The sequence below is a fragment of the Homarus americanus genome, unplaced genomic scaffold (genome assembly GCF_018991925.1).
Source record: "Homarus americanus isolate GMGI-L3 unplaced genomic scaffold, GMGI_Hamer_2.0 scaffold4896, whole genome shotgun sequence".
NCBI classification, from domain to species: Eukaryota; Metazoa; Arthropoda; class Malacostraca; order Decapoda; family Nephropidae; genus Homarus; species Homarus americanus.
Genome location: NW_024749657.1, coordinates 220524 through 333776, shown reverse-complemented (window position 1 = coordinate 333776; position 113253 = coordinate 220524). Strand labels below are relative to the sequence as shown.

Below are 113253 nucleotides of genomic sequence, written 5' to 3'. Positions count from 1 at the left end.
AGGTGAGATGTTCCAACAATATTCCGCCAGGAAGGAAAGAGTGACGCTGCTGGTGGTGTTGTCTCAGGGTGACGCTGCTGGTGGGTGTTGTCTCCAGGGTGACGCTGCTGGTGGTGTTGTCTCAGGGTGACGCTGCTGGTGGTGTTGTCTCAGGGTGACGCTGCTGGTGGTGTTGTCTCAGGGTGACGCTGCTGGTGGTGTTGTCTCAGGGTGACGCTGCTGGTGGTGTGTCTCTGGGTGACGCTGCTGGTGGTGTTGTCTCAGGTGACGCTGCTGGTGGTGTTGTCTCAGGGTGACGCTGCTGGTGGTGTTGTCTCAGGGGACGCTGCTGGTGGTGTTGTCTCAGGTGACGCTGCTGGTGGTGTTGTCTCAGGGTGACGCTGCTGGTGGTGTTGTCTCAGGGTGACGCTGCTGGTGGTGTTGTCTCAGTACCACCCAAAACATTGTCCTTGGCTTCTGTTCTCACCTCTAACTTGCCGCTGCCATAGTACACACAGCCTCCCTCCCTCCCAAACCCATGTGTGAAAATACATTTATAGTTACATAGATAAACTCTGACTACATACACACACGGCAGAGGATGGCAGGCAGCGACACACACACGGCAGGTCATGGCAGGCAACGACACACACACAGGCAGGTCAGGAGCAACGACACACACACGGCAGAGGATGGCAGGCAGCGACACACACACGGCAGGTCATGGCGGGCAGCGACACACACACGGCAGAGGATGGCAGGCAGCGACACACACACGGCAGAGGATGGCGAGGCAGCGACCACACACCACGGCAGAGGATGGCAGGCAGCGACACACACGGCAAGGATGGCAGGCAGCGACCACACACGGCAGGTCATGGCAGGCATGACACACACACACGGCAGGTCATGGCAGGCAGCGACACACACACGGCAGAGGATGGCAGGGCGACACGGCAGAGGATGGCAGGCAGCGACACACACGGCAGGTCATGGCGAGGCAGCGACACACACACACGGCAGAGGATGGCAGGCAGCGACACACACACGGCAGGTCATGGCAGGCAGCGACACACACACGGCAGAGGATGGCAGGCAGCGACACACACACACGGCAGAGGATGGCAGGCAGCGACACACACACGGCAGGTCATGGCAGGCAGCAACACACGGCAGAGGATGGCGAGGCAGCGACACACACACGGCAGGATGGCAGGCAGCGACACACACGGCAGAGGATGGCAGGCAGCGACACACACGGCGGTCGCAGCGGGCAGCGACACACACGGCAGGTCATGGCGGGCAACGACACACGGCAGGTCATGGCAAGCAGCGACACACACACGGCAGAGGATGGCAGGCAGCGACACACACACGGCAGAGGATGGCAGGCAGCGACACACGGCAGAGGATGGCAGGCAGCGACACACACACGGCAGAGGATGGCAGGCAGCGACACGGCAGGTCGCAGGGCAGCGACACACACGGCAGGTCATGGCGGGCAGCGACACACACGGCAGAGGATGGCAGGCAGCGACACCACACGGCGGGATGGCGGGCAGCGACACACACACGGCAGGTCATGGCGGGCGACACACACACGGCAGGTCATGGCGGGCAGCGACCACGCCCAGAGGATGGCAGGCAGCGACACACACACGGCAGGATGGCAGGCAGCGACACACACACACACAACGGCAGGTCATGGCGGGCAGCGACACACACGGCAGAGGATGGCAGGCAGCGACACACACACGGCGAGAGGATGGCAGGCAGCGACACACGGCAGGTCATGGCGGGCAACGGCACACACGGCAGAGGATGGAGGCAGCGGCACACGGCAGGTCATGGCGGGCAGCGACACACGCACACGGCAGAGGATGGCAGGCAGCGACACACACACGGCAGAGGATGGCAGGCAGCGACACACGGCAGAGGATGGCGAGCAGCGACACACACGGTAGGTCATGGCGGGCAGCGACACACACACGGCAGAGGATGGCAGGCAGCGACACACACACGGCAGAGGGATGGCAGGCAGCGACACACGGCAGAGGGATGGCAGGCGGCGACACACACACGGCAGGTCATGGCGGCAGCGACACACGGCAGGTCATGGCAGGCAGCGACACACGACAGAGGATGGCGGGCGGCGACACACACGGCAGAGGATGGCGGGCAGCGACACACACGGCAGAGGATGGCAGGCAGCGACACACACACGGCAGAGGATGGCGGCAGCGACACACACACGGCAGGTCATGGCAGGCAGCGACACACACACGGCAGGGATGGCAGGCAGCGACACACACGGCAGAGGATGGCAGGCAGCGACACACACACGGCAGAGGATGGGAGCAGCGACACACACCCAGAGGATGGCAGGCAGCGACACACACACGGCAGGTCATGGCAGGCGGCGACACACACGGCAGGTCATGGCAGGCAGCGACACACACACGGCAGGTCATGGCGAGCAGGCGACACACACACGGCAGGTCATGGCAGGCAGCGGCACTCACACGGCAGGTCATGGCAGGCAGCGACACACACGACGGAGATGGCGGGCAGCGACACACACAGCAGAGGATGGCGAGGCAGCGACACACACACGGCGGGTCATGGCGAGCCAGCGACCGCGGCAGATGATGGCGAGGCAGCGACACACACACGGCAGGTCATGGCGGCAGCGACACACACGGCAGGGGTCATGGCGAGCGGCGACGACACACACACGGCAGATCGCGGGCAGCGACACACGGCAGGTCATGGCAGGCAGCGACACACACACGGCAGGTCGAGCGGGCAGCGACACACACGGCAGAGGTCATGGCGGGCAGCGGCACACAGCGGATGGCGGCGACACACACACGGCAGAGGATGGCGAGCGAGCACACACGGCAGGATGGCAGCAGCGACACACGGCAGGTCATGGCGGGCAGCGACACACACACGGCGGGGATGGCGAGCAGCGACACACACGGCAGAGGATGGCGGGCAGCGGCACACGGCAGGATGGCGGGCAGCGACACACACGGCAGAGGATGGCAGGCAGCGACACACACACACGGCAGAGGATGGCGACACACACACGGCAGAGGATGGCAGGCAGCGACACACACGGCAGAGGATGGCGGCGACACACACGGCAGGTCGGGGCAGCGACACACACACGGCAGGTCATGGCAGGCAGCGACACACACACAGCAGAGGATGGCAGGCAGCGACACACACACACGGCAGAGGATGGCAGGCAGCGACACACCACGGCAGGTCATGGCGGCAGCGACACACGGCAGGTCATGGCAGGCAGCGCACACACACGGCAGGTCATGGCGAGGCAGCGACACACACACGGGCAGGTCATGGCGGGCAGCGACACACCACGGCAGGTCTGGCGGCAGCGACACACACACGGCGAGAGGATGGCAGGCAGCGACACACACACGGCAGAGGATGGCAGGCAGCGACACACACACGAGGCAGGCATGGCGAGCGGCGACACACACGGCAGAGGGATGGCAGGCAGCGACACACACGGCAGAGGGATGGCGGGCAGCGACACACACACGGCAGGCGAGCGGCGACACACGGCAGGTCATGGCAGGCAGCGACACACACGGCAGGGTGGCGGGCAGCGACACACACACGGCAGGTCATGGCGGGCGACACGGCAGAGGATGGCAGGCAGCGACACACACGGCAGGTCATGGCAGGCAGCGACACACACACGGCAGAGGATGGCAGGCAGCGGCGCACACGGCAGAGGATGGCGAACGACACACACGGCAGAGGATGGCAGGCAGCGACACACACGGGGGATGGCGGGCAGCGACGCAGGTACACCGGTGCACGCCACACACACGGCAGAGGATGGCGGGCAGCGACACACGGCAGAGGATGGCAGGCAGCGACACACACACGGCAGGTCATGGCAGGCAGCGACACACACACGGCAGAGGATGGCGGGCAGCGACACACGGCAGAGGATGGCGGGCAGCGACCGCAGGTCATGGCGGGCGGCACACCAGGCAGAGGATGGCAGCGAGCGACACACGGCAGGTCATGGCAGGCAGCGACACACGGCAGAGGATGGCAGCAGCGACACACACACGGCAGAGGATGGCGGGCAGCAGGGCAGAGCGGCAACACGGCAGAGGATGGCAGGCAGCGACACACCCGGCAGGTCATGGCGGGCGGCACGCGGGTATGGCGCAGCGACACACACGGCAGGATGGCGGGCAGCGGCCACACACACGGCAGGTCAGCAGGCGACACACACACACGGCAGGGGATGGCAGGCAGCGACACACGGCAGAGGATGGGAGCAGCGACACACGAGCAGGATGGCAGGCAGCGACACACACACGGCAGGGATGGCAGGCAGCGACACACACGGCAGGTCATGGCAGGCAGCGACACACACGGCAGAGGATGGCGGGCAGCGACACACACACGGCAGAGGATGGCAGGCAGCGACACACACGGCAGGGATGGCAGACAGCGACACACGGCAGAGGATGGCAGGCAGCGACACACACACGGCAGAGGATGGCAGGCAGCGACACACACACGGCATGGCAGGCAGCGACACACACACGGCAGAGGATGGCAGGCAGCGACACACACACACGGCAGAGAGGATGGCAGGCAGCGACACACACACGGCAGAGGATGGCAGGACAAACACAGGCAGAGGATGGCAGGCAGCGACACACACGGCAGAGGATGGCAGGCAGCGACACACACACGGCAGAGGATGGCAGGCACACACGGCGGTCAGTGCGGCAGGCAGCGACACACACACGGCAGGTCATGGCAGGCAACGACACACACACGGGCAGAGGATGGCAGGCAGCGACACACACACACGGCAGGTCGGCAGGCAGCGACACACACACGGCAGGCAGGTCGCGGCAGGCAGCACACACACACGGCAGAGGATGGCAGGCAGCGACACACACACGGCAGGTCAGCGGCAGGCAGCGACACACACACGGCAGGTCGTGGCAGGCAGCGACACACAACAATAGCGGTGATACACGTCATTATCCTGCCGTAATAACGTCGCATTACACATTTAATTATTAACGTTATTCATCCTTATCACTATTATCCCTCTTCTTAATGTCTGGTGTGAGATCCTGCCAAGCTCTCTACTTACTCTTGTGTGTGTGTGAAAGATGGTACAAGTGTTGAGTAAAGGTTATGTCCGGTGGATGTTTACGTCACTACCCTCAGCACGTATCACTTCATTAACTCACTCGTGGACGATAAGAGGGGCAGCGTCCCCCTCCCTCAATGGCGGTAACCTGCAGGTAAACTGTTCTGTCCATTACGCCTCGCTTAGGGACCCCTTGCCAACCTCACCTTAACAAAACGCTAAAGAAAAAAGGTAATAGTTTAACGTGTGTAGCAAAGAGGTAACGGTTGGATGACCGTAGATTACTTTTCACTTTAAAGATCTTTCACAGTTTCCATGCTGACTGCGTATTTTATTTGATAGAATGTTTTCAAAATCAAGTCAATTATAATCAGAATGACCACCATTGTAGAATGATTTACGGTATTTTAACTTAGACTCTAGGTTAGTCCGTTCAGGTTTAGGATATGAGAAAGTTGTCCTTTTAAACCAACGGGGAAAAAAAAAGAGAATGACTTCACCCACACAAGCTTCCGTGACGCCTGCTGGACCACGACCCCCTGACGATGATCCTCCCCATACTGGCCAGATATTTTGTAAATAACATTGATTATGTGTTAAAGGAATATCCTTCCTTCCTAGGGCTTTAGTAAGCCCCTTTATAATATTTATACTGTATAACTTGTCACACTTGCCAGATGCTTCTGGTGTCATTGTACAGGGGTACCTAGTGACAGCACTAGGATCCCGCTTCCTCTATCAAGGAATAAACAATTGAAATTGAAATTGAATTGAATGACTTCACAGGTAAAAATTGTATTTGCAATATTAAACTATAATTATACGATATTTATACAACATGGTATTTAAATCCATTGTGCTTGTATTAGGGAATAAACACTGTAAGGTTGGGTAACTCAACACCCAAGTTTCAACACGTAGCTTCTGGAGGTGAGAGTACAACACAACACAACACAACCCTTGAAAACAAAGTGGATTCGCAGGTGTCGGAAACCCCAGCCTGACGTTATCTAAATTAAACTGGGAGTTATTTTTCTCTTTTCCTAAAGCGATAACGTGTTGTGAATATCAGGTCGACATCTGGCTTGGAGAAATACAGACACAGAGGCATACATACACACACACGGGGGGCACACACACACACACACACACACACACACACACACACACACACGGGCACACAGTAGTAGTAGTAGTTTATTGACAAAAGTATAAATACATAAAATATATACAAAGAATTCAAAATACATTTGTCCAACAAAATATTTTAAATCAAAACATAACATGTAAGGTACTATTTCAAACTTAACTATAGATTCCTAGTACCTCGTGTACATAATTACTTAATTCAGGCACATACATTTTCATTGAAGAGTTCACTGATACTGGAGAAAGTCACCATATGATACCTTTCACGACAATGTGTAAAGAGTGACAATCGATCATATGTCGTACACCTTGTACAGTACACGACTTTGTCATCGCATTGACATAATCTCAACTCTTCCGGTGTGAGGCTCCATTGCCTCTCTCTACTTGTTGTGTGACATTAGTCTCAGCTAGGGTAACGATTCGCGCTGAGAATCCGGGATAAATTTCTTACTTAAGTAAACCTCATGCACTATCATAAAAGGGTTGAAATCGGATACACACACACACACACACACACACACACACACACACACCCACCTTCTGGTCCGATTTGTATAACTGGAGGTAATTGTTAGGGTGCGTGGTACGGTAAGGTCAATCTGTAGACGACGGGAGCAACGATTAATGTGATGCCTTCTAGGTGTTGTCTGGCTCAGCTGTGAGGGACGAGGAGTGATGAGTCTCTCTCTCTCTCTCTCTCTCTCTCTCTCTCTCTCTCTCCAGGAACACAACTGAGAAAAGCGAAATTTGCTTTTTTGTGTGTCTGTGTCTGTCTGTCTGTGGGCCAAAAAATAAGTGCGGTGCCAACTAAACTCATGTACTGAAATAACTGGTAGGGAACACACAACACCCTACCTACCTGTCTCAGCCACTACTATGAGCCAAATAAAATAATCTTATGCTATGGTTGGACTCATATTTTTCAGGTATTATACACAAGGCAAGATTCCAGAGATTCTCAAAGGAGGTTAGGCTAGGCTAGGCTAGGTTGGGTTAGCATTAGGGTGGTTAATCTTATTCTTTGTGGTGGAATAATTTGGGATGGTGATTCTTCAGCGTGATTGAGTATCTATTGTAATGATGTTAGATAAATCCAAACGTTCTTAAACTCACTTTAGATCAGCCAAGAGTAGAAATTACCTAAACTGAGGGTGAGTTGGTTGGTTCCGCACTGTGAATTGGCCTCCCGGGCGCGTTTAAACCCATACAAGGGATCCAGACTGAATAAAGGTAAGGTTTTGTTTATATCTCGTTCGCCTTTTGGGATCGTAGGTCTGGCGATAATCACAGGGCAGGTCCATAGTATGGAGTTCTGAGTCGGGTTTATAGAGCAGTATATCACTGCACAGACCAGGGCCAAGTTATACTGTTACTGCTACTACTACACACAGTCTCTCTCTCTTCACTACAATGACTTAACCCCTTCCTGTACCTATTATTGTAATGGTAAATATAATGGATGTCTAGGTGGTCTAATAACGTGGCATCTTCCTCTTTCTTTTTTCTCCCTTCTCTTCCTCTTCTCCTTCCTCTTCTATATCCTCTTCTTCTCCCAACGCTAATATCACCGCCATTCTTCCACCATTTCCACTCAGATCTCTAAATCACGTTTTGTAACTAATAATGACCCGTTAAAACCACTGGTTCTCCTCCTCCTTCTTCCTCCTCCTAGCCTAACCCAATCCCTCGATGACTCGTATGCCCAGCCGTGTTTAAGTAATCAATAAACTCGAGTGTGTCTAATGGGAACATCGAAACCTACAGATGAAGAGATGGGTTGGATAATGAATTCCTTTGGAGTAGGACCTTATACTGCACCCTCCAAGTGATAGAGTGAGGGAGGGTTTATTTTGAAGGTCATTTGTAGGAGTTTGCTCTGTCTCTCTTGATCGTAATGTAATACTCGCGACAATAAATCCATCTCCTACGCTAGTTGAGACGCAGGACGCTAGAGGGAGCTAGTAAACGATTATTGATGGTCGATGTATCACACACTCTCTCTCGTCTGATTAACATGGGTTTGAAGGAAGTTGAAAGAGAGGGAGATAGTGAGAGAAATAAAGTGAGAGTAAGAGTGAAATAGAGAGAATGGGCTTTAGAGAAAAGGTGTAAACATGAGAGAAAGACAAAGACCTAAAACAAGAGACAAGTAATCACAGATTTTCGGACACCAATTCCTTGTCAACTGTCACCAAGGTTATTAAGCACCGTTCATTAAGTCTTAGTTTTAGGTCCTTCAACTAACTGGATTATACATCCCTCATTAAGTATTAGCCCTCCAAAAGAAAACAGTTGAAAATTTATTGCGATTATTTATATAAAAACCACAATATTTGTAAACGCAGAGAAAGGCTCACGACGTCATTACGCTGTTAATTAAACGCCCAAGACACATATAACACCCACTTACAAGTTCCCAGACAAATTAAATAAAGTTTAAAAGACAGGAATGAAAAACAAAAGTGGCGATACATTGAAATCGATTAGTTTACGCTCAGCAAGGCGTGATAATTCCATCAAACGGGTCACCCCATGGCTGACGCACGCGAGAACGCACCCAATGTAAACAAACACGTTGGAACGCACCCAATGTAAACAAACACGTTGGAACGCACCAATGTAAACAAACACGCTAGAACGCACCCAATGTAAACAAACACGTTGGGACGCACCCAATGTAAACAAACACGTTGGAACGCACCCAATGTAAACAAACACGCTAGAACGCACCCAATGTAAACAAACACGTTGGAACGCACCCAATGTAAACAAACACGTTGGAACGCACCCAATGTAAACAAAACACTAGAACGCACCCAATGTAAACAAACACGTTGGAACGCACCCAATGTAAACAAACACGTTGGAACGCACCCAATGTAAACAAACGCTAGAACGCACCCAATGTAAACAAACACGTTGGAACGCACCCAATGTAAACAAACACGTTGGAACTCACCGAAATTCTGCTGGACAAATCTAACAAAACAAACTCGGGCTTGATTATATTCCGAGGTGACAAAATCGCAACTATACTGTAACCCACTGGACGAATTTCCTCTATTTCAATTATATGAACTCAGAAAATTATTTGGTAGATGCAATAAATGGAATTTACGATCTCTCTTTCTGTATTTTGCTATGTTGGAGCACTTCCCTCACGTTTTCCGAGACTGAATGTGATGAGATGAACCTTTTTCCTTGGATCAGGAAGCCTAAAAGTAATATAGCAATACACCCGAGCTATATTATATAACTTTATCTCGGAGTTTCTGATCGAAGAATTCAATTTGGACCTAAACCTTCCTACCTCCTTCCCTCCTTCACCTTTCTCCACTCTCAACCCTCCGCATTCTTCCCTCCCACCACCCTCCATCTTCCTGTCTCCCTCCACCTACCTCAGCTTATTAAAAAAAATTGATAATTTGTTTTGGAAAAAGTGGAATTGTATATTATCTTACAAAGGTCTCTCTCTCTAGGCTAGGATAACCAATCTCCAAGTAGACGCTGTACCCATACCGGAAGACTAGCATAAACTTTGGGATAAACCTTTAAAGCATACACTTGAACACTATATTATTGAATGTGACACTGTCAAAGACTTCAGGCCACCTGGCTTATTGTATCATGAACTTTGTAATTATTACATTTAATCAGGGTTGCTTGAGGATATTCTTGCTGTTTATCCTAAATTTGCTAGCCCACACTAATTAGTCTTTAATTAGAATATGACGTCCAATGTATATGAACCACTGTCGTGCGTGGCAGTGAACAGTGAAATCACCCACACGACTCTCACCTATATATACTGTTAATGAATAAGATCTACTACTTTGTGTATGAACTTCTGTTCTGCGTGGCAGTGAGAAGTGATACCACCCTCAGTGTCAAGACCTGGCTGAATTACTCAGGATAGGCAAACTGTACTCCAAGCTTTGTCTCTCTCTCTCTCTCTCTCTCTCTCTCTCTCTCTCTCTCTCTCTTGATATTGATACGGTTTATTTAGCCAAAAGAACGCTGTCAGATAGTCGATAATAATCATAATATTAACAGGGCTGAGCCAGTTGAGAGCCTGAACTCTCTCTCTCTCTCGTCAGTGGGTAGCCAATACTTAACCTTATTTTGATTAAATATTAGTCATAGTAAACATGACGTGGGTGTGTATGTGTGTCTCTGTGCCTTTTCTGTCTGTCTGTCTGTGACGATTTATGTCTGTCTGTCCGCACTGGAGCAGGTTCAGATACATTCAGGGGCCAGTGCATGCCCAGTACTTGCCAACAGTGTGTAACAGAGACGTGACCGATCGCCCGGGCGGCTAACGAGCCGATCAGTGGTGAAGAGGATAAAAGTAAAAAGTAAAAAGTCTGTCTGTCTAAGCACACACATCATGGTCCCCAGCTGAGAGCCGGGGGAGAGGCGCTACTATAACTTCCTCCTACAATGTGCCCATCCTTACATAGCTTCCCTCCTCCACCAACCCTTTTCTCCCTTTTCCTCCACCCCCTCCTCCCTCCTCCCTCTCTACCCCTTTCTCCTCCCTTCTCCTTCACCCTCTCCTCCCTCTGTTGTTAATAAAGCCTGTATATAAACAATACAAGTATATAGTATTATCTCCTAAGTCTTAGGTAAACATTGCACTTAATAAACAGGAATATTGTATGTACTTATTAATGTGTGTTTTTGTTATGATTTACACTGTTATTGCCTTCGGGATTTATAGCACCCAGTAATCCGGATTCCTTGTTGTTTATCTTACAGGAGGAGAGACACCTGCGGCAATACACTCAGGGGCCACCAGGCTCAGGTCCACCTCCTATTACCCTCTACCACTCCTATTGTCTCTTCTCCTCCTGGCCTCCACTTACCTCATCAGGCCCTCCAACGCCACGGTAAGCCTCCTAGAGCCTCTAGTACTGTAGAGAGTAAATGTGAGAAGACTCTTTTTCTCTCTCTCGACAAATACAGTAAGATCACGATACAGTAGTTTGTATTGTGTGTGTGATAACCAGTGTTGCCTGTCTGCAATAGTAAGTTCCGTGTGTGTAATTAAATGTTATCTCTTCAATTAAAAGTTGTTTGTTTGTAATTATAAGATGGTTGTAATTATAAGTTTGTCAGGTTAACTCACTGCAGATATTCCTACGACTTGGTACAAAATGTTGTATAGGAATGTGTGTGTGGGGGGGGGGCAGATCCTTCTACGGTGATGTAGAGTGTGTGGTGGGGGGAGGGGCATAGTGTCTCTTGTTCCACTTTACATATTTCCCTCCCTTCCTACCATCTTTCCATCCCTTCCTACCATCTTTCTCTCCCTCCTTCCCTCCCTTCGACAGTGGGATAGTGATTTAGGTTAACAAAACATTTAAGCAAAACCATAAATGTTTATATTGTAATGATGGGTTAGGGTAGTTTGGGTGAGGTTAGGTTAGGTTAGATTATTTTAGGTTGGTGTTGGATTAGGTTAGGTCAGTTGTGAGTGACAGAGTAGATTAGGTAAGGTTAGTTTGACTGAGGTTGGGTTAGATTATGTTAGGTTGGTGTTGGATTAGGTTATGTTAAGTTAGTTTGAGTGAGGTTAGGTTAGATTATGTTAGGTTCGGTGTAACTTAACGAGGGAAATGTGTTTTAGACAGACATAGTTTAAAGAAATACTTAAGTGAAGCAAGAAATAATTTCGGGAGGCAAATAATGGTTTAGTGAAGCAAGAAATAGTTTAGCAGAGATAGACCAGAGACAGAGAGATGTCATCTCTGCACAGCTTGTGGGTCCTCTTACAGACGTCTGGACAGGACGACTCACAACCAGCTAGAGGCTCTGATCAACCCCAACCCTCCATGGCTGCCCTTACGAGGTGTGATGGAGTGGGTTTTCCTCTCTATATGTATGTGGCTCACCAAACCCATTTTCCACGCCCACGGACATCTGAGTCAAGCCCACAGCGGAAGATGGGCGGCTATCTCCCTCATCACCATGGTTAGTGTGTATGTGGGTACTAATATAATTGTATGTACGTGTGTTGGTCAATAACTTGAGCTTACATTCTTCAAAGTTAACACATCTCTGTTCCACAAGTCCTGGAAACATTATAATTGAGTAGTAGTAATGATATTGATAATAATAATGATATAGTATAATAAGAATGATTAATAATAATATTATTATTAATCATAGCAGTACCACACACACACACCTCTACACAAGAGAAGAGGCCAGATATAACTCACCTTTGGTCCTGTCAGTGATGCTAACAGAAGCAAGATCAGCAGATAAATCCTCAAGTTTCCTTTCAAGTACACAAGATTTTGACAAATTTGCTCCTTTTTTGTTTGTCAGTTGTGGTGAAGTTATTAGTGTCAGTGTAGTGTTATGAGTCCCTGATGCCTCCTGAAGATATATTAAGTAGTTCTAGGTTTATCCATATAACTTACTGATGCAGCTTATGTGTACAGCTGACTTATCTAACTTATTTATGTACCTTATTTATGCAACTTATGTTTATAAGTTATTTAAACAGCTTAGTTATACAACTTATTTATTCAACTTGTTTTTACAGCTTATTTACACAACTTATCCTTAAAACTTACCTCTCCTTACTAGCCACTTGAGCCTGGTAACTTTGTGATGCATTTCAGAGAGGATGTTGAGGGTGGAGGAGAATTGTGTGGTGGAGTCAGCTTGGAGGAGGCACAATAACGACACCAGCTCTCGGGTGTGTTCGGGCGCCAGGGAGAGCTGAGTGGGTTATGCTCTGTGATGGCCGGCTTCCAGGTAAATCAGTCTACAGATATATTTATTTTTTTAATCAACTGTATAATAATTTACTTTAATGATGGGTTTAAGATGGTTATTTACTAATGTCTTTTAGTTAAATGCAACTTTTATTATGTTGTACCTCCCTCCCTTCCTTAACTTGGTGTCACCTGCTGAATATGTTCTGGGGATGTGCAGTTCAACCAAAACCTAAACTAATATAAACTGACCTACTCTTTTATTCCGAGAGGTAACCTCAGCACCCCTTAAGCTTTCAATGATGTTTAGATCAAACTGCCCATAACCGGAAATTTTTCAGTTCACTACAAACTCAGACGCTACACCTGAAATTATGTGACTCGCGGATTTCAAGTCTATCTCACGGTCTCCCGGATAAACCCAAAAATCTCTCGGATTTCTACACCTGCCGCTCGCTAGCATTGTGAACAGGGCACATAACCAGCATTTTTAATCAAAATTGTTTTTAGAAATTAAATCGAAGCCATATTCCTTAACAGTTGATGGATCAAACGACAACGAAGTAGGACTGCTGAAAATTATCCCACTAACGGTACACATTTTCACTCATGATGGAGTCTGTACTCTGCTGCTTGACATGTGCATGACCAAAGGATCTACAGCTGAAGACATTTTTAAGAAAATGGATAAAACCTTAATGCAGCATAAAATTTGTTTGGGTAACTGTGTCGGCGTTGGTGTGGATATTACTTCTGTGAACCTAGGAAAGAAAAACTCAATCATGACTAGGGTAACCACGAAAAACCCAGCTGTTTTCTTCAATGGCTGCTCTTGCCACATTCTTCACCACACTGCTTATATACAGTACAAGGCTGCTGAGAGGATTACACAAAAACAACAGGCATTGATGTTGAAGATTTCTGTGTAGACATTTACTACTTGTTTGACAAATCAACATACCAGGTAAAGGAAGCTGTCTCCAAGAATTTTGCATGTTTTGTGATACAGTATATGCGCTATGCAGGCATGGCCAAACATGTCTCTACCTGCTGGTTGAGCCTGGAAAACACCTCAAAGGCTATTTCCTGGACAGTGATGACAGCCAGGCAAGATTTAAACATCTGCAGCAACAATTTAAGAATCCCATGACACAAGTTCATCACTTTTTCTATCAGTCGGTAGTACAACTATTTATTCATGTGAATAAGTTCAACCCAGTCATATAAGTTTTGCATGCTGTATTGTATGATTTACTTTAAAAAACTTTCCTGCCAATTTCTACATGTCAAGATGATGAGAGACATTGGAGCAGAGACGATAAACTTTGGTGATGGCTCGGCCATGAAGACTCATGAGCAGCTGGACATAGGAATCTCAACAAAAAGTACACTCCAGAAAATGTTCACAGATGGATATGATACAAACATGTTAAAATAGTTCTGCCATGGCATCAGATCTTTTTATGTACAAGCATTTAACTATGCTGGAAGCCATTTGCCTCTAGATGACCCTGTGCTCAAGAAGGCCAGGTTTCTCGACTTTACGAAGAGAGAATCAGCCGAAGTGTCTCAACTTGAATACTTTATCGACCGGTATTCATCTCTCCTTCCATTTAACAGTGTTATGGTAAAAATGGAATTATTAAAGAATGAGTTCATTTCCTATCAGTTGCTAAAAGTAAGGTCCATTGCTTAGGTTGGGGTTCATATCAATAATAACAAATCAACAAAAATAAACGTGGACATTCATAGTAAAGTTCAGATGGGAACATCGAAAGCCATGAAGGTAAGGTAGAGGACTGCCTAGAATATTAAGGAAAGTTCTGCATCTACCCGGTAGACGTCAGGTGTGTGGGTACAAACTATCATCTTAAAGAGAGGCAGAGACTAATGGTGCCACAGTACTTCGTTTTAGTGTATGATATTTTTATTTGTTGAGTCGTCTCTTGAAGGTCTCCACGTGAACCTAAATATTTGTTATACGGCAGGGCACATGATGGACGTGGAAGACAAAGTAAACATTTATGGATGTTCGAGCTTAATTACTTTTATTCCCGTACACTCTTAAATACTGTCGGTCGCGGGCTACTTGTTAACTTTGCACTACACTATGATAGTGTAAACATTACGACTACCGCTCTTCTCACTAAATTCACAGCACATTGCCAGAATCTATAAAATGTATGAACAATATATGGAATTATATCCACATTACTTATATACAGTATTTATAAACTTTTTCAATCACCAAAAATAACATTTAATTTGGAAATAACATTTATTTTTGTGAAGAGAAACTACACTGGACAGATACAGGTTGTACCTCTCTAGTCCGGCAACCTCGGGACCTGACCGGTGCCGGACCATGGAAATTCACCCTTTTCCTGGATAGCTAGTGACTTGTGCTTATGCTTGAAAGCACTAGCACCACTTTCTCTGCATCATGGTCTCTTTGAAGACATATTGAAGGGTTAAATGTTGTATAGTAGCTTCTCAAATTTCGCGAGTTTTTAATTCAACGTATTTTATTGGAACACACACACAAAAAAATAAAATAAAAAATTTGACGGCGAAAACTTGAATTTCGACGGGTTTGAGCGGCCCGCCAACGTGCAGACGACGTGCATAATCGTGTAAGCAGCGTCATTTCTCTTATGTACAAAAGATTCATTATTGTTTATTACTGAATGTCTTTTTTATTGAATTAATGTTTGTGTGCAAAATGAGCAATACAATTCATTAATAATATAGAATATTAAAACACACGAGGAAATGACACAGCATTGCTTTCGTTGATTACAAAACCAGTGACTGGCTGGTTCTACATATAAAACTGAAGAAAATAAGACCTTGGTTATAGCTGTAGTAAAATTAATATGGTTGTTTTAAGTAATGTTATTTAATGTTAATAAATGGAACAATAGAAGTAGCTACGATAATGGTAAAGAAAAAAGAGAGATCGCGTATGTAAGTGCGCACACGTGAAAACATATCGTCATTACTTTTCATAAGAATATGAAAGCAACACTTATTTACTGTTCATATATATTTTAATTAATGTTTCTGAATTTGTTTTTATTGAATTAATGTTTGTGTGTGCAAAGTTAACAATACAATCAATTAATAATACAGTACATGGAATATGAAAACACACGATGAGACGAGACGGCTGCCGGCATTGTTTATGTTAAAGCTTACGAAACCAGTGACTGATTGGATCTACATATAAAACTGAAGAAAATAAGACCCTGATTGTAGCTGTAGTAAAATTAATGTAAAAAAATTAATATAGTTGTTTGAAGTACCTGTAATGTTATTTAATGTTACTAAATGGAACAATATAAGTAGCTAACCATTAATGGTAAAAAAAAGTGAGACTGCGCGTATGTAAGTGTGCACATGTGAAAACATATCATCATTACTCTACATAAGAATATGAAAGCAACACTTATTTACTGCTCATATATATTGAAGGGTTAAATGTTGTACTCTGTATAGACAAGCAGAGGGAGAGAGAGAGAGAGCGAGCAGCCGAACTGCCGGATGTAAACAGACCTTAATTTCCCGCGGCTTTGTTGTTTGTTTTTTTATGGGGATTAGCCCACCCGGGCATAGGTCACTGACCCACATTGGGGTCTGAGGGGCAAAAATTTAACACTCCTGTAGTAATAATAATAATAATAATTCAGTTAAGTAAAAAAAAAAAAAAAACCTGCCTATCTACCTATTGGACAAACTAAAATCGTTCCGGACCATAGAATGCCGGACTAGAGAGGTACAACCTGTAGCTGGTGTCTGTACAACACTTTATATTTATTTCCTTGTCGGAGAACTACAAAAGGAGCGAGTGTTACACCGTGGCCATGTTTAATCTCTGACCTTCAACACACTCAGACAAGCAGACAGAGGGAAGTCATGCATCACAACTCTTCACTTTTCGTCAAACTTGCTGAATAAATAAGTTGTCTAATTCATAGTTCAAGTTTACACAATTTACTAACTGTTGTATTTATTAAATAGGGTATTTTTTCACATATACCACAGTATTATATATATACCAAAAGTTTATTTTTTTTAATAGATGGCAGACAATGGATGTTAAAATGTAGAAGAATATTGTAAGTCGCTGTTCGTATGACAAAGATGAATGAGTGTTGTTGGTGTTGCAGGTGACCGCAGGCAGTAGGGGCTCTGGCGGCGTCCTGCTGGGTCCAGACTAGTCGTGTTGAGTCCTCCAACACAACAACCGTACGCTACCTTGCTAGCAACACCGTCAAGCCTGCGGTACTGGAGGTAAGGCTAGCATAGTTGTTGGTAATCATTGCGTACCTTTATTTAGTAGTATCATCACTGGCACCGGGATTCACGTAATATCTTATTTGTAAAATGCACCAAGATGCGAGTAGTTGATGTTCCGATGTTTTCAGCAGAGGCAAGGAAAACGCGAATATGATACAGAACAGTGCAGGAGATGACATTGAAAACGAGGAAGGAGCACATTTGATCACATAATTTTTAAGTTAGAAAGGAATATAGTACATGAAGATAAGGCACCCCAGTTTATTTTTCTTAATGATTAAATACCCAAACTCTTCCATAACCCCCAGGTAGCATCCTTCAGGTGTGTACGGTAGGTTGGAGTGTCTAGTCTTCATTTATATGTTGTACTGTACATTGGTGAGAGTAATACTTTTTTTTTCAGAATTGATTACTAAACTATCCTGTGTTAGTTTAAGGAACAGATTCTGATACTGTATTTTTGTGTGATTTACGACAGCTAATAACATAGTTTTAATAAGTAACTTCATAACTTTGTTCTACTTCCCCTCAGGTGTCAACAACCTGCACCATCACGTAAACAGGGCAGCACTTGTCTTCCTCAGTTACGTCGTGCTCGTCCCAGCAGTCGCGCCGCCGTTGGCTCGCTTTCCTTTGTTCTACCCTCTACAGTTACACATTCTACAAGGCATTAACTACACTCTGGGATCATTAATACAGAAATTATGCAGTACTTAATGACATTTACTTGGCTAAGCTACTTGACTTACGGTTTGTTATACAATAAAAGTTGCTGATTTTTCTTGAGATAATTACTGGCGTCGAGTCCATAGTTGTTGAAGTATAATAATACATTATAACATGAACAAGACCTTAGCTGTTGAAGTGTAGTAATTCATTATAACGTCAACAAGACCTTAGGTGTTGAAGTGTAGTACTGTACTGTAATTCATTATAGCATCAACAAGTAGATTGTCGCCTTCATCCCACTACACCAGCGGATACCTAACTAACTATCTCTTGGTATTAAACAACTGTTATTGTCTAACAAAAAACAATAATGTAAGCAGTTGTTACCATATTACTTCGACACTTGGTAGTACAGTGCCTGTAGTTCATAAATGAGATATACTTGTAGTTGATGGACGCGGGTCACATCTTATTATAACATGAAAAAACACTCTACAATGAAAAAAGCCCTTAGTAAATAGATGTTAAAATTATTTTTCCTTACATGACCTTCAGATAGATGCCAGGTGTTGTCAAAAGTATCCAGGTACTTTTGTGTGCCACAGTACATGCAAACAGTGTCAGGAAGACGCTTGTGTTGACTGTTGGAAGCGAGTCGCTGCTGAACACTCATGGGTCATTACATATACAACAACAAACCCAGCTTGGCCTGACATAAACAGATAAGAGCAATAAGAATATATACACTAGTTCCCAGACTTTGTTACACTGTAGTAGGGTACAGTGATCCCCCAGTTAACGAGCACAATCCGTTCCAGCAGGTTGCTCGTTAACCGAAGAACTCGTTAACCGAAACCATTGTCTCAATGGGTTTTTGGGTAATTGGTTCCAGCTCACCGAAAATTGCCTAAATTCAACAAAAAAGGTAGAAAAGTACACTTACTTTGAGGTGTGTATGTAGAAGGCTCCTGGATGATGATGATGGGAATTAGAATGGGGGTGGAGGAGAAGGGAGAAGAGAAGGCATTGGGGTGGAAGAGAAGTCACCCCATGGAGCCATTTCACCCATAAAATTTTAGTTCTCTTGGTGTAATTCAAGATTATTTTCTTTAAATCAACACTGCACTGCATTATATATTGTCAATATGTAAAATAAATTTCAAAATGACCAATAATTTGCTTGGAAACCGAAAAAAAAGCATTTAGTTGAAGAGAGTCTCAAGCAAGATGTTACCTCCACTGAAAAGACAGAGACTGGCGCCTGTTTGGTGTGTTGACAGGCTAGATGGCGCGCATAAAACTAATTTCCTTACCTTCAATTATGTTTAGTAATTGTTAAAATTACTAAAAAATTTAATATTAAACTTTTAAAATTATTGAATAGTATAAACTTCTTGATATTTACTAAAATAGTAAGGAATTTCAGCCCTAAAACTGATTACTGTATTGGCGGACTAATACTACAGCTGGTGGACCGCCAAATGCAAGCGAAAACATGTTGAGGTCGGCTCGTAAAAAACTCGTTAACCGAAGTTAAGAATCTTATGGAAGGTAATTCGTTAACCGAGGCGCTCGTTAACCGAGGGATCACTGTACAGCAATATGGTCGATGTACAGTACAGTACACATCGCCGACACAAATGCAAAGTAATTGATTTTTATCTCCAATATCAGAGAAACTGTATCTAATCTATACTAATCCAACAAGCTTAGAGTAATTCTGGTCAAATTAGCCTTGTTGGGATAAGTTCGCTCCTTTCGTATCGCCTAAAACTATGTCTTTTCGGTCCTGTTTGTGGTGTACTGTACTGTAACTTTTAACAGAGGTCATATTGCCATTATATAATAATTATGTTCTTGTGTGACGAAGATAATGGAAGCTGTATACAGATGTACATTTTTTGTAACATTTACAGATTAAAAAAATAAACAAATAAGTATTTTGTAATAGCGGCTGACGAGGACATGTAAATACTGGTAATTAATATTATATAAGTAATGTTTACACTCAATTACTTGCCTTGTTGTGCACGGTAATGTTTTATTGTACCAGCTGTGACGTCCAGACCCAACCTAACCTATTCTAACCCAACCGAACTTTTCCTCACCCAATATCCTATCCTCTCCTAGTCCAACTTAATCCATTCTAATCCAACCCAACTAACTTATCCTAACCTAACTCATTCTACCCTATCCTCTCCTCATCCAACTTAATCCATTCTAATCCAACCTAACCCAACCCAACCCAAGTCACCTAAGTTCAATCCAACCCAACCCAACGTATCCTAACCCATCCCAACTTATCCTATCCCAATCCAACCTAACCCAACCCAATCTAACATCCTAACCCAACCCATCCCAACCCAACCCAACCCAACCCAACCCAACCCATTAATTCTAACCCAGCTCAGTTCCACCCATCCTGACCCAATTCAACAAAATTTAACCCAACCCATCCTAACCTAGCCCAACCCTACCCAACTTGACTAGAAATAAATGTTGGTCACTGCCTTTGCCCTTTATTACCACTACAAACTTATGGATCATTATTATTATTATTATTATTATTATTATTATTATTATTATCAACTCTCAAGTGTCCCATTTAATATCCACGGTAGCGCAGCCTAAAAGTAGTTTGTGTTAGTTAGGGGTTTGTGGAAGTATCTTTCCACCAATCACAGGCTGTGCCCCCCGTTACCTTCCAACTTCACCAAGCATATACTGTACGTTCATATAAGCGGTGACGCGACCACCACTGTTACAAAGAGGTGCCGGTTCATACATTATTCGATTGCTACGCAGACTAATTTGTCGCAAAAAAAAAAGTGGGGAGCTTTCAGTCCGAAGAGCTGTATGCGGAGTAGATACTCTGCATGTTTTGAAATAATAATATTGGGCTTGTATTACAGTATTTGCCATTATTTTATTATGAAATTATACATAATATTGACTGACATCAAAATGAAGGCATATTTATATTTTAACAAAATTACTTCAATTGCGTTACAGTATTTGAATGAAACGCTTCATTAAAATAGCCTAATACAATTTGAGTCGAACTATTTCTCGTTAAATAGCTAATTATTATTATTTTTTTTTGTTAAAGACAAACAAAAGCATACTACTGAATGTATTATATGCAATTACAAAATAAATGGGCTATTTTTCCATTACTTTTAGTAAGATATATACAAAGGATCACTATCCCACCAAGCGGCTAACGAGCAGATCAGTGGTGAAGAGGATAAAACAAAACAAAAAACAAAACCGGCAGGATGATCGAGATGCAGCAACACTGGCAGGGTGTGGGCCCAGTACAGAAAGTTGTCAGAAGTGTGGATTATGGTTTAAAGGTCGTACTATTTACGTCTGTGAACGTGTAGCGAACATAACTTCCACAGATATCATATGAAAATGCATGAGAACAATGATCTGGAAAAAGGATAAATGTATCAGAACTATATGAGGTGTTGGGAGTGACCCAAAAACTATACTTGAAAGGAAATATCTTGTATGCATCGGTGTGAACTTAATACACCTCGTATCCTCGCGTGACTTATACCCACGACATGTACAGTGATCAGAGAATCTTATGTCTGTGTTCAAATAGTGCAATGTGTGAGAGGAGGATCCCTAATTACAGTTTTAAGTGAAGTGTATATACCCTCGCCATGAACATTCGGCTTTTGTTTTAAGGGAGCGTCCTTTGTACCTACCTCGAGGGTTCCGCGTTGATATTATAACCCAATGAATTAACCCACGAACTAGCAAACCAGAACCTTACCTTAGTGTGTAATTTAGGATTAAAATATGTGTTTATAAGGCATGAGGTTACAATATACAGGAAAGTGTTCATGTGAGAACCGTAAGAAATAAAAGTAAAAATTAAAGATTGGAAACTGTAGGCCTACATGGTGATGAGCGGCGGGGCACTGCCCTCAGTGTCCTCCATTCTACCATCACCTCAGGTCAGTGTCCTCCATCGGCCTACATCCCGCCCTGAAAAAAAAGCTTATACAGCAGTTATTACAGTTTAAAGCTTTGCCTGATGTATAAGTGAAATAGTAATGTGTTATGGGGTGTGATAACCACCCATCAGGCATTATCCCTCAGTGTCCTCCGTTCTACCATCACCTCAGGTCACACGCGGTCCGAGCACCTTGCTGGGCGGCGGCCATTCTCCCTGTGAGTGTCCCACCATGTGAGGTGACTACCAGCTATACTATTCCATTGTGAACCTGTGGATTCCCAGCAGACCACCCCAAATGAGTAGGAATAAATAAGGAAATGCTTGAGAAACTCCGCGGTCGTCACTTGGAGCGACCTATAATACCAGGCGCAGAAACAGTACTGGTATATCTCTGGGTGTAGCCCTCGTCTCTATCCACCGAGGACGGTGTGCGAACGAGGTGCCTGATATGTGTACCTAGAAATTACAAGGAGTCCCATGCTTGCAGGTGTGGTGAGCTGGTGCTACAGGGAGGTGAGATGGTGTTACTATGTATGATGACCTAAGGTGCTATATTCCATACAGGTGGAGCAGTCCGACGTGTTGAGTGACATTATAAGAAGGATAACCAAAATCATCGTTGTTCTTCTGAGGAAGGTCAGCTCACTTGTATTTTTTGTTACAGTATTTTTTCTAAGGAATAAATTAAGACATGTAATGGTTTCACCTTTCTTTCCCCTTACCGATCTGGTCAATGAAAAACCTAACCCAATGCCTAGTCCACTCTGCACGCTATCTAACGAGCTACATACTGTCCAGAGGGGGTCTGGTGGCAGCAACCTTTAAAATTAAGATTATAGTTAAGTTATCCCCTTAGGCTTAGTGACCCCAGATCTGGCAGTATACTCCTCCTCCATCAACACCACCACCTCCTCCTCCATCAACACCACCACCTCCTCCTCCATCAATATCACCACCTCCTCCTCCACCAACAACAACACCACCACCACCACCTCCTCCACCAACACCACCACCTCCTCCACCACCACTACCACCACCTCCTCTACCAACAGCACCACCACCACAACCTCCTCCACTACCACCACCTCCTCTACCAACAGCACCACCACCACAACCTCCTCCACTACCACCACCACTTTCTCCTCCACCAATGCCGTCACCTCCTTCTCCTCCTCCACCACCACCTCCTCCTCCTCCACCACCACCTCCTCCTCCACCACCACCACCTCCTCCTCCCACCACCACCTCCTCCTCCACCACCACCACCTCCTCCTCCCCCACCACCACCTCCTCCTCCACCTCCTCCTCCCTCCTCCTCCTCCCTCCTCCTCCTCCTCCTCCTCCTCCCACCACCTCCTCCTCCTCCCACCACCACCTCCTCCTCCTCCTCCTCCTCCTCCCTCCTCCCTCCCCACCACCTCCTCCACCAACACCACCTCCCTCCCACCAACACCACCTCCTCCTCCACCACCACCTCCTCCACTACCACTACCACCACCACCACCACCTCCTCCACTACCACTACCACCACCACCACCACCTCCTCCTTCACCACCACCTCCTCCTTCACCAACACTACCTCCTCCACCACCACCATCTCCTCCACCAACGCCACCTTTGTACTTTTATAAACAATGTTCCAAATTAAAATTTATAGTTGCCTCGGACTATTATTTTCTAAGACAAAATAGCCATTTTTGGAGATTTTTCCTGATTTTTGAGGTGTAATCTCTGGAGATAGGCTCCAGCCTACCTGGTAGGTTTTGACCAGAAAGATGGCAGCAACAGTACTAAACAGCAAAATCAACTACCAAGAATGTCTTAGCAAACCGATTTCACATGTCTTCAAAACCATCATTATCTTAGATTTTTCAGACAGACATTCAAAAAGCAATTCACTTACAAGGAGAAATGAGCAACATTCGGTGTGTAACAAAACCTAACCATATTCAGTACTGAAGTAATATCTCCGTTAGCCGGAATCCCTCAAACCCAGAACTCTTCAATAGCCTTTATTTAAATTTTCTCGAAAAATTGTTCCCAAAGCCAGAATTTTCCAGAAAATTCCGGCTTTCGGAACGATTTTTCGAGGGGCACATTTTCTGGAAAATTCCGGGGATGGAATTTTTTCCAGGTTTGAGATGAAAATCAGGCGCATTTTCCTGAAATTCCGAGAATAATTTTCTTGGTACCCGAAAAATTCCGGGGATGGGGGTTATTTTTCCAAGCTCGAGAGACGATGTATGAAATGGCCAATTTTTGGAAGTTCCTAGAACATTTTTCCGTTCCGGGGATGTCGGATTTTTTTCAGGTTTTGAGATGGTCATCTTGTCACCCGGAAATCTCTCATTCCAGGAAATGCTGTGCACCAATTGTTCCGGCTAATGGCGATATCACTGTATAATATTAGTTAGGCTGGGTTAGTTTAGTTTTGGTTAAGATAGATGTAGTTGGTTTGTTCCTGCTGTCATGAATAATTACTTTATACACAGACTGTGATAAACTCAGTTCTATATCAGCAAAACAAATGAGAGCTTGATCCAACCCATTAGCAACAAATGTAGGATGTTTGGGCCAAGGTGGTTAGGACCTAACCTAACCCTGGCTCAAACATCCGTTCACTGTAACAACTGCCTCTAATTCCCTCACCAAATTTGAGGAGAAAAAACATGTGCATCATTATCACTATTATTTTATTTATTCACATCTTTTATACAATAATTGGAGAGTTACCTGTGTGTGAGGCTGTTGATGTACACAGTACACTCTCTGTACACTAAAGTTCCTGTACATTCACACTGACCTTCATGCTAGCAGGTATCAATATGTAATGTCTTAACGAATGTTGGACATTTAGGCCAGGGTAGGTAGGATATAATCTAACTTAACGTCTACTCACCACTGTAACTGGGTCAAAATTATCCTTGCACTAGAAGCCAGACCCAAATTTTCATGCTGAATTTCTCGTCAGGTTACTTAAAGAAAAGTTAGGTTATTTTTTGTCACAGTAAGTTAGGTTAGCTTATACAGTATTTAGCTAGGAGTAAGTTAAATTACAAGTATTTGGGTCACAAGATTGAAAGATTAGGTTATGATTTGATTAAGTTAGGTTAAGGTTGATTAGATTGAATTAGATTTTGTTTGGGGCAAGTTGTGAGCAGGTTAGATTAGGTAAAGTCAGATTATGTTAGGGTAGGTAAAGTTTTATTTAGGATAGTTCAAGATTGGTTAAAGTTGGTTAGGTTAAGGTTTTGTACCCAGTGATCAGGAAGTCTCGTCTTTGCCTACATAATAGCGAAATGCATGATACATCAACATACCAAACAATCAATTAGTATATTCAATCAAAATTTTTTTTTCAATTTACAAAAATATAATTACACTTCTTTTTCAATGTTACTAAAATTGAAAGTCGGCTTCAATACACAACACATATATTGTGACTGATCAAATTAGGGTACTGCTCAGAGTGCTGGCTGACTGATGGGTAAACATATGCTGTTAGGTCAACCTCTCAATCAGGCAATGCCAGCGCTACATAAAAAAATAATGTTTTGAGATATATTTACAGGACACGTCGTACGGCATATATCCATTCGATGGTTATTTTATATAGAGACCTGTACATCCACTTCTGGAGACTTAAATCAGTTAAAAAAACTACATCCTTGTCATGTATTCAGATTAATTAGTCACCTATCATGGTTACATATTTTGGTACATAACAGATGGATGCCATTGGAAATGTTAGGTGTTCAGTTCCACTATAATGATTGGTACATTGTAACATACTGTATATTATCATCACACGTAATTACCAACAATGTTTATACACTCCAGCATATTACACACTGTTTGTACTGAAGTGTAAAGTGTTCATTTCTTTCTTAAAAACTTAATACCTCCTTACCCATTTTAATTACCTGTAATGTTGACTGACCCCAGTACATAACAGGTAGATTCTACAGTAATGGTATTTCTAAACCTTAGACTGGCACAATGTACACAAAGTATTGATTTATGCCCACTTTGTCTACTCTGAAAATGTCACATATTCCCAGACTGTCTACTATCAGTTAATGATGACCTAACCTAATGGGAGTAGACGGACTGGGATGTTACAGAAGTATCATCTCTTACAAGTGCAATAAACAACATTTAACAAAAATATTATTTTCTTGAGCTTGAATAAATTATCAGCTAAAATGGAAGCAGTAAACTGGAATACTGCAGAACATTTCCCCCACTGATTAATACAGTACTGTATTGAGAATACTGAACCCCAAAATTTCACTTGATGAGCTACAATAATTGGAGTACAGTATTTAATTTTACCAACTGATTAATGTTTCTTATATATATATATATATATATATATATATATATATATATATATATATATATATATATATATATATATATATATATATATATATATATATATATATATATATATATATATATATATATATATATATATATATATATATATATATATATATATATATATATATATATATATATATATATATATATATATATTCCAATAACAAGCGGTTCAATTTACAATATTTCAGTTAACGAGTTACCTCCAGTAAGTACTTTCAGTTCTATTAACAAGTACAAATTCTATTAACGACAGCCTTACGAGAAACACATTTTGGTGCACACATCAGTTGATCGACTCATCCGCCAATAATCGGTTCTCTGTTTAGCTTTGTTTCCAGTGGAGTAAACATCAAGAAAGTTGTGCTCTTGAATATTTTTTGCATTTTTAAATTAAAATTATTGGTCATTCTGAAATTTAGTTTATTGATAATATACAGTGCAGTGTTGGTTTAAATAAAAAAAATTGAAATTAGTTAAGTAATTGTTGTGAACTTAAAATTTTATTGGTGAAATTATCAAGCATGGGTCCGAAGAAATCTCAGAAGGTGATTTAAATTCAAGTGAAACAAGAAATCATTAAGAATCTATCACTCCAGAGGTTTCTGACATCATTAAGAAGGTGATTCACCTTCCAAGAAGCATTAAAATGCTTCTCTTCTCCCTTCTCCTCCTCCTCCACCCCCACTTCCCTTCATCTTCCTCCACCTTTCAACTCAACCAGCAACATTTTACATACACACCTCAAAGTGTTAAAATATTTTATTGTTTTTTATTTATTATTGTAGAGTATACTGTACAGTACAGTACTGTATTTTGTTTATATTTAAAGTTTTGTTAATTTTATTACTGGTACAGTACAGGTATACAGTACTTTGTATGTACTTTTTAATTAATTTAAGGGGAATTCTGTGAGTTAGAGCCAATTACCCAATATCCCATTGAAATAATAGATTCAGTTAACGAGATTTTCAGTTAACAAGTGACTCTGTGGAACCAATTGTGCTTGTTAATGGAGGGGCCACTGTATATATATATTCAACAAAACCAGAACAAATGACCATTGCTGTGTGCATTCATCAAGGAGTTGCACGATTCTGTTTTAGCCGGGGGTGATGTGAGTACAGAATAGGAGACATTGATACTGTAGCGTGTGTCTATGAGAACAAATATAAATATTAATATCAGGTCACCTTGGAGGTTCTCAATTAGCATGACATTATGTACTTCACCCGTAAAAGTCCTGTTGCCTCTCCTGAACCACAAACCCCCAAGATTGACTCGTGAATCCGAATAATACATCAATGTTTACTGCCTTGGAATCATGAGTCTGAATCTCAAGGTTTGTGGCTCAGCAGGAGAGGCAACACAGACACACTATGAATGGCTCCTACAGTATGCACACATCATTACTCAAGCAGTATTGTTTCTAGTACTTTGAAAACCAGACACAAACCATGAAGGTGGAACAAATTGGGTTTTGATTGTGTAGTACAGTACTGTACAGTGATCCCTCAGTTAACGAATTACCTTCCATAAGAATCATCAATTCGGTTAACGAAAAAAATTTGGTTAACAAAATTTTTACGAAATCGTGTTAACACGTTTTCGCTTGCTCACCAGCTGGAATATTAGTCCGCCAATACAGTAATCGGTTCTAGGGCTTAAATTCGTTCCCGTTGGAGTAAATATCAAGAAGGTTGTACTATTCAATAATTTTCCAAGTTTTATATTAAATTTTTTAGTAATTTTAACACCTATTTAACATAATTGCAGTACAGGAAACTAGTTTTTGGTGCGCCAATCAGCCACTTGACTCACCCAGCAAGGCGTCAGTTTGTATCTCTGGTCAGTGGAAGTAACATCTTGCCTGTGGCTCTCTTGAACATAAACTATTTTTAAGTTTTTACAGTACAATTATTGGTCATTCTGAAATTTATTTTCCATATTGACAATATATAGTGCAGTGGAGTGTTGATTTAAAGAAAATAATCTTGAATTACACCAAGTGAACTTAAAATTTTATGGGTGAAATGACAGCATGAAGCATGGGGTGATTTCTCTTCCACCCCAACTTCCTTCCCTTCTCCCTTTTCCTCCACCCCCACTTCTAATTCCCATCATCATCATCAACCAGGAGCCTTCTACATACACACCTCAAAGGAAGTGTACTTTACTGCATTTATTTTTACTTTGTATGTAATTTTCGGTGAGCTGGAACCAATTACCCAAAATCCCGTTGAAACAATGGTTTCGGTTTACGAAATTTTCGGTTAACGAACGACCTTCTGGAACGAATTGTGTTCGTTAACCGAGGGACCACTGTATATACTTTTTATAAATATCTGGACCTCTTTATATCACATATATCAATAAAATTTTAAATCTTTATTTAAAAAAAAAATATATATATATATATATACAGTATATATATATATATATATATATATATATATATATATATATATATATATATATATATATATATATATATATATATATATATATATATATATATATATATATATATATATATATATATATATATATATATATATATATATATATATATATATATATATAGTGAATAAACTTCTCAATTTTTTTAAAATACTGTGGTCACCAAAAATAACAGTACATACCGGGTATGGGGTTTATGTAGGAAAGACTGACTTCTCTAATGACTAACAATTCGTCAACATACCTTGTGTGAGTAATCAAGACAGTACTCTACTATTTATAAGTGATATACTGTACATTGGCATTAATCTAATCACCCTCTAAAACTAACAACATAACAATCACAGTTCTAAATTTGTGCATACTGGGCAGCCTAGTAAATTATAACGCTGCATATTACCATTACAATAGGTAGGAGTTAGTACGTGAGCAAAAACTTTCCTGCATTCTAGATGCACGCCTATAAATGATTTATTTTTATCACATTTTTTTCCATTATTGTTCTTTGTATTTTTCTACATTATAAACAAAACTACTTTGTGTTACCTTACAGAGAACCAAAGTATTAATTTATGTTGTTTTAATGATAGGAAGTACTATTTATATAACACAGTATAGACTAAAGGCTATTTCACATTATCACAAGTGGACTCTAGCTGTACAAAAGCTAGTGATATTGACAGTGAAGGACATTAAATTACTGTAAGAGGGGTTCTGGAAATTATTCAACTGTAGTCATTTTTGGGGGGACACAACTTGAGCAGAAGTTGACCATAACACTGGACCACACAACAGCTGAGCAAAGACTGGGAACCCCAGAGGTGGACAGAATTACCAAAGGTTACAAACCCCAGAGATGGCCATGACTATCGAAGGTTACAATCCCAGAGATGGCCAGGACCTTCAAATGTGACAAACCCCAGAGGTGGCCAGGACTATCAAAGGTGAGAAACCCCAGAGATGTCCAGAACTATCAAGTGGTTGGACACCCCAGGAGATACCAAGACACCAATTAAGGTCTGGTGGCAACAGACGTGCCAGAGTTATTACTATGTACCATCATAAACTATAACAGATTGAGTACAATTCTGGCAACTCCAAACCAGATACTGTAGACAAGTTGAGTAAATTTATGGTCCTACACTACTGAGGACTAGTCCTCAGTAAGTGCTCAGCAAACATAATTACCGTACCCTTTTAGCTTTCTAGGAAAGGAGATACAAGAATTGAAAATGCTTATCAATATCAATAGGGATTTTGATCAGTAGACAAGAATGGGCATGGCTTAGGAATTTGAGAGAAAATTATTATAATTTATAGGGAGAACAAAGATTGTTGTCAGGTATCATCATTACAGTACATGTAATGTATAATCTTTTAGCATTCCCAAGAAGCAGATACAAAAATAGAAAATTTTATACAAGCATCTTTAAACTTGAAATTAATCATTGGAGTAAAAAACCAAGATTGGCAGGTTTTGGGTAATACACATTACTTAGAGTCGACAAAATTATGGTACAGTATTAACATATGTTATTACTTATCAAGTCTTTATATTTATCTTTGAACTCAATTTTTCTGTTGGGCAAGTGAAGATTGAATTTCCAACCAAGGATACTCAAACATGTACAGTAGGCTCTACAAGCACACCTATGTTGCCTGACAAAGTTGTATGAACTAGATTTTCATTTCTTTCTGAGCAATCAGAAAAATGTATGTCTAGCCTAACTAAGATATTTTATAAAAATTTTCTTAGGATGAAACTTACTATTAAGTGTTAATGAAAATTTCAAAGCACTGAACTTTAACATATTTATGCTCAACTTATAGTTAAAGTCAGTGACTGAAGGGCTGACAAAAATTATTTGTGCGATGATCGTAAAGATATTGAAGTAGTATACCTGTAGGGAGGTAAGAGGAGTTGCCACAGACCAGAGTACAGTTGACCCTCCATTAACGACCGGTTCAATTTACGATATTTCAGTTAACGAGTTACCTCCCATAAGGACTTTCAGTTCTATTAACAAGTACAAATTCTATTAACGACAGCCTTACGAGAAACACATTTTGGTGCACACATCAGTTGATCGACTCATCCGCCAATAATCGGTTCTCTGTTTAGCTTTGTTTCCAGTGGAGTAAACATCAAGAAAGTTGTACTCTTGAATATTTTTTGCATTTTTTAAATTAAAATTATTGGTCATTCTGAAATTAGTTAACATATTGATAATATACAGTGAAGTGTTGGTTTAAATAAAAAATCTGGAATTAGTTAAGTAAATTGTTGTGAACTTCAAATTTTATTGGTGAAATTATCAAGCATGGGTCCGAAGAAATCTCAGAAGGCGATTTAAATTCAAGTGAAACTAGAAATTATTAAGAAATACGAAGAAGGCATTAGAACCAATGCACTCTGTAAAGAATATAACATATCATTGACTGTGTCTACAATCGGCTGTTTGCGCCGCCGGAAATTCGTCATACACACCTCATATTCTATTGTTTTTTATTTATTATTGTACAGTATACTGTACAGTACAGTACTGTATTTTGTTTATATTTAAAGTTTTGTTAATTCTATTACTGGTATACAGTATTTTGTATGTACTTTTTAATTCATTTTAAGGGAATTCTGTGAGTTGGAACCAATTGCCTAATATATCCCATTGAAATAATAGATTCAGTTAATAAGATTTTCAGTTAACGAGTGACTCTGTGGAGCCAATTGTGCTCATTAATGGAGGGGCCACTGTATTGTACAGTACAGTAGAGGCTACGTGAGGAACACCACCAGTATGCCCATGACGGTACTGAGAAAGAACACCAGCACGACGGAGGTCACGATCCAACACAGACAACGCCGCCGCTGCACTGTGTTGATGCTCTCTTCCCCCTGCAACAGCGCCAAGGATTAGTTTATAATTTAGTTAGCACCAAAAGTCACTGTAAATTCTCTGACTGTAACTAAACAATAATGTACAGTCACTCAAAAAATTTTCTTTACAAAAATTATGTTTGACAATATGACACAACGGACAAAGGATTTTGACAACCTTACCAAGACAACAGGAGTCGCAGTGTTCATTCTGAAATTCATCGACTGCCCCCCCCCTCCCCCTTCCCACCCACTCAGCAGACAACATGACCACACACCACCCACTCAGCAGACTCAGTAAACAACAGAACTCACCACAGATTCAGCTTCAGAACAGACAGACTCGGTATTCTCTTGGCAGGAGTTGGAGTCTTCGTTGATGGCAGCAAGTAACTGTTTCTCGGTCAGCTCGTCCAAGATCCACGTCTTCATATCCAAACTGCTTTCCATCACGTTGATTAGATTCCTCAGGTCTATTAGTTCTCTGTCAATTTATGAACGACTGTTAAAACAGTGAGTGGACATTTGGGCCACTGTTAAAACTCCATCTCATGTTTATCTATTACAAGCATCTTCATCTCCAATCCAAGGGACACAATTTTAACCTCATGAGGGCGGGGATCTCTCTGTGCTCAATAAAATCGTCTGGTGTTAGCCAAATAAAATAATAAAAGTAGCATCCTTGTATTGAAGAGGTCACAAGGGATGTGTTTGCGGTACAGTAGTAAAAATTAAAGAGAGTGCTTTTGTGAAAATTCCAAGATATAACAAAATGTTAGATCTTGGAATAATTGTTTTCTTAAAACTGATTGACTTACTTGTTAAGATAAAGTCAGACACTGAACTAGGTTTCCTTATATCATTTAACTGACTTACTTATGGAGTTGATTGACCTCTGCCCTCTCTAGTGCCAGTCTGTCAGTGAGGGAGAGGTCGAGGCAGTCACCGGGTGGCCCTGACCGGTGACTGCTGCCATACTCGTGGACGCCTGTGTTGATGAGGCCAATGGGTCCCAGGTGTAAGCCGAAGGTGTGCTGCAGGGTCAGTGTGCGCAACATCTCCTGCTCTGAAGTGTGGTGTCTTAGTTGCTGATATAGTCATAGTGATCAAGTAGTTACAATAGCTAAAGTAAGGTACAGTTAAAATTAGTAAATGCAGAAGAGTAGTTACAATCAAAAACTGTAGTTATAACCAGTAAATTCAGTAGCTTTAATTACTGTATTATTAAACAGTATGAGTATAAGCAAAACACATATAGTTGATGCAAGTAAGTCCCTCATTTATAATACTGTAACCATTTCCACACACACACACACACACAGTGACCACCACAACAACTCACCTAGTACCCGTATGCAACAGAAGAGTATACGCCATAGTCTGGCTACCTCTGGCCGCACTGTATCTGCTCTGGAGAAAAAAAGAATCAAATATTGCTAGTTAATAATTAATTCAGATTACAGCAACAAAATTACTTAATAATTGATAATGAATTTGAAACATCTTTTTGTCTGGTTGTGTCTAACAAATTGTGTAGACATCTGGACTTTGATTGTTGAGTGAGAGAAGCTGGTTAGTTATTAAGGTCATTCTGGTAAAGTGAAGTTGTCTCAGTGTAGCACTTACTACTAAATAATAAATTCGGGATACTATGATAAGTTCAATAAAAAAATCAGTTATGTCATTTTGCAGCAATTAAATGGATGCTGAGAGATGGGATGTGAAGTGATGAGTTGTCAGGGTGAAGGTTTTATTGTGCAGGAGGTTTAAAATAAGGTTATGATATGTGTAAAGACTGTAACACGAGAACTAACTCTAGGAGGTGTGGGCTCAGTTTATTTTTGGCCTCCCTGGCGAGGTCCTGAGCCCGGCGCCTGGACCTCTTGAGTTCCTCCCGCAGCTGGTCACAGTCACCACTGCCTCCAAGACCCACGGCCAGGTGACGGTAGCTCGATGTCTCACGATTCAATTCCCGGATGAACTATGGGGGAGATATTATTGACTACAGGGAGTCTGTACAGAATGAAAAAAAATGTGTATATTGTATGTATATAAATGTAGCAGCTTTATAATAATGGGCTTCAGTTGTCTGGTGCATACAGCTGTAGCATGTTTATCTCTTACTACTGCCTCATGTCCTGGGTGCGATATGGGTGTTAACCAGTGTGACACTACATAACAAAACAAGTTTTCTCCAGGCACTACGGTTTCCTCCAGTACAAACATTAGACAATAAAGGTCATAACAAAATCACAAAGAACATGACCAACTGCGCAAACAGCTAGTAAGCTGATACATGGTGAAATGATAAACAAAGATGGGAAGGATGACTTGAAGATTAACTACCTCCAGCTTATTTCATCTTCAGATGGAAACCACCCAACCTAACCTAACCTAACCCAACCACCCTCAGGTAACATTAGGGTATTAAATCGCCTTTTGTCTTAGGGTGAGAAACACTCACACTCCTGCAAGCCCCACTAGAGGGCACCCATCAGTGAGCTCTGTCAACAATCTCTTTCTTTCTCTGGGCTTGTACACTGCTTAGCATTTAGTGACTGTGTGAACATCATGAAATAAACTATTAGCCCACAAAAGAACAGTCATCTGATTTACTCGCTCTCTCTCTCTCTCTCTCTTTCTATTACTACTAATATTAATAATAATAAAATAATTAAAAAACTTAATTAATTAATGTTTAACAGTTGCTGTATAGCATAAGGACCTATACTTAGAATAAGTGTTTATCAAGACCAGAGTTACTGAAGGACAAACATACACATAAAACAAGTACTGTACAAGGAAACAAATAAGAGACTTTCTCGGAAGCAGCCAAGGCAGGCTAGATTATAAACAGTTCACAAGTAAACACCAAGGAACTGGGTCAAGTATAGATTCCTGAAGGTGCATAGGGTGAGTATTCCTTGAGGGTGACTATGTATAAATGTGCCTTAAGAGTGGTTGACGTAAAGTGGCGAGTGTGAGGGCGGGTGGTGAGTGTAAGGGTGGGTGGAGATGGGTGTGAGGGTGAGTGGTGAGTGTGTGGGTGGGTGGTGAGTGTAAGGATGGGTGGTGAGTGTAAGGGTGGGTGGTGATGGGTGTGAGGGCGGGTGGTGATGGGTGTGTCGGTGGGTGGTGAGTGTAAGGGTGGGTGGGAGATGGTGGTGAGTGTGGGGTGGGTGGAGATGGTGGTGAGTGTGGGGTGGGTGGAGATGGGTGTGGGGTGGGTGGTGATGGGTGGTGGTGAGTGTGAGGGCGGGTGGTGATGGGTGTGGGTGTGGGTGGTGAGGTGGGGGTGGATGGAGATGGGTGTGTAAGGGTGGGTGGTGAGTGTGGGGTGGGTGGCAGGTGTGTGGGGTGTGTGGTGTGGTGGGCAGGTGGTGATGGGTGTGGGTGGGTGGTGTATGGGTGGGTGGATGGTGAGTGTAAGGGGTGGTAAGTGGTTATGAGGGTGATTGGTGGTGGTTGTGAGAGTCGGTGGTAATGGGTGTGAGGGCAGGTGGGTGGTGATGGATGTGGTGGGTGGGAGGTGATGGATGTGAGGGGTGGGTGGGTGATGATGGTGTGAGAGTGGGTGGGTGTGAGGGCAGGTGGGTGATGGATGTGGGCAGGTGGGTGGTGATGGGTGTGAGGGTGGGTGGTGGTGGGTGTGAGGGCAGGTGGGTGGTGGAGAGTCAGGTTCGCTGTCTTGGGTCCTTGGCACCCCGATGTATACAAAGTGTTGGCTTGCTCCTCCTACACCACACATTCACTAAACACCCACCTGGCCCTCACACACTCACCCCAACACCTACATGCTCCTTACACTCACCCAACACCCACATGCTCCTCACATACTCACCCAACACCTACATGCTCCTGCACACTCCCCAACACCCACATGCTCCTCACACACACTCCTTGCCCACATGCCTCACACACTCACCCATACCCAGCACACACTCACCCCACCCCACATGCTCCTCACACACTCACCCAACACCCACACACACTCACCCACCTACATGCTCATACACACTCACCCATGCTCCTCACACACTCTGCAACACCTACATGCTCCTCACACACTCACCCAACACCTACCTGCTCCTTACACACTCACCTTGCCACATGCTCCTCACACACTCACCCAACACCTACATGCTCCCACACACCACCCACATGCTCACCTCACCAACACCTACATGCTCATAACACTACCCATGCTCCCTCACACACTCACCCCAACACCTACCTGCTCCTCACAACTACCTACATGCTCCTTGCCTCACCCAACACCACATGCTCACTCACACCTACACACACACATACACCTACATGCTCCTCACACACTCACCCCACATACCTACATGCTCATGCCCTTACACACTCACCCAACACCCACATGCTCCTCACACACTCACCCAACACCCACATGCTCCTCACACACTCACCCAACACCTACATGCTCCTCACACACTCACCCAACACCCACATGCTCCTCACACACTCACCCAACACCTACATGCTCCTCACACACTCACCCAACACCTACATGCTCCTCACACACTCACCCAACACCTACATGCTCCTCACACACTCACCCAACACCTACCTGCTCCTTACACACTCACCCAACACTCACATGCTCCTCACACAATCACCCAAATATATCCATACATATCGTTTAATAATATATACAGTAGTTTAGACAAGTGTTAGGTTAGATTACTGTGAGATTAGGTTATGATAGTGTTAGGTTAGGTTAGGTTAGAGGGATTAAGTTGCATTACGTTAGGTTAAGCCAGGAATGGACAACATTTTTAGGGTGTTTAATGATCAGGTGAAATAAGTTGGAGTGCTTATTCTTCAGGTGAGCTGGTTGGTGTCACCTTAAGACAGTCAGCCTTGCCAGCAAACTCGAGGGCGGCCGCTGCGTTGCGTTGGTCGGTGTTAGTGCAGTAAGGGATCCACAAAGGCCGCCCACCGCCACTCACACCACCGCCGCCCAGCACTGCCGTCCCCCCAGACACACCTCCCCCCAGGCTGCCCCCACGCACCCACATCACACACAACCTGCAACACAACAACATAATTTATAACTTTGAAGACAATTGTTAAGAATCACTGTGCTTGACCAGAAAGATAACACAGTACTAGGCATTTCTTGTTCTACGTTAGCAAACTATCTCCACGAATTATATTTTCGACAAACATTACATACCATAACCTAATCTAAATGTAGTGTAACCTAACCTAACCTAGCCCAAACTCAACCTAATCTAGATGTAACGTAACATAACCCAAACCTAATCTAACTTAACTTAATCTAAACATAAAATAACGTACCCTAACCTAAGAATCATACTCAAGGGGTTGTCATAGTCAAAGGGTAAAGTCAATGTGCCCAAGGGGTTAAGTCATCATACTCAAAGGGTTAACTCATCATATTCAAGGGGTTAAGTCATTGTGACCAAGGGGTTGTCATCATACTCAAAGGGTTAAGTCATCATATTCAAGGGGTTAAGTCATTGTGACCAAGGGGTTAAGGCATCATACTCAAAGGGTTAAGTCATCATACTCAAGGAGTTAAACATTGTGCCCAAGGGGTTAAGTCATCATACTCAAAGGGTTAAGTCGTCATACTCAAAGGGTTAAGTCATCATACTCAAAAGGTTAAGTCGTCATACTCAAGGGGCTAATTCATTGTATCCAAACGGTTAAATCATTGTACTCAAAGGGCTGTCATTGTATTCGAGGGTTAAATCATCATGCTCAAGGGGTAAAGTCATCGTACTCAAAGAATTAAGTCATCGTACTCAAGTGGTTAAGAGTAATTAACAAAAATAATTAATAATCGACCCAAGTAAATATTGAAAATGAACCAAAATATTACCATACGTTTCCGTCACTAGGGCAAGGTCATATAAGGTCACACGGGGTCATAAAAACTCACTGAAATTAATTAACAAAGTGTAAATGTGTGCGGAGTATATTTCTCAACCTTCCCATTTCCCTGTGTCTTTCCACAATTGTTTTTCATTCTTATTTCCTCCTTTCCTTTGAGGGTCCTTAAGTTCTTATCCCATTCACACACAAGTTAGATAGATAATAATAATAATACTGAACACTGTTACTTCAAATCGTCTCCAACTCTAAGGTAATGACGCACCGTATTTCTGTGTGAGGAACAGTCTGGTGTTTACAAAGTTCCGTGATGTATTGTTTACAAAATTCCCAGGGAAAATGGATCAACCGAAGATCAACACCCAAAGCTAAACATAATATAACCTAACCTACGCTAGACATACAGTAATCTAATCTAACATAACCTAATCTAACCACGTAATTTAACCTTTTTTTTTACTTCTATCCTCTTCGCTACTGATCGGCTCGTTAGCCGCTTGGGCGGTTGATCACGTCTCACGCACTGTTGGCAAGTACTAGGCATGCACTAGCGTCTGAATGTATCTGAACCTGTTCCAGTGCTTGTCAAGTCTGGTCTTGAAAGAGCTCACACTCGGTGCCGCCACAACACTCTCGGGCAAGTTTTTCCAAGAGTTCACAATTCTCACTCCGAAAAAGTTTGCCCTCACAGTTTTCTGGACTTGAGGCCTCTTCAACCTTGAGCTGTGTCCCCTTGTGGGGCGGGAGTCCGCCAGCTCCAGGTATGGACACTCGACTGAGTAGTGCCCTTTGAGATGTTTATACACCTCAAGTAGGTTCCCCCTTGCCCGTCTGTAGTATAAGCTAGGTAGTGCAAGAGCTCTAAATCCTCTGGGTAGCCGAGATGCCGGCACCAGTCTGGTGACCCGCCTTTGGACATTTTTAATCAACGACGTGATAATATTTTCCTATTATATGGAGTAAGTTATGGTAATTTTGTGCATCATAGCCATTTTTTTTTATAACCTGGCATTGGTACAGATTATCAAAATGCATTGTGTACTGGTTCTACCAAATGTATCAAACTAAAACACGAGAAAAGATTGGACCAATACAGACAGATACCGGCGAGCTAACTGATAACGACGGAAAAATGAGCAATGATCTGAACAAATATTTTTCAACAGTTTTCACCACAGAAAATTTAAACATGATACCCGAGGCACCGACTCTATTCAGAGATAGTGAAGAAAACAAATTAAGCGAGATAGTAGTGACTAGTAACGATGTTAGTAAGCAAATAGACGAACTAAAGCCTAATAAGTCACCTGGTCGCGATGAGATATTTGCCAGAGTATTAAAGGAATGTAAGGAAGAGCTTAGTATGCCCTTAGCAAAGTTGTTTAACATGTCCTTAAAACAGGTGTAGCACCAGAATCCTGGAGGATAGCGAATGTAATACAGATTTTCAAGAAGGGGGATAGATCACTATCCTCTAACTACCGCCCAATCAGTCTAACATCAATAGTAGGCAAATTACTGGAGGCAATCATTTCAAACTCTATTCGAAATCACCTGGAGAAGCACCGATTGATCAATGATTCCCAGCATGGCTTCACAAGCGGGCGTTCTTGTCTAACTAATATATATATATGTATGTATGTTTATATGCTGCCTTTATTGAATATATATATTATATATTATGTTACTTCTTACCAAAGTCAGAAAGTGTTTAGGCTTGTGTAAACACGAAATGTGTTAGGCACGTTGTAACCAAGAACAGAGAATAAACGACCAGCCAGACAGACCATGTGACTCGTCATTCTCCCATTAAATAACGCAAGATACTACAACATTCTTTTTATCAGTTTTCGAATCGGTGGACGAGGGGCACAATTATGATGTAGTATATCTCGACTTTAGCAAAGCCTTCGACAGAGTCCCCCACGAAAGACTAATTAGAAAAGTAGAATCCCATGGATTAGGGCGTGGTTACAGGACAGGAAACAGCGAGTGAGCAATAACATTAACGGCACTAAATCCCATTGGAGCAACGTCTCTAGTGGAGTTCCCCAAGGCTCGGTACTTAGACCATTATTATTTATTATATACATAAACGACATAGACAGCAACATAAGTAAATTTGCTGATGACACTAAAATAGGACGTGTTATTAAATCTGACGAGGACTCCGCAAAACTACAGGAAGATCTAAACAAATTTTTCGAATGGTCTGAAAAATGGCAGATGAAATTCAACGTGGACAAATGTAAAGTACTCAGTATAGAAGATGTAAACAGGGAAACCAGTTACCAGATGAACAACGATGCCATTGAGAAATTTGACTGCGAGAGAGATTTTGGAGTAATGATAAGTAGAAACCTTAAGCCAAGTAAACAATGTGTTTTTGCTTGTAACAAGGCTAATAAAGTACTTGGGCTCATACAAAGGAGTGTTAGTTACAAGACTAGCAAGGTCATCTTGCGATTATATCTTGCGCTTGTGAGACCTCACCTGGATTACGCAGTTCAGTTCTGGTCACCGTATTACAGAATGGATATAGAATCCTTGGAAAGAATTCAGAGGAGAATGACAAGACTAATCCCGGCCATTAGGAACCTTGAGTACAGTGACAGGTTAAAGCATCTTAATCTGCACTCCCTCGAGAGACGTAGAGTGAGGGGCGACCTGATAGAGGTGTATAAGTGGAAGGCAGGGCTAAACAAAGGGGACATTACAAAGGTACTCAAACTATCCAACCAGGAGCGAACTCGTAACAATGGTTTTAAATTAGACAAATTTAGATTTAGGCGCGAAATAGGTAAACACTGGTTTGGAAACAGAGTAGCGGATGAATGGAACAAGTTACCAAATATCATCATTAACTCAAATACGCTGGATAGCTTCAAACATAGGTTGGATGCTTATATGAGCAATAGGGGTTGGGTGTGAACGGGACTGCCCACTTATGGGCCAATAGGCCTGCTGCAGTTTCCTCCATTCTTATGTTCTTATATTCCCATCTACAAGAATCATTGACAGGGAAGGTGAGTGAGAGCACTGTTAGTGAGAGGACAGACGTGCTAGGTAATACTTGGACAGTCTACATCATAAACACTTGAAGACAACCTACAGCACTAACACTTGAAGACAGACTACAGAACTAACACTTGAAGACAGCCTACAGCACTAACACTTGAAGACAGCCTACAGAACTAACACTTGAAGACAGCCTACAGAACTAACACTTGAAGACAGCCTACAGAACTAACACTTGAAGACAACCTACGGCACTAACACTTGAAGACAGCCTACAGAACTAACACTTGAAGACAGCCTACAGAACTAACACTTATCTTCACAGGTAGAGTTAACGTAGAACCAAGTTGACAGGTGAAGGGGGGAGGGGGGGGGATCTGTCAGTCCTGTGGAAAGTTATGAGAAGATGAAGATGCGAGTGTTGTTGTAGGGTGAGGGAGAAAGGCGAGGGAAGACATACATAGACATAGCCACAGCGCTGCCAAATCAAACAAAGGTTACCTTGAGGAGGAAACATGGAGGCCACTACCCAACACGCTCTCTTCTACTAATTTTCCAGAACTAATAACACTATGGGTTGGGGTTCACTTGGGTCTAGAAGGCGGGAGTCACACTACCAAGTTAAGGGTCTTGGAGGGCTAGTAAAGAAATGCACAGGCCAGAAATTGCCTACGGTGTGGAGGACGCCGCCGCATGCAGAGATGTTGTCCTCCATCACCATCACAACCACAACCTCAAGCTCAACAAGTGCGTGTCTCCGCCTCTCTGCCGGACGTAAGATAAAACTTCATTCATGTTACTCACTGCCTTTTCTCCCTCTCACTGCTAATATTTACTATCACAATGTGCAGATTATTACATTATCTTGTTAACACGTGACCTACATAATGAGATAGATGTTCCTGAGATGAGGACAGTGAAACTAGATATATCTAAGATAATACCATGACGACACCGCTCGTGTCCTCACATTGGTATCACGGTAACAAATTTTGGTTTTCTCTCAATCCTGTGTTCTTGTACTGGGGAATCACTCTCACACCGAGTTATTTCTGAAAATCTTCAACTATTTCTTGATTATTGATATTTCAAGTGACAAAAATAAACACTGCATAATGATATGAAACGAATACTATGCAGAATCTTTGAGACCCTGGCAACACTGCTGTTGTCTGATCAATAACAATCAGGGGTTCTGGTGGCGTGTTTTCTCATTGGTCCGTTTATGCCATGTTCGTCGGGGGTATTGGTTAACATAGTGTCTCGGGGAGGTGAATGGATCAATATGTGCCGCTGGGAATGCAGTTATCAGACTGGAAACTTATCTCTTATTGACAAAAGATGAAAATAAGTCTTTTCTTACTTCCCGAGCACATGATACTGGGACCCAATACAGTACAGTGTTTGTGTGTTGATGTTATGATTTGTTACAACGCTTCAGCAACTCGGGTCATTAAGTTCGCCCCTACCCGAAGGACTGTCTCTAATCCCTGCCCTACCCTTTCGCCCTCTACCAAGTGTTAATTGATTTTTCACAGCTTTACCTCACCTAACGCTGCCATGTACTACATTAAATAAATGCAAAATATATCACAAGACGCGGTTGCCTAATAAAATAATTCAATACCAACTTTGTCTTACTTTTGTATTGTAATTAAACATGGTAAGATGGGTTGGTGGCTCCCCTTTGGTAGCTTTCAATCAGCTGGCAGTCGATGAGAGTATTTTGAAGACGAAACAGAATTACAATAATTCAAGTGAGGAAGAACTACACCTTTGAGAAGCCTTATGGGAGATGGACCATATAAGATTAAACTCTCCGAATAAGATCCACAAGTTTATTAACAAGATTTAATTTCTTCTCACAACGATCCGAGAATTTTACTTCGTTGTCATCAGAAACACCAATATTTTTCTCAATTAGCTTTAGCTAATGAAGTATTTATTGCGATGTATGATACATTTCCTTACTCTTGCGTTTTACAAGGTATTATATAATTATATCCAACTTTTAGACAGGTAATTACCCCTTCATCGTTGAAGGTAAAATAGATACGTTCTTCAGTAAGGAAAATATAGCAGTCACAGTGACAATTTAATGTTATCTATAAATCAGTGAATATGAATAAATAATGAGAAAAATTAATGATTACATTTTGAATAACCCGCTTCTTAATGTTTAATCTTAAAAACTATTATCATTCTTTAAAAATGTATTGTAATGAGAAAATTAATCATTAAGAAGACTTGATACAAGTATTTAATCTTCCCATAAACCAAAAATATCTAAATTTTAGATTATGAAACATTTATTTTAATTATTTAAGTGATATCTAAGAACTGGAAGAAGATAAACATTACAAGTTAAGTAAATTATTGGAACGCCATATTGACTGTCTGGGGAGGGACGGAGGGTCGATGAGTCATCGTATCGCCCAGCACAAGTATTTGACCGATATTCTGACTACTAAGACATTAACTTGAGTTGTTGTTGAGGATTGTGGTGTATGAGAAGTCATCATGGCGGACAGGAAAGCTGAGTTAGAGAGGAAGAAAGCCAAGTTAATGGCCTTAAGGGAGGAGAAAGAAAGGAGAAAACGAGAGAAAGAGCAAAAAGACGTAAGTAGAGGCACTTTTCTATGACTTACACTTGTGTTATAGATGTCAAAATAACCATGACAGGTGTGTAACTATTAGCTAACTCATACATTAATAAAATCACGAAAATGGCGAATAATTTTATAATCTTTTGGTTGAATTAAAATATAGAGTTGCCGGTGTGAGGAAACTTAGTGAGGTAGTGAGAGAGAGAATGAGAGAACCTGTAATTTGTTCCTCTATCCTGGTAACAAAAGCAAGATATTAACCATTAACTAACGTAGTGGTGATGCTGATACGTCATGAGGTTAGTGTCATAAATCACCATTTAGTTTAGTAAAAGAGATTTATCGAAATTTTGTGATTTGTTATTTTTTTCAACTGACTGACAGGAGGAAGTGGGTGTGACTACCATTTTGCTCATAACTTGTGTATATTTTTCTGGTTCTTTAGAATATTTTAAGAACTGTGAGTCAGTCTAATGGTTAATACTGTACTGGTGTGGCTGTTACCTGAAGAATTTTTAGTAACAGAGAACAGTAATGTACGTTTAAATGATCTTTAATTAATCCTTAAATGTGAAAATGAAATAAGCCAATGGAAGAAGATTCTATTAAATTCAATAGTCATCATTTAAGGAAACATTTTAGTTGAGGTTTATATAGTGTTCTGGTATTTACTTTATCTATATGTGTTTTCTTCAGTATTTTCTTTAGAAAATTGAATTTTTTGACTTATGGAATACAAGTCCAGTGACCGAACAGAAGTAATTTTGAGTTAACTTGTGGGTATTATTGCATTTTCGCACACAACATTCATACCCCTAATCTATTATCATATTCGAATAAGAAGTCTAATTATAAGATAATTTGCCGTCGCAAATGTATAATAACGGAGATAGCGTATCCAAAATTTTCTCTATTTTCTTCCATTAATCTTCCGCCATTATCGTCTGCCTCACCTCCCACACTGCGTGTCTCCTCCTAGTCCGAGAATTGCTGTTCGACACCACAACCGCATCCAGCCCATACGTGCACGAACTGATCGCTATAAGAACAGCCCAGTCCCAACCATTGTAAAAATTATCAATAACTTGTAATAAATCAGTGTACACACTCCCAGTAAACAGTACTCCTTGCACTGTCACTATGTTGAAATGAACTGTAGTTTGAGCTTTTCCCCATCTAGTTATTATATGTCTTATTTGTGTCACTTATGTTACTTGTATATTATTTGTAATTCGTAACCCATTCCCCAAATATGTAACTGTATATTTTCAGCCTTCTGGCTGCCCAGCTCTTTCAATAAACCGTTAATTATTATTATTATTATTATTATAAATCATCACGCCCATGCGTTCCCGTACAAGTCACGCGGCCAATCAAAAGCATTTTTTGGGGGGCAACCAATTAAAATGATTTGTGGTTTAATTCGAGGTATTTTTGGCCCAATCAAATTCGATTTTTATTTTGGGTCTCATATCTCGATATTCAAATTCATTTCCAACCTTGGAAGTCTGCGATGGGTGTCACTTCAATTATATGGAGTTGATTGTGAGTTTTGGGGGAAAAAATGAAGAAACTATTGCATTTTTTCGATCTCATGGTTTTCACCCGACTTCAGTAGTGTCCTAAGTGCAAGAACGAATGTAAATATCGTCAAGACCAACATATGTGGCATTGTGGTAACTCCAACAACGAACGAGAACCAGGCCAATAAGGTAAGACACAAGTGATTCCATCATATGGTGAGAGTCAGTTAGGTTAGGTCAGGTCTATGGTTTTCTAGTTTTTTTGTTGTGTATTTTGTATTCACCTAGCCATAATTTTTGTCAGAAAACGCCCCACCAAAAAACCCCCCAGCTAATTCCCGACGGAAATGAAGGTCATAACCGATCTAAACACACATAAATACAGTATAGTCTACATTTACGCGGTCAATTGTACCCGTGGAGGTCCGCGTAAAACGAGAAACGCTTAAACGAAATAACAGAACATATGGGATTAATTGAAATAGAGACTGGGCCGACCCCCAAACTCCACTTTTTCCGACACAATACATACGTTGTAGTAAAAATCGTATCTTAATTTGATGATGGTATGCACACTAGGGGGCAGGGATAAAACACTTTTATTTGAGTTGCAGGCTGCACTTTTCAGGCATCGTTTGTATGGCTGTAACAAACACCTGTGCAAAATTTCATGCCATTTCATGCATACTTACCCTGCCGCATCGCGAACGACTTTTTGTCAACTTCTAGTGTATACCAAAAATTAGGTGTCATTTAATGTTTTCCAGGATAATGATAAATTTTACATGGGTGACATCGATTTAATTCACATGTTATTTTACAGGTACACCGTATAGAAAATCATTACAAGTTCATATTGAAATTCTTTTTTGTGCGGAACCTTGGCATCATTTTCCTAGACAATAATCTTTGCCTAATATATCCATCTCTCGATTCGTATCCCGTCACTTCAGTGCAAGCTTCAGTCATCACTTTTATGCCTCTCTCGACCGCCTGAGTGCTGTTTGGCCACTTGGGCACCACTAATGGTGTCTCAAGAATGTCATTAACCTGTAGATTTGACAGAGAAGCAATGTAAGGAGGCTCAGTCTTGAGTTCATTCCTCCAGTTAATCATGGAATGATAGTTTTTTGCTTGCCACTTTAGTTTCGGAGTCACCACCTTTCTCATGTTGACTACAGGAGGCACATCCTCATTCCCATCTCCATCTTTACCCTCCTCATCAGTATAGTTTAACAAATTCTCGTCAACAGCAGCATCAGAATCTTCCTCCTCCTCTTCAGATCTGCCAGTGCATTCTTCCTTTTGCTGATTCTCTTCTCTAATTTTTCTTATCATTGAGACAGCCTTTTCTCTAACAGTCATGTCCTCATCTGCACACATACCAAGAAGAAGTTGATCTGTGTGGGCGAAGTATGCATTTCTCTGGACAGCCTTCTTCACTATCGTCTCCTCCTCACTATTCAGGTGTTTCATATATAGCAGGGACTGGAATACGTTCCTTGAGCCGTGTGTTACGTAAGGGTGTATCTTGATGTAAAACCACATTGGAGCACTGAACTTTATTATTGTAGTGACAATTCTTTTCAACTCATGGCTGGGTCTTGATGTTGCTACATACAGCCTGAGGATTCTACTCCATAAGGTGTTCCACCTTGACACACAGGGAGGACCTGGCTCAATAGCAGCCAAGTCATCTTCAACAACACCTGTGATAACTCCTTTACAAATCCTATACAGGTATTTCTGATCCCAGGACAGCTCTTTCTCCACTTCATCATTAAACACAGGGAAATCAGGGAAACTGACTGGCTGGAAGGCGACAACTGGAAGCTCAGACAAAGACTCCTTGATCTGCTTTCCAATGGGACCACGCCAATGCTCAGGACCACTTGGTTTACCATCATAGTGATAAAAAACTGCGCGGAAAGGCAGCTCATTTCCGTGAAGCTGACATATGAAATAATGGAGCGGGTGACCAAGTAACATTTCAAGATGATGAATGACTCCATTTTCTGATCCTACATTTACATTGGTTCCATCACAACCAACACACACAATGGGCTGCTGGGTTAGATTTTTCTCCACCAGAAACTCGTGAATAGTTTTGGCAATCTGCTTTCCGTGTCCAGTCTTGGGAGTCACATGTGTGAGATATTCATTGCCAGGCTCAACCATGATGACATAATGATCTTTCACCATCATCCTCGAACTCCATTTCTCGGTCTTCTCATTCTTTATCATCACACGAGTGGCGGTCTTCTTACCATCAAAATAGAGTGACGTCAAATTATCTAAACTAGCCATCTCAATTTCTTGCCTCTTAAATCGGTATTTTTGTCTCGCATCCCGCAGCTTATGTGGTCCAATAACCTGACTCTTGTCATCCTTTGTGATAATGCCATAGTCAGTTAAGGTGGCAGTAGCAATGGCAGCTCCAGCATAATCACTAATCAAGTATCGGTCACAAGCGGCAGCCAGTGTAGGGAGTCTTGTCCGGTAACACAACATTGAGAAATGAAATGAGAAAAGGCTGATAATCAATATAGACATAGCACCATACTCATCTGCAACAAGACAACTTAAATGAAATAAGAGATATGAAAAAAAAGTTGATAAACACTGAACAGAACATTGCACCGCCACAGCGGCTGTTTGGCTAGTACTGTAGGTAAATTTAAAAATTTCAGTAGAAAATGCGGCAGACTAAACCTCAACATATCAGCTTCAAATTTGGCATGGAGTCTTAGATATGTATAAGGAACAATGCCTGAAGAGTGCAGCTTTGAGCAAAGTTTCACTGCCCCCTAATGCACACACACATAATATAGAAGAGAAATATCAATAAGAGAATAATATACTGCACCAGGTAAAAGAAAAATAAAGGTTTAACACCTACGTTAGGAGAAGAGATGGGTCGGCATACGGGGATGGCGGCTGGTTCCGAGGCAGAGGGTAGATTAGTTGCCCTCTGGTGAATCACTATCACTATTCACAGAGGTTTGCAGGGCCTCCCTGACAAACCCCTCAAAGTCCATATCCTCACTGTCACTATCACTGACTTGGGCTGGCTGTGGTTGTGGTGGGTTGTGGGCGAAGAAATCCGTAATTCTACGTTGACGACTAGCATTGACGTTGTCGTGATACATCTGGACATACGGCTCCATAATTTTCGACAGAAAGTTGTTAGACACTTCATGCCGATGCTTGACTGTCTTTGTCAAGGATGAACTTGATTTTCTCCCCCAACTCGATGACTTCCTTCACATAATCATGGCTTGGTCCAGGTTCAAGGATTTTCTGGGGTGGTGGGGGTTCAGCGGAAGCCATTGTGAGGGGAATAGCGGGCACAAGAGAGAACTGTATACGCGGAGACTGAGAACAATGAGAGCGGCCCGCCTAGCTCAGCGATTTCTTCCCTCTGGTGGCAGGGCACATCATGTTACATTAGACCAATCATAGCTAGCGGCGGAGGGAGGTAAGGATGCGTGACCTAATCACAGTCCGATACGTCATATGACATCAGCGATGACGTAAGAGTGACCTAATGCGCACCCTCCCCGCACCACTTCCCGCGTAAATGATGGAATTAACCGCATAACTTAAAATTTTTATTCTGGCAAGGTGCCGCGTAAATGACCAAACGCGTGAACAAAATCCGCATAAATCGAGACTATACTGTACACTAGAAAAACATATTTTTTACTTTCTAACAGAGTTGTGTGCACTTATGCAAATTTACCAACTTGCGTGGTCTTTAACCGTAGAGAAAAGTATCATAATTGTTTGGTTTTAGCAGGAATGAGCCACTAAATGATGCAGCGCAGGACCTTTTGAAATTGGACTTTATTAAGTGATTTTTGGAGCTACCTAAGATGAAAGCCATGGCTTGCTCACGATAAACAAATTCATTATTTTTTTTTTTGGGGGGGTGAGAGGACAGAGGCAGACTGAGGTAGTGATCCACTGGAGGCTGGCTGGCATTTGTTATTATGATATATTGTAAAATATTAGTTTCCTCTTAACTTGTGCTTAAAAAAACCCTCATTTTTCATTTGTAAAACTTGTATCCAATTATACACAGTACACATAATGGGTTACAGTGGAAAAATTAGTTTTGCAGTGTGGAATTTCACTTTATGGACAATTTCTCAAAAGCATATCCCTACAGCATGAGATGCTTGTACAGTATAGTAGCCTTAAATTTCATATGCTGACGGCTGATAGGCTGGCAGGAATGGCTGATGTCCCTAACATTCTGCGATGCTTCTTTTTTCTATTGACTTTAAGGTACCGTTTTTTTTAAGAATGTTAAACTCAGTTCTATTACATTTAGCTGTGTTTGTTCGAGGGCACTACACTGTACAGAATATTTTGAAAGTAAATTAAAATTACTATTAACCCTCTCAGCCTCGCACGATGCCATTGTGGCGTCAAACATAAAAGACAAAAAAAACTTAGGCTCAGCCTTGCGACGCCAATGGGCTATATTTTCAAATAACTCAAAAACTATACAGTGAAACTGACTGAACTTAGGACGCCATTTGAGAAACGTCGTTTTCTTTGTGTGGGCCTCGTCACCTTTCCCAGTGTACGGTCTTGGTCACTGTGTGAGTGGCGCGTGGTGTCGCATTGGCCATTGCGCTGCTTGGCCCTTTAATTATTCCATGAGTTTTTGTGTTATATTATTTTTCCATATACCATGATATTCTACATGCTTTGTTCTTTATTTTGCTATACTGTATAGTACATATCAATGAACACCATAATACTGTACAAGGAAAATGTGAATGGAAATCGATATGTTAATAAACATTTTCCTACTTTTCAACTTGAAAAAAGTGGCTTAAAATTCAAGAAATTTAAATTTTTTATGGTTTCACACAATTTTTCAGACAATTTTAGACCAGAAGAGATCCCATTGCAATTAATAAAACAATTCCATGGTGGTGAAAGAAGCCCTAATTTTTTTTTCAGCGATATTTTGGCAAAAACCTCTGAGGCTGAGTGTAAGTTTTCATGCACGTATGTGTCTCTGGCTTTGAGGCTGAGAGGGTTAAACAGAATACAACACAGAGCAGACCCAGTCTTATTGTCATCACAGCTCATGTGTCCGTGACTGCATTACTCGCATCATGTAAACAAAGCACCAGGAGTTTAGGACAACACAATAAGTCGTCACAGGACTTGTGTGAGATTATTTATTTTTTATATACCGGGTAAAGATTGTCTCCAATTAAATAATGTAAGCCAATGTATTACTAATGATACAGTATAACTACTATATATGTTGGCTTACTGTTTCATATTGTTCACTTAATTTTAGTCTTGTCCAGTTTCACTCTTATAAATTGTATATACATATAGGGAGTCTGTGTTACAATATTTGTATACGTATTACGTATTCACATTTGGTAATGTACTAGCTTATACGTATAGTAATTTTTATCACCAAAGAATCATTATTCATATCCCATACTCGGTTATACTTACAGTATACAGTGATCCTTAATCCTAGGTAATTAAGTATTTTGTATGTGAGATTTTGACAATTCATGGGAGGCAATACAATGTATTAGATATTGTTACCGGGTATGTACTGTACAGTACTGTAATTTCAAATATCTGCTAGCAGACGACATGTTGGGGAACTGTGTTGTCATCAGCTGATTGACTCTCTTCGCTTGATATTTATTTATTAAACCTTTAAAACTTATTTAATGGAGCATATAGAATTTAGAATATTTATTGCTTCTAACCCCACTTGTTACAGTACTGTAGTACATTGAATTTACAGGCAGTTCCCAAGTTATGAATAGGTTATGTTCCTGGACCCTTTTCATAAGTTGATCTTTTTGTAAGTTGTAACAGGTTAGTTAGTTTAAAACACAACCCTGCCCATACAAAACAACAATACTATCCCATACAAAACTAATACAGGTAATGTAAATAAAAAGTACTGTATTGTAAGAAATGGGATTTTAGTTACAGATTTTTGTGAATACTGTATACCGGTATTAGGATCTTGTTTATAAGTGCGGGTGTTGATAACTCGGGGACTGCCTGTACTGTATAGAAGAAAATTGCTGCAGTATTCATATTCTGTATTCATTAGACTGTACTGTACAGTAAGTACTGTATGTACTTTTGGGAATGTAACCCTTGTGAATACTGTATCAAGGACTCCATGTAATGTTTTGTGGCTCAAGCTTGAAATAAGAAACATTTTCTTCTACTACAGTACAGGTACTGTAATACATAACTTCTTGGAGAATTTTCTAAATTAGTGATGAAAGTTATCAAAATAATAACTTTGACAACACATACCTGTATTAACTAATTACAGTACTGTATTATGGTATGTATTTAATACAGTACGTATTTATATCTTTAGTAAATACTTTCACTTTGGATGGTAACACTTAAGTATGAACTACAAGTAATTTTGGTAGCTTATTGAAACCTAAAGAAGGCATTTGCCTTGTTGAAACAATTTTGCACACAACCGTTTATTTTGGGCATTTTAGTGGTAAATTATTGCAGCTGTCCTTTGTAATTCATGCATGATAAAAACAGAGATGGCCAACCCAACCCCACTGTACATTCAAGCACTGATACTGTACAGTCCCCCCAAAAAAGTATTATTGGATTTTCCTTTGCTACAATTTTAAACACTAGACGAAATGCTTTGATATGTTCACCAGTGAATCATTATAAGTTGGTACGCCTGCTGGCCATATCAGCAACAGCTAGAGATGGGGGTAGAATTGGGGGAAGAAATCATCCTTGTATAGCATACTAGATACTTCAATATAACAAGAAATTCATTAAGCTATATGAAAGTATGTCTTGTGCTGGGTAGAAGCAAGCCACTGACTGACGATTACAAAAACACTTGAGATATACATTAAATGGAAATGTTTCGGAACATCATAACTGAGATGAAGACCTCAAAACTGACATTTCACCACTACTGTACATCCTTTAATTAACAGTTTCATTTATACTGAGTTTCACAATATGCTTTCTCATGATGTTCAAGATGTCTGATTTGTGAAGTAACTAAGCAAATAATACTTTATATTAGAGTGAACAGCTACAGCAATACAGTACTATACAATATATCAGTATATGGGATCTGCCATGTTACTGATATGTAAATTGCATTGGTTTAACACAGAAATAAGGTTTCAAATCAAGGGAGTTGCAGGCACCAGAACCCCCTGCCCACCTATAGTAAGAAAGTTGTGGTTGTGAGTTTTAGTGTGGCACCAGTTGTTTCATGGCGCCTAACCCATTATGATACTGTCGGTTCGCTCACCCAGTTAGCCGTTGTATCTCAACGTTACGTGTACTGTACCTTTGTTGTGAAGGCCAATGATAGCAACTCTCACATCTTGCGATGTCTCCCTGATAATTCCTCGCTCCATTGGATGTAAAATCCCTTTGATGACTGGCATGGCGTTGGTGTCCACTTACAACATCCACTCCGAGTCATGTAATACAGTAGATGATCTGAAGGATTCACATCATTCAAAAACATATACTCATTCATGCATAAAGGTCATGGATGTACAGCTACCAATTGTTCAGAAACAGGTCGAGTATCTGGAAAGCCTCGAATCACATTTACCTCAGAGCTAGGTAATGATACTTTTTGCGGACCACATTTGAACACTGATAATGTACTAACTGTACATTAGAACACACAAGTGCTGTACATAACACTGATATTAACTGTACATTAGAACACACAAGTGCTGTACATAACACTGATATTAACTGTACATTAGAACACACAAGTGCTGTACATAACACTGATATTAACTGTACATTAGAACACACAAGTGCTGTACATAACACTGATATTAACTGTACATTAGAACACACAAGTGCTGTACATAACACTGATATTAACTGTACATTAGAACACACAAGTGCTGTACATAACACTGATATTAACTGTACATTAGAACACACAAGTGTTGTACATAACACTGATATTAACTGTACATTAGAACACACAAGTGCTGTACATAATACTGATATTAACTGTACATTAGAACACACAAGTGCTGTACATAACACTGATATTAACTGTACATTAGAACATAAGTGTTGTACATAACACTGATATTAACTGTACATTAGAACACACAAGTGTTGTACATAACACTGATATTAACTGTACATTAGAACACACAAGTGCTGTACATAACACTGATATTAACTGTACATTAGAACACACAAGTGTTGTACATAACACTGATATTAACTGTACATTAGAACATAAGTGCTGTACATTCAAACCCTAATGCTGTACATTTAATCACCGATACTGTACATTCAAACTGATGCTGTACATTTGAACATTTGCTGCTGTACATCTAAACACAGATGCTGTTCATTAGAATGCTGTACATTCAAGCACTGATGCTGTACATTTTATCACTAATGGTGTATCTCAAACGGGTGCTGTACATTTAATCACTAATGCTGTGCATTGAAGCACTGATGCTGTACATTTAATCACTAATGCTGTGCATTCAAGCACTGATGCTGTACATTCAAGCAATGATGCTGTACATTTAATCACTAATGCTGTGCGTTCAAGCACTGATGCTGTATATTTAATCACTATTGCTGTATCTCAAATGAATGCTGTACATTTAATCACTAATGCTGTGCATTCAAGCAATGATGCTATACATCGAAATACTGATGTTTTTCTTTAGAACACCGATGCTGTGCATTCAAGCACTAATGCTGTACATTTAATCACTAATGCTGTACATTCAAACTGAAGCTGTACATTTAATCACTAATGCTGTACGGTCAAACTGATGCTGTACATTTAATCACTAATGCTGCATGTTCAAACTGATGCTGTACATTTAATCACTAATGCTGTACGTTCAAACTGATGCTGTACATTTAATCACTAATGCTGCACGTTCAAACAGATGCTGTACATTGAATCACTAATGCTGTACGTTCACACTGATGCTGTACATTTAATCTCTAATGCTGTACGTTCAAACTGAAGCTGTACATTTAATCACTAATGCTGCACGTTCAAACTGATGCTGTACATTTAATCACTAATGCTGTACGTTCAAACTGAAGCTGTACATTTAATCACTAATGCTGTACGTTAAAACTGAAGCTGTACATTTAATCTCTAATGCTGTACGTTCAAACTGAAGCTGTACATTTAATCACTAATGCTGCACGTTCAAACTGAAGCTGTACATTAATCACTAATACTGCACATTCAAACTGATGCTGTACGTTCAAACTGAAGCTGTACATTTAATCACTAATGCTGCATGTTCAAACTGATGCTGTACATTTAATCTCTAATGCTGTCCGTTCAAACTGATGCTGTACATTTAATCACTAATGCTGCACGTTCAAACTGATGCTGTACATTTAATCTAATGCTGTCCGTTCAAACTGATGCTGTACATTTAATCACTAATGCTGTACGTTCAAACTAAAGCTGTACATTTAATCTCTAATGCTGTACGTTCAAACTGAAGCTGTACATTTAATCTCTAATGCTGTACGTTCAAACTGAAGCTGTACATTTAATCTCTAATGCTGTACGTTCAAACTGAAGCTGTACATTTAATCTCTAATGCTGTACGTTCAAACGGATGCTGTACATTTAATCACTGATGCTGTCTGTTCAAACGGATGCTGTACATTTAATCACTAATGCTGTACGTTCAAACGGATGCTGTACATTTAATCACTGATGCTGTACGTTCAAACGGATGCTGTACATTTAATCACTAATGCTGTACGTTCAAACTGAAGCTGTACATTTAATCTCTAATGCTGTACGTTCAAACGGATGCTGTACATTTAATCACTAATGCTGTACATTTAATCACTAATGCTGTACATTTAATCACTAATGCTGTACATTTAATCACTAATGCTGTACGTTCAAACGGATGCTGTACATTTAATCACTAATGCTGTATGTTCAAACGGATGCTGTACATTTAATCACTAATGCTGTACGTTCAAACGGATGCTGTACATTTAATCACTAATGCTGCACGTTCAAACTGATGCTGTACATTTAATCGCTAATGCTGTGAAGCTAGATTTAGTAAGTGTTGAGAGCTGTGTATGTGTAAGGGTGTGGTGAGACAGTACAGTAGAAGGAAAGGGTTGTGGTTGGGTTGGTTAGTGCAGGATGAGGTTATCCATGGTAGCACAGCGGTCACAGTTGGACGGGCTTGGTGATTGTCTACAACCAGCACTTCCTCCTTCACCCTGGGCTTGCCACAACCTCAATACTCCCATCGTGTTCTCCTGGTGTTCGCTGTTCAACGTCTTCATCCGTTACTAGTTATAATAATTCTGTACCATGGAATGTTAGAGACGTTTGTGGCATTCGAGATAAAAAATGATGGGAAAGTGGTTGGTGTGAGGATAATCTTTTATCTGAAATTGACACATAATTAATTAAATTCAGACTTCCACTCGTATTTCGTTTTGTATAGTTGCAGCTTTGTTATAAAGTCATCATCTAAAAGCGTCATTTGAGATTGGTATCCCCGCATCCCCTGAGCAACGCTCTTGTGCATTACGCGGAAGACCCGACACCAGCACCCTTATCCACTACCTCCTAAGATGTCCCCACACACAACGCTTCCGTGACGCCTGCTGGACCACGACCCCCTGACGATGATCCTCCCCATACTGGCCAGATATTTTGTAAATAACATTGATTGTGTGTTAAAGGAATATCCTTCCTTCCTTAGGCTTTAGTAAGCCCCTTTATAATATTTATACTGTATATACTTGTCACACTTGCCAGATGCTTCTGGTGTCATTGTATAGGGGTACCTTGTGACAGCACTAGGATCCCGCTTCCTCTATCAAGGAATAAACAATTGAAATTGAAAATTGAAGCGTCATTTGGTCATTGTGGTACAGTTATAGTTCGACCATTCTTTTGGTGGCGTTCAGGTTTTATTTATAATTTTATCTCAGTTTTTGTGTCCCAGTGTCTGTAATATATTGCGTGATTTGTGGAACGTTTTAGTATCCGTATAAATTATGTTTCTCATTAATTAGTTTAATGGTGGTAAGATATATAGTATCAGTAAGTTATCTTACATCTGACACTTGCGTGGCTCAGCCGCTGTCATGCAACGAGTTACCAACTAGAGGATTTCTATAGATTTATGTAGCACTCTTATGTTGATACTTGCCCAGTGTAAATTATTTTAAGATTGACAAGTAATATTGTTGTGTGTATATTAATTTTCTCTGTGTGTGTTATATATTTTATGGAGTATAGTATAATGGATTATTAAATGGTGAAGGCAAGCTTGTGGCTTGCCGTGTCTCCCTGCTGTCAGTTGGCTGCAAAGTGCTGCAAGTGTGAGCAGTACTATGCTGTGCTGCTGTTGGCCACCACACACCTCTGGCATGTTTGTGTGCTGCCTTAACCTTGTTGAGACAAAGGAATACATCTTTAGTGTGTGTTGATTCAAGTACTGTATAGACTTTACACGTATATCTCGTCTTATTGAACAAAAATGTGTCGTGTTGAAATGGATACTGTTTTGAAGTGACCTCTATCCTTCCTTCCAGAATGCGAATGATCAAATCGCCACCAGTTGAGAATGAGTCACGTTTTCACTCTCATCACCTGATCCTTAGCTACATATTGTAGTATTCACCAGGAAAATGATTGAATATACTGTATACGTAAAACATTTTGTGTGGGCGGAGGAGGTGGTGGGTTGTGATGGCGCAGTGTGTGGTGGGCAGACCAGGTCAGAGCTGTTATTGATTGCCCTATTACAGTGCCCTCTGTCCCTGGTGTGCCATGACTAGGCCTTTGCGCTGTGGGGGGGACATTTCCGCGCAGATTATCCCTTGGGTGTGCGTGTTATTTGCACATTATATATATATATATATATATATATATATATATATATATATATATATATATATATATATATATATATATATATATGTGTGTGTGCGCGTGTGTGCGCAAATAAATCACTGTAGGTGCGCGTGATCCAGGTATTTGCTGATAACCACAAGGAAAAAGAAAACACGAAGTTCCCAAACACTTTCGTGTAATTCACATCTTCAGGGGTGAGTACAAGTCCACAGAGGTCAAGTATAGGTAATGACCTTACTAATCTTTACAAAAGCACCGCAGCGGTCGGTAGTCAGGTCAGATGGAAAACTGACCCAACCTTCTCACCTGGTTACAAATCTTCTTAATTACAAAATTGTCCAATTTATACATACCGTTACTCAAATTCATGTTAACGGATTCGGTATGTTTAATGAGACTAAATTCTATGATGTTCCTACTGTCAATTGAATTACAAGGTAATATTGAGGAGGCATTATCCCAGTCAATACAATGCTTGTTATCCCTCAAATGAACGAACAGAGCATTGGATTCCTGGCCTGTCCTAACACTGTATTTATGTTGTTTAAGTCTAGTTGAAAGATCTTTACCTTTTTGGCCTAAGTAAAACCTATTACATTCCATGCAAGGGACTTTATAAATGCAGCCATTTGTATTATTAGGGGAGTTCTAGATTAACATCTGTTTAACAGAGCATGAGTTTTTAGATGCCTCATTGACGTTCCAGGTTTTTAGTTGTAAAGGAATTTGTGAGAAATTTTTGTGAAATGGTAATACTAGGAGATTCTTATGGTCATGGGTGGGCTTGGGATCAGTTCTATAAAAAGATTTCTTAGTAATGTTCAGGCATTTGTCTATGAAAGATCTAGGGTATTTAAGGTTTGAGCCAATATTACAGATATATTTATGTTCCTCATCAATTAATTCCGGGCTGCAATTTCTCAAAGCACGTAAAAACATTGTTGAAAATACTGACTGTTTGACTCTATTGTGGTGGGCAGAATAATAATGAATGTATGAACACACATTAGTAGGTTTAATTTAAATACTGAACTTAAAGGTGTTACCTATTCTGTGGATCAGACAGTCTAGGAAAGGCAATTTACAGTCATGCTCTAATTCCACAGTGAATTTGATCGAGGGGGCTAAGTTGTTAAGTTGTGGCAGGAACACTTTTAGGTTCTCATTACATGGCCAGAGACATAATACATCATCTACATATCTAAACCAGACTGCTGAAGGTGGTAAGATATTACTTAATAGTTTCTTTTCAAAGAATTCCATATATAGGTTGCTTAATACAGGTGAGAGTGGATTACCCATTGCCATGCCAAATTTTTGAGCATAATATTCTCCATTGAATTCAAATTAACAATCCAAAATACATAGTTTGATGAGTTCGATGAGGTCATCTTTCGAGACAGGCAATGAAATATTATCCAGGGAATCTATGAGGAACTCCAGTAAGTCATCAACTGGGACCTTTGTAAAGAGTGATGTTACATCAAAACTGACCAGTTTAAAATCATAATTAATGTGTAAGTTATTGAGTTTATCGACCAGATCCATATTATTTGTAACGGTATGTACTAATTGGACAATTTTGTAATTAAGAAGATTTGTAACCAGGTGAGAAGGTTGGGTCAGTTTTCCCTCTGACCTGACTACAGACCACTGCCATGCTTTTGTAATGATTAGTAAGGTCATTACCTATACTTGACCTCTGTGGACTTGATCTCACCCTCCTCTGTATATATATATATATAACTTGTTCTGAACTTCTACTTAGTTTGTACTCACCCCTGAAGATGTGAATTACACGAAAGCGCTTGGGATCTTCGTGTTTTCTTCTTTCCTTGTGGTTATCAGCATATATATATATATATATATATATATATATATATATATATATATATATATATATATATATATATATATATATATATATATATATAATAACGATATATAATAATGTATGTACTGGGTGGGACTAGGGAACACTTACCGGCTAGGCCACAAGGACACTAAAAGCAGTTCTAGACTCTGTTATATTTCACACAAAGCCTGTTCATCGAGCTGATGGCGCCGTGAACCTGGGAGCCCGTTGATTATATGTTCAAAGTCCGCGTGTTATATGGACTAAACATGAAGTATATATATGTACCTCGCGTTTCATACCAGCTGGATTCGGTAAAATGCTACTGACACCACATAAGAGGCACGGGCAGTTTCCCAATGAGGTTCACGGCGCCATCAGCTCGATGAACAGGCTTTGTGTGAAATATAACAGTCTAGAACTGCTTTTAGTGTCCTTGTGGCCTAGCCGGTAAGCGTTCCCTAGTCCCACCCAGTAGGTCGAGGGTTCGATTCCTTGCTGGTGAGGTCGTTGATTATATATATATATATATATATATATATATATATATATATATATATATATATATATATATATATATATATATATATATATATATATATATATATATACACCTAGACCCCGACTTACGACGGGGTTAGGGACTCAAATCTACAATGAAATACAGTACAGTAAAAGTAATGAATAATGATGAATGGATACAGTACAGTGAAAGTAATAAATAATAAGGAATGGATACAGTGTGACTGAGCACTTAACCTTTAATGTAGTCAGCTGAATGCATGGGGCCCCCATAATTTTCTAATTATACATGGAGACTACATTAACTGGAAACGTTTCGGTATAGAAAATGCGTGTGTCATTTAAAAAAAAAAAAAAAAAATTTATCTATATCTGAGGCGGTCGTAAGTCCCGACGGTCGTAAGTCCACGTAGTCGTAAGTCGGGGTCTAGGTGTATATATATATATATATATATATTTCATTAGCCCAATAAAGCATGCGGACTTCTACATACAATCAACACCTCAACCCACCAGGATTCGAACCCACGGCCCACGAGCCCATGACTGTGACCGGGGAACGCTAGCCGCTGGACCACCAGGATACTAAAAGCAGTCCTAGACTGTTATATTTCACACAAAGCCTGTTCAACGAGCTTATGGCGCCATGAACCTCTAATGGGGACTACCCGTATCACGTAGGTGGTCAGAGTAACATTTTACCAAATCCGGCTTCGAAACACAAGGATCCATATATATTTCATTAGCCCAATAAAGCACGCGGACTTCTACATACAATCAACACCTCAACCCGCCAGGATTCGAACCCACAGCCCACGAGCCCATGACTGTGACCGGGGAACGCTAACCGCTGGACCACCAGGATACTAAAAGCAGTCCTAGACTCTGTTATATTTCACACAAAGCCTGTTGAACGAGCTTATGGCGCCGTGAACCTCTAATGGGGACTACCCGTATCACGTAGGTGGTCAGAGTAACGTTTTACCAAATCCGGCTTCGAAACACGAGGATCCATATATATTTCATTAACCCAATAAAGCACGCGGACTTCTACATACAATCAACACCTCAACCCGCCAGGCTTTTAGTATCCTGCTGATCCAGCGGTTAGCGTTCCCCGGTCACAGTCATGGGCTCGTGGGCCGAGAACAAATTCTGGCTTGAATGTCATGTACACTAATACTGACACGTTCTTTGATAAGAGAGAGGAGTTTGAAACACTACTGAAGGTACACCAACTGGATATTGTAGGAGTTGTGGAACTGTTGTACAAGAACAGGCTAATCGACCCAGAGGAATGCGAGTTCAGTATTGCTGGATATGACTCATTTACGAACCTTTCTCAAGAAACTTGCAAGAGGGATGTGGTTATCTATGATAGGCAAGACCTTAGAGCCAGCCAGGCGAGGGTACAGGGAGAGGATGTTTTTGAAGAGTTCAAGTGGTGTAAAATTAAACTAAAGGGAAGGGTCTTACTTATTGTTGGGTTTATCTACAGATCCCCAAACTGTGGCCTCCTAAATCAAAGGAACTTAAGAGCCTTAATAGACAATGCAGCGATACTCACCCTAGCCACCTCCTTATCATGGGGGACTTTAACTATGGCGACATTGACTGGAGAAACGAGTTCACCCCAAATGACTTGAATAACCCTGCTACTCTTTTTGTAGAAACTCTGAGAGATAATTTTCTGTTCCTACATGTTAGAGACCTGACACATTACAGAGGGGAGCAAACACCCAAGCCACTAGACCTCATCATAACAAACGAGGAGGGTATGGTGGCCAAACTGGAACACCTTGCCCCAGTTGGCACCAGTCACCATATAGTGTTGTCATTCAGAATTAATTGTTACCTAGTTCAAGATAAGGCCAGGCCAAGGTGCAAATATTACAAGGGAAATTACAATGGGATGAGGGAAGAGATGAGGGGTATCCACTGGCCTGACTCATTAAGGCACAAGAACGCAGACACTACGCTGAATATCATAACTAGTAAAATGACCCATTTGATCGATAAATATATACCCAAGACCAAACCCAGTGCCTGTAGGAATACGAGGGGATCCTTACACATGAACCATGCGGCTGTCGACAAGGTTAAGAAGAAAACCCAGAAATTCAAGACGTGGGTTGGGTCAAATGATGAGCAGGACAGGAGGATGTATGCTAGAGCCAGAAACCAAGCAAAGATAGAGTGTAGGAGGGCTGAAAAGGAGTTCCAGAGGCTGGTTGCAAGCTAGGTCAAGTCAAACCCAAAGGCCTTTTACGGCTATGCAAAATCGAAATTAAAAACGCTAGTAGGAGTATCAGACCTGAGGCTTGAAGATGGTAGTTACGCAGATTCTGACCAGGATAAAGCTGAGGCATTGAACAGCTTTTTTTCCTCAGTGTTCACAAGAGAGGATGCGATTAACTTTCCTGCATTTGAGGACAGACGGTTCGACAGCATTGACCTACATTGTGTTCACAGAAGAGGGTATTAGAAATAAACTGTCAAAGAGTCCCGGCCCTGACATGGTGCATCCTAGAGTGCTAAGAGAGTTGTGCAACGAGCTTGCCGAGCTTCTGAAGATCCTGTTTTGTAAATGCCTGGATGAACAAAAGGTCCCTAGTGAATGGAAAGTGGATTATGTGAGTCCTCTCTTCAAGAAGGGCTATCGTCACTCCACGAACAACTATAGACCGGTGAGCCTGACCAGCATATGTAAATTACTTGAGAGTATTATCTGAGATGCCGCGATGGAACATCTACGAAACAACCTTGTAAAGAATTGCCAACTGTTTTATGCTGGGGCGCTCCTGCTTAACACAATTGCTCAAGATATTGGATATTTGGACCCATATTCTCGAACGGGATGGTAATATCGACAATATTTACCTAGATTTTGCCAAGGCTTTCGACAGTGTACCCCACAAAAGGCTGAAAATCAAACTGGAAGGGTATGGAATTCTGGAAAATGACTTAGCGTGAATAGAAGACTTTCTACATGACCGCAAAGCAGTGTGTGGTGATTAATGGCACGAAATTATCATCTGTACCTGTCACAAGCGGGGTACCACAGGGCAGTGTATTGGGCCTGCTGTTGTTTGTTTGTTTCATAAATGACATGCCTGACGTTGTACACTCCTCCATACAAATGTTTGCCGATGACGCCAAGTTATTTCGGGAAATCAAGAACCAAGCTGACTGTGAAGACCTGCAGAACGACCTCTGTGGGCTCCAAGGATGGTTGAAGAAATGGCTGCTGAGATTCAATGTCACGAAGTGTAAGAGGATGCACCTGGGGCTTACTAACTGTAAGGAGGCGTATCATATGTCCCAACAAGATGAAGAAACTGCACTATTTGAGACTGAATGTGAGAAGGACCTAGGTGTGTATGTTGACAATGAGTTGAAGTTCTCGGGCCATTGCGAGAAGAAGGTAAACCAGGCAAATAAATTATTGAGTCTTATAAGAAGGTCGTTCAGATATCTAGACTGTCCGTCCCTCATAACGATCTCCAAGAGTGAAGTGCTTTCCCATCTGGAGTACTGTCACCCCGTCTGTTCCCCGAGATATGCTAGGGACTGTCAGTTGGTTGAAAATGTTCAAAGGAGAGCCACCAGACTGGTGCCTACACTGCGGCACCTAAGCTACCCTGAGAGATGGAGAGCCTGAACTTGCCTAGCTTATACTACAGACGGGCAAGGGGTGACCTAATTGAGGTGTATAAGCATCTTAGGGGGCACTACTCAGTCGAGTGTCCTTACTTGGAGCTGGTGGGCGCTCGCCCTACAAGGGGTCACAGCTCAAGATTGAAGAAGCCGCAAGTCCAGAAAACTGTGACGGCAAGCTTTTTCAGAGTGAGAGTTGTGAACTTTTGGAACAATCTACCAGAAAGTGTTGTGATGGCACCGAGTGTGAGCTCTTTCAAGACAAGACTTGACCAACACTGGAGCAGGTTCAGGTACATGTTGGAGCCAGTGCATGCCCAATACTTGCCAACAGTGCGTAACAGAGACATGACCGATCGCCCAAGCAACTAACGAGCCGATCAGTGGTGAAGAGGATAAAAGTAAAAGAAACCAGGGCTGTGGAGTCGAAGACAAAACCTTCGACTCCGACTCCTCAAATTTTTATGCTTCCGACTCCGACTCCTTGGCCTATTTGTAACAACTATTTCTACCATCCTAATTGTAATTTGTATGTTGTAACCTGCGTAGGTAAAAAGTAAAACACCGTGGCTATACTGCTACAGCTTTATTAATGATCTTGACGATATTTAAGAACTACAAAAAGATGATAGGCTTGACTTTCAAAGTTTCAATCAAAAGAAAAATAAATTTATTAAGAATTCAAGATATTAACTAGAAAACACCATTTACATGTATATCTAAAAGTTCGATCTCAGCATATGAATTTTGTTTAAGCTCATAATCTGATGTGGATCTAAATGATGATCCTACAATTCCTTTTAAAGTAAAGTTATATATTTATGTACATTAAAGAAATGAATACCTTATTAAGGAAAATGGATAAACCTTACATGATTAAGTTATTAAATTAAATTTGCCTTAATCTCACCAAAAACAGGTTGTAGCTAATTGTTTTGTAGCTGAGAGCCTCTGTGCAGTTTTCAACGAAACAAAATTTGATATAATTCAAAATTTCAAATGGTAAAGAAGAGACTATCGTCCAAAATTATAGTGCTATACTGTGCCTGCTACAATAAATTCATAATAATGCTTATAAAATGGAAATAAATTCTTTTAATAATTTAAGAAAATTAGTGGGATCAGTGGAATCACTGCAATGAATATGCCTGAGTTCATATATTTGTTCTTAGGAACAGAATAGCTTCAGTCAGATCTTCCTTCATGGAAGCCCTTAAATCTGATCTGATTATTTTCAGTGCAGAAAACAGTCTTTCTACACTGACCTGAGTGGGTGGGATTGCTGTCACAGCTCTAGCTACATCTTTTACAATCTCTGGGTAAGCAGGTATGGCTTCTTCCACTGTCACTTTTGAAGACCGGTCAAATTTCTCCACTTCCATCAGTGCACCAAAGAAATCTTGCTGAAATCTCGTATTTTTAATGTCTACCGCTGCTGCGGTCGGAGTCGGAGTCTGGACAATTTTACCGACTCCGACTCCACAAGCCGAAATTTCCTCCGACTCCTCGACTCCGACTCCGACTCCACAGCCCTGAAAGAAACGAGACGTGACCGATAGCCCAAGCGGCTAACGAGCCGATCAGTGGTGAAGAGGATAAAAGTAAAAGTAATATCCTGTATATAGCTGCTCCTGTATTTGGCTGCTGTAGCATAGTTTGAGAGGATTTGCAAAGTCTATTAGAATACAGTATATGGTCTTCTTTATGAGTTTAGCAGAATATTGTTTTCACCGTTTTGGGTGGTTGATGGTAGCTACTGTATTGGTAGTACTGTACTGTATGTGAATAACTTTTGTTGTTTCAGTAATGTCCAACTGGAAGAGTTCAGTACAGTTTTAAGGTGTGGTGTGGGATGGTGTTTTATCAGTGTACAGTTTGTTGGTATTGCTTCAGTCTTCTCACACTGTTGCCATATGGTGTTTGTGAGAACTTGATGGGGGAAGAGAGTAGACACGTCAAGGAAATAGCTAAATGCTACAGCCATGTCTATTCATTATATATACAATACATGTACAGTCATCCCTTGGTTATAGCGCACTTGGTTATCGCGATTTTCATTATCACACCTCCATCAAAATCTGCACGCCTGCCGTTATAGTGCATTTTTCAGGCCGAGAATTTGGTTGTCACGCATTTGCCTCCAGGTGTAATGTTAACCCCTTGCTTAATGTAGATCTATTGAGGATAAAATCTTTTACTTACAAATTGACAATAATACATTTTCTGTAATCAGACATATCTAGTTGCCTCAACAATTGCAACCCCAGTCGCAATTGAGGTTGCAATTTCAAATTCTGTGTCATTACTAAGGAATAACGAAGTCTCTGATGCACTCTAAGATTGAGAGAAAACGGAGGACTCAGGCATCCTGAAGCGAGAGAAAACGGACTCCTATGACTGGGGACTCAAATAAAGAAAGCATAGCTACATGTTTTGTGGACTACAGTATTGAGCGTACCCTTTTCATCACTTTGTAATAAACCTAGCCATGCCTATGTGTGTTTATGATATTTACCATAACATTATATATATATTTAGTGGGTCTAAATGGTCGTAAAATGGGAAACTTGGGGTTGGGTCTTGGGTGCCTGGAACCAATTAGAATAAATCCCATAGGTTCTGTACTCTCGTTAACGCGTTTTTCGTTATCACGCACTCAGCGCAGTCCCAATTAGGCGTGATAACCAAGGGATGACTGTATAGGGATTTGAGAAATGTCCTATTGGGAATGATTGGCATAAAAACAAAGTAATTCTCCTCATCTCCTCGTAAGAATATTTTGGTAATGTTTCTGGCTGGCTATTACATTTTTTCTTGTATGCTTTTATCTTATGTATTTAATAGGTACATATACAGGTACTTACGACGGGGTTAGGGACCGACATCCAGGTCGTAAGTCGGAAATGCTTAAATAACACATAGAAAATCGAAAATTTGGATCTCTTTTTCTTCTCAGCACCACAAAACACCCACTTTTAAGCTTACCAGCCATTTTAAAGTGAATTACCGATGAAAATTTTATCTGTGTACTGACTTGGGGACTCAAAAATACATAATTTGACCACATTTTGGTGCAACTGAGGCAGGTCGTAAGTGCGGGTGGACGTAAGTCGAGTCGGTCGTAAGTCGGAGAGTACCTGTATATTGTGCATGTAATGTCAAAAAAAAAATATTGTATGCATAACAATTGTGGTTAATGATGTTTGAATAAATTTTAGTTGAGAAGGTAAATGAAAGATAAATTGAAGAAGGAAGTGCAGTACTATTTAATGATCCGTTTTGATGAACCAGTCTCCAGAGTGCTGCTACATGTTCGAGTGCACCAGATAAATAAAACAAAATAAACTCAAGGAATCAAGTGTAGCTAAAAAATGATGTCTCAAGGTGTTGGCATAAATGTGATGGATCGTCTACGTGTAAATTCACCTGACCGAAGAAATGCTTGGAAGGAGGAGAAGGAACGCAAATTGGCCAAGCTCAAACAGCTACGAGCAGAGAGAGAGAAGAGGAGACAAGAGCAGCTAGCTAAAGAGGTGCTGTGCACATTTTGTACAATATAAGAAATAGATTTGTTTTATATTACCTGATGTGAAATATGAAAAAGACAGTACAGTAAGTTGTATGGTATTATGAGGTACTTCAAGGGTTCATAGGTGGAACATCTGTGAACAGCCTTGCCGTTCCCCTATCGGCCTATTTACTCACCATTGAAGGTGACATCCTTGATAACTTGTATCATGGCTGGGTGATCATCATATTTGATTCCGAGTGACAGCAAAGTATGGTAGTAGTAGTGTAAGGACGACTTTTATAGACCTTTGAACCCCCTAGAGTAGCTAACCTTAAAATCTCAGGACATTGTTTAAACTACAGGTAGCTTGTAAATTTGGCCGTGAGCTGTAGTAGGAAAGCAATCAACAATATTGTCTTACTTAAAAAATATTTTTTTTACATTGTTATTATTTTTAGTTTTAAACAGCAGTTGACAAGATCTCTTTGAGTGAAATATACCCATACTCAAACATTTCTAAAAGTAAACTAATAGATAATGCAGTTCTCTTTGATGATATTCCTCAGTGGTGTTTACTTCTTGTTAGTATTTTATTCATTTCTTTTTCTTTTTACTTGCAGGCCCAGGAAGCAGCAGCACGAGCCAGCAATGCACCACGTAATGACCAGGACTTGGACAAGATGCTCTCCGACCTTGGAGTGGCGCCCTTGTCAGGTAACAAGTTTTATAGCTATGTCTCCTGTGTGTTTTGAGGTGTATTTAGATAGAAGCAGAATTTTTCATGCTAGTATGATGTACAGTACGGTACTCACTCAAATATACTGTACTAGCTAAATCTAAGCTCAGCGTTTCAATGCAAAAAATTTCTCTTAACTGGATAAATACTAACACATGTACAGTTGCCAGCAAAAGCTCTCCCACAGCTGTGGGAGAGCTTTTGCTGGCAACTGTGGCATGTAACTATAACACAAGAGTAAGAGCCATAATAACATGAGAATTACGCAGAGATTATATTAACCAGATATGTTATTATGACCCCATTTATTGTGCAGAGTTAGTGTATCCAGAACCTTGTAAGGCTGAACAATATGAAAATAAAATTGCAATGTCTCTTTTGATATGGTTAGTAATACAGTACAAAATATTGATAGTTATTTTAACTATTTTGTCTTTACGTGATAAAGTACAGTGGTCCCTCGGTTAACGAACACATTTTGTTCCAGAAGGTCATTCGTTAACCGAAATTTTTTTTAACCGAAACCATTGTTTCAATTGGATTTTGGGTACAGTAAAAGTCCAAAAACTCGTTAACCGAAACCATTGTTTCAATGGGTTTTGGGGTAATTGGTTCCAGCTCACCGAAAATTGCCTAAATTCAACAAAAAAAGGTAGAAAAGTAAACTTACTTTGAGGTGTGTATGTAGAAGGCTCCTGGATGATGATGATGATGATGGGAATTAGAATGGGGGTGGAGGAGAAGAGAAGGCATTGGGGTGGAAGAGAAGTTACCCCAAGGTGCCATTTCACCCATAAAATTTTAGTTCTCTTGGTGTAATTCAAGATTATGTTCTTTAAATCATCACTGCACTGCATTATATATTGTCAATATGTAAAATAAATTTCAAAATGACCAATAATTTGCTTGCAAACACAGAAAAATAGCATTTAGTTGAAGAGAGTCTCAAGCAAGATGTTACCTCCACTGAAAAGACACAAAGACTGACGCCTGTATGGTGTGTTGGCAGGCTGGATGGCATGTTCATTAATTGTTAAAATTACTAAAAAATTTAATATTAAACTTTTAAAATTATTGAATAGTATAAACTTCTTGATATTTACTAAAATGGTAAGGAATTTAAGCCCTAGAACCGATCACTGTACTGGCGGACTAATACTACAGCTGGTGGACCGCCAAATGCAAGCGAAAACATGTTCAGGTCAGCTCGTAAGGAACTCGTCAATCGAGGGATTGCTCGTTAACCGAAGTTAAGAATCTTGTGGAAGGTAACTCGTTAACCGAAATCTCGTTAACCGAGGCGCTCGTTAACCGAGGGGCCACTGTAACGTTATTCAATGTTAATAAATGGAACAATCAAAGTAGCCAACCACTAATGGCAAAGAAAAAAGAGATGGATTTGGAACGCCAACATATACGTGCGCATTTAAGGATAATGCGTCATTTTTCTTAAGAATATGTACAAAAGATTCACTATTGTTTATTACTGAATATGTATTTGATTGAATTAATGTTTATATTTGCGAAATGAACAATACATTTCATTAAAACGTTGAATATTAAAACACACAAGAGGATAAGAGACGACATTGTTTACACCCAATGTACTCAAGGAAACACAGCCATTTACCTTAAGAATACTGTATGTACAAAAGATTCACTATTGTTTATTACTCAATATGTATTTGATTGAATTAATGTTTATATATGTGAAATGAACAATGCAATTCATTAATAATACGTAGAATATTAAAACACACACGCGGGGACAAGACAGCATTGTTTTTGTGAGTGATGATGGTTCTACATAAGAAACTGAAGAAAATAAGACCCTGTTTGTAGCTGTAGTGAAATTAATTTAAAAAAATTGAATACCTGTAATGTATGTATGTTTTAAGTACTGTCATGCTATTTAATGTTAATAAATGGAACACTAGGAGTAGCTAACCTCTAATGGTAAAGAAATAGGCAAGACGATTGAGACCGCCAACGTACATGTGAAAACATATCGGCATTTCCCTACATATGAATATGAAAGCAACACTTATTTACTGTTCATATATGTTCTAAATATTTACGAATGTAAAACTAAAATTCTATTCACCAATGGTGGTAAAGTCTAAAACATAAGGACAGCCAATGAATATTGTGCGAGTTTTTACTCAGATGACGAAGTCATCAGGTTCAACTCTGGCTGAAGCTGTAGCTTTCCGTAAAGCTGTTGCTGAAACTGTTACTGAACCTGGAGTTGGTATTGAAGCTGCTTATGATGCAGAATTTGATGGTGTAGCTGAAGTTGATAGTCTAGGCCAGGGGTGGGCAATTATTTTTGATGGAGGGCCACTTCATGAATGGTGGCACACTTCGCGGGCCACAGGTTAACAGCGACGAGCCAGTGTTGCTGCTATGTCCACCCAACTTCCAAAATTGTCCTTTCTGTAATTAATAAGAATTTTTTTTTTCTGATTGCCAAATGCAGTGGCGGGCCACAGAAATAATTTGGCGGGCCAAATGTGGCCCGCGGGCTGCACTTTGCCCACCCCTGGTCTAGGCCTTCGAATAATGAAGCTGTCGAACGAACCTTGTACAGCTGCTTTCTTTTCTCATACATCTTTATGTAGAGGTCATTTGCGTGTATATTTAAATTTTAATGCTTTGTTCTGTTAATGGATCCACTTCAGAAAATATTTTCATTGCTTGCTCCATATAATATCCACAGACCTCTCGCCTTTTTCATATCGTTTTAGCACATCTAGTTTCTCGGCTAAGCTTAGACACTTTCTATTAGCTTTTGAAGCAACACTACCATCACTTGCTCTCTTGTTCATGTTGAATAGGAATGCAAAAATGCTGTAAGAAACCTGAAAGTTTTTCTCCAGTTCCCTTTCCAGATGCTTGAAAACAAAAGGCCCGCCAAGCTCTGACTGTTGTTTACCACTCATTAGCAAGGCAGCTCCTTTGCGCAAGGTGCTGTTAATTTTTTTTACAGTAATTTTAAAAAAAATTAAATTATATACAGTAATATATATCGGGATTTAGTTATTATTTATATGAAAATTTAATTAAAATTTATTTTTATTATATTTTGGTCATAAATATGAATGAATTAAGGACGTAAATTGAATTGGGTCCTAAATTAACTGTGGTTTTAAATATGTAAAGTTGTTGGTCGAACCGTTGTTATCGGAGGCTTTACTGTACAGTATAGTCTGCATTTACGCGGTCAATTGAACCCGTGGAGGCCCGCGTAAAACAAGAAACACGTAAATGAAATAACAGAACATATGGGATTAATTGAAATAGAGACTGGGCTGACCCCCCAAACTCCACTTTTTCCGACACAATACGTACGTTGTAGTCAAAATAACATCTTAATTTTATGATGGTATGCACACACAATTAATAATTAAGAGAAATATCAATAATATTAGGTTTTTTAACACTTACGTTAGTAGAAAAGCTGGGTCGGCACACGTGGCTGGCGGCTGGTTCCGAGGCAGAGGGCCGATTAGTTGCCCTCTGGTGAATCACTTTCACTACTCTCAGAGGTTTGCAGGGCCTCCCAGACAAACCCCTCAAAGTTCATATCCTCACTGTCACTGACTTTGGCTGGCTGTGGTTGTGGTGGGTTGCGGGCGAGGAAGTCCTCAATACAGTACTACGTTGACAACTAGCATTGATGTTGTCGAGATAGATCTGGATATACAGCTCCATAACTTTCGTCAGATGGTTATTAGACACTTCATACCGATGCTTGTCTGGGTCGTTGTCAAGGATGAGCTTAATTTTCTCCCCCAACTCGGATGATTTCCTTCATTATCATGGCTTGGTTCAGGTAATTCAAGGTTTTTCTCGGGTGGTGGGGCTCCCGCTGAAGCCATTGTGAGGGGAATAGCAGGCACAAGAGAGAACTGTATACACAGACTGAGAACAATGAGACAGGCCTGGCTAGGTCAGCGACTTCTACCCTCTGGTGGCAGGGCTCGTCATGTTACATTAGACCAATCACAGCTAGCGGCGGAGGGAATGCGTAGGTGGTAAGGATGAGTGGCCCAATCACAGTCCGATACGTCATATGACGTCAGCGATAACGTAAGAGCGGCCTAATGCGCACCACTCATCGCGCTGCTACCCGCGTATGGTCAAGAATGGAACGCGTGGGTAAAATATGGCACGGCGGTCTGGACCTCTCCAGCCGCTTGCAGCGTAAATGACCAAATTTACCGCGTAATTAAAGCATTTTCATTCTGGCAAGGCACCGCGTAAATGACCAAACGCGTAAACAAAAACCGCTTAAATCCAGACTATACTGTATTGGTAATACATATACAGTATATATATATATATATATATATATATATATATATATATATATATATATATATATATATATATATATATATATATATATATATATATATATATATATATATATATATATATATATATATATATATATATATATATATATATATATATATATATATATATATATATTTTTTTTTTTTTTTTTTTTTTGGGTGCTTGGTCAAAATATTGGTAATAACTAGTACATGTATTGTTTGTTTTTATGAAAACCTAACCTAACTTTGACTTTCTAGTGTGGTCTTAATACATTATTCCATATATTGAAAATTATATCTCAATAATGCATATTAATGAAACTGCAAACACTACCCATCAAAAACAATGCAATTTTTACTATAAACAATCTTTTTAAATAATATTACTTCAGTATCTGCAAAATCAGCTTTAAGAGCTCTACACACTGCCACTTGAATGAACTCAATTTCTTCTTTGGTTCAAAAGTTACGTCACTTTGAATTTTTTGAAACTTTGAGAGCGTTTATCTCGATAGTGATTTTTGGCGCTTGGCACCCCGTTGCTCTCGGCGTCTCGTATTACGGTATAGTGTGTCAAGGTAATCTTTCTCTCTTATTCAGTTCATAATGATGGTTCACTGTTTGGTTAGATTAGATTAATATTTTGTTTTTATATTTGCAATTTTTCATTTTATATTTCTTTCTATCATCTGAACTGAAATTTATAGTTAGTGATGTATATTAGTGCAGCTGCCTTCTTGAATAATTTTGATTTATGCAAGTGTGTGAATTTCAGAGGTGTTGTCAAGTATGTCAAGCATGTCCTCAGAGCCTGGAGCAGACCAAACAGGTTCTCCGGACAAGAGTCTGGAGGCTAATGCTACAGCTTCACCGCGCACACCAAGGCATGTACAGTATTCTTTACTCGTCCACACAGAAGATACATATTAATGTGTTCCTGTAGGTACTATATTGTAGTCAATTCCACGCCATAAATGTTAACATATTTTACCTTGATTACAAATATTTCTCTGTGATATCAATTCAATTTTTTTTTTAATGTTTGGCCTTTACTTTGGAACAAAAGCCAGTTTAATGCTAGTGATTGGTAGATAATGTGAGAACCTGTGATTGCTGTATATTATTATTGGAACAAAAATATTGCTGTCTGTTATGGAACTAACACCAATTGATTGGTGGTTAGTTGTATACTTTACAGCAGGCATGGGCAACCTTTCCTCATTCATGGGCCTCATTATGATTCAGGTATTTTTCTAACCTAACCTAAAAGTAATGTTAATATTATATTAGCGCGGACAGTGAAACAGTTATCATCACGTCCACCTTATGATATGTTCAGTTTACAATAACAGTCTTTTTCCCATTTATGAAACAAATCCACCATACGAAATTTTTTATTAAAATATTCATGTCGCTTGACATTTAACAGACGATGATTGAAGCAGTCTGTGAATACGCTGATTTTTCCTACAGTTACAGCATTTTTCTTATGAGACTCACCCACCAGAATAATGTCAATGTTAATCTTAGTGCATGAGGAATTACAATGAAACAACCTATATATAATAAAAATAAGGGAAGACCCTCGAAATCGAGGATGGCCGGCCCAAGGGTCACCTTGGTGTGAATTTTTGTAAGGTGCAGAAGCTGTCGCCAACTCAACAACAACACCCAAAGTTAACGAGCTACATGACCCAGTGTCAAGGAATAGTCCGAGAAGACCGGACAACTCACCAACTGCACTGGCTGACCTTTACCCCGGAATACGATCCGCAAATCGATTAATATCCAGGTTCCCAATTACTGCTGGATAGGCAGAGACAAATGGCATAAAGAAAAATGCCCATAGTTTCACCCTGCCCGAGGATCGAACTTGGGTCCGCTCGCTTGTGAAGCGAGAATGCTGATCATTACACCACAGGTCGCCACAACCTATAGGCACACACATTAAGACATGGTTCGAGCCGCATGCTCATGGGCCGCAGGTTGCCCATGCCTTCTGTACAATGTAGTATAGGTTGGTGGACTATCCCAGACTAACAAATTATATTTTGTTGGTTAATGAAGTGTAGCTAATGCAGTTTCTACATTTATATGGAAACAGTACAATAATCTATCTTCATAAGAGAGTTCTCAGTAAAGGTTATTCGTAATGGGGGACGTGTTTTTGTTTGATACAATTAATGGACTCGACCGGTAAGATTCAGTAATGGGAACTTTGTCCTCTAGATTGGTGGTTCTGACTACAGTACTGGGAGTGTAAAAAGAAAACATAAGGTACTTAATATCAGAGAAAAAGGGGAAATTCCCTAAACACTTGATACGGAAACTCTGACCAATCATAGTGGATGTTTGGCACTCAAATATACCTTATACTGGAGGACTATACTGTGAGGTGTGCATTTTAGGGTCGGGAAAGAAAGGAAATCCTCTCAATAAGGGACAGGGTTTGTACAAAATAGTCTGTTATTGGGAGGGTTTGCTGGAGTCACATTTATGTGATACAGCAGTAATAGATGGCTCAGGAAAGAATATTTTGTGATGGGCTGTAGTGTTGTACTAGTACCACAAAAGGAAGGGTTGGCTGGGGAGGCTACAAGGGTCCACACCACCTGGTGATGTCCATGACCTACATTAAGATAATGTAAAAATTGTGGACTGTAAAGTATATGAATTGTACAGTATGACTTGTTATTAGTTATATATTTTGACAAGTGGACATGAAAAACCTTTTACAGATCAATCATATATCTCGTCAAGCTTAACAATTTATCGGCAGTACAAAGAGTCCATCAAGTGTGAGGAAGACACTCTTGGTGATCACCAGCATCACCAGCATCACCAGTGCTGCTCCATCAAGTGCGTGGAAGACACTCTTGGTGATCACCAGCGCTACCCGACTAAGGATCAATACCTACAATAAGTTTCTGATTCACACATCAAATTTTTTGCCAAAATCCTTTTTGGAACTGGGGGGGTCCCAGCTATACCACTGGTAGTCAGGTTACAACAATACAGTAGGTTGTGGAATAAACAATAAACTAACCAAAATTTTCCTTACAGCAAGAAACCGCCCCAGCTGTCAGTAGTGAGCGTACAGGCGACCAACATTCCACCCCGTGAAACCGTGACATACACCAAGGGAGTTCAGACATCTGCTTCTGGTGACGGCCACGGTTAGTTTGGGAGAGTCACTCACGTTATCATTTGCTAGAGTACAAACAGCTAAATGGGCCATAATTTAGTGTACAGTAGTTTAAAAAATAGACTTATACGTTAGTCTACTGGACTGAGATGTAATATTGGGGGTTTTAGTTGGAGGGTCAGGCAAACAATGTAACATTAGATCAGAGTCCTCTTCAACTGTGTAGCATCATGGCATTATTATCTACTATTTTTCACTCATTTACTTCAGTTAACATTAATATAGATTATTGTATCATTTACATTCAAACATCAAGAGCATATCACTATCATGTAATTGACAAAATTTTAAGTTAATTAGATTGAGATATTAGATAATAGTTGTACAGTATGCCATTAGAGATGAACTAGTCATTAGCAAGTAACTTAAGCTGGTGTTAGTGGAATAGGCATTAGCCTTTTTTATTTTGTTAGTTTTGCAGGTTTATCCATTATTACTACATATAATTTTATTGCTGTATTAACTTTAACTTCAAACTGTCACTCATCGCCAAAGATAAGTGTGTGTGTGTCTTGAATTTATTTACTGTCAGGAAGGTAAAACTTGAATAATTTGGGGGACAATAGTTCCACAATATTGATAAAGATGATTAATATATTTGCATGACTCTTGGGGAGTCAGAAGGAAGAGTGTTGGGCTGCATGTCCCATATATAACTTGCCAAGGAATCAGAAATAAGAATGACAGTTTTGGGGGACTTGGGGATCTTTTGCAATATGGATGGATGGCTTCAGCTGAGGGATGGGTGTGGCTTCTAATAACTTTCTCAACAGGCATGACGATGCAACTTCAAAAAAAAAGTTAAAAGAAAAATGTATATGAAGCAGCATGGGGGTTTTATGTTTACTGTACTGTATGTACTTATAGTATATATATATATATTAATACATGTTGTAGGGCTGAGACAGTGGTTTAGTTCATACCTAGATGACTGTACTGAGGGAAAGAAGCAATGGTTCAATATCACTGGCAGTTTTTTCCTCACAGTTTCACTTTGTGCAACTCGTACAGTTTGTATCGCAGGCTTTTTATTTACTTTGTTGCAGCCGTTTTGAAAGTATTATTTTTAAAATGGTACTTGACTGTTGAGGGTGCATAGAATATATCCAGATGCTTTATGCTAAAGCTGCTACAGTATTGACACTTGTATAAAGACCATAAAGTGAAACCTATATATAACAGACTATATATAGAAAGGAAAATCCATTATATTGGGGGTCTGTTAGATGTGAAACTTCCATCCCATGAATTATAGAGAGATGAAAGTCTGTTACATTGAGGGCCCATTGGACGTTCAACCCCCATCAATCGGATTATATGGAGATAGACAACCCTTATATTAAGGTTTCACTGCTGTATGTAGACCCTGTGTCAGGTGCCATTAATTGCACATGTACACTAAAATCTCTCGGTTGTTTTTCTCATAATCTTCTCAAAGGTGCTGCTTCAGTAGCCTGCCAAAATATTATATTTTCCCATATACTCCTTGAAAACAGATTAATTGATCCAAAATTTTATTCATTATAGGATCAGAAATTTTAAATAAATATTCATAAATATGGACTTGTATTGATTTTAAATTTCACATCCAGAGTTCAGCTTTAAATCATAGAGTAAAGAGGATGATCCTTAATGTGTGGAAAAATGTTGTCATTATAGTTACTGTTACTTGTGATACTTTAGTCTAGAAAATGGGTCCCTGTTCTGTCTAGTTTGCTTTTATTTATCTGGAGTAAATTCTTGACCCTTTTCCCATCGAGTGAACCTATAATGTATTTTTTTTCTCTAATATATTCATGTTTTATAATATTTAGCATTACAGTTACTCAATACACAGTACCAGGGAACGGTGATAGTACCTTATTACGGCACTTTATCTGTCCTATGCTTGCTTTTTGCATGAACTTTGTAATTTCATGCATGCCTGAAAGAGCTGTGTATTATAGAATTAATTTGTTTTGGAATAAGTGTGATTGTCTTGTAAAAAAATTTGTCTAAGGATTAGTTTCAGTTATATTTTTCTTGGATGTAACAATACGATAGATACGACAGCCTTCAGTGAAGTGTCATAGTTAAGAATAAATTGCATTCTTTTTTTAGTTTTTCTCAAGAATTCCAAGTTTGGTTTTCCTTTAATGACTGTGACATTGGTAAAAAAAAAAGAATTAGGAGAATCACTTGCTGTTAATATAGTATGGAGGATTTTACATTTTATTCTTTGAGGAGGTTTTGATTTATAAATTATCATAGCAAAGTTTTGTCTCGTTAAAAAGTAACTCTGGGTCGTAAGAAGGGGGATAGTTTGGTCTAGTTTCTGCTCACCATTTATAGCTAAGGTTTTATGAAGTTGTCGTTACAGTTCATTTTTTAATCCACATTGATGAGTAGATTTGTATTAGTTTCTTGTCATTCTCAAAATACTGTAATGCCCAAAGTATTCCTGCCAAAATTAGGTGTACAATTGTCTCTCTGAGCAGTGATTAATTACCACAGGTTTGGTTTGCTTTAGCCATTAACTAAAGCTTCACTTTCTGGTGATTAACAAAATGCATGTGTAAAAATGGGCATTATTATTATTATTATTATTATTATTATTATTATTATTAACCTTCATTTGCCAGTTACTTATTTTGTTTATTATACTAATCTGTGAAATGCATGTCTGCCCACTTGCCTCACATTATTTCACCCTATTGTATTGGTGTGTATAGTACCTACCTCTCCACCTACCTCATGGACAGTGGCCTCAAGTGTTGAAGCATAATGTCATGGTTGCGTAAGTAATATTGTAATAGGAAAGTATTTACCATGTGTATTGTATTAACACTACAGTATATATTTTTTATAATTAAAATTAGTGCCAGCGAAGACATTCTAAAGGTTGAGTCACTTTCACCTGATGCTATGCTTGATCCTTGTGGGCTGGTAAACACCCATTAGAGAGAGGTGTTCAGTGATTCCTGTACTGTGCTGTGCCTGGAACACTTAAAGAATGGTGTTGGTGCTTGTTCCACTACACCTAAGAATGTTGTTGGTGCTTGTTCCACAACACTTAAGAATGGTGTTGGTGCTTGTTCCACAACACTTAAGAATGGTGTTGGTGCTTGTTCCACTACACCTAAGAATGGTGTTGGTGCTTGTTCCACAACACTTAGGAATGGTGTTGGTGCTTGTTCTACAACACTTAAGAATGTTATTGGTGCTTGTTCCACTACACCTAAGAATGGTGTTGGTGCTTGTTCCACAACACTTAAGAATGTTATTGGTGCTTGTTCCATAACACTTAAGAATGGTGTTGGTGCTTGTTCCACTACACCTAAGAATGGTGTTGGTGCTTGTTCCACAACACTTAAGAATGTTATTGGTGCTTGTTCCATAACACTTAAGAATGGTGTTGGTGCTTGTTCCATAACACTTAAGAATGGTGTTGGTGCTTGTTCCACAACACTTAAGAATGTTATTGGTGCTTGTTCCACAACACTTAAGAATGTTATTGGTGCTTGTTCCATAACACTTAAGAATGGTGTTGGTGCTTGTTCCATAACACTTAAGAATGTTATTGGTGCTTGTTCCACAACACCTAAGAATGTTATTGGTGCTTGTTCCACAACACTTAAGAATGTTATTGGTGCTTGCTCCATAACTTTTGCAGCCGTTTTCTCAGTCGCTCAGGAGTTAAGTGAACACTTTTGGGAGTTGGTTCCCACACATGAATGGGCTTATTAAACACCTTTCTGACTGGTGTGAGAGGCCTCTGAAACACTAGCTCCCGGACGACGGAGAAAACGACTGTTTGTCTCCTTCCCCACTCCCACCCCTACCCCACCTAACTTGGAACCTCATGGCTGTCTCTTGTTGATGATAAGTGATTTGTGTAAACTGTAAAGTAATACATTAAGGTAGTTAGAGAGAGCATGGTATAGTTGTTTCCTGACCTGATGATGGTGTAAATGTTATTACATATGTATGTGTATTATACTAATATTGTTTTATGTTTTAAGTGTTTCAATTGTAGTATCCAGAAATGGTTATTATTATTATTATTATCATTTTTAATATTTTGGGATTGTCTTGGATATCATCAATTACTTTTTTTTGTCTTGTTTATTAGGTAAAGAAAAAAGTATTAATTATATTTCCTTCCCCAAAGAAGATAAGCAAAGCCCTCATCTCCCTCTTCCAAGTGCGACCGTGCATGAGTACCCCAGCCACCCTCTACTTGGGTCTGGGTTGACAGTGTCACCGCTCCACATCATGCCACCCTTGCCCTGCAACATCAAGGGACTACCACTTTCCCTCCTGCCCTACCTAATCTCAAGATGATAGACAAATCCCTAATATTCTTCAATGGGAATCACTTCCCCCCCCTCCCTTACAATTACATTTGTTAATAAGTATAGCCTTGGCATTAGGTAGTTTAAGATCTTAGGGATTCAGGACAGTATCCACCTATTTTTCTTTCATTTCCCATTAAAATAAGATACTAATGAAAAGTCCACCCTGAGAATGGCCTGAGAGTGCAGTGGGAGCCTCACATCACATTTAAGAGATATTATTCTGTGCCTCTTTCTCTATGGGACCAAATTTGATCTGGTTTTTAAACTTTCTTACAATATTTTTTCCCCCATTTCATCTACTACTTCTCTGAGGTCCCAGTGATACATATGTCTCAAAAGACCCCATCCACTAACTTCTTGTTCCTCCCCTCCCCCCACAAAAGGTTACTATGAGGACTGGTGGAGGCCCCGCAAAGGTTGGTTGAATCCCCTTAGCCGCCTGATTCACTGGCCATGCCTTTGTCTAATGTCTTCCTTAGTTCTGCACAACTTGCCACTCCGTCGACACACACACACCCACACCCACCCACACCTTCTCTTACCTCATCTGAGAAACCCAAAGCTTACACTTTAATACTTTTTTGGTTTTGTCTATTATTATTTCTTTTAGGGATGAGTTTTATTTTTGTTAGAAATGGATATGTTGTGTTTCTTGACCATTTTGGGGAAAATTTTTAACCCGAGGATTTAAGTTGGTTACAGTACATGGCTTAATCATGTGTTATTTACTTATTTGGTTCTGTTAAGATATACATAGTTGTGTAGTAGAAGTATCCCACTGATGCAGGAAGTGAATGAGTGAGAATATAAAATTGTAATACTTTTAGGTCAATATTTATTCTGCATTCAGGTTTCAAGGAATTGTAATTGAAAATGTTTGTAATTTAAACTGACAGGAAATTGACATTGATAGCCTTTACACTGATATGTACATGATATACTGTAAGTAAGGCCATATCACTTGGCTTTCAAGACATCCTCAGTATTGTAGAGTTTTGGGGGGAATTTAGCCTTTTTTTATGTTATTCACTTATGTAATATGTGTTGTAAGTGAATGTTAGTTGGGGATCCAGTGTTATATTTGTCTTAACAGTGAAGATATCTGCAGTTGCTTTACCTTGTTTAAAACTGAACTACCCATCACTGAAAAACCTCAAGTAGCTACTCCCCATGTCATCTCCTATTGCTACTTGAACAAAGATGCGTAAAAAGTCTGTTTCAGCACATAAGTTCAGGTTGGGAGTTATATATACATTGTGGTACTGGTCGAGACATAACCTTTGCATCAGATGGGGAGCAATTAAAATGTTTAATTTGGAAAGGGAGACATCTGGTACATTGCTCTTTTAGTAAATAAAGGAACTCATTTCTGTCTGGTTGTGAGACATACCAAGAAACATAAACGAGGGGGTGAGAACACTTGAGTTGTTTTGATTTTGTGGTATTTGTGTCTAATCACTTGTGTGTGTGTTTTTCTGCTTACTTATCAAAATTTAAGTGTGTGGGTGGTATTGATAAATGAGGGCTTGAGGGTCTTTGGATGTATAAGTGAATGATATCAGTTATGTGTAATGGAAAGGACTTAGGTATATTTATCCATGGAGTTCATTTGTGTGCACATACATACATACATACATGTGAAAGTGAGTTGTTACTTGCAATTCTGGACACTTGACTATTGTACCAGAGTGGGGTATTGGTTTATGAGTGTTAGAAAGTGTGGGGAAAAAAAGATGTGAATGATTTCAATATCAGCATTTTTGAATCATGTGCTTCTGGGCTATAATGCTCCTTAATGGTTAAGAAACACCACTTACTTTTACCTCTTCCTCCTCCTTTCAGTCTTGTCACTTTTCACTAAACAGATTGAACACATTTTAATATCATTATATAAGCCAAAACATCAGAATATTCATTAATATAAATCTCTCTTGTAATGATGCAAATGTCATTCATTGATGGTCAACTCCTCATTGTATTCTGATGTTTTAATATTTACAAATTCGTTTTCTAAATACTATTGTAGTGGTGAAAATTTTCAGTGCCTTCTATCACTCACTCACTCATACAGTACTGTACCTGTTTCATTAATTATTTTAAGTTATTCCTCTTTAAGCTTCCCTCATAAAGAATTCACTCAATTATCCTCTCATTTATGTTTCCTGTTTCAGTGTTAAGGAAATGTGACAGCAGTGATATGTGTAGTATGTATCTAAACCTGGATCATTCCTCTTGTAGGTGTAAATATGTTACTAGAAGTGGAAGCTTGGTCTTGTAAACAAATTGTCTATAAAGGACTTGGAGACACACATAAGCAGTGGGCAAGAAATGCATTTCATGGTTGCAGTTGTTTAAAAACTAACAAGAACTAACCATAAATTTCCTCTCTGGTCATAGTACAGTAGATGTGTAACAATTGAGAGAGATCCTTGCATGATATTTATGAGTATTGGATCCTTTTAAGTTAAAATGAATTTACCTGCTCTCACCAGAAAAAAAATGCTTTGTAAATATCTCTTTGTCATAGGAGTGTTTTTAGTGTTAGTAATAGATAAAAAACCTTAAAAGATATTTTAGAATACAAAAGGCCAGGTGATGTATCAGAAAAAATACTCACTTTTACCCCGTCTTCTCCCTCACCCCAGCCCATGCCTTCGACTATTACGGTAAGTGTTAGTTTTCTACGTGGAACTCTGCCCTCCCCCAATTATTAATAACTAAAAAGCAACAAACCAAAGAAATCTTCCTTATAACCACACAAAGTTTCTGCTCATTCTCTGTGCTGTAGCTTCTTTCTTCCTTGTTTTATGTTTTTTTTTCCCTTTATTTATTTGTTATTTATTTATTTTTATTTTTTGGTTTGAAATTAGTTTTAGCTCTTTGCTTGCTGAGTGTAACTAGTTGCATTTTAATTATTTTTTTGTTTTCCTTTACAGTCCTGATGGGCATGATGGCATATTTATTTTATATTATTTTGTAGAGGTTTTTAAAGGTTTCCAAACGTTTGCAATTATTAGCTTTACTGAATGCCAAGTGTTGATTGGTGCTTTTCCTGCCTTGCTTGTCTGGCCTTACACGTGCCTTCCTGAGTGCCCTCCACTGAGCAGTCGTTCGTGGACTAAGTGTTGTCTAAAGAATGTAAAATGAGTTTGTTGTGGTGCATCATCAGTTCATGTGCCTGCTTGCTTAATGAGTTCTGTTTTATTTAGTTTCTAGCAGATTATGTACATGTGGGACCCTGTGACCTCATTAGACTTATAAACCTCACCACCAACTGACCAATGTAGTGAAAACATTTTCTTTGCCTTTGACTGGTATAATCCCCCTCCTCCTTTCTCCTCCCCTTTGCGACTTACTGACTCGGAGACATCATAACTTGGCCTTTCATATATCAATATGTTGCAAGAATTTTATATTTTAATTTGGCTTGGCTGATGACATTCCTTATTAAGTTTTAAAGGCAAAATATTGGATGTAACTGAGGATATGTTATCATTCTTTTTATTGCCTGCTTTTACAATTGAATTTTTGTTTTTTCCCCAATTTTTTTAACACAAATGCAATTATATATTTTGAAATAAAAGGTTGAAAGACCATGGAAGGTTATTGGGTGTTTTTGGATTAATGCAAAATTTTTGCCTTGTACATAAATTATAATTGCACTACTGTTTGAAATAAAGATAATTTAAGAGATTGTTTCTTGGTTAACTGATGTCCCAAAATATTTGTTGCATATACACATGACAGAATTGACAATTTTTCCCTTATAGAACTGAATGCTTAGATAACCAAGGAGTAGCCATCTGAGTCATTATACGGTAGTTACCTCGTCGATAAAGTTCATACTATCTCTCCATGGCGAGATCAGGACAATGAACCTTAGGGCAGGTATTGATCCCAGATGGAGACTGTCAACCTTAGATAGTTGAAACCAAGTAGAGCCCAGGCTTACATCTCCATAGCCATGTCAGTGTAAATTTATTGTGTAGTTATTGATTGCCTGCGTACCATTTCAATAAAAAAAGTATTGCTTTTTTCTTTTGTAGTGTACGGAAATAATTTTTGAGCCATTTGCCTTTCTTTTTTTTTTACGTACTGTATTGGTGTATAGTTTGCTGAAACACGACAGCAATAATAACTTTTGAGAGCATTTCCTGCCATACGTGAATCTGTGTGCCACCAGTTGTGTTTCTTTTTACAATTTGTTTTGATATTTTTGTTTTCAAATCCGTTGCCTGAGTACCTCTGCCTCTTGCCTTACTAGTCCTCCTTCCTCGTCTCTCACTTTTAATTGTTGCCTCAGTGCCACATTATCCAGCTTCTTTTGTCACCTTGGATTCTTTGCATGACTAAACGATGTACTAGACTGTGTACGGGTAAACTGCAGATAAAGTGCCGTTTGTAAAGAGACACCGATGCAGGAATACGTTATGTCTGTTTACTGATCGGTGAACACACACACACACACACACATTACAAGTTTTTCGTCCCGGTGATCAGGCACCCAAATTCTGGACTTTTATGACACTTGTGTGAGACACTAGAAATGTCAGCGGCAGCTCTTACCAGTATATAATCCAGAGACTCGCTCATAGTATACCATCCAGAAACTTGTTCATAATCTTTCACAATTTGGGCCTGCTGCACCCTTGTGTCCCATTACTTTGGAGGAAATATTTCCCAATAGCAACAGAAAACTAGCTTGGGAACCACTAGGAACCAATATGGATACAGAACCTTTGCTTCTTTCCTGGACTTGAGAATATCAGCCGAGCCTCCTAGTAGTTGGGGTAGTGGCCTGTTGTCTTGTTTGAATTCCCAATCAGTTACAAGTCTTGGTTTCACTGGATTTTTTCGCAACGATTGTTTGAATAGGTCTTGGTCTAAATTTGTTTTTTTTTTCTTTTTTCCCAATTCTAGGAGATGGAATCTTAGCTCAGATTCGATCTAAATACCACAGTATGCGTAAGTAAGAGTATGGTTTGTGAATTTTCTTGATTGTTAATTCTTTTCAATGTATTGCTTAGTTGCTTGATAACATATGTTGAGGTAGAGAGGCGTTAAAGCCATGAACATGTAGCTTTGGCTGTCAAGGAATGAACACAAATGCTTGTGTCAAATAATGAGAAGTTCATAACAGGTTGAATTGTCACAGCTGTAGTTTGATTTATTTATTTTATTTATTTTTTTTTTTTATTTTTTTTTTTTACTATATTATTTTATGTTAATGGATGCATTGATGAAGTTGCTGTTAAACAAAAAATGGGTTAATGATTGCTTGTCATTGATTAACTTGAGTTTAGTGAGTTGTAGCTCATTAATTCCCCCACATATAAGAGGTATATGGAACTCATTCTGCTTGTTAACATTTACAAGTGGTCCACTGCTATCTATAAGGTTCTGTATCCTGATGAATGCTGTCGCTTGTGTACTTAAGTCGTTGATAGCCTTCTGCAGTCTCATTATTATAGTGCATGAGGCATGCAAAGAAAAAAATCATTGTAGAAAACAAGTAACATTACACTTGTTCTGTCCATGTAGGCTTTGTTCAGAGCTGAGGTGCTGTCAGCTTGCACGTTATCCTTCAAATACAGCATTGGCAAAAATTAATTTTTTTTTATTTTGTATCATTTCCACTGCAATATGTGTGTGTTTGATATGCATCAAGAGAGAATTGTAGACTAAAATTAACACTTAATCCTGTTGTACTGCTGATTTTCCATGTTTGTAAATAATGATTAACACAAAAGTTTTGATGAAAGGTTTAATAGTTCAGTACAGTACTGTATATATGAGTTTGTTTGTGAACTGATGTGGCTGTGTGAGGATGTTCGCTAACAGCCCACCATGGAGGTAGACTGACTTGGTCTTTTTTCTTCCCCCCCCCCCTCTCTCCTATTCCCAGACGAATATAATCTAAACCCAGCGCTAGAATGGGATGATGAATTCACAGGTAGGTCCCATGCTCTTGGCTGCTTCTGCCGCTGCTGCTCATTTCATGGATTCTGGCTTGGCTTTCTTGTTCTCTGCTCCTCATATATGTTTTGCTTTTAATGTCTGTTGCTATTTGTTCTGTTTATTTGTTTGATATTTTTGTGTTTTTTATTTTAAATGTCCTTGTGGAATGTATGAAAGATAGACATTGCAAAAAAATTGAAGGTTTCTCTCTCTCCACTTTGATTACTGTACTGGTATTGAAAGAGATGTCTTCAATAAGTAATATAAATCTAACCAACTTTTTCTTTGATTGAGTGAAAAGTGAAATTTTTGCATACGTATATGTATTACAGTCTTACTGAGAGTGAAACCTTACCAGTATGAGTCACCCACAGATTGCTTGTCTTATAATACTACTTACTAGGTTTTGTTATTTATATCTGCTTGATGCTATTGTTTGACCTTGCTTGTTTTCTCAATTGACGTGACTGACGCTGCAAACTGTAAAACCTAGACTAGACCACTGGTTATTGCAGACTATTGTTGTACTCATGTCATAATCTAACGCCAGGGCTTGTTGAGTCACGAAGGTGTAACGAAGTCAGGAACCTGTTAACTGCTGTAATGCTTAACCACGGTGAATGGGAAGTACAGTACGGTATAGCCCTCAGAACAGAGCAGTATATGAGGCGCTACAGATTAAAATACGGTTCTGTAATTTGCTTTTACTACCGTGCACTTGTAATATAGCAGTTGTGGCGGGAAATCATTGACAAGCCTCAGATAATAACCAGGTAGGATGTAACTCATTAAGTCCCTTAGTCAGGGACTGTACTACCTGTACGGACAGAACCGTAAGCCTGTACCCAATGCAGTATGTTTTAACGCCGGCGCTAAATAATTTAAGATCTGCTCCGTGACTAACTCTAGAAGGAACGTACACGGTGACATCATCGCTTTGGTGAATGTTAATGAATAATGATAATGCTTACAGTATAGTATTCATTTCCCTGTGCAACATTAGTGAATTATAAAGCACAGAACTTGGTACAGTAGATTCTAAAGCAATGATAACATCCCTTAGAGAGAATCCTTATATCATATACTGTACCATGTAATATGAGGACATCCCTTAGCACCATAGCTGTATTTGACAGTTCTCTTCTTCTTGTCAGTCAGTGTGTAGAGAAGTGCATGCTTACTTGTCATATACTGTTTTTATTTGGTAGTACAGTAGTTGTAGTAGTACAGTACAGTACAGTACAGTACAGTACGGTATTATGATGGTGTACTGTGTCAGTTCTGCCTTTGAGCATATCAACATGAGCTATGAAGTATGCCAAGTAATTATTAAGATTTGCCATGCCTTCGCGATTAAATAAGTAACTAAAAGAATTTTCTTCCTAATAGTGCGATTAGTATCAAATCTTATTAAAAAATGCATTTCCTCAAGTTTTTAAGTACAGTAGTTTTGATCCTAAGTAAATCTTTTGACATGACTTATCATGTTTCACTAAAGGTAAAAATCTTTAAAAATCTTTAGGAAATTAATATTAATTTAATGTATTAGTAAGAAAGTTTGTTAATTATTATAAACCCTCTCAGCCTCGCATGACGCCTTTGTGGCGTCAAGCATAAAAGGCAAAAAACTTAGGCTCAGCCTTGCGACGCCAATGGGCTATATTTTCAAATAACTCAAAAACTATACAGTGAAACTGACTGAACTTAGGACGCCATTTGAGAAACGTCGTTTTCTTTGTGTGGGCCTCGTCACCTTTCCCAGTGTACGGTCTTGGTCACTGTGTGAGTGGCGCGTGGTGTCGCATTGGCCATTGCGCTGCTTGGCCCTTTAATTATTCCATGAGTTTTTGTGTTATATTATTTTTCCATATACCATGATATTCTACATGCTTTGTTCTTTATTTTGCTATACTGTATAGTACATATCAATGAACACCATAATACTGTACAAGGAAAATGTGAATGGAAATCAAGATGTTACTAAACATTTTCCTACTTTTCATCTTCTTGAAAAAAGTGGCTTAAAATACAAGAAATTTTAATTTTTTATGGTTTCATACAATTTTTCTGACAAGTTTACACCAGAAGAGATCCCATTGCAATTAATAAAACAATTCCATGGTAGTGAAATGAGCCCTAAAAAAAAGAAAAGACTTCGGCAAAAACCTCTGAGGCTGAGTGTAAGTTTTCATGCACGTATGTGTCTCAGGCTCCGAGGCTGAGGGGGTTAAGGAGGCCGACCAGGCAGTTGTTAAATGCAGTACTATGGTGATGTTGGCTTGGGTGTATAGTACAGTAACGTTGTCTTCAATACTGCACTTTATCTTGAGGTGATAGAGATTTTTTTTCCTTAATTGACAAAAGTTTGGAGCAAGAAATATTAAATTAAAATACTTATGTCTTCCTCCCTCCCTTTTATAATTATTAAAAGTACCTCACTATTTCTTCATATCAGTTATATATTTCATGTAAATCCACAATGAAAACGTGGTTAAGATAAATCTTGATAAAATCAAGTAAATCACTGTAGGTGCGCGTGATCTAGGTATATGCTTCTTCTTTCCTTGTGGTTATTAGCATATATATATATATATATATATATATATATATATATATATATATATATATATATATATATATATATATATATATATATATATATATATATATATATACACACACACAGTTGTACCCCACTTAACGCGATCAATAGAACCCAGAGGGTCCCGCGTTAAGTGAACAACAGAACATATGGGATTAATTCCAATAGAAACCAGCCCGACCCCCAAACTCCACTTTTTGAAGACACATAACTATGTTGTAGTAAAAATAACATCTTAATTTTATGATGGTACATGCACACAATTAATACTTAAGAGAAATAGAGAAATACAGTCGCCAAGTTAATGTCCATTCAAATAATGGACTCAACTCCCTCCCCCTCTTCTCACACTACACTGCTGGCTCTTCCCTCTCTGAGAAATTTTTGGGGGAAAACCACTAAATTTTAATAAATAATACCTCAAACTAAAGTTAGGATAATATAATTGACATTGCTGGATTCCTTGTAAGACCAGGAATATTTTGAATATAAATGTCATATATTTTGCACAAAAGATAACATATTTACTCAGAGAAAACATTTTATCTAAAATTTGTATGTCTAATGCAAAATATATGATGTTTATATTCAAAATGATCACCAAATTGTAAGAATTCCAGCAATGTAAATTATATTCTGGCCGGGTAATTTGTATGAATTTTATGAGCTAAAACAAATATCTTCAGTTAATAAAAAAAAAATATTCTTCAGGACACTATCTGTCAATCAAAGTACCCCACCTTGCCTCCCCCCTCTTCCAACCGCGCGGTCAGTCCCAACCCTCCCCCCCACCACTCCTCCCTTCAAGAGAAGAGTGGGTGAAAAAAATAAATTTTAACATTTTGTATTAAATAATACCTCAGATTAAAGTTAGGATAATATAATTGACATTGCTGGATTCCTTGTAAGACCAGGAATATTTTGAATATAAATGTCATATATTTTGCACAAAAGAGAACATATTTACTAGAGAAAACATTTTATCTAAAATTTGTATGTCTAATGCAAAATATATGATGTTTATATTCAAAATGATCATCAAATTATAAGAATTCCAGCAATGTAAATTATATTCTGACCGGGTAATTTGTATGAATTTTATGAGCTAAAACAAATATCTTCAGTTAATAAAAAAAAAAAATATTCTTCACAGGGTAACAGATGGTCCCTCCCTCCCTCCCTCCTCCTCCTCTCCCTCCCTCCCCCCCCCACCCCCCACCAACCGTCCCAAGGAGATGTGTGGGGAAACCAGAATATTTAACTTTAGTAATAAATAATACCTCAAACTAAAGTTAGGATAATATAATTGACATTGCTGGATTCCTTGTAAGACCAGGAATATTTTGAATATAAATGTCATATATTTTGCACAAAAGATAACATATTTACTCAAGAGAAAACATTTTATCTAAAATTTGTATGTCTAATGCAAAATATATGATGTTAATATTCAAAATGATCACCAAATATAAGAATTCCAGCAATGTAAATTATATTCTGGCCGGGTAATTTGTATGAATTTTATGAGCTAAAACAGGCAGTCAGGCAGGGTGGCGGGTGGGGCAAATCTAAAAATAGCGTCTCGAGCCGGACACTCACCGCGTATATGTGGAAACAAAATCCGTGTTAAGTGAAAGTTCAGCTCTGGCGAGGCACCGCGCATATGGTAAAACGTGTTAAGTGAAACCGCGTTAGGCGGGGTAATACTGTGTATGTGTGTATATATGTATATGTATATGTATATATATATATATATATATATATATATATATATCTATCTATCTATCTATCTATCTATCTATCTATCTATCTATCTATCTATCTATCTATCTATCTATCTATCTATATACATATACACACAGTCAATCCTCACATTACGTGGTCCCGCATTCCGCGTTTCACCGTTAACGCGGTGCCTTGCCAGAACCTAACATGCTCACATTCCGCGGTCGTGAACCCCATTACGCGGAGAGCGGCTGGCAAGCCGCGCCATTTTTGGATCCAAACCTCCCGCCATCCGCCATGTTGTGTAAGAGGCGCGAAAATGGTGCGCACAAGGTCGCCCAGTCATCAAAACATTACCGAGTTCTTTACCCGCCACCCACCACAACCGGCCCAAGTCAGTGATAGTGATAATTATAGTGAGGATATGGACTTATATGGACTTTGAGGGGTTTAACAAAGAGGCCCTGCAAGCCTCTGTGGTGGATAGTGATACAATTGATACCAGTGATACAGGTGAGGGCCAATAATCTGCCCTCTGCCTCGGAACCAACCCCCCATCCCCATGTGCCCAGCCATCTTTTCTACTAATGTAAGTGTTAAAAAACCTAATATTATTGATATTTCTCTTAATTATTAATTGTATGTGCATGCCATCATAAAGTTAAGATAATATTTTTACTACAACATAGTTGTGTGTCGTCAAAAAGTGGAGTTTGGGGATCGGCCTGGACTCCATTTCAATTAATCCCATATGTTATGTTGTTCACTTTACGCGTTCCTCACTTTCCGCGGTACCCTCCGGGTTACATTAACCGCGTAATGTGAGACCCAACTGTGTGTGTGTGTGTGTGTATATATATATATATATATATATATATATATATATATATATATATATATATATATATATATATATATATATATATATATATATATATATATATATATATATATATATATATATCTATACACACACAGTAGAACATCAGTAATTTAGACTAATATAGGGCAAAGAAGTTCCAGAATCTGTGCTGTTCTTAAGGATCTGATTACAGATATTTTCTCCAGGATAGGAAGCTTTCCCCCTTACTTTCAGAAAATCTGCAGCACTGTACAGTACTGTGTTCAGTGAGATACACAATTAGAATTTGCAGTTAAGTAGCACAAACATTGAAACATTTTAGTGAAAATGTGAGAACAGTGCATTGGTAGTTATCCTTCTTTTTGTTTTAACTGAAGCTGTAAAATAGTTTTTTACTTTTCTATTCTCTTGAGACTGAGGTGGACCCTAAGCAGAAGTGGCGACCCTGTACAATACCATATTCAATGATGTCCTTGGATGACTCTGGTGTTACCTGCATTATTAGTTATAATTTGATGATTTAAAGCTTAACCTCATGCTGGTGGACAGTTGTCTATGAGCCTGTCTTTATGATGACTGGTCTCCTCATATTACCCAGGTGTCTATCCCTGTGGCTGATGCAACACTGTGTGACCCACACTAGTCACCTGTGGCTGACTCTGTGGCTCCCCTCTCATCCACCACAGGTGTGTGTGCAGTGATCAGTGTTAGAAATAATTGGTGAAATACCCGGCATGTTCTAAATTATCCTAATTCTGTGAACTTGTTTAAATGGACCTTGAGTTTGTAGTGCAGGATCATTACATTGGGATTTTTTTTTTTTTTTTTATAAGTACCATGTTTTGAAAATATGTACTGTAAATTGCTTTTTACACAGTATTAAAAAATAGCCAAGTCCATCCTTCAGGGTCACATTTCTCTGGGTGTCTGAAATATTGATGTTCAAGTCTGAAGTTCTATTGTATATATAATTTGGTAAAGAAAATGAGGTTTGTGTCTGTACAGACATAATGTACTAAGAATGTTCAGACAGAGAATGTTTTCCTATAATGTAATGAAATACTTGTTGCCTTAAACCTGGTACTCAGCCTTTATAACTGACTTAACAATAATAGATGGACTCACAGTATGTTTGGTTAGTAAGTTTTAGTAAGTATAAAGTAACACCAAAATCCATGTCCCTTGTTTTGAGGGTAAGGCTTTGAAACAGTGCTAATATGAATAACAAATTTATGTTACCCTGTATTTACCTCTTAAGTTTAATGATGATGTAGAGTTATGGATATGAAAGCACAGTGGCACAGAATCACAACTAAGGCAAGAATTTATATGCCTTAGTTTAGAGGGAACTAAGTTAATGTGACATGAGCTGTCAGGCATTTGAGACCCATCTTCACTAGATCAGAAGGAACCCTGTAAGTCTTGCCCTCACCACCACTTCCCCTCTCATAGTACAATGGTTCAAACATTGCTAACAGTCAAGTGCATCTTAAGCAAGAGCTAACCAATCATGTTCAACTTATTTCTTGGTCACTTGTGACATGGAAATAGATTTTTTATTTATTTTATTCTGTAACAAAACTAGTTTCTCTCCTCTTACTACTGTATTGTGTATGTGTTAATTATTTAATTATTTACATGATTGATATCTAAGTAAGAAAGTTATTTGTTGCCAAATATACTGTGAGTCTTGTATGATTTCCCACAATACGAGTATTTTTTAAGGGTTTACAAGCCCTAAAAGGTGATGGAGGGAAAATCAGCAAGTTAGGCATTTTTAGCAAGTTTTACTTTGATGTTAGGTTATGAGAACATGTTGACAAATGTCTTAAGTGATAATAACCTTGACATTATTGTAGCCTCATTTCTTTAGCCTGGAAGGAAGGTGTGGGATGGAGGTGATAACTCAGAATATTCCCGGGTTCCTCACTTCAATCCTGTATTTATTTTTCCATTAAAAGAGAGAGAAGTGCATTATAATAATTCATTTAGAGAGACCGGCAGTGTTGACTCGCAGGGAAGGCCTCTGTGCTCAGTTCTAGCATGGCTGGAATTGCGTGGCTTGTTTTAGTGAGACGCACTAACTTTTTGCGGCCGTTTTTGTTGCTTGGCGTAGGAACCTCCCCCTCCCTGTAGCCTCTTGTGGACAGCCACTGTTACCCAACACGTCAGTCACTTGCGAGTGTGACGTGTGGTAGAGGAATGTAAGTGTTTCAGTTTATATTGCCACAATTTTGATTTAGAAATTCAGCTCTTGTTTAATAAGGATAAAAATCTCTATCTTCACTCTCTAGTTCCCTCAGATCTCTATTGTTAAACTATTTCATGTAAATCTTTGGTACCTTCTCAGTTTTTAAGTGAATGTTATGGGATTCTAAGTTCTTTTTAAATATTACTTCTCTTTTTTTTCAATATTGCATATTTAATATCAATAATTCTCTCTATTCATCACCTATTATAAGAAATGCCATTTTGGCAAAGCACACAATTTGTCTCCTTATCGAGCACAGTATCCCACATGTAGCAATTAATATTAAGATAATAAACATAACTATTTTCTCTATATACCTCATAGTAATTAGTAAAGTTTTTGAATAGTTTTTTAACTAAATGATAAAGATACATTTTTAAGACTTAAGTCATGTAAAAGTTTAACTGTTCAAGAATCACTTGAACAATAGTTATTTTCCTAATACAGTACTATACGAGTAATACAGGGACTGATGATTAACTTGAGACCTTTGGTACTGTAGTCTGGATTTCTTTATCTTTTTAAATGATTGAGCACTGTACTGTTTTGCTGTTTTTATTTGATTTAGTTCTGAAATTTCATGCTGCATAGATAATTTCTGCAAACATTTTAGTTATAAAGTACAGTAAGTGTTGGTAGTAGTAGGTGCAGGCTTATTTACCATGTAGTTCTCACCTATGATGACCCGCAAGCCGAAGAGGAGGACAACTCCCTCACCATGCTGGATACTCCCCCTATATACGGAGGAGGTCACAACCGTCACCTTCCCCCGGGGATACTGCCCACCGGCATGCCGACCGTGCAGGACGTGAAGCCGGCATTGGCTACAGAAGCAGAGAAGATGGAAGAGGAAAAGCCACAACCACGTAAGTGTTGTGAAACCTCCATATAACTGACTCCTCTCTTCATATAATCCCCGAGACGGGGTTTTCACCTCTAACGGATCCTCGATATGACAGACTTTCACGTCTATATACCTTGTAGTCCATTATATAGAGGTTTCACTGTGTAGTATACAGTCTTGATCTGAATATTTGATTGGAAACAACTGAGGGGAATGTTCACTTTTAACATTTAAGTTATCTGCTTTATGGAAAGTAGCAGGATATTTTCTTTTTTTTTAAGGACAGCCAAATAGTAACTAAAAAACCCATTTAGGGGATTCTATTACAACAGAATGATGTAAAAATCAATTAAAATAGGCATGCAGGTTTGACCATCATAGGGCTATGGTTCATTGTTATACAGACTGGACACATTAACCACACAAAACGGATTTTTGCATACATGTCGAGGTAATCACTAATATCTGGAATGCCCCATTTGTTATGTACCATAATTAGAAAGTCATTAATGTAAAAGAAAAAATAATCTTAAGAATTATATTTCAGGGTTTGGATTTGCAATGATTCATTTATGTAATATCTTACCCATAGCATTTGATGAGAGTGCAGTACAGTTTTTAATTGATATCAATAATTTTTCGGCCATTTTTGGGTATTCTACTACTGTATAAGACAGATTTGTGTTTGTGTCCAATTAAGAGGGAAATTTATTGTACGTACAGCTAGACCCCGACTTACGACGGGGTTAGGGACCCAAATCCAGGTCGTTAGTCCGAATGGTCGTAAGTCCGACATGTATAATTTTTTTTTTTTTTTTTTAATAAAAATTCTACAATGAAATACAGTACAGTAAAAGTAATAAATAATGAGGAATGGATACAGTACAGTGAAAGTAATAAATAATGAGGAATGGATACAGTGTGACTGAGCACTTACCTTTAATGTAGTCAGCCGAATGCACATGGGGCCCCCATAATTTTCTAATTATACATGGAGACTACATTAACTAGAAACGTTTCGGTATAGAAAATGCGTGTCATTTGAAAAAAAAAAAAATTGAAAAACAAATGGCCACAACTGCGGCGGGTCGTAAGTCGAAGCAGTCGTAAGTCGGGGCCTAGCTGTATTGTACAAACCTCGGAGAACTGTAGTTTGTTATATACAGTATGGTGTGTGGCAGCATAGACTAGGGTGTAGTTTTCTCCCGATTTTTATTTATTTATTTATTTTTTTTGTATGTCAGCTCGTGAGTTGTCGGACGAAGAGAAACAGATGTTGATGATGACAGAAGAATTCCACAGCTTTTTTGATCGCTCGACACGTGTCATGGAGCGAGCACTAGCTGAAGATGCCAACATTTTTGTGGATTATTCACACGACTATGAGGAGGACGGTGAAGCGTATGTACTATACCGTACTGCTATTTTATGGTTGGATAGAAAATATTCCCATAATTTTGTATGTGTGATATATCTGATTTCTTATTTTTCTCTGGAGATTTTTGTTACAACCTCTCAATGCTGTTACCATGTGAGGCAGTGGGTGGTAAGAGTACTGTTGCTGTATAACATTAGTTTCTATTCATCCTGTTACTATTTGATTTGATTTATTAATTTGTTTTCTTTATTTATTTTATTTATTTATATTTTATCATTCTATGGAAAATGTAGCACTGAAAGGCAATTAACTCAAAAGTGCATTAACATTTTTATTATTTATTTATTATTGATATTATTACTACAGTATTATTATTTCTTCCTTAAACTCCTAGAAAACTAATTCACATTTATCTTTTAGAAATGAGAACGGAGGAGTGAAATTATCCTTGAATCGTTGGTTCTTTGATGAAAGGTGGTCACGTAATCGTTGCATCACTTGCATGGATTGGTCACCCCAGTATCCAGAACTCTTAGTAGCCAGGTGAGGAAATGTGTTGCTTAATGAAGATAGTGTTATTTGTAACTGTATAGGGAATGTGACTTATTCAGTGGGTATGTAGAACCATCTTTGGGTATTGTTTTAGGAGGCAGGGACTTCTTATAACATTTATGCTAAATCCCTTGTGTTTGGTCCACTAGTCAGTTGGTATTTTATGGAAAACTAAACTGACTCACTCTTACAATTTTTTTACAATTTCAAAACAGATCACATTCACATGCAACTTTCAAATGGTCCATCAAGCAACGTCACCCCAACGAGAGTAATTTTTTTTAAATTAAATTATAAACGATATATTTTCCTGAAGTTCCTCCACCATAATTGTCCGACAACAATGGCAATTACTCCATCGTATAAAATCCTCATGATGGCAAAGTCCTAAATAAATGTCTTTTTCAGTTCTATAAGATGGTATATTTCACAATTGTTGCAAATGAACGACAATAAATGTATGTGTGTACTGTAAGTATATTCTGTGTAGTTTCTCATGAATATAGATTAACTTTACCATGTCAACACATTAGTTTTTATTATCTAGAAACGAAGCTTGTTGGCCCAAACTTACCTGACCTATTACGTATCTTGCTTTTTGGCACGTGATCAAAACTTACATTTTGTTTAAATTTCATGCAAAGATACTTCTCTACATGCTGGTTAAGAATCTTGGTTCATAACTTTAGAATTTGATTAATTAGTGTTAATTAATGATGCTTAGTTATTCATTTGAATGCCAGGAACAGAGGTTTTTCTTTGAAATTTTTGGAATGATTTCAATTTCAATTGTTTATTCCTTGATAGAGGAAGCGGGATCCTAGTGCTGTCACTAGGTATTTGGAATGATAAAATTTTATTTTTCAGGGCTGCACTGCACTGCACTGTACTGTATTGTACTGTACTGTACCGTACTGTACCGTACTGTACCGTACTCTTCTGTACTGTATGCTCTTTTTATATATGGCCCGCTAGTAAAAACTCCTTAGTCTCTTTTAGAGAGCATCACTTGGAGGTAGAGTATTGGCTGAGTAAATATAATACCTTACATGCTGTCCTAAGGGTTGCTGTTTTGAACCCTGATCTCTCCCAGCTGTGAAGATGGTTGTGTGTAATTATTATGGGATTTGGTTTTTTTTCCCTCCTTTTATAATGTGTATAAGTATACATCACCAACGACTGGTGAATGTAAAGTTAGTGACCTGCAGCTACTAACTGTTGTCCTCACCCCCCAGCTACAATAACAATGAGGACTCTCCACATGACCCTGATGGTGTTGCACTGGTCTGGAATACTAAGTTTAAAAAGGACACTCCAGAATATATCTTCCATTGCCAGTCTCCTGTCATGTCTGCCACTTTTGCCAGGTACAGTAATACTGATTCTCGTTGCTTATGTATTAATAACTTGTTTGGTAGTGTTGGTTTTACCCAACAGTTGGCATCAGGTAATTGTGGCTAACCCATGCAAGCGTTGAAAATGGCTGTGAACCAATAACAAAGATGATTAAATTGTTTATATATAAGATGAATATTTATAGAAGTGTTGTGAGTGGCAGGATAGACTTGTCATACACCTCGGGTTGATACATATCTGGAAAACCATCTGAGGAAGAGAAGAGTTTGTTAGCTTTTCTTTATACACATTACTCTCTATGCCTTTGTTTTATTTACTATTCTTTTACACAGATTTCACCCAAACCTCATCATTGGAGGAACATATTCAGGACAGATTGTTCTGTGGGATAACAGGAGCCAGAAGAGAACACCAGTACAGAGGAGTCCCCTCTCAGCCTCAGCTCACACAGTAAGAACACCACCTTCGTCCTCAAATCACAACATTCTCAACATTACTTTTGCCTCCGAACAGATTTAGTAAATATAAGTCACCTTACTTGTATTTTCCCTTTGATTTCCATTATAGTTTAAGAGAGGCAGTTAGATGCATATTGTATACTGTACAGTGGTCCCTCGGTTAACGAGCTCCTCGGTTAACGAGATTTCGGTTAACGAGCTCCTCGGTTAACGAGATTTCGGTTAACGAGTTAACGCCCGTAAGATTCTTAACTTCAGTTAACAAGCAATCCCTCGATTAACGAGTTTCTTACAAGCCGACCTCAACATGTTTTTGCTTGCACTTGGCGGTCAACCAGCTGTAGTATTAGTCCGCCGTACAGTAATCAGTTCTAGGGCTTAAATTCCTTACTATTTTATTAAATATTAAGAAGTTTATACTATGCAATAATTTTAAAAGTTTAATATTAAATTTTTTAGTCATTTTGACAATTATTGAACATAATTGAAGGTAAGGTCACTAGTTTCTGGCCCGCCATCCAGCCTGTTAACACACCAAACAAGCGTTAGTCTCTCTCTGTTTTCAGTGGAGGTAACATCTTGCTTGAGACTCTCTTCAACTAGATGCTTTTTTCTGTGTTTCCAAGCAAATTATTGGTCATTTTGAAATATATTTTACATATTGACAATATATAGCGCAGTGCAGTGTTATTTAAAAAAAATATTCTTTATTTATAGCTAGTTTATACTTAAAAGATCACGTGTTGACATTGTTTGAATCCAGCATGTGGCCTAAGATCAAGAAAAGCGATTTCAATCCAAACCAAGCAGGAAATTATTAAGAAACATGAAGAAGACGTTACAACAAATGCGCTATGCAAAGAATATGGCATGTCGACATCAACTGTCGACAATTCTTGCACAGAAAGGCAAATTTAAAGAAGTGAAAGTGAGAGACAAATCTACCAGAGTGTTTATAGGTAGAGCCCTAATTGCAGAAACAGAGAGGTTATTTCTCATCTGGATTAGGGAAAAACAAATGAAAGGTGATTCAGTTTCTACTGAATTCATTTGTGAAAGAACAGGGAGATTTACGAACATTTAAAGACAGGTCAACCTTGTTCATCAGGCACAGAATTTGAAGATTTTCAGGCCAGCAAAGGCTGGTTCGAAAAATTTAAGAAAGGAAGTGACATTTTTAGTGTTGTTAGGCATGGTGAGGCTGCTAGTGCCGATAAGGAAGGTGCAGCAATGTTTTTAGTGGAATTTAAAGAACTGATGGAAGAAGAAAATTATCTTCCACAGCAAGTGTTCAATGTGGACGAAACTGGGCTGTTCTGGAAAAAGATGCCCAAAAGAACATTCATCACCAGAGATGAAGCCTCTTTACCTGGGCATAAACCCATGAAAGACCGTCTCACTCTATTGCTTGGTGCCAATGCTTCAGGGTATTTCCGACTGAAGCCTATGCTTGTCTACCACTCTGAAAACCCCAGGGTGTTCAAGCAACAGAAAGTGGTAAGAGCAAAGCTTGGAGTTTATTGGAAGTCCAACCGTAAGGCATGGGTGACAAGACAGCTCTTTAATGAATGGGCTGTTGAGGTGTTTTGCTCTTCTGTCAAGAGCTACCTAACCACCAATAAACTCCCTTTAAAGGCTCTTCTCCTCATGGATAATGCTCCTGGTCATGACCCTGAACTTGCCAGAACTTTGGAGTATCAATTTGACTTTGTGAAAGTGTTGTTTTTGCCTCCCAACACTACATTAATCATACAGCCAATGTACCAGAATGTGATCAGCAACTTCAAGAAGTTGTACATGAAGAAAATGTTTAGGAGGTGTTATCAGGCAACTTCTAATGATCCTAAACTAACACTGAAACAGTTCTGGAAGACACAATTCAACATCCTGGAGGCTGTAAAATTGATTGTGTCATCTTGGCAAGAAGTCTCCACTAGACCCCTCAATTCTTCATGGACTGCACTGTGGCCATCAGTAGTCCATGATTTTGAGGGATTTCAGGATGACACAGAGTTGTATCAGGAGATTGTGTCCATCGGTCAGTCATTGGGCCTTGAAGTGGAAGAGGATGATGTCGAAGAGCTTGTGATGTCTCATGAGGAGGAACTTACTCCTGATGACTTGAAGCAACTGGATGAGATGTTAGAGGCTGACAATGGTGAGGAGGAAATGGAAAGTGATGACCATATGTCAATTTCAGAGTTGAAGGATATGATTTACCACTGGGAGAAGTTCAGGGAACTGGCTTCAAAGCATCCAGATGTGGACAAATCTGAACTAACTTTGTGTCATGTTGAGGACACAATGGTCTCCTTCTTTAAATATAAGTTAATGATGAGGAGGAGAGATGCCCCACAGACCACGACACTTTCTTCAGTAAAAGGCAAGAGGGAACAAGGTGCAAGCCCTCAGTCTTCCACTTCAAGAAGGAGAGAGGATGATAATAGCCCCCAGCCTTCCACTTCAAGAAGGAGAGAGGATGATAATAGCCCCCAGCCTTCCACTTCAAGAAGGAGAGAGGATGTTCATGGTGGAGAATCTGTCAGTCCAGAGGTTCTTGACATTTTCATGGAAGGTGACTCCCCTTCCAAGAAGCAGTAAAATGCTTCACCTCCACTTCCTTCTCTTCTCCCTTCTCCTCCTCCACCTCCCACTTCAAATTCACATCAGCATCATCATCCAGGAGCCTTTTACATACATACCTCAAAATATGTGTAATTTTCTACCCTTTTTGTTGAATTTAGGCAATTTTCGGTGAGCTGGAACCAATTACCCAAAAACCCATTGAAACAATGGTTTCGGTTAACGAGATTTTCGATTAACGAGCAACCTGCTGGAACGGATTGTGCTCGTTAACTGAGGGACCACTGTACCATCTTATTAGAAGGTGGTACAACATATCCATCTCTTGAAGAAACTCTAGTGTATCATTAATTATGTTGATAGTTGGCAATTGGAAACAGTAAACTATAATCCTTGTCATATTTAATAACTTGTTCACTTGATAATGTGTTCCTTTCAGCATCCAGTTTACTGCATGAAAGTTGTTGGGACACAGAACGCCCACAACTTAATAAGTGTCAGCACCGATGGCAAGATGTGTTCATGGTCCCTTGACATGCTGTCTCAGCCACAGGTTAGTGGTCATAACCTTATACAGTATTAATTAATATAAGTAGTGATACGAGAAGGTGCTCATATTTCATTATTGTGCAAAACTAAAATTGACTGTTTTTTGGTTCTTTGAAGGAGTCCATGGAGCTACAACACAAACAGTCACGTGCAGTAGCTGTAACGTGCATGGCCTTCCCCCATGGTGATGTCAACAACTTCATTGTAGGCTCTGAGGAAGGGGCTGTTTTCACTGGTGGGTACTGAAGAAAAATTTATCATTAGAGGGTTACAAAATTTGGCTGGTAGTTTTATGTGTTGAAGTGTTGAGATAATACAGGGTGATCCATTTGGGTATGGATAAAATAAAAATGCTGTGAGAATGTAGCAAGAAGTGGTACAGTGGTCATATGTTGTGTGTGTTTGGTCATATAACTGGGGATTTGTCACAAGTGCAGTTGATGTCTACAACCTTCAATTGCAAGCAACTGAAGAGTTTGTTGGTCTTGAGTCCAGCCACCTTGAGTCAAATGAGAAAGGGGTTGTAGGAGAGTAAAAAATATATTTGAATTGTTTATACAGTAGGTTAGGACTTTGTAAGATTTACTTGAAAAAATTAACATTTTTGGGTAATGAGACGGTACTTGTTACAGCCTGTCGCCATGGGAGCAAAGCAGGTATTGTTGATGCATATGAGGGGCACCAAGGTCCTGTGACAGGAATAAGCACCCACTCCACTCCAGGACCTATTGATTTCTCCCATCTCTTCCTCACTTCTTCCATTGACTGGACTGTCAAATTGTGGTCTGTTAAGGTAAGTGTTAGTGCTGACACAAGTGCAGTGCATCCTGTCTTCTTTGGTATGGTGTGAGTAAAAGGGAATATGACCATGAAGATGTAGTTATTGATTTTATAAAAGAAGACTTAAGTTTGATGTATCAGCATAGGCTCCCACTACTAATTTGTTTGTCTGGAATGCTTATAACATTAAAAGGCAAAGAGGCTTTTGCATTTTGTAACAGACATATCGGTTAATTTTTAGTGTACACACTTAAAAGGAATTATTCTCTCCTCATATGCTTAGACTTAAGTTTTATGATAACACAATAGAGCTCATGTAACGATATTGTTTTATGTACAGCCACTCCACGACTTACTACCTACTTGATTTACGACCACCCGGACATACTACCGCCCCAGTCGTACCAAAAAAAATTTCAAATTACGTATTTTCAAGTCCCGACGTTAGTGATTGCGCTGTGTACTGACAAAATTTTCGTTTGTAATTCCCTATACAATGGCTGGCATGCTTAAAAGTGAGAGTTTTGTGGTGCTGAGAAGAAAAAGAGACCCATTTTAGATTTTCTATGTATTATCTTCACATTTTCGACTTACAACCTGGATTTGGGTCCCTAACCCCGTCGTAAGTCGAGGAGTGGCTGTATTGTGATACATGGTAAATCTTGGCTGTGAGATCATTGGTGCTGTGGCTGTGAGAACCAGGGCAACACATCACCTGTTGATATAATCTACTTTAAGATAAATACTGACATTATTTATATGGAAATTGTATACTTTTCATTTTTACATTTTCTTTATTTACCGTATATACTCATCTATAACCCCCCCTCGTTTAAAGGTCGACCCTGATTTTTTTACCAAGAAATCGTTAATTTACGATATTCCTCGTTTATAGTTCGACCCACGTTTTTGAGGGTAATGGAACAACAAAACCTTAACTAAAAACGCTCTACGTCCTATAAACTGAGGCTCGCCGTGCATGAAACACGAGTGCTGAAGGCAAATTGTTTACCATTTATTATTACGACACTTTACACTGAAACGCGGGTAGTTTCAACAAAAATATTGTATATTTCCATTCAAGTATTTATTCAAGTCAGTTAGGAGGGAATATTATTGTAATACAACAGTTTTTTAACTAAACCGTTCGAAAAGCGATTACGGTAACATCTTTTGAACGAAAGAAAGCGAGTCATTGTTTTCATCACGAATTTATCCCACTTTCCACTTTAATACGTACATAATTTCAGCAAAAATATTACATTTCCGTGAATGTATTATATCAAGCACAGTATGAATAGAATATCATTGTAATATAACAGAATTTTAACCGAAAACTATTAAAAAACGAGTAACATCTCAAGAACAAAAGCTTAGGTAAAGTCTTTTGTTTTTGTCATGTATTTTATCCTATTTTACATTGAAATACATCACGTTTCAGCAAAACTACTTTTATTTCCGAGAATATATTCATTCAGGCGCAGTTTAGGTAAAATATACGTGTGATGTAATAGTTTTTTAACTGAAAACGATTCGAAAAACACGTGCCCTCTAGCCCTGTTCAAGGAGAGGACTGGGAGAAGCTGTTTGGTGCTGCAGACGATGACAAGGAAAATGATTTTGATGGATTTAATTGAAAATATTCAGAAATATGGTATCGTAGTATTTATTCAAGTCAATTAGGATAGAATATTATTGTAATACAACAGTTTTTTTAACTGAAAACCATTCGAAAAGCGATTACGGTAACATATTTTGAACGAAAGAAAGCGAAAGTCATTGTTTTCGTCACAATTTTATCCCACTTTCCACTGTAATACGTACGTCATTTCAGCAAAAATATTACATTTCCGTGAATGCATTATATCAAGCACAGTATGAATAGAATACCATTGTAATATAACAATATTTTAACCAAAAACTGTTAAAAAAACGAGTAACTTCTCTTGAACATCGGAAGGTTAGGTAAAATCTTTTGTTTTCGTCACGTATTTTATCCTATTTTACATTAAAATATATCACGTTTCAGCAAAACTACTATTTATTTCCGAGAATATATTCATTCAGGCACAGTTAAGGTAAAATATACATGTGATGTAACAGTTTTTTAACTGAAAACGATTCGAAAAACATGTGTACCGTTTAGCTGATACAGCTGGTGATGTGTCATGCGTCGTTGTAAACAATAGGAGGTTGAAGTAGATTACCGGGTATTATATTAAGTGTGAAATATGGAAAAGGTTTTTATTACCGGTATTTTTTGTAGATCAATGAGAACTGTGATACCGTATATGATATGATAAGTTAGCCTGTGCTAAGAACTTCAACATAGACTACTGAAAGCACGTTGTAAGGTAATTTAGCCTATTGTAAGTTGGTGAGCTTCATTTACTGAAGGAACTGCACAACTTTTCATTACTAATTGGTCCATATTTTACGTTTCCATTGTTTACTGGCAGTAAATGGTAAATATTTTTCATGTCTGAAGCTAAAAGTTGCTCCTCGCCCTTCCCATCATGCACGGGTTCATCCTAACAAAACTATTACGCATGTATAGAACGACCCTCAATTTTTTGCCTAAAAATTTGGTCTTAAATACTCGAACTATACACGAGTATATACGGTAATTTCCATTCAGTACATGCAAATGTTGTTAAATTTTCAGTGTGTTTCAAGGGGGGATTTATACTATTGGAAATATTTTATGTACAAGCTGCACTGTTTCTTTAAATCATATACCATATACTGTATAGGTGGAGGATAATCAACCTAGAATTCTTGAAGGCATTGTTTTTGTAATTTCACCTGGACACCGGTCATTAGCCTCTTACTACTTTATTGTAGCTATGGGATTAGTGCAACAACTTGATGGTGCAATTAGGTGCATATGCTTGTAATTTACAATTTCTTTGAAGCCTTCAGTACAGTGGAACCTCCATTTAACAGACTTTATGGAGAAGGACGTCCATTATATCGAGGTTCTGTTAGATAAAAAACCTCAATCTAACAGCCTATAACCATCAGATGGAGGTTTCAGTGTACTGTACTGTGAGTTTTCCTTAATGGGATGACAAGTGATATATAAAAACCTTACAAAGGGTCACCTTACATGAGCTGCAGTTATGCATGATTTATATTTATATTTGTAACCCGTGTTTTTCTTCTGTCGTGTTCCTTATGGGATACAAAAGCATTGGTCGATGAAGGTAAGCTGAGGTGCACTCTTAATAGCTTATTATTATTAAAGCTCGGTGCTACGTCTCAACATTATGTTAAGCATGGGTGTCCTCTTTACTTTTAAGCTGATGATTTTTTGTATAGTTTGAAGAATTTTTATTCATTATAAATTTATAATCTTGATCCAACATAATCATATGGACTTGTGTATAACTGCAGAGGTTTTCATTAATTTGAAATCTTATGAAAACTTTTTGTTTTGTTTTAACTTGTTTTTCAATGTTTAGTATTAGTTAAGCCAATTTGCCAGAAAATACAATTCGATTTTCTGTCACGACCTTTGTCTTCTGTATAATCATGATGAGCTAAAGAATCAGTAAAATTTGGTGAAGAATTTAAAACCATAGTGTTTTGAGACGATATTTTCTTGAATTAAAATTTCAAGCAAATTCTTTTCCAACATTATGGACTTTTGTACCAGTGATAATCCATTCAAAATTCCCCTGCTTGTGCATGCTAGATGCTTATATTAATGGTTTGTGTGGACAACCAAGACAATCTAACCATAACATCCAATCTTGGTTTTGGTAATACCTGTACTGTATACAAATGTGCTGCACCATTCTCACATGAACAGTGTTTGAATTTATTGTCTTTTTAAATCACCAACACCATTGTGAGCACAAACAGCAGCATATATATATATATATATATATATATATATATATATATATATATATATATATATATATATATATATATATATATATATATATATATATATATATATATATATATATATATATATATATACATATATATATATACAGTGACCCCTCGTTTAACGAACGCCTCGGTTAACGAAATTTCGGTTAACGAACTGCCTTCCATAAGGATCTTCAATTCGGTTAACAAATTTCTTACGAACCGACCTCAACATGTTTTCGCTTGCACTGGCCGGGCAACCAGCTTTAGTATCAGTCCGCCAATACATTAATCGGTTCTAGATAGTTCAAGTTTTTCTGTGGTGGTGGGGGTCCAGCGGAAGCCATTGTTGCAAGATTAGCGGGCACACGAGACAATTGTATACGCGGTGACTGAGAACAATGCGACTGGCGCAGGGTAGGTCAGCGGCTTCTTCCCTCCCGTGGCAGGGCACGTCATATTACATTAAACCAATCACAGCTAGCGGGGAACTGAGGTAAGGATGCGTTGCCCAATCTTAGTCCGATACGTCATATGACGTCATCGATAATGCAACAGCTACATACTGGTCAACCTTACTCGCGCCGCTTACCCCCGCTTATGGTCAAGCATGTCGGGATGGCGGGAGGTTTGAATCTAAAATGGCGCGGCTGGACGGCCAGCTGCTCTCCGTGTAAATGACTAAATTTACCACATACTTAAAGCATTTCATTTCTGGCAAGGCACCGTGTAAATGACCAAATGCGTTAACCAAAACCACGTAAATCCAGACTATACTGTATATCATGTAGATCCACAATGAAAACGTGGATAAGGTGCTCCATTGTTTCCCTTTACACAACTGCTTGATGTGAGGAGTTCTTATCATAACTGTCCCTAAATATTTCTTATAGAGTTTGGGGCAAATTCATTCTTTCTTACACTTGCAAGACCCTGAACCCTCAGGTCTAGCATGTAGATGTTGTATTTTGATGAAGGGCCATAAATATCTCATGAAAAGGTGAAATTACCAGTACAGTATTGTATCATATTTTGAACTTCTTCAGTTTAAAGAAAGTGTAGATTCACACTGCAGTGTTTGCAATATGATTGTCAGTGCAATATCCAATGTTGCTACTGGTGTTGCATTTTTTAAAGAATTTCAACCTTTGTATAATGAAGGATTTTAATAGGATATGAAATCTGAGTTTAGGATGACTCAATAATTGTATATTTAAGTGCACCAAACTCTTTCTCATCCTGTTGACTAGCAAACCCATGAAATCCTTGCTTCACTTCTTTAATAAATATTCTTCTAGCTTTGCTTGTCACATGTTTCATGCTTAGCTCAAAGGAGATGTTTAATTATTAATATTTTGTGTTTTACAATTCCCCAAGTATTGTCATTTCCCTGAATTACATCTTTGATCTTCCATAATTCCACGTGAGCAAAAAATTATCAAGGTCTAGCAGAGAATCTTGATAAAAGCAAGTTATTATGGCCACACTTCATTAATATTCCCCTTATTTGTTGGTACTGTATTAATGCTAATCCTTGTGGAAAATTGAAGTTGGCTTTCTAGTTGACTAACATTGGTTTCAAGAAAAGTATTTTACCGTTTTAGCAACATTTATAAATTTATTTTACTTATTAATTAAAATGTTCATTTTAGTGGTGAGTATTGATGCCAAATGATCCTTTATATATTTATTGCAGGAAACAAAGCCTCTGTATTCATTTGAGGACAATGGGGATTATGTATATGAAGTGGCTTGGTCACCCATCCATCCAGCTCTCTTCACAACTGTGGATGGCTCAGGTCGAATTGATCTCTGGAATTTAAATCAAGATACAGAGGTAATAAATTGATTTACTAATATTTTACTAGGTTGCACTAAATAAGTTGAAGAAATAAACTGGATTATTGGATAATTAAAAAAAATTAATAAATAAAATTTGATCGAGGTACAAATTGTCAGTAGAGTAAAATATAAAAAAAATTTTTGTTTCCACTTGATGACAGGTACCAACTGCTAGCACAGTTGTTGAGGGCAGCCCAGCCCTGAACAGAGTGTCTTGGACAAATTCTGGCCAACAAATTACTGTTGGAGATGACATGGGTAAAATATGGATCTATGATGTTGGAGAGGTAAGGATCCAGTTTATTGAAACCGTACAGAAAGTGTTCATGTGTAGTGCTTTTGATATTACAGTATAGTACACTGTTTTCTCAGATAGCAGAGAACCAAAGATGTAACATACTGGTACTGAGTTTCTTGGAGAAAAAGTTAAATTTCTAATTGGTTATGCTATGGCTACTGAAGCCAACTGCTACACTGACAATAGGAGAATGAAGCTGCCACCTTGGTATGCCTTTCTTTTTTTAATTTGTTTATTTATTTTATAGATGGTAATTAATGCATCACTTCTTTTCAGCAACTGGCCTTACCACGCGCAGATGACTGGGCTCGTCTGGTTCATACGATGGGAGACCTGAAGAACAACCAGGCTGATGATGACCAATCTACACGACACTACGACTCGTCGTTTTCATCACTTACGTCGCTCTCGTCGTCTCCTCTCAGATAAATAGTGAATGTCTATTAGGAACTATATTCAATAATATAAACCATTACGACAAATTAGTTTTTGAAAGGATGTCTGTCCTTGAACTCCAGAGTAATGCAGGTGGCTTTTGAAATATCTATGTTTCACTAAAATCAAGTAAAGCTTCAAACTGTATGAGGGTAAATGTTATAACTACTGTATTAAAAAAGATCGATTTTGTTGCAAACTATAAAATGATAACATGATCATTGGGAGTTTAGTTTGTGTTTTTACATAAAGATTTACTTTACGTGTGAGCCTCATCAATTGTAAGGTAACCAAATGAGCTCATCATCGCTGAACTCCTTTCTTGTTAGAGGATTATTTATTTGCCAAAGTGATTTATTATTGTTGTATGTATAAATTAAAATTACAGGTGCTCCCCAACTTACGACGGGGTTAGGGACCCAAATCCAGGTCGTAAGTCCGACATCGATAAAAAAAAAAAATCAAAGTTTCTTTTTTCAAATTTATTTTTTTTTTTTTAAATAAAAAATCTACAGTGAAATACAGTACAGTAAAAGTAATAAATAATGAGGAATGGATACAGTACAGTAAAAGTAATAAATAATGAGGAATGGATACAGTGTGACTGAGCACTTACCTTAATGTAGTCAGCTGAATGCACATGGGGCCCCCATAATTTTCTAATTATACATGGAGACTACATTAACTGGAAACGTTTCGGTATAGAAAATTCGTGTCATTTGAAAAAGAAAAAAAATGGTCACAATTGCGGCGGTTGTAAGTCCAAGCAGTCATAAGTCGGGGACTACCTGTATACTGAGCAGCTTCTGTAAAATAATTTATTTACCAATACACTTTCATCTTTTTAATCCCAATGTATATAGAGAAAGCCTTAAAGAGGCAGTTGCTAAAAAAAAAAAAAAAAAAAAAAAACACGAGAGCATATAAGTTAGGGTCTGCAGGAAGGAAGGTTTAATAGAGTGGCTGAGAAAGTTTAAGCATGGGCTAAAAGATTTGAGTGGGCATTTTAATCCTCCCTCTTATAAAACATCATCAAACTGTAATGTTACCAGAATAATTAAAAGAAACCAAAGATACTTTGATAGCAGAATAATTAAAATCGTCTAAAAAATAGTGTTACCAGAGAACTTAAAAAAATCTTCATAATATAGGGTTACCTGTAAGTGTTGTATATACAGGCAGTACAGTAAAACTTCTATTTAAGGGACACCAATCTAACAAATACAGTATTACATCAAATGGTTTCAAAAAATTCAAAGCAAAAGTTCTGTACAAATAAATACCATAATGCCCAGCCTTGAACAGTAGTGATACAAAGACATCAATAAATTTACATGCATTTTGTGAAATGGCCCAAATATCCCCACATAACTGGTCTTGTTGCCCCCACTCAGGAAAGTTTCCATATTTGCCACACTGGTGTAACATGCAGTAAGGCATGTTGGGTGAATTAATAATACAATAATTATCCAATCTGTGCTAAGTTGTGATTTATGAATTAGTAGAATGTTACCTTGTGTGTCAAAGTATCATCAATGCTGAAGATTTTACACCAGTGGGTAGCCAGCATTAGTAGCTATCCCGCACTGGTTGTTTCGGTTGCAAGCGATCTTCATGTAGCCGTGGTCTCCCCAGTAAGGACTGCAGGAGTTTTTCACGATCCAGTACTCGTGGCCCCAGTCAGAACCATAGCCCACCACCAGTGCCCCGTGGGTAAGGTGCGTTGATGAGCACTGAGGGTCGTAGTACACACCTGGGAGATGGAGAAGACTTAAGATTTTATTTGTGTTATTCAAGAACTACCATACTGTACATCACTGCTGGAAGGTGAAATATACTGTTTATTACCCTGAATATTTAAACTACTGTACCAATACTAAAAAATAACTATATCCAATAAAAATATTGCATCTTTCTGAGGAAAATAAAATTCTCTATTCCTATCCAGGTTCAGTACTATACAGTTAAACCCCTTCACTATGGGGACACCACTTAATAATTTATTCGGCTAATGCCAGATTATTTTATTCAGCACACAGAGACCCTGTCTGCTAGAGGTTAAAAGAAAAGTAGAGATGATGATGTCTGTAGTGCCTCACTCCCCTAGAGACCCCCCCAAGGATATGAGGCGATCCGAGTCAGAAGGGGGTGAAGCGACATCCCGGCCAAAATGCGTTTTTTTGGTGGATATCACCATTTTCACCCTTCCTTTACATGTTGGAGTTGGATGTAACCATCTAGCTAGAATAGCAATATGGTAGAAAGTCCTTCAAATATAAGACGTGATTTTGCCTCGGGGTCTGGAGCTACGCATCTGGCTGTGTGTTCAGTTCCAAAAAGTGGCAACATCCAGTTCAAAGCGAGAGGAGCGCGAGCCAATGACAGCATGCCTCCCTCGGACCATACCCCTAGAGGCAGCCAGTCGCAATGGATTTCCCCTTACTACGTCACAGCCCCTCGGCCAATCTGCGTGCCCCAGATGCTGCCTCTTCCTTAGTTTTGGAGTGTATTTTAGCATCAGGTGGTTAAGTGTATGTTCTACTGCTATTTTGCATAACTTTTCGGCGTAACATTGACGTTATTCGTGTTCCACGGGTGTGAGAAGTGCTGTGCAATATCTGCCTGATATTTGACCTTGTGTGGGTTCAGGAGCCCATTATTCCTGAGCGTGTGTTTGACGACAGTGCTTAAGTGGACACCCCAGTAATGCTTGGTGATTGTGATTTTGGTGGTACGTACAAGTGATAGTGGCGATGGTGCAGGTGACATGCATGAGAATGTTGGTGATGAACTACTTGGTGATGTTGGGGAGCCTAGTGTTGGTGGTTGTGGTGGTGGAGCACCACATGAAGCAGATTGCAGGGGTCAGGAGCGTACCCACCAAGGCCCTATAGAAAAAAAGGCAGGATGTGTGGGCAATGGAGGTTGCCAAGCATAAACGGAATTTTGTGGAGTCAGAGGAGGCGATGGAAGGTCTTCAGTCAGCAACTCCAAACTTACTTACTCCAACATATAAACCAGGTGTGTTAGTGTCTTCTGTATCATAATAATCATGAGTATAGTACATCAGAGGCTGATAGAGATATATGGTACAGTGCCAATAGTATAGTTTTCTCTTATATTTAACATGCTATAGCTACCAAAGTATAGAACGACTTCACCCAAATGAAATTCAAGTAGATTTTTCTACTTTTGTGACTTGATAGAAATCGTTAATTAAACAAGGCATAAATGATTACATCAGTCAGTTCTCTCATCCTTCAGTTTCAATTAAGTATTTGAACAGATAAAAAGATAATAAAGCATTTGTGGCTGGTGTTGCTGGGGGGGGGGGGGCTAGCTACACAACTAAAGCTGCATAGTTGGGGAGTTGGGTAAACTATGGGTCACACTACAGTACAGTACTCTACTGACACAGGCTGAAAAGTGTAATACAGTTGCTCCTCTACTGATGAACGAGTTACGTTCTTGAGGCTTGTTTGTAAGTCCAACTTTACTCCTGTAGATACCAAACATATTGTAAAAAATTAAAAGATTATGTATATTTAGTAGAGCTATACCCTTTAATACAGCCTTAAAACCTGGCTCACTCTTCTCCTCTTAGGTAATGTTTGTTTTACCTGGAATTTTCTTCAGAATAATCCAGTCTCATCCACATTAAACACCTGTTGTGGCAGGTAACCCCCCTCAGTGATGATGTTTGTATCTCTGAAAGTTTGTAAGTTGAACATTCTTAAGTAGAGGAGCACCTGTACTGTAGGTGTAGGGGAGAGTCACTGGATAATGATAAAGATTTCAGCTGTTTGGAAGTGATGATTGTTTAGAATAGTGTGATGGAAAGTGAAACTAGGCTGAGAACAATGGATGAATGGGAAGTATCATTAAAGTAGAAAATGTAAACCTGGTCTTGGGATGGAGCAGAATGTTCTTCACTTCAAGCCACATAGAGTAGATGAGTTATATGAAGTTACCAGAATGGAAGGGGTAAGAAATGTTGAAGGATTTGGAATGGTTGAGAAAGCAAAGGGTGTAAATTGTGCAGTTGTGGAATGGGTTGACTGAGATGGTATGGACTTGTGAGAAGGATCCAAGAGTAAAGATGGTATGGCAGGTGTGTTGGGTAAATGGAGAATGTCTACACCATAGTTGAGAAAGGTGAAACAATATATTAAGGGGAAGGGATAAGGAAGATGTGCTGGGATAGGGCAGCCTGAAGGCTTTTTTGTAAGTTAGCCAGGAACTCTTTGAGGTGGTGAGACATCATTGAAAAGAGGAATGCACAGCATACCCAAATTATTGTAAAGATACAGTGTACAAGACACCTAAGTTAAAAAGATATAAAGATATACAGTTGAGTCTGGTTTTACGGGGTTTTGGTTAGCGCGTTTGGTCATTTACACAGTGCCTTGCCAGAATGAAATGCTTTAATTACGCGGTAAATTTGGTCATTTACGCGGGAAGCAGCGCAGGCAGGGTGCGCACAAGGTCGCCCAGTCATCAAAACATTACCCAGTTTTTCACCCGCCACCCACCACAGCCGGCCCAAGTCAGTGATAGTGAGGATATGGACTTTGAGGGGTTTGACAAGGAGGCCCTGCAAGCCTCTGTAGTGGATAGTGATACAATTGATACGAGTGATACAGGTGAGGGCCAATAATCTGCCCTCTGCCTCGGAACCAACCCCCCCCCTCCCCCCCCTTCCCCGTGTGCCCAGCCATCTCTTCTACTAACGTAAGTGTTAAAAAACCTAATATTATTGATATTTCTCTTTTTTATTAATTGTGTGTGCATACCATCATAAAATTAAGATGTTATTTTGACTACAATGTACAGTACAGTCGGCCCTTAACATACGCGGGTTTATAATACACGGATTTGCAAATACGCAGATTGCCCCGCCGGAGGAATATTCTGTACATTGAAGTAATTGAAGTGCATTCAAATCGCTCGCCATTCAACTCGCGCACGGCACTGAACACGGGACACCGCCCACTCCCGCAACCTCACACACACACGTATAGCTCTCCGTCGCTCAGTCAGTCTCGCTGTAACCACGCTTGTGTTGACATCAGCATTGTAGTTGCAAAAATATTACATTTCTGTGAATGTATTATATCAAGCACAGTATGAATAGAATATCACTAATATAAGAGTATTTTAACCGAAAACTACTAAAAAAACGAGTAACATATCTTGAACATCGGAAGGTTAGGTAAAGTCTTTTGTTTTCATGTAGTTTATCCTAATTTACATTGAAATGCATTACGTTTCAGCAAAACTACTATTTATTTCTGAGAATATGGAAATGTAATATTTTGCTGAAATGACGTACGTATTACAGTGGAAAGTGACGAAAGCAATGACTCGCTTTCTTTCGTTCAAAAGATGTTACCGTAATCGCTTTTCGAATGGTTTTCAGTTAAAAAACTGTTGTATTACAATAATATTTTATCCTAATTCACTTGTGATGCAACAGTTTTTTTAACTGAAAACCATTCGAAAAGCGATTACGGTAACATCTTTTGAACGAAAGAAAGCGAAAGTCATTGTTTTCGTCACTTTCCACTGTAATACGTACGTCATTTCAGCAAAAATATTACATTTCCGTGAATGTAGTATATCAAGCACAGTATGAATATAATATCATTGTAATATAACAGAATTTTAACCGAAAACTATTAAAAAAACTAGTAACATCTCAAGAACATCGGAAGCTTAGGTAAAGTCTTTTGTTTTTGTCATGTATTTTATCCTATTTTACATTGAAATACATCATGTTTCAGCAAAACTACTATTTATTTCCGAGAATATATTCATTCAGGCGCAGTTTAGGTAAAATATACGTGTGATGTAATAGTTTTTTAACTGAAAACAATTCAAAAAACACGTACCCTCTAGCCCTGTTCAAGGAGAGGACTGGGAGAAGCTGTTTGGTGCTGCAGACGATGACAAGGAAAATGATTTTGATGGATTTTAATGAAAATATTCAGAAATATGGTATCGTAGTATTTATTCAAGTCAATTAGGATAGAATATTATTGTAATACAACAGTTTTTTAGGTGTAGTATTGTA

General features: G+C 39.5%; 2 protein-coding genes and 1 long non-coding RNA gene across 33 annotated transcripts in view; 2 read left to right on the top strand and 1 right to left on the bottom strand.

Moving 5' to 3' along the window:
- Nucleotides 1–18908, top strand: part of LOC121853530 — a 23792-nt gene extending 4884 nt beyond the window's left edge. For 2 of the 3 annotated variants that reach the window (XR_006086327.1, XR_006086326.1), the window contains exons 4-8: nucleotides 11054–11184; nucleotides 12073–12268; nucleotides 12928–13063; nucleotides 17193–17316; nucleotides 17855–18908. This is a non-coding gene — a long non-coding RNA (uncharacterized LOC121853530). Of the gene's footprint in view, nucleotides 1–10901; nucleotides 10921–11053; nucleotides 11185–12072; nucleotides 12269–12927; nucleotides 13064–17192; nucleotides 17317–17854 lie in introns of those variants that run through there. The other variant, XR_006086328.1, reaches the window with a different exon arrangement.
- Nucleotides 18909–31078: 12170 nt separating this feature from the next.
- Nucleotides 31079–41341, bottom strand: LOC121853528 (regulator of G-protein signaling 9-binding protein-like). Its single transcript, XM_042347725.1, has 7 exons — nucleotides 41091–41341; nucleotides 36557–36740; nucleotides 33500–33666; nucleotides 33028–33095; nucleotides 32562–32751; nucleotides 32001–32169; nucleotides 31079–31703 (listed from the first exon to the last, which is right to left on the bottom strand). Exons 2-7 carry the CDS (start codon nucleotides 36728–36730, stop codon nucleotides 31584–31586), a joined length of 888 nt encoding a protein of 295 aa, XP_042203659.1. The 5' UTR covers nucleotides 36731–36740; nucleotides 41091–41341; the 3' UTR covers nucleotides 31079–31583.
- A 1631-nt stretch (nucleotides 41342–42972) lies between these two features.
- LOC121853526 (cytoplasmic dynein 1 intermediate chain-like) lies at nucleotides 42973–107571 on the top strand. Of its 29 annotated transcripts, none has more exons than XM_042347692.1 (21): nucleotides 56095–56174; nucleotides 65912–66226; nucleotides 66825–66918; nucleotides 72059–72167; nucleotides 74347–74459; nucleotides 79209–79241; nucleotides 81471–81491; nucleotides 83746–83790; nucleotides 84731–84778; nucleotides 92916–93089; nucleotides 94312–94468; nucleotides 94866–94988; nucleotides 96233–96364; nucleotides 96686–96803; nucleotides 99834–99947; nucleotides 100061–100178; nucleotides 100576–100736; nucleotides 103915–103929; nucleotides 106302–106442; nucleotides 106609–106734; nucleotides 107022–107571. In XM_042347692.1, the coding sequence occupies exons 2-21, from the start codon at nucleotides 66065–66067 to the stop codon at nucleotides 107172–107174; spliced, it is 2157 nt and encodes a 718-aa protein (XP_042203626.1). In that variant the 5' UTR covers nucleotides 56095–56174; nucleotides 65912–66064; the 3' UTR covers nucleotides 107175–107571. The 29 variants fall into 29 exon arrangements, with proteins under 29 accessions (XP_042203631.1, XP_042203653.1, XP_042203652.1 ...); XM_042347690.1 differs by having other exon boundaries at nucleotides 92892–93089; XM_042347697.1 differs by lacking the exons at nucleotides 56095–56174; nucleotides 65912–66226 and adding an exon at nucleotides 42973–43208 and having other exon boundaries at nucleotides 92892–93089.
- Nucleotides 107572–113253: the final 5682 nt, after the last annotated feature.

Bases quoted from the DNA above. Each gene is read 5' to 3' on its own strand.
- LOC121853528 (XM_042347725.1), bottom strand. From the start codon at position 36,730: ATGTGGGTGCGTGGGGGCAGCCTGGGGGGAGGTGTGTCTGGGGGGACG. The intron at 33,096-33,499 runs GTTAGTTCTCGT...TTTTTTCTCCAG, and splicing joins CTGAGCCCACACCTCCTAGA to AGCAGATACAGTGCGGCCAG. The intron at 32,170-32,561 runs GTAAGTCAGTTA...ATAAATTGACAG, and splicing joins GAGGTCAATCAACTCCATAA to AGAACTAATAGACCTGAGGA.
- LOC121853526 (XM_042347690.1), top strand. From the start codon at position 66,065: ATGATGTCTCAAGGTGTTGGCATAAATGTGATGGATCGTCTACGTGTA. The intron at 83,791-84,730 runs GTAAGTAAGAGT...TCCTATTCCCAG, and splicing joins ATCTAAATACCACAGTATGC to ACGAATATAATCTAAACCCA. The intron at 106,735-107,021 runs GTAAGGATCCAG...ACTTCTTTTCAG, and splicing joins GGATCTATGATGTTGGAGAG to CAACTGGCCTTACCACGCGC.